The sequence below is a fragment of the Saccopteryx bilineata genome, chromosome 2 (assembly GCF_036850765.1).
Source record: "Saccopteryx bilineata isolate mSacBil1 chromosome 2, mSacBil1_pri_phased_curated, whole genome shotgun sequence".
NCBI lineage: Eukaryota > Metazoa > Chordata > Mammalia > Chiroptera > Emballonuridae > Saccopteryx > Saccopteryx bilineata.
Window position 1 is genome coordinate 160,987,923 of NC_089491.1, and position 144,179 is coordinate 161,132,101.

The 144,179-nt window shown below is 42.7% G+C and overlaps 1 protein-coding gene and 1 pseudogene across 1 annotated transcript; one reads left to right on the top strand and one right to left on the bottom strand.

Annotated features, from left to right (window-relative positions):
- Positions 1–40,243: 40,243 nt before the first annotated feature.
- Positions 40,244–105,926, bottom strand: CENPJ (centromere protein J). The gene is made up of 17 exons (XM_066258269.1): positions 105,486–105,926; positions 87,844–88,352; positions 85,885–86,008; positions 80,783–81,061; positions 78,289–78,400; positions 75,726–75,828; positions 73,999–75,622; positions 69,296–69,428; positions 64,984–65,149; positions 55,656–55,898; positions 51,003–51,087; positions 45,689–45,753; positions 44,399–44,518; positions 42,640–42,780; positions 42,478–42,562; positions 42,277–42,397; positions 40,244–40,937 (listed from the first exon to the last, which is right to left on the bottom strand). Exons 2-17 carry the CDS (start codon positions 88,285–88,287, stop codon positions 40,745–40,747), a joined length of 4,038 nt encoding a protein of 1,345 aa, XP_066114366.1. The 5' UTR covers positions 88,288–88,352; positions 105,486–105,926; the 3' UTR covers positions 40,244–40,744.
- LOC136323019 (large ribosomal subunit protein eL21-like) lies at positions 94,856–95,328 on the top strand (annotated as a pseudogene).
- Positions 105,927–144,179: the final 38,253 nt, after the last annotated feature.

Here is a 144,179-nt window from a genome sequence, read left to right on the forward strand (position 1 = left end):
TCATTCGGGTGGTCAACTTTATGGTTGCCTGAGTTTTAAATGATCGCCAGTTTTAAACACTGCTGGATGAAGTTCAGAATAATTATTCTGGTCTGCTTCTGCACAGCAATGTGCATTGATTGTCAAGAAGGAAGGTGCTCAGCCGTTTTGCGGCTTGTCTGAGCGAAATCCAGACTTTTCTTGAAATAAAAAACGTCGAGCATCCTGAGTTAGGTAACACTGAGTGGCTCCTGAAGTTCTACTATCTCGTGGACATGACTGAACATCTGAACCAGCTCAATGTGAAAATGCAAGGCATTGGAAATACAGTCTTATCCCTTCAACAAGCAGTGTTTGCATTTGAAAACAAGCTGGAACTCTTCATTGTCGACATTGAAACAGGTGATTTACTACACTTTGAAAAACTGGGAGAGTTTAAAGATGCATGCACACAGCAAGTGACCCTGCTCAACATCTTGATCTCCAGCTGCTAGCAGTCTTCACATCTAATCTCCTGCAGTCATTCAGAATGCACTTTGGAGAATTTCATGAGTGCACTTGTCTTTTTAAGTTCATCACACATCCACACGAGTGTGCAGTGGACAGCGCTGACCTGAGTTACATCCCCAGTGTCTCCGTCAGAGATTTTGAGCTATAAGCTGTGACAGGAAGGCCTCAGACATGTTGGTGAATAAGTTCAAGTCACTGAATGAAGATTTGGAAAGACTTTCACGACAGCAAGCAGAGTTGGAGAGCAAACACAAGTGGGGAGAAATGAAAAAACTTCAACCAGCGGACCAGCTGATTGTCAAAACTTGGAACACGCTTCCTGTCACATAACACACATTGCAGCATGTGAGTATTGCTGTACTGACAATGTTTGGCTCTATGTATGCAGGTGAGCAGTCTTTCTCACATCTAAAGAACGTTAAGACCAACCTACAATCACGTTTAACGATGGGATTCTCCAAAGTGCACTCTGAATGCCTGCATGAAGCTTAACCTCACCACATATCAACCAGACTACAAAGCCATCAGCAAAACCATGCAGCACCAGAAGTCTCATTAATGGTAAGAAGTACTTTATTCATCATTTGTTAGCAACAGCATAACAACATTATTAAAAATAATTCAGAGACTTATTGTACTTTCAAAGTGTTGGTCTTACATAAAATGCACACATTTACTTGTATTTAGTGTTAAATATATTGTATGGCTCTCACAGAATTACATTTTAAAATACGTGGTGTTCATGGCTCTCTCAGCCAAAATTGTTCCCTACCCCTGATCTCATGTGTCCTTTAAGTCTGCTGTTTCTTTGTTAATTTTTTTTCTTGGGGATCTATCCAGTGATGTTAATGGGGTATTGAAATCCCCTACTACTATAGTATTACTGTTGATTTTGCCCTTTATGTCCATCAAAATTTGCTTTATATATTTAGGTGCTCCTATATTAGGTGCATAGATATTTATAATGGTTATATCTTCCTGTTGGATTGTTCCTTTTATCATTATTTAGTGACCTTCTTTATCCCTTACTATAGCCTTTGTTTTAAAGTCAATTTTGTCAGATATAAATATTACTACCCCAGCTTTTTTTTCATTTCTATTTGCGTGAAATACTTTTTCCCATCTCTTCACTTTTAGTCTATGTGTATCTTTTGTTCTGAGGTGAGTCTTTTGTGGACAGAGTATGTATGGGTCCTGTTTTCTTATCTATGCAGCTACCCTATATCTTTTGATGGGAGCATTTAATCCATTTACATTTAAGATTATTATTAATATGTAGTTGTTTATTGTCATTTTATTCTTTAAATCTACATTCCTCCTTTACACAATCCCCTCCCCTTTTGTTCTGTTTACAACAGGCCTTTTAACATTTCTTGCAGCATTGGTTTGGTTATAATGAATTCCTTGAGTTTGGTTTTGGTTTTTTTTTGTCTGGGAAGCTTTTTATTTTTCCTTAAATTTTAAACAATATCCCTGCTGCATATAGAAGTCTTGGTTATAGGCTCTTGTTCTGCTTATTTTGAATATTTCTTGCCATTCCATTCTGGCTTCAAATGTTTCTGTTCAAAAGTTGGGTGTCATCCATTTGGGTGCTCCTTTGTAGATGATTGACTGATTTTCTCTTGCAGCTTTTAGTATTCTTTCTTTATCTCTTAGCTTTGGTATTTTAATTATGACATGTCTTGGTGTAGGTCTCTTTGGGTTCCTCTTTAAATGGGATTCTCTGTGCTTCTTGAACTTGTGTGACTTTTTTCTTCATCAATTTATGGAAATTTTTAGCTATGATTTCTTCAAACAGGTTCTCTATTCCTTGTTCATTCTCTTCTCCTTCAGGAACCCAAATGATGCAGATATTGTTTTTCTTCATGTTGTCACAGAGCTCTCTTAGAATATCCTCAGACTTTTTGATTCTCTTTTCTTTTTGCTGCTCTGCTTCTGTACTTTTTTTTTTATCTTGTCTTCTAAATCACTAATTTGATCCTCTGCTTCATCCATCCTGCTTTTAATTCCTTCTAGTGTAGTCTTCATTTCTGATATTGTATTTGTCATTTCTGACTGGTTCTTTTTTATAATTTCAATGTCCTTTTTGATGCTTGTTATCTCTTTATTTAGGTGCTCATTATGTCCATCCATTATTGCTCTAAGATTTTGAGTATCCTAACAGTCATTTTTTAAAAAGATTTTATTTATTGATTTAAGAGAAAGAAGAGAGAGAGAATGAGAATGGTATGGCAGAGGAGCTAGAAGCATCAACCTGTAATTGCTTCTTGCATGTGCCTTGACCTGACAAACCCAGGGTTTTGAACCAGCGATCTCAGCATTCCAGGTCAATGCTTTATCCACTGTGCCACCACAGGTCAGGCACAGTCATTATTTTAAACTCTGCATTGGTAACTTGGTTTTTTCCATCTCATTCAGTTCTTTTTCTGGGAATTTCTCTTGTTGATTCATTTGGATTGCATTTCTCTGTCTTCCCATTTTGTCTGTGTATAGACTTCTCCTCTGGGTGTGTTGTTTGTGTAGCTAGCTGAGTCTAGGGTTGGTGTTGTCTGCCTCCAATTTTCAGTTGTGTTTCTAGGTTTTCTTGGGTTGGCATCAGCTGTTGTTTGTAATCTGCTGTAGGTTACTTATCTGCTATCACTGTTCTTTTTGCTATTTGTGTTAGCGTTTTTTATGTCGAAGCTGGGTCAGGTGTGAGGAGCCTTTCCTTAAGCTACCATTCTAACAAGGGTTGTTAGGTCCTGAACTGATGCTCTGTGTATCTGGCCACTGAATGTGCTTGCCCTGGACCTCCCTCACTGAAGCCTGGCGCAAATCAATGGGGGTCACTTCCTATGGCTGGCTCTTATCAACCTTTTTGGAGCTACAGGTGATCCAGATCTTGTGGCAGTCTCTGCTGGGCCCAGGTGCTGTTATAAATATCAGCTGCATTCCTAGACTAGTTTTTATCTTCTCTTGGCCTCGGGGAAGTTTCTTTGAACTTTCTGCTGCCTCTTATTGCTGGCTACATGTTGGGCTCAGTACTGTAATTCAGTGACTAGGTACAGTATTGGATGTGGCTCGCCTCTTAACCTTAGGTGTCATTCTATCCAGACTTTTTATTTATTTTATTTTTTTCTTCTTTTTAGCACTCAGAAAGGAGTGGCCACAGGGGTCCAGCGGGTGTTGCCTCTGTGCTCCCACTGTGTGGTCTGTCCACTGGACTGCTGTCACCACTGATGCTGCCTTGGGCGTTTTGGCTTGGGTACTGCGGGCACCAGCCCACCTTCGCTGCTGCTGCGGCTTTTGCTCACACCGGCCTGTTTGGACCACCTCCACAGTCATCCTGGCCTCCATTACTGCAAATGGGCTTGCACACATGCGCTCAGGCCACAGTCACAGCCTCTGAAGCTTCCACCTTAGTGGGCTGGCTTGCTTGTGCCCACTTGGACCACTTCTGAGGTGCACTGGCCTCCACTGCCTCCAAGGGTGGTCCCGTGTGTGAGCTCAGACCTCTGCAGCAGCTTCTGTGGCTTCTGCCTCCACAGGCAGGCCCATGCATGCTCATTTGGACAATCCTGGCCCCCGCAGCTGTGCCTTGCCACTGCCGGCCTGCCTACCCCTGGCGAGCACTCAGCAGCATGGGGGGGTGGTGTAGTTCAGACTTCACCACTCACTACCTGTGTCCCTAACATGCTGCTTGCCTCTAAGTGCCTCTTTGTTCTAACTGAAGCAGGAGAGCCTCTGGTGGGCAGGGTAATTTCTTCCCTTTGCTGGTGCTGCTGTGTTGTAAGGTACCAAAAAGCTGCAAATTAATATTAATATTCTAGGAGAAAAGGTCAAGCTTTCCTGTCTTTTCTTTGTAAAATGGAGGAAAAGGAATGTGGAGGTCTCCTGACTTACAAGGATGACTAGGGTCATTTGGTTTTAAGTTCTCTGAAGGGATTAAGGTTATCTGAAGAACTCCTTTGCAATAAGAGACAAGATTTAACATACCTCCCTACACTGATCCTAGCTCTCCCTCCCTTCCAGGAATCTGAGATTAATATGTACCTCTGGGAAAAGGAGGAGAGATAGATACTAAAGGGATTTTTGAATGACTGATTGTATTACCTTGAAAGTTTTAATGTTTCTTGTAAATCCCCTAGACCAGGGGTAGTGAACTTTTTTATACCTACTGCCCACTTTTGTATCTCTGTTAGTAGTAAAATTTTCTAACTGCCCACTGGTTCCACAGTAATGGTGATTTATAAAGTAGAGAAGTAACTTTACTTTATAAAATTTATAAAGCAGAGTTACAGCAAGTTAAAGCATATAATCATAATTATTTACTGTTGGGCAGATAAAATGTATTATGCTCACTTTGTTAAAGATGGCGCTGCCCATGTGAAGGCCATCATCCAGGTGATATTAATGTGTGTTGGGGGCTGGCTGTAGGCAGGCAGAATCCTTATAGCCTGGGGCTTGGTTTTGGGATTAAGCCTTTCCCACCCTTTTTGATGTGGGGTGGTACAATCCCATCATGTCTCTGATAAGTGACTTTGTATTAGAGACTTCCCTATTTTGTATATTGAATTAAAGGTTTGGATTTCTACACTATAAAATAGGAGCAGAACGGGAACTTGCTCTCTCTTGGTTCCTGAGATTAACATTAGAGGAGAGAGCAGAGAGGAGAGCAGAGAAAGGCCACGTGGAGGAGGCCAGGAGAAGCAGCCAAGATGGTGGAGTGTTGAGTGAGAAGCCAGTTTATGCAGAATTTGTGCAGGGAGAAGGAAGGTGTAAGGCCAGGAGCCGCCATCGTGGCCATTCACATGCAGGTTCCTATTGGATTCAGGCAGACGATAAAGAAATGGCGGAGTCAGAGGATGGGGGGCCATCCTATTTATTAGTGTCTCACCAAGACAGGCAAACCACAAAAGAAGACAAGGGAAAAGCAGAAAACCAGCTTTTCCCATGAAGGGCAAGGGATCAGGGAAGCCCCTGCAATCGTGATAGCAGGAACTGCGTGAGCCAGCTCCTGGTCTGTCCCACTTTATAGTGTAAAAAACCAAAATCCCTTAATCCAATATACAAACAAGGAAGTCTCTGATACAAAGTCACTTATCCAAGGCATAATTGGATTCCTCATGAGAGTGCACCACCCAGATCATACAATCAGTCTAGGGTGTGGGGAAAAGCTTAGTCCTAAAACTAAGGACCCTTAGGCTATAAGGACCCTGCCTGCTTATAGCCTGTCCCCCACACCCAATATAAGTCACAAGCGAGCAAACATATATATCATATTTACAAACTTATTTGACCAACAGAAGGAGATGGGGAACAGAGGTGAATAAATCTGGTGAGCTAGAAACCTTTGATTCTAGGAAACTCGGATAAGTCAGTAGCTTTGTGAGCACTGAATGTGAGTGGGTTTTGGAGCCCAGTGTGTGTTTTTACTTGCCCATTGGGTGCAAGCTAGGATTAAAGATGATGGCCCACCAGTTCTTGGCTCCATTGTTTTATTACCATCTGTCCAAATCTAATGCAAACCTGCATGGGCCAGGCAGCTGTGATGGTGGCCCTGGCAACTGGCTTCACACTTGTTAATGATTGTATCATGCTATCATGCCCCCCAACATGTATGTGGTCAAAGGGTATATAACCAGCCCCTGAAACATACTCAGCATGCATGATTTGGGCCTGCTATGCCCCATGTCAGCTATATGCAGCTGGCATATTTAACAAATTTCCTCCTTCATTAAAACTCTTCAAAATTCATCTGGACTGAGTGTCTCTACGTGGACTCAATGAAGTGAGGTACAGTGCCTTTCAGAATCTGAGGTATGATATTTTATAACAGCTGCTCCCAGAAAAAAATGTTCATTTTAGATTTGGAGAGTGATTCAGTCCAGGTGTTAGGGTGGCCAACCCTCAAAGTGTCTCCCTCTGTGCCTCTAAGACCACACTCTTCCCTAGCAACTCCAGGCTTCCCAGCTCTTCCCGTTCCCAGAGCTCCAAGCAGGTGGCTGTGATCTAGGCTCTCCGTCTCTCTTTAAGACAGAGCCTGGGTCCAAGAGTTCTGTCTCCTTCTCTCAAACAGTATCTAGGCTCCTTTCTCAGCCAAATACAGTCCATAGGCCCCTTCCAGTTTACAGAGATCTAGGCTGGGACTCTGGTTCTGGGGATGATGACCCACAACTCATCAGGCAACCTCCCCACCACAAGAGTCCCTCTGGGCTGCTGCTGGCTCCCAGGAGTGGGGCAGCCTTTTCTGCATCTCCGCCTTTCCTACCAGTCTCAGTTTGAGTTCTTTGGTGGTCCTTGGCTATAGAATCCTCTTTGTTTAGTCCAAAGTTGGTCTTTCAAGATGACTGTTCTCAGCAGCAAGATGGCAATGGTGTAGGCCAGGGATCAGGAAACTTTTTGGCTGAGAGAGCCGTGAACACCACATATTTTAAGATGTAATTCCATGAGAGCCATACAATGACCTGTGAACATTATGCATTATCCAATAAAAATTTGGTGTTGTCTTGGAGGACAGCTGTGATTGGCTCCAGCCACTTGCAGCCATGAACATGAGTGGTAGGAAATGAATGGATTGTGATACATGAGAATGTTTTATATTTTTAACATTATTATTTTTTTAATTAAAGATCTGTCTGTGAGCCAGATGCAGCCATCAAAAGAGCCACATCTGGCTCGGGAGCCATAAGTTCCCGACCCCTGGTGTAGGCAGACGTACCAACTTCGAACTCCCAGAACCAAAGTGGATTACAACTTAATTTTAAGAACCATCATCTGGAAAAACAACTTTGAACTAAACTAAGAGGACTCTTCAACTAAGGAACACCGAAGAAGCCACTTTGAGACTGGTAGGAAAAGCAGAAATGTGGAGAGAGCTGCTCAGCTCCCCAGAGCGAATGGCAGCCCGGAGAGACTCACGTGGCAGGAAGAGAGTTTATTGGAGAGGGGAGGGACCTGAGCTCCAGGAACAAAGCCCCATCCTGCAGCTCCAGAGCCTAGAAGAGGCATATGGACAGTATTTAGCTGCAAAACAAGTCAGGATACTGTTTGTGAGAAAGAAACAGTTTTCTCAGACTCAGGATTCTTCTTAAAGGGACCGCAGAGAAAACCTCTTTCACAACCACCCACCTGGGGCTCCAGGGGACGGGAGAGAGGAGAGGACTGGAGTAACAGGAAGACAGTGTAATCTAGAAGGCACAGGGAGAAACACTTTGAGGGACAGTCACCCTAACCCCTGGGCTGTGTCACTCCCCAAATCTGAAGAGAATATTTCCTCTGGAACCAGCAATACCAGCAAAGGGAAGCAGGACACCAGCCAAACAAGCTCTATTGAGGCACTCAGAGCAGAGCTGCTTAGAAGGAGCGAGCTTTCAGGACTACAGTATGCAGTGTTATGGTCTGACCTGCAGCACCCCACCCACACTGCTGAGGGCTTGCTGGAGGGAGATGGCAAGACATGAAATGAAAGTGCAGTTCTGTTGGTAGGGCTGGCCATGCCTGAGGCCCAGGGTGAGCTTAGTCTAGCCTGGCAGGGGTGGAGGGGATTCTTGAAAGCGGTCCGGCTTGGCTGCGGGCCTCCTGCAACCCTGCCTGCAGGGGAAGGGCGGGAGCCCGGGAATAAGTGGAGATCTGCCATTAAGCAAGGGCACACAGGTGCCCAGCCTTGCCCAACCTGTGGAGTTGAGGCTTGTGGCCCTACATGGAGCAGCTCTGCCCGTGGGAGAGGGGAAAAAGCCAAGGAAAAGGCAAAGATCTGAAGCTGAACATGTGCCCGCAGCCAGCCTGGCCCGGAGAGCCAAGGTTTGTGGCTCAAGGCATGAGCCAGCTCTGACTGCCATGGTGGGGCATAAGCCCGGGAACAGGCGGAGACCCGCAGCTGAGCAAAGGTGCTCACCCTTACCCTTGGTGCTGATGCTTGTGGCCCATGCACAGCGTGCAACCCCACCCATGGGGGCGGGTTGAACACTGAGACCGGCTCAGGCTTGTAGAGCCGGGCATGTGATCACAGCCTATCCTGTGGAGGAGAGGTGGAAACCGCAGTGACAGCCGCAGCAGGCCGGCACTGGCAACGCCCATACCCAAATGCCCTAGGCAGCGACAGAGGGGGTGGCAGGCTGGCAGGCAGACCACACCTAAGGAATGCAGAGGTCACGTCCACTGGACTCCAGTGGCCAAACCCTTCTTATACCCAGACAAAATGGGCAGACAGAGAAATGCAACCCAAATGAATCAAGAGAAAGCCCCAGAAAAGAACCCAAATGAGTCAGATATAACCAAATTACTGGATGCAGAGTTTAAAATAATGATTGTTAGGATGTTCAAAGAGCTTAGAACAACAACAGATGGTCATTACGAACACCTAAATAAAGAGATAGCAAATATAAAAAAGGAAATTAAAATAATAAAAAAGAATTAGTTAGAAATGATGACTACAATGTCAGAATTGAAGGCCACAATGGAAGGAATTAAAAGCAGGATGGATGAAGCTGAGGATTGAATCAGCGAGTTAGAGGACAAGATAAACGAAGGCACGAAAGCAGAGCAGAAAAAAAAAAGAGACTCATAAAGTCTGAGGAAACTTTAAGAGAGCTCTGTGACAACATGAAGAGAAATAACATCTGCATCATAGAGGTTCCTGAAGAAGAAGAGAATAGGAATAGAAACTTTGTTCAATCAAATCATAGCTGAAAACTTTCCTAAATTGAGGCAAGAAAATGTCTCATATGATCAAGAAGCACAGAGAATTTCATTAAAGAGAAACCCAAAGAAATCTACACCAAGACACATCATAATTAAAATACCAAAGCTAAGTGATAAAGAGAAAATATTAAAAGCTGCTAGAGAAAAAAAGGCTATCACCTACAAAGGAGCCCCCATAAGAATGACATCCAACTTCTCAACAGAAACACTTGAGGCCAGAAGAGAATGGCAAGAAATATTCAAAGTAAAGCAGAACAAGAACCTACAATTAATACTAGTTTATCCAGCAAGGCTATCATTTAAAAGTGAAAAAGAAATAAAAAGCTTCCCAGACCAAAAAAAAAACAAAACAAAACTCAAGAAATTCACTACAACCAAACCAATGCTGCAAGAAATGCTAAGGGGCCTGTTGTAAACAGATCAAAGGGGGAAGACAATATAGCAAAAGAGAAATACAGCTTTAAAGAATAAAATGACAATACACAACTACATATCAGTAATAACCTTAAATGTAAATGGATTAAATGAAACAAACAAAAGACATAGAGTAGCTGCATGGATAAGAAAACACGACCCGGCCTGACCTGTGGTGGCGCAGTGGATAAAGAGTCGACCTGGAAATGCTGAGGTCGCCGGTTCAAAACCCTGGGCTTGCCTGGTCAAGGCACATATGGGAGTTGATGCTTCCAGCTCCTCCCCCCCTTCTCTCTCTCTGTCTCTCCCTCTCCTCTCTAAAATTAATAAATAAAAAAAATAATAAAAAAAAATGAATAAATAAGAAAACACGACCCTTACGTATACTGTCTACAAAAGACACTCCTTAAAACAAAAGATGCAGATAGACTGAAGGTAAAAGGATGGAAAAAAATATTTCATGCAAATGAAAATGAAAAATAGCTGGGTAGAAATTCTTATATCAGACAAAATGGACTTTAAAACAAAGGCGATAGTAAGAAATAAAGAAAGTCACTACATAATGATAAAGGGAGCAATGCAACAGGAAAATATAACCATTATAAATATCTATGCACTTAATATAGGAGCACCTAAATATATAAAGCAGACTTTGATGGATATAAAGGGCGAAATCAACAGCAATACTATAATAGTAGGGGATTTCAATATCCCACTAACATCACTAGATAGATCCTCCAGAAAGAAAATTAACAAATAAACAGCAGACTTAAAGGACACACTATGTCAACTCGATTTAATAGATATCTTCAGAACCTTTCACCCTAAAGCAGCAAAATATATATTCTTTTCAAGTGTTCATGGTACATTCTCTAGGATAGACCACACGTTAGGGCACAGAAGCAATCTCAACAAATTTAAGAAAATTGAAATTATATCAAGCATTTTCTCTAATCACAATGGCATGAAACTAGAAATCAACCACAACAGAAAAACTGAAAAATACTCAAACACTTGGAAACTAAATAGCATGTTATTAAACAAGAAATGGGGGTAGCCTGACCAGGCGGTGGCACAGTGGATAGAGCATCGGACTGGGATGCCGAGGACACAGGTTCGGACCCTGAGGTCACCAGCTTGAGTGTGGGCTCATCTGGCTTGAGCAAAAAGCTCAAGCTTGGTGCCAAGGTTGCTGGCTCAAGCAAGGGGTTACTCAGTCTGCTGAAGGCCCGTGATCAAGGCACATATGAGAAAGCAATCAATGAACAACTAAGGTGTTGCAATGAAAAACTGATGATTGATGCTTCTCATCTCTCTCTGTTCCTGTCTGTCTGTTCCTCTCTCTGACTCTCTCTCTCTCTCTGTGTCCCTGTAAAAAAAAAAAAAAAGAAAAGAAATGGGTTAACAATGAGATCAAAGAAGAAATAAAAAAATTCCTAGAAACAAATGATAATGAGCATACATCAACTCAATATTTATGGAACACAGCAAAAGCAGTACTGAGAGGGAAGTTCATAGCATTACAGGCATACCTTAAGAAGCTAGAAAAAGCTCAAGTAAACAACTTAACACTGCATCTAAAAGAACTAGAAAAAGAACAGCAAGTAATGCCCAGGGATAGTAGAAGGAAAGAAATAATAAAGATCAGAGTGGAAATGAATGTCATAGTGGCTAAAGAAACAATAGAAAGGATCAATGAAACCAGGAGCTGGTTCTTTGAAAAGGTAAACAAGATCGATGAACCTTTAACTAGACTCACCAAGAAAAAAAGAGAGAGGACTCAAATCAAATTAGAACTGAGAGTGGAGAAATAACAACTGACACAACAGAAATAAAAAATATTGTAAGAAAATACTATAAAGAACTGTATGCCAAAAAACTACACATACTAGATGAAATGGACAAATTCCTTGAAACATACACTCTTCCAAAAATCAATCTGGAAGAATCAGAAAACCTTAACAGACTGATTACAAGAAATGAAATCTAAACAGTTATCAAAAAACTCCCAACAATGAAAAATCCTGGGCCTGATGGCTTCACAAGTGAATTCTACCAAATATTCAAAGAAGAACTAACTCTTATCCTTCTCAAGCTATTTCAAAAAATTTAAGAGGAAGGAAAACTTCCAAGCTCCTTTTATGAAGTGAGCATAATTCTGATTCCAATACCAGCCAAAGACAACACAAAGAAAGAAAATTATAAGCCAACAATATCCTTGATGAGTATAAATGCTAAAATCCTCAACAAAATATTAGCAAACCGAATCCAGCAATATATGAAAAAAATCATACACCATGATCAAGTGGGATTTATTCTGGGGAGGCAAGGCTGGTACAATATTTGCAAATCAATCAGTGTGATTCATCACATGAACAAAAGGAAGGAGAAAAACCACATGATAATTTCAATAGATGCAGAAAAAGTATTTGATAAAATCCAGCACCCATTCATGATCAAAACTCTCGGCAAAGTGAAAATACAAGGAAAAGGAACATACCTCAACATGATAAAGGCCATCTATGACAAACCCACAGCCAACATCATACTCAATGGGCAAAAATTAAAAGCAATCCCCTTAAGATCTGGAAGAAGGCAGGGGTGCCCCCTTTCACCACTCTTAGTCAACATAGTTCTGGAAGTTCTAGCCACAGCAATCAGACAAGAAAAAGAAATAAAAGTCATCCAAATTGGAAAAGAAGAAGTAAAACTATCGTTATTTGCAGATGATATGATATTGAATATAGAAAACCCTAAAAATCAGTCAAAAAAACTACTGAACCTCATAAGTGAATTCAGCAAGGTGGCAGGATATAAAATTAATACTCAGATTCAGAGACATTTTTATACACCAACAATGAACTTTCAGAAAGAGAAATTAAGGAAACAATCCCCTTCACTATTGCAAGCAAAAAAATAAAGTACCTAGGAGTAAATTTAACTAAGGAGATTAAAGACTTATACTCAGAAAATAATAAAACATCGATAAAAGAAATCAAGGAAGATACAAACAAGTGGAAGCATATACTGTGCTTGCAGTTAGGAAGAATAAACATGATTAAAATGTTTATAGTACCCAAAATTTATAAATTCAATGCAATACCAAATAAAATACTAATGATATGCTTCAAAGATATAGAACACATATTCCAAAAATTTATCTGGAACCAAAAAAGAACACGAATAGTCTCAGCAATCTTGAAAAGGAAGAATAAAGTGGGAGGTATCACACTTCCTGATATCAAATTATACTACAAGGCCACTGTACTCAAAACAGCCTGGTACTGGCATAAGAACAGGCATATAGATCAATGGAACAGAGAACCCAGAAATAAACCCACACCTTTATGGACAACTGATATTTGACAAAGGAGGTAAGAGTGTACAATGGAGTAAAGACAGCCTCTTTAATAAATGGTGTTGGAAAAATTGAACATCTACCTGCAAAAAAATGAAACTAGACCACCAACTTACACCATTCACCGAAATAAATCAAAATGGATAAAAAACTTAAATGTAAGCCGTGTAACCATAAGCATCTTAGAAGAAAACATAGGCAGTAAGCTCTCTGACATCTCTCGCAGCAATATATTTGCCAATGTATCTCCACGGGCAAGTGAAATAAAAGACAGGATAAACAAATGGGACTATATCAAACTAAAAAGCTTTTGTACAGCTAAAGACAATAAAAACAATAAAAAGACAAACTACACAATGGGAGAACATATTCAATAATATGTCTGATAAGGGGTTAATAACCAAAATTTATAAAGAACTTCTAAAACAACACCAGGAAGACAAACAATCCAATAAAAAAAATAGACAAAAGAGCCTGGCCTGTGGTGTTGCAGTGAATAAAGCATTGACCTGGAATGCTGAGGTCACTGGTTTGAAACCGTGGACTTGCCAGGTCAAGGCACTTCTTTTTATTCTCTCCCCCCCCCCCACCAAAAATCAATAAATAAAATCTTTTTTTAAAAAAATGGGCAAAAAAAATAAACAGACACTTCTCCAAAGAGGACATACAACTGGCCAATAGGCATATGAAAAAATGCTCACCATCACTAATCACTAAAGAAATGCAAATTAAAACCCAATGAGATATCACCTCACACCAGTCAGAATGGCGCTCATCAACAAAACAACACAGAATAAGTGCTGGAGAGGATGTGGAGAAAAGGGAACCCTATTGCACTGCTGGTGGGAATGCAGACTGGTGCAGCCTCTGTGAAAAACAGTATGGAAATTCCTCAAAAAATTAAAAATCGAACTGCCTTTTGACCCAGCTATCCCACTTTTAGGAATATACCCCAAGAACACCATAGCACTGTTCCAAAAGGAGAAATGCACACCCATGTTTATGGCAGCATTGTTCACAATAGCTAAGATCTGGAAACAGCCCAAGTGTCCATAAGTGGACGAGTTGATTAAAAAGCTTTGGTACATATATACTATGGAATACTACTCAGCCATAAGAAATGATGACATCGGATCATTTACAACAACGTGGATGGACCTTGATGACATTATACTGAGTGAAATAAGTAAATCAGAAAAAACTATGAACTATATGATTCCATACATAGATGGGACATAAAAATGAGACTCAGAGATATGGACAAGGGTGTGGTGGTTACTGAAGGCGGGGAGGAAGGAGTGGGAGGGGGTGAGGGGAGGGGAGGGGCACAAAGAAAACCAGATAGAAGATAGAAGGTGATGGAAGACAATTGGACTTTGGGTGAGGGGTATGCAACATAATCAAATGTCAAAATAATCTGGAGATGTTTTCTCTGAACATATGTACCCTGATTTATCAATTTCACCCCATTAAAATTAATAACAAAAATAAAATAAAGCTAGTAAAAAAAAAGATGACTGTTCTCAAAATTTAGTTGTAATTCACTTTAGTTCTGGGATGTGGGAGTTGGAACGTCCGCCTACTCCAGGAGTAGCCAATCTTTTTATACCTACTGCCCACTTTTGTATTTCTTTTAGTAGTAAAATTTTCTTACCACCCACAGGTTCCACAGTAATGGTGATTTGTAAAGTAGGGAAGTAACTTTACTTTATAAAATTTATAAAGCAGAGTTACTGCAAGTTAAATCATATAATAATAATTACTTTCCAAGTACTTTATGTCAGATTTTTGCTAAGTTTGGTAGAATAAATCTTTATAAAACAACTTACTATAGTTAAATCTATCTTTTTATTTATACTTTGGTTGCTCCGCTACTGCCCACCATGAAAGCTGGAATGCCCACTAGTGGGGTGGTAGGAACCAGGTTGACTACCACTGGCCTACTCCATGGCCGTCTTGTCTCTCCCCCACTCTGCTTCTTCTTATGCTCAATCCTCTGCTCCTCCGTACCCTTATCGGGTTGCTTCCAGAGTCTCGCTCAGACTCTTGGAAATCCCTGCTCCAACAGTCTTTAGATCAGGCTCGAAATATAGGAGAAACAATAAATGGCTTTGCCTGTTTTCCTGTGGTAGAAAGATGGGACAATCAAGGGAATGTAGTGAAAAAGCATAAACCTCTTCGTTTTAAAACTCTGAAAGAATTTAAACTTGCTTGTGCTCAATATGGGCCTACTGCCCCTTTAACACTTGGTTTATTAGATACTATTAGTGCAAAGGCTCTTCTCCCAAATGACTGGAAGAAGATTGCTCTTGCCTGTCTCTCCGAGGGTGATTATCTGGTATGGAAATCAGACTTTTATGAAAATGCTGCTGAGCAGGAGAGAGAAACTGGCAAGAGCAGGTTGTTGTTACTGCTGATATGTTAACTGCTGGAGAAGGACAATATGCCCATATGGTGGCTCAATTAGAGTATCAACTAATTACTTATCAAATGATTAACCAGATAGCCACACAGGCATGGAAATGCCTGCCTACTATAAGGGCCAAAACAAAGAAATTGAGCAAAAGTAGGCAAGGTGCTGATGAGCCATTTCAAGAATTTATTTCACAGCTGATCCAGGAAGTTGAAAGAGGGAATAGTGGTAGACAAAAAGGTAGGAAGGATTTTAGTAAAACAGCATATGAAAATGCTAATTCTGTTTGCCAGGCTACACTTTGGCCTCACCACAAACTGTTCCTCCTTGTTGCATTGTTCTGTGGGTCCTTTGTTCTTTAGGGCACGTGTGTCGCGTCATTCGTAGGCAAGGGTATACTTCAGTAAGAAATCTATGTTGAAGGAGTTCTTTGTGGATTTAAAATAACGTGACAACTAGGTGGGGGGAGGGGGTTCAGTGCTATTTTGAGATGCAACTTCAGCCGTGTTTTTGAGGCTGGAAATAGTAAAGGTTGGAGGGGACTGTAACCATAACCATGATTCAGTCAGTTGTTTTACTGTGCAGACAGCTCTGTAGAAGAGATTCTTACTGTTCTATTGACAACCTCTGTGTGCTCAAATTATATACTACTATGGGAAAAACAGTTTCATAAACATTATAACATTAGAGTCATGTAGTATTTAAATGCCACTTGCCCACAACTACCTTGGGGAGGGTACTTTGAAGAAGAGAGTAGGATAAAGAAAGGGAGGGTGGAAGAAGAGCAAGATAGGAACCGAGGTGTATTCTGTCTGCTCTGAAATCCAAAGTGTACAGAGAATTGAAGGCACGTAGTATTATACTCATTGTTTCTCAGCTTTGCTCAAGACTGGCATGTGGGCAAAGGCTTGTGCAGGGACAAGGTGGGAATGCCTGCGAGAGAACATGTGAGCAAGTCCACTGCGAGAACAGCTCATACGAAAGCCGTGTGTCTGATGTCATCATGTCAAATGACCATGATGGGAGTCTGCTTTATGAAGTCGTGTTGGAGCTGATCTTTGAAAGAAGAGAGGTTTATCGTAACAATAGGGCACAGGGGCACAGTCTGGAAGGGGGATAGCCATGAGCTTCAGAAGTGATCCTGTGTAGGTAGCATATAGAGGACCTGGGTTGGACGGGCTGGGAGTGGGCTGGGAGGGACTTTGGAAACCACACTTCTCAGGACTCAATACTGCACGTGATTAAAGCACCACTGAAGAATTTTAAACAAGAAAGCAATGTAATTGAATTTTTTATTTAGTTCTATTTATTTTCTAGATACTGTGTTTGTGAAGGACAAACTTGAAAGCAGGAATATCAGAAACGGTTTTATGATCCATTGCAGAAAATGATGACCCAAATGAAAAGGGATTTGGGGAATATAGAGGTGGGGGCCATGGAAAGGTGACCCAAGCCCTATGCAACAGCAGGGCTGGAACCGTGGGCACGGGAGAAGGCCCTTCCGCAAGGTGTATAACTTCTAAACAGAAAAGAGCACAAGCCAACATACAGATAATGGTTGAGTGTTTAATTCTGTATAGTGGACACACGATGATTACATTCTCTTTAAAAGGTAATGTAATGTTTCCCTTTTTGTCTTTCCAGAAATGCCTTGCTTTGCAGAATATGATGACAGCTTATGGTATAGAGCAAAGATTGTCTCTATTAAAGAATTTAATCCTCTGGTCATCCTGGTTCAGTTCGTGGATTACAGATCAACTAAAAAGCTGTCGACAAAGAGGTCCAAAAAAGTCAACTTTTTTTTTTTTTTTTTGTATTTTTCTGAAGCTGGAAACGGGGAGAGACAGTCAGACAGACTCCCGCATGCGCCCAACCGGGATCCACCCGGCACGCCCACCAGGGGCGACGCTCTGCCCACCAGGGGGCGATGCTCTGCCCCTCCGGGGCGTCGCTCTGCTGCGACCAGAGCCACTCTAGCGCCTGGGGCAGAGGCCAAGGAGCCATCCCCAGCACCCGAGCCATCTTTGCTCCAATGGAGCCTCGGCTGCGGGAGGGGAAGAGAGAGACAGAGAGGAAGGAGGGGGGCGGGGTGGAGAAGCAAATGGGCGCGTCTCCTATGTGCCCTGGCCAGGAATCGAACCTGGGTCCCCCGCATGCCAGGCCGATGCTCTACCGCTGAACCAACCAGCCAGGGCCAAGTCAACTTATTTGAATTAAGATTCTTAGTTTTCTTTTGTTTGGTTTATACTAATTAATGGGAAGATTTTGCCTCTTAAAATATTTTAAAGCTGTTTGTATACTGGGAATTTTTTAATGTAGGTTTTTTATTGTGGTAAAATATACAAACCTAAACATAAAGCTTAACCATTCTAGCCATTTTTTTTTTAATTTAATTTTATTTTATTTATTCATTTTTAGAGAGGAGAGAGAGACAGAGAGGGAGAGAGAGGAGAGAGAGACAGAGAGAGAGAAGGGGGAGGAGCAGGAAGCATCAATTCCCACATGTGCCTTGACCAGGCAAGCCCAGGGCTTCGAACCGGTGACCTCAGCATTTCCAGGTCGACGCTTTATCCACTGCGCCACCACAGGTCAGGCTCTAGCCATTTTTAAGTATACAGTTAATTGGCATTGAATATATTTACAGTGTTGTGTAACCACTGCCACTGTCCACTTTCAGGACTTCTTATAAATCCCCAACAGAAACTGTGCCCATTAAACAGCAGCATTCCAGTCTCGTCTCTCAGCTCCTGACACAGGACTCGAGCTTGTATTAGCATAACCATACGACAGTTGTGCTTTATTGTCTGAATTAGTTTACTTAATGTTTTCAGGGTTCATCCAGTTGTTGCATGTATCAGAATTTCATTATTTTTCTGGATAGTATGCCATTGTGTGTATACACCACATTTTGTTCATTCATCTGTTGATGGACACTTGGGTTATTTTCATCTGTTAACTGTTGTGAATACTGCTACACTGAACATGTTCAAGTAGCTTTTGGAGTCCCTGCTTTCCGTTGTTTCAGGTGTATGCTTAGAAGTGGGACTGCTGCATCATACAGTAATTCTGTCTAATTTTTTGAGGATTGCCAAACTTTCTTAACAGACACATCATTTTACATCCCCACAGCAATGCACAAGGTTCAGTTTCTCCACATCCTTGCCAATGCTTTTTTGGGGAGGTGTAGGGGGATGTTGTTGTTGTTTGTAAAATATTTTTAAATTGAAGTAAAATACATGCATCACAAATTTACTCTCTTTTTTTTGCTGTTTTTTTTTAAAATAAATTTTTATTAATTTTAATGGGGTGACATCAATAAATCAGGGTACATATATTCAAAGAAAACATGTCCAGGTTATCCTGTCATTCAATTATGTTGCATACCCATCACCCAAAGTTAGGTTGTCCTCTATCACCTTCTATCTAGTTTTCTTTGTGTCCCTCCCCTCCCCCTTCCCCTCTCCCTCCTTCCTCCCCTCATACCCACCACACTCTGTCCATGTCCCTTATCTCGTTTTTATGTCCCACCTACGTATGGAATCATGCAGTTTTTGGTTTTTTCTGATTTACTTATTTCACTTCGTATAATGTTATCGAGATCCCACCATTTTGATGTAAATGATCCAATGTCATCATTTCTTATGGCTGAGTAGTATCCCATAGTGTATATGTGCCACATCTTCTTTATCCAGTCTTCTATTGATGGGCTTTTTGGTTGTTTCCATGTCTTGGCCACTGTAAACAATGCTGCAATGAACATGGGGCTACATGTATCTTTACGTATCAATGTCTCTGAGTTTTTGGGGTATATACCCAGTAGAGGGATTGCTGGGTCATAAGGTAGTTTTCTATTTTCAGTTTTTTGAGGAACCACCATACCTTCTTCCATAATGGTTGTACTACTTTACATTCCCAACAACAATGAATGAGGGTTCCTTTTTCTCCACAGCCTATCCAACATTTACTATTACCTGTCTTGTTGATAATAGCTAATCTAACAGGTGTGAGGTAGTATCTCATTGTAGTTTTGATTTGCATTTCTCTAATGACTAATGAAGATGAGCATCTTTTCATATATCTGTTGGCCATTTGTATTTCTTCCTGGGAGAAGTGTCTGTTCATGTCCTCTTCCCATTTTTTTACTGGATTGTTTGTTTGTTGTTGAGTTTTATGAGTTCTTTGTATATTAAGCCCTTTTCTGAGCTGTTGTTTGAAAATATCATTTCCCATTTAGTTGGCTGTCTGTTTATTTTGTTGTCAGTTTCTCTTGCTGAGCAAAAACTTCTTAGTCTGATGTAGTCCCATTCATTTATCTTTGCCTTCACTTCTCTTGCCTGTGGAGTCAAATTCATAAAATGCTCTTTAAAACCCAGGTCCAGGCCCTGGCCTGTTGGCTCAGCGGTAGAGCATCGGCCTGGCGTGCAGGGGACCCAGGTTCGATTCCCGGCCAGGGCACATAGGAGAAGCGCCCATTTGCTTCTCCACCCCCCCCTTCCTCTCTGTCTCTCTCTCTTCCCCTCCCGCAGCCAAGGCTCCATTGGAGCAAAGATGGCCCGGGCGCTGGGGATGGCTCCTTGGCCTCTGCCCCAGGCGCTAGAGTGGCTCTGGTCGCAGCAGAGCAACGCCCCGGAGGGGCAGAGCATCGCCCCCTGGTGGGCGTGCCGGGTGGATCCCGGTCGGGCGCATGCGGGAGTCTGTCTGACTGTCTCTCCCCGTTTCCAGCTTCAGAAAAATACAAAAAAAAAAACCACACACACACACACAAAAAAAAAACAAACCCCGGTCTGCCGCGGACCAGCGCAGCTCCAAATAACGGTGCGGAATTAAGGAAACACACGTTGTCAGAACAAAACCGATGGGACCGGGAGGACTCCTCAAACTGCCTGGCAGCATCTGAGTGCCTCACAGCCCCAGTTCGCTTTATTTTATGGACCTATGCAAATTAAGGACCCTGATACAAAGTTGCACATCAAAGGCTAAGACAGGAACTCTCCCAAGGCAAAAACAGGATACATTAGTGAAATTTACAAACATCTGAAACAAACAGAGTCAGAGGAAGGGTATGTATATTGCTTCCTGCAACCCAAGGAAGGAAGTGGAGTGGGTGCAAACACTCAGCATCAAAGCCAAATATGGAGATGGAGGGGGGAGAACTTAGCCTTTTGCTAAGCCTTGAATCTATAATGGCTTCCTGCCATTAACGGTCCACACATATCCCCCTTTTCTTTTTAATTTGTGTGCTGAGATTTGCACTCATCTGATTTTCTAATTTGGAGGCAGATGGAAAAAATACAAAACAAACACAAAATTAGTATAGCCAATGCTAACAGATACCCAAAACAAGTATACCAATACATCACAGTGATCAAAGCCTTTAAGCAAACTCTTTAAGCTAATACAACAAGAATCTATAAAGAGTAATGTCCTTAAAGTGTTCACCAAGTCCAAGTTGGCACCAACACCATTCCAAATCTCTGCAAATGCAACCCAACCCCAGTTCAGTCCATCAAAAATTGTCACAGGAGCAGGAGTCCAGGAAAAGTCCACTTTCAGGAGAAGTCCACATGGCACTGGAATTGCTGTCACACTTCCACACTCTGCAGCTAGTATCAAAGTCCCAATGACCGCTGCTTCCCAGCTGGCAATGACCCAGGTAGACTGGAAAAGTCATCTGCAGCATGCATGAAGACGGAGCTTCCGTTTTCCTCAAACTGGAAAGATGAACCCAGGGGTCCTATACTGGAGCTTTACAGCCATGGAGTGGTGAGGAGAACCTTGGGATACACTAAGCTGGGTGGCAGAGGTAAATTTGTAAGTTGGCAAAAAAGGAAAAAAGGAGTTCTGAATTAGGAGTAGGTCCTAGCCTAAACTATGAGTGGGGCATTGAGGCAGGAGGAATAAAGGAAAGACTATATATTAATCAAAGCAGCAGAAAACAGGACTATCAATACCCACAACAGAGATCTTCGAGGGAAGAATAAAAAACCTGAATATTCAGGCAAGACCTAGTTAAATGACCCTTGTGTAAATGAGACCAGTCTACCAGCTACTTGGAAGAAATACCCCAGGCTCGTCCACAGTGTCGAAGATGGGGCCAACGGCCCTGGGCACCTTTTAGCCTTCAGTGGCAAATCCCAGTATTCTGGGCAAGGTTAGGTCACAGGTGGCTGGAGCAGGGCTGGAAGAGACTGAACACTCCCTTAGAGGAGTGAGGGGGAAGCCTACCTTCCAGTGTGTCCCTTTTTCCTCACAGCAAAGGCATGTAAGCCTGGCAGGCTTTGGCTTAAATGACCATCCTTTCCACTATTGAAGCAGGGCCCTGATGAAGTTCCAGTTGGAGCGTTGGAGCCTCTGAGGGCGTATGCCAAGAGCTAGTATTTTACCTGATCTCCTTTGGGCTTTTTCGGCCTCTTGGTACCTTAAAAGCCATGCTCAGAAGATCTCGCTGAGGGGCTTGAGAGTCCCTATCTGCCTATATATCTGGAGCTATTCAGAAAAGAACAAAACAGTGTTATTAGCTGGAATCAAATAAAAGTAAAAAAAAAAAAGGGTAGTAGTTTGCAGGACAAAAATTTTTTGGCATCTCTTGTACATCAGCATTCAAGATAAACTGTTTGAAGTAAAAAGCGTAACAGGGTAGACCTGCAGGAGCTCCAGGACATGACTCCCCCCCCTTCTTTTTATATTATTTACAATTGAATCACACTTTACAATATTTTGACTTCAAATATTGCAAGAAATTCTTGACTTTGTTAACTTTTAACAAAAATAGAGTAAAAGCACCTCCAAACAACATTCCCACACTTATCAAAACACCCCCTTAACATTAATTAACAGGCACTTTAGAGAGTACATATCAAAACTGAAAAATCCCATTGTGATCTTCATTATTCTTCTACAGCAAAAAAATCTTTACACCTTTATTATGTAAATCTATGCTGCTTCAAGCCTTTCACTTGCGGCCTGGAGCAGCCTGGCCAAACCAGCAAGTCTTTTGGATCCAAAATGAGCGTGCTCTACTTATTCCAAACAAAATTATATTTATATAGGGAAATGAAATTATTCCCATTTTGTTTTCAATACTACAGCCGGCACTTCCAAAACTATTATCATCATTACTTTTCATGTAAGGACTTAATTTAGGCCTTATAAACAAAAACACTTAGACATTATACAAAGACTTCACATACAATCATACAAATCAAGAGTGAAACCCGGGGTTTTAGAGATTAAACTATGGCCTGCTTGATCTTAAGTAGGGCTACCTTAATAGGAACGTAATAAGGATATATACTAAACAGAGATCTCTCTCGAAAAATCTCAAGACGGCCGTATGAGATTTCTATTCAGCAATACCCAAATCAGGCCCCCCTTTCGCCCTCTTTTCAAGCAATGGAGCAGGAAAATAAAATGATCTAAAACATTTAAAAAATTAGATAATAATTGAGAAAGGGAAGAGAGCATAGTAAGTCTTATGCAACTGCTTTTGTAAAGTGCGACTCTCATCTAGAATCATGGTGTCTCACCAGTCGTTCAGGGATCCACCGAGGAGCTTCAGCAGACCTAGGAAAAACACACACATATCCTCGGCGCCATAAGAGAACAGGGTCTGGCCCTTGCCAGATTCCTGTGAGTGGGTCCCTCCATTGCACTTCAGGGAAGGCTTTCCTTGCAAGGTTCCAGAGTCTCTCTGCTGCTGAATGACCCTGTACATCAGTATTCAAAAAATTTAAAGTGAAAAGAGCATGACAAAGAAGATTTGCAGGAGTTTGAGGGTATAATTCCCCTTTTTTAATTTTTTCCAATTGGTTTTTAAGTGTTTGATGTGCACGCTCTACAATGCCTTGACCCTGGGGATTGTAAGGAATTCCCGTCCTTAGGTCAAATCTAAAAGTCTGACAAAATGTAGTAAATGCTTTTCCTACATATGCAGGAGCGTTGTCAGTTTTAATCAGTTTAGGAAGTCCAATAATAGAAAATGCATACAAGCAATGAGCTAAAACATGTTTAGCAGCCTCTCCTGTTCTGGCAGAGGCTACTATAAATCCAGAATAAGTATCTACTGTAACGTGGACAAAGGATTGTTTGCCAAATGAAGGTATATGAGTAACATCCATTTGCCAAAGTTGTCCCCGTAGGAGTCCTCGAGGGTTAATTCCAAACGAAGGGACAGATTGTAATATAGGGCACCTTGGACAAGATTTAACAATCTGCCGTGCTGCTTCCCGAGAAAGTTGAAACTGTTTACGCAGGGCTGCAGCGTTCTGGTGATGGATAGTATGAGACTGAATTGCTTGATCTGTCATGGTTGCTCCAATAATTTTCTTTTGGGTAGCTTGATCAACCAGGGCATTCCCTTGCGCTAAAGCTCCAGGGAGCATGGAGTGAACTCGAATATGTCCTATAAAACACGGAGCTGTATGTTGACGTACAAGTCTTTGAAGAAGGAGCAACTGCTGAAATAGTTCCTCATCAGCAGTTGTCCCTAAGATAGCAGTCTCTTTAGTGGAAACAACCATAAGTAAATATCTGCTGTCTGTATATAAATTAAAGGAGGAGTATGGCAAATGCTGAAAAGCCATGATAATGGCATGTAATTCTACTCTTTGGGCTGATTTTAAGGTGACTGTTTCAGTATAAAGCTGTCCATTGATTATTAAGCCTGCTATTCCTGAGCTGGATCCGTCAGTAAAGATTATAGGTGCTTCAGGAATGGGCTCATTAACAATTGTCTTAGGAAATATAAAGGTAGTAATTAATGAAAACTGAACTATTTTATCAGCTGGGTAGTGAGAATCAATTTGGCCTGTAAAATTTGCAAAAGCGATTTGCCATTTTGTGGAAGTTTCCCAGAGCCATTGTTGTTGATCCTTTGAAAAAGGAACAACAATAGTCTGTGGCTCAAAACCTATAAGCTGCAAGAGTTGCCTACGCCCCTTGATAATCAAGGAGGCAACAAGATCAAAATATGGAGATAAAACTTTCTTAGGAGTAACAGCTAAATGAATCCATTCAATAGGACCTGAAGCTTGCCACAATAGTCCTGTTGGAGTGTAACTTGAGGGACATATTAGTAGGGCAATTGATTCCTCAGGATTTATGCATTTTAGTTGTGCTTGCTGCAAGGCCTTTTCTACAAGCTTTAAAGCTTGTTGTCCCGCAGGTGTAAGTAGCCGAGGAGAAGCTGGTTCAGCTGAGCCTCTAAGAATATCAAAAAGTGGCTTCAGTTCTCCAGTAGTTAATTTCAAGGAAGGTCTAAGCCAATTAATGTCTCCTAACAGTTTCTGGAAATCGTTTAAAGTTTGCAAATGATCTGTCCTGATTTCTATTTTCTGTGGGCGAATTTGTTGTCCCTCAATAATTTGTCCTAAATAAGAAAAAGGTAAAGATTGCTGTACCTTTTCAGGAGCTATATAAAGTCCTGATTTTTTCAGAGAATATTCTAGTTGTTGCAAAATGGTCAACACAGTGTCTTTATCTGGATGAGCAATAAGAATATCATCCATATAATGAATTATGTATGCCTTAGGGTGTTGCCTTCGTACTGGAGAGATGGCTTGAGCAACATATTTTTGGCACAAGGTAGGACTATTAGTCATACCTTGAGGCAAAACTCTCCACTGGTATCACTCCATGGGAGCCTGAAAATTAAGTGAAGGAACACTGAATGCAAAACGCTTGCAATCATGAGGGCTTAAAGGAATAGTAAAAAAGCAATCCTTCAAATCAACAACTATAAGGTGATAGTTCCATGGAATGGCAGTAGGAGAAGGAAGTCCTAGCTGGAGAGGACCCATAATTTCCATAGTCTTATTTATTGCTCTCAAATCTTGTAATAGCCTCCAGTTTCCTGATTTCTTTTTAATGACAAATATAGGCGTATTCCATGGACTATTAGATGGTTTGATGTGCCCAAGCTGTAGCTGTTCCTGTACCAATTGAGCAGCTGCCCTAAGTTTCTCCTGAGAAAGGGGCCATTGGTCTACCCATACAGGATTATCTGATTTCCAAGTAATTGGGTCTGCACAGTGCATTATTGGGGTAGCAGGAGCTACCAAGGCCCCTATGCAAAATTTTGATATCCTAATCCATGCCTTCTGGTATTGGGTGCCACTTCTATGGGGGTGAGAATTCCTCGCTGTTCTTTCCCTAGACCCTTAGTGGGCAAAAATCCCTGATCAAGCATTTGAGTGCTAACTAAACTATTAGGACTGACTAGCAATGCCCCCATATTTTTCAAAACATCTCTACCCCACAAATTAACTGGCAATCCAGGGAGCACATAAGGCTGAAAAAATCCAGAATGACCTTCTTTATCTTCCCATTGTAAAAAACTAGAACTTTGTTGAGGGGATTTACTCTTCCCTATACCTTGTAATTCTGTGGCTGCTGCATGAGTGAGCCAAGAAGGAGGCCAATGTAGCTTTGCAATAACAGATACATCAGCCCCAGTATCTAAAAGCCCTTTAAATTTATGCCCTTGTATTGTTAGTTCCATTTCAGGGCGTTCCTGACCTATTTTTTGAATCCAATAGGCAGTATCAGTGGAACCAAATCTTTGATTCTCTCGGGGTCCCTTTAGCGGGGTTTGGCCTTGTCTTAAAAGAGGTAAAAGGATTAATTGAGCAATTTTCATATCAGGGGAGATAGTGACTATATTCCTCAAAGTGTGAGCCATTACTTTAATTTCCCCTGCATAATCAGAGTCTATCACTCCAGGAAGAACAAAGAATTCCCTCATAGTTAAACTACTTTTGCCTAACAAAATTCCTACTGTGTTACTGGGAAGTGGCCCAAAAATTCCAGTGGGTATGGCTTGAGGTCCCATCTCTGGAGTCAATACGAATTGGGAGGTGGGACTGAGGTCCAGTCCTGTACTGCCTGTTGTTGCCTGGGATAGTTGGGTAATGTTTGGCCTGCTGGAATCTGAATTTGCTGAGGAAACACTGACATTGCCCCTATTGTTTGATGGGGCTGGGGAGGGCCCCATTGTTTGTTTCCCTGCCCTGTGGTAGTACATTTAGGCCTCCCCTTATTCTTCCAATGTTTCCCTTGTCTACAAAGTGGGCAGAGGTCCGGAGCCTTAAGGGCTGGCTGTCCTTGAGGGAGAGGCCGAGACCAATATCCAGGGAAAGCAGGGCAATTTTTAGCAAAATACCCCGAACCCCCGCATTGAAAACAGTTTCCACGGGCAAAAGTACTTCCCTGACCTTCCTTCCTTCGCTTGTTCTGTCCTTTATCAAAGTTTTGTCCTGAAAATCTTGCCTTATTACCTGTGGTAAAGGCAAGACCTTGCATGTATGAAGGCCCAACATCGGCGCATATTCTAATATAATCCTCTATATCTCCCTTCTTGCGGTGAGGCCGAAGTGCAGCCTGACAAGCAGAATTAGCATTTTCATAGGCTAGTTGTTTTATTAAAACCTTTCCCACATTTTTATCCCCTACTATTCTTTCAACTGCTTGAATTAGCCGTGAGACAAAGTCTTGAAATCGCTCGTCTGCACCCTGCCTAATTTTACCAAATTCTTCTGGTTTGGTCCCTGGAATAGGCAGGCATTTCCATGCCTGTGTGGCTAGCTGATTAATTATATCATAAATAGTTGGTCGATACTCTAATTGAGTTGCCATATGGGCATACTGTCCTTCTCCAGTTAACATATCTACAGTAACAGCAACCTCCTCTTGCTGATTTTTCTCATCCAGCTCTATAGCCTTTTCATGAAAGTTTGACTTCCACAACAAATAATCACCCCCAGAGAGACAAGCATGAGCAATCGCCTTCCAGTCATTTGGGGGAAGAGCCTTTGCACTAATAGTATCTAATAAACCAAGTGTAAAAGGAGCAGTAGGCCCATACTGAGCACAAGCAAGTTTAAGCTCTTTCAGAGTTTTAAAAGGTACAGGTTCATGTTCTCGCACTAGTCTCCCTGTATCATCCTGTCTTTCCACAATAGGAAAACAGGCAAAGCTATCTATTGTTTCCCCTATATTTCGAGCCTGGTCTATAGATTGTTGGAGAGGAGATTTCCCAGATTTTGAGCTATAGACTATGGAATCAGCCCGATAAGGGAACGGAGGAGCAGAGGGTTGAATGTAGGAAGGAGCTGAGGGCAGCGGAGGCCCCTCGGCTAAGGCAGCCATAGCCACGGATTTTTCATCCCCCCTGTCATCCTCAGACTTCAAGTTATCCTCATATTCACATTCCTCTGTTTCTGGCTTACCCTGATACTCTTCAGACAACGATTTGTCTTCATATGGAAACATTTTTACAAAAAGGTCCCTTATTTTTTACCCTATCTGTCCCATATTCTTTTACTCCCAACTACACTTTCCCCAAAAACTTTCTTTACTCACTGTGCGCACTTCACTTTGGGGAGTTCCATCACCTTCCTTCAGTTTTAGTTTCCTCGTACTCAAGTCGTCTGTTCGGGCGCCACTTGCCGCGGACCAGCGCAGCTCCAAATAACGGTGCGGAATTAAGGAAACACACGTTGTCAGAACAAAACCGATGGGACCGGGAGGACTCCTCAAACTGCCTGGCAGCATCTGAGTGCCTCACAGCCCCAGTTCGCTTTATTATATGGACCTATGCAAATTAAGGACCCTGATACAAAGTTGCACATCAAAGGCTAAGACAGGAACTCTCCCAAGGCAAAAACAGGATACATTAGTGAAATTTACAAACATCTGAAACAAACAGAGTCAGAGGAAGGGTATGTATATTGCTTCCTGCAACCCAAGGAAGGAAGTGGAGTGGGTGCAAACACTCAGCATCAAAGCCAAATATGGAGATGGAGGGGGGAGAACTTAGCCTTTTGCTAAGCCTTGAATCTATAATGGCTTCCTGCCATTAACGGTCCACAATACCGGTCCATGAGGTTAGTATCTATGTCTTCTTCTATGTACTTTATTGTTTCAGGTCTTATATTTAGGTCTTTGATCCATTTTGAATTAATTTTAGTACAAAGGGACAAGCTGTAGTCGAGTTTCATTCTTTTGCATGTGGCTTTCCAGTTTTCCCAGCACCATTTGTTAAAGAGGCTTTCTTTTCTCCATTGTGTGTTGTTGGCCCCTTTATCAAATTACTTGACCATATATATGTGGTTTTATTTCTGGACTTTCTATTCTGTTCCATTGGTCTGAGTGTCTATTTTTCTGCCAATACCATGCTGTTTTGATTGTCGTGGTCCTATAATATACTTTGAAGTCAGGTATTGTAATGCCCCAGCTTCATTCTTTTTCCTTAGGATTGCTTTGGCTATTCGGGATTTTTTATAGTTCCATATAAATCTGATGATTTTTTTGTTCCATTTCTTTAAAAAATGTCATCGTAATTTTGATGGGAATTGCATTAAATTTATAAATTGCTTTAGGTAATATGGCTATTTTGATTATATTTATTCTTCCTATCCAAGAACAAGGAATATTTTCCCATCTTATTGTATCTTTTTCGATTTCCCTTAACAATGCTTTGTAGTTTTTGTTATATAGGTCCTTTACATTCTTTGTTATGTATATTCCTAGGTATTTTTTTGTTGTTGTTGCAATCGTGAAGGGAATTATTTTTTTGAGTTCGTTTCTAATATTTCATTGTTGGCATATAGAAAGGCTATGGACTTTTGTATATTAATTTTGTATCCTGTGACCTTACTGTATTGGTTTATTGTTTCTAGTAATCATTTTGTGGAGTCTTTAGTGTTTTCAATGTATAAGATCATATCATCTGCAAAAAGTGAAACCTTTACTTCTTCTTTTTCAATATGGATACCTTTTATTTCTTTGTCTTGTCTTATTGCTCTGGCTAGAACCTCTAGCACCACATTAAATAAAAGTGGAGAGAGTGGACAACCCTGTCTTGTTCTGATTTAAGGGGGGAAAGTCCTCAGTTTTAGGCCATTTAATATGATATAGGCTGATGATTTCTTATATATGGCCTTTATCATGTTGAGATATTTTCCTTCTATACCCATTTTATTGAGTGTCTTAAACGTAAAGTTGTGTTGTATTTTATCGAATGCCTTTTCTGCATCTATTGATAAGATTGTGTGGTTTTTGTTCTTTGTTTTGTTGATATGGTGTATTACGTTAACCGTTTTACATATGTTGAACCATCCTTGAGATTCTGGGATGAATGCCACTTGATCATGATGTATTATTTTTTTAATGTGTTGTTGTATTTGATTTGCTAGTATTTTGTTTAGTATTTTAGCATCTGTATTCATTAGAGATATTGGTCTGTAGTTTTCTTTTTTGTGTGCCGTCCTTGCCTGGTTTTGGTATGAGGGTTATGTTGGTCTCATAAAATGTGTTTGGAGCCCTGGCCGGTTGGCTCAGCGGTAGAGCGTCGGCCTAGCGTGCGGAGGACCCGGGTTTGAATCCCGGCCAGGGCACATAGGAGAAGCGCCCATTTGCTTCTCCACCCCTCCGCCGCGCCTTCCTCTCTGTCTCTCTCTTCCCCTCCCGCAGCCAAGGCTCCATTGGAGCAAAGATGGCCCGGGCGCTGGGGATGGCTCTGCGGCCTCTGCCCCAGGCGCTAGAGTGGCTCTGGTCGCAACATGGCGACACCCAGGAGGGTCGCAACATGGCGACGCCCAGGATGGGCAGACCATCGCCCCCTGGTGGGCAGAGCGTCGCCCCCTGGTGGGCGTGCCGGGTGGATCCCGGTCGGGCGCATGCGGGAGTCTGTCTGACTGTCTCTCCCTGTTTCCAGCTTCAGAAAAAAAAAAAATGTGTTTGGAAATATTGCTTCTTCTTCAATTTTTTGGAAGACTTTGAGTAGAATAGGAATGAAGTCTTCTTTGAATGTTTGATAGAATTCACTAGTATAACCATCTGGGCCTGGACTTTTATTTTTGGGGAGGTTTTAATAGTTTTTTCTATTTCCTCCCTGCTAATTGGTCTGTTTAGGCTTTCTGCTTCTTCGTGACTCACTCTAGGAAGGTTGTATTGTTCTAGGAATTTATCCATTTCTTCTAGATTGTTGAATTTGGTGGCATATAGTTTTTTGTAGTATTCTACAATAATTCTTTGTATATCTATGATGTCTGTGGTGATTTCTCTTCTTTCATTTTGGATTTTGTTTTTATGAGTCCTTCTCTTTTTTCCTTAGTGAGTCTTGCCAAGGGTTTGTCAATTTTGTTGATCTTTTGAAAGAACCAGCTCCTTGTTTTATTAATTTTTTCTATAGTTTTTCTATTCTCTATTTCATTTATTTCTACACTGATTTTTATTATTTCCTTTCTTCTACTGGTTTTTGGTTGTCTTTGTTTTTTTTTTTTCTAGTTTCTTAAGGTGTGAAGTTAAGTAGTTTACTTGGGCTCTCTCTTGTTTGTTCATATAGGTCTGACGTGATATGAACTTCCCTCTTATTACTGCTTTTGCTGCATCCCAGAGTTTCTCATATGTCATTTTCATTTGTTTGTATATATCTTTTGATCTCTGCGCTTATTTCTTCTTTGACCCATTCCTTTTTTTAAATTATGGTGTTTAGTTTCCACATTTTTGTGGGTTTTTTCCCTCTTTTTTGCACTTGAATTCTAGTTTAAAGGCTTTATGATCAGAAAATATGCTTGGTACAATTTCTATTTTTCTGAATTTGCTGATGTTATTTTTGTGGCCCAACATATGGTCAATTCTTGAGAATGTTCCATGTACACTAGAGAAAAATGTATACTCTGTTGCTTTGGGATGAAGTGTCCTGTAGATGTCTATCATATCCAGGTTATCTAGTGTTTCATTTAAGGCCAATATATCTTTATAAATTTTCTGTTTGGATGAATGATCTAGAGCCATCAGCGGTGTATTGAGTTCTCCAAGTATGATTGTATTTTTGTCAGTTTTTGTTTTAAAGTCAGTAAGTAGCTGTCTTATATATTTTGGTGCTCCTTGGTTTGGTGCATATATATTAAGAATTGTTATGTCTTCTTGATTGAGTGTCCCCTGAATCATTATGAAATGACCATTTTTGTCTCTGAGTACTTTTGGTGTCTTGTAGTCAGCATTATTAGATATGAGTATTGCTACACCTGCTTTTTTTGGATGTTATTTGCTTGGAGTATTGTTTTCTAGCCTTTCACTTTGAATTTGTTTTTATCCTTGTTGCTTAAATGTGTTTCTTGTAGGCAGCATACAGTTGGTTTTCTTTTTTAATCCATTCTACTACTCTGTGTCTTTTTTTTTATTATTCATTCATTTTAGAGAGGAGAGGGAGAGGCAGAGAGAAAGAGAGGAGAGACAGAGAGAGAGAAGGGAGGAGGAGCTGGAAGCATCAACTCCCATATGTGCCTTGACCAGGCGAGCCCAGTGTTTCGAACCGGCAACCTCAGCATTTCCAGATCGACGCTTTATCCACTGCACCACCACAGGTCAGGCTACTCTGTGTCTTTTTATTGGTGAGTTCAATCCATTTACATTTAGTGTAATTATTGACACCTGTGGGTTCCCTATTGCCATTTTATAAATTGTTTTCTGTTAGTTTTGTATCTTGTTTGATTCTTCTCTTTTGTTTTTCTATCACTTGTTTTTGTTTGTATTCCATACGTCTTACTTCTGTTGCTACCTTTTTTAAGTCATGTGCTTCTGTGGTGGTTTTTTCAAGGGTGGTTATCATTAAGTAATGAAAAGGGTATCTACCATATTCATTGTAGTCCCCTATCTTATGGGTGTTTCTGCACTCCATCGTCCTTTGCTACTGTTAATCTCTGTCCTCTCCCCTTTTTTTGTTTTTGTTGTCACAGTTTAAATTTGGTTTTATTGTGCTCTTGGTGGAGCTTTTACTTGTGGTTTTGTTTTGTTTTGTTCTTTGTATCTGGTTGGAAAACCCCCTTTAGTATTTCCTGGAGTGCGGGTTCTCTGATGATAAATTCTCTCATCTTTTCTGTATTTGTGAATGTTTTTATTTCTCCATATTTGAAGGATAGCTTTGATTGGTATAGTATTCTTGGCTGAAAGTTCCTCTCTTTCAGGACTTTAAATATTGGGGTCCACTCTCTTCTAGCTTGTAGAGTTTCTGCTGAGAAATCTGATGATAATCTAATAGGCCTTCCTTTATATGTTGTATTCTTCTTTTCCCTGGCTGCCTTGAGAATTTTTTCTTTGTCTTTGGTTTGTGCCAATTTCATTGTGATGTGCCTTGGAGTAGGTTTGTTGTGGTTAAGAAAACTCGGTGTTTGGTTTGCTTCTTGAATTTGAGGCTTTAGTTCTTTTCACAGGTTTGGGAAGTATTTGTCTATTATTTGTTTGAATATATTCTCCATTCCATTTTCTCTCTCTTCTCCCTCTGATATACCTATTATTCTTATGTTATTCTTTTTGATGGAGTTAGACAATTCCTGAAGGGCTTTCTCATTTTTTTAATTTTTGAAATCTCTCTCTTCTTCTCTCTGTTGTGCCTGAAGTTGCTTGTCTTCTATGTCACTAATCCTACCTTCTATCTGGCCTGTTTTATTAGCTAAGCTTATTACCTCGTTTTTCAGTTCATGAATTGTTTTTCATCTCTGATTTGTTGTTGTTTTCTTTTTTCTTTTTTTTTTTTTTGCACTTTTCTGAAGCTAGAAACTGAGAGAGACAGTCAGACAGACTCCCGCATGCGCCCGACTGGGATCCACCCAGCACGCCTACCAGGGGGCAATGCGCTGCCCACCAGGGGGCGATGGTTTGCCCCTCTGGGTCATCGCTCTGCCACGACCAGAGCCACTCTAGCGCCTGGGGTAGAGGCCGAGGAGCCATCCCCAGCGCCAGGCCATCTTTGCTCCAGTGGAGCCTCGGCTGCAGGAGGGGAAGAGAGAGACAGAGAGGAAGGAGAGGGGGATGGGTGGAGAAGCAAATGGGCACTTCTCCTGTGTGCCCTGCCTGGGAATCGAACCCAGAATGGAGAGCCGGGGTTGGGAGGAATGCTAATGAATTAAAATGCAAAGTAAAAAGCACCTAAAGTGCCACACACACAAAAAAAATTTGAGTCCCAAATAAATAATTTGTTCATGATTGAGGATTGAATGAGAGGAAAAGTAAGAGGAGAAAAGAAGAAACTAACAGAGAAGGAGAAAAAAAGAAAAAGGGGAAAAGGAAAAGAAGAAAAAAGAAAAAAAACAAAAAGAGAGAGAGAATTAAGGGTTTTGGAGTGTAACCCTCATGAAGAGAAAGAAAAAAGAAAACAAATGGGAAATGTAACACTTATGGGTTACAAGAAGTTCAAGAAGAAGAAAAAATAAGATGGGCAGAGAAAAAAAGGACCAAGGTGGAGGAAAGAGAAATAATAATAATAAAGGCAAGAAGATGAAAAAAACAAAAAAATATATAGTGGAACAAGTTATAAAGTCTGTTGATTTTTCTTGATTTTGAGAGGTTAACTTCTTCCTTTTTCTTTCCTCTCCCTCTTTCTGGTCAGTGACTCTGTACCCTAGGCTCTGCCCCTGTGGCATGCGTAGGTAGGGATTTGCAGTTGATGAGACTCTATGGCAATGTCATATATTTGGCTTCAGTCTCGTTGGTAGGCAAGGCTTGTTAGCATTTGCAGGCTCCAACAATGAGAGAGTCCATTTTCCTGGAGCCTCTCTCCTAGTCTCTCCTTCCTGAATTAGCAGCCTGATGATCCAGCTATGAGGCTGCCGCTGCCTCTGCCTAGGGAATAAGAGGCTCAAAGAGCTGGCAACTCCCCACTCTATCCCCACCCAATGCAGGGCTCTGGGTAAGGCTCTGTCAGTCAGAGCCACCAGTGTAATCAGGCGGGGCTGGGAGCCAACTGCTCTCAAGGTGCCTTTCTATGTGCCTCCAGGCATGTCCAGTATGCCTCAGCACTCTGCGGGACCACTCTCCCCAGGCTTTTTGCACTTTGTAACCTGTTTTGGCTGGAAAGAAGGTGCCCTAGTTGCTGCTTGCAGTACAGGAGGTCTTAACAGCTTCCAAGTCCCTCTTTTTAGTGTATATCCCTGAGTATGAAAGTTCTGCCAATCAGAAGTTGCCCCCACCCCTTTAGCAAGAGGCACTAAAAAATATCACGCTTCTTGTCTTAGATCGCTGAACTGAGAGAGATCTTGTCAGAGCTGTGTAGGTCAGTTGGGAGGTGAGCAGACTGTGGGTTAAGCCAATTTCAGCGATTGGATCCACCGATCTGCTCCAGAAAGGACTGCAAACTGTCAACGCGCCCCTCCCCCTATGCTTGTTAGCTTGAATGGCTGGGTGAGGTGCCCCGCCTGCCCAGAGAAGGCATAGGGAAGTTCGCTTTGGCGCACTCCCCGTGCACCACTGGCAGCTGCTGCTCGTCCGTCTTTGTTGGGGACTGGAGCAGCGGGCATTAGCTCATGAGGGCTGAGTCGCGGCAGGCATACTCTTTCCTCAGCTTGAACGTCTGTGCCACAGCCTAGCTTCCTCTACGCCCTTAGCCCCCCTGTCTCTATCTCAGTTCCAAGTGAAAGCAGCCTTTTCTCAGGTTAGTGAGGAAGGTGGAGTGTTCCTTTCTCTGTCTTATTTCCTTCAGGGTTGATTATATATTTAGTCAATTTTTCGCTCGATCATAACTTCGTTTTCAGTGTGTAGGACTCCCAGATGCTCCAAGGATAGATTTTTCTGTCTCTGGTTGATGAACTTGTTGAAATTTTGGGGAGATTTGTCAGTCGCGCTCCTCACGGTGCCATTTCTCTGACATTACTCAAATTTACTCTTAACCATTTTAAAATATGTAGTTACGTGGTGTTAACTTACTTCCATTGTTCTGCAACCAATCTCCAGAAATCTTTTAATTTTCCAAAACTGAAACTCTGTACCCATTACAAAAAAATTCCCATCCCTCCCTCATCCATCCCCCAACAGCCAGCATTCTCCCGTTATGAATTTGACTGTCGTAGGTATCTGAGTATTGGACATTTGTGACTGGCGTGTTTTACTGAGCATGTTTTCAAGGTTCATCCAAGTTGTAGCATGTGTCAGAATTTGTTCCTTTTTAAGGCTGAAGTGTATATATACTACTACAGTTAACGTATTCACTCATCACTTGGTGGGTACTTGGGTTGATTCCACCTTTTGGTTATTGTGAATAATGCTGTTATAGGTGTACATAAAACACATTTTTAGACAAAATTTTTTTATTGGGGTGACACTGATTAATAAAATTATACAGGCTTCAGGCGCAGTACAGACATCTCTTTAAGACCATGCTTTCAGTTCTTTTGGGTATGTACCCAAGAAGTGCAATTGCTGGGTCATATGCTCATCCTATTTTTAGTATTTGGAGGACCCACCAAACTGGTTTCCATAGGATCTGTACCATTTAAAACTCCCAAAGTGTCCAAGGGTTCCAGTTTCTCTCCACATCCTCACCAACACTTATTTTCTGTGTGATAGTGGCCATCCTAATGGATGTGAGGTGGCATCTCATTGTGGCTTTGATTTGCATTTCCCTAATGATTAGTGATGCTGGGAATCTTTTCATGTGCTTGTTGGCCATTCATATATCTTCTTAGAGTGAGGCAGGGAGAGACAGAGACAGGAACATCGAGCTGTTCCTGTATAAGCCCTGACTAGGGATCAAACGAAATGTCTACTTTTTAATGTATATTTTCTCATTCTGTAGGTTGCCTTTTCACTCCTTTGTGTCCTTCGCTGCTTTTAATTTGACGTAGTTTAATTTATTTTTTTCTCATTGCCCGTGCTTTTGGTGTCATAGCCCAGAAATCATTGCCAAATCCAAACTTCCCATTTTAGTTATAGTTACTAGAGAAATTTAATTGTAACATTCTGAACAACTTAAGGATTTCTTTTGTGACAGACTACATCAGATCCCTCTTCAATTTATGCAGTATCCGGCCCAAGCCATAAAGGTTCTATTGGCAGGGTTTAAACAACCCATAAAAGATTCCAGAAAGACAAGAATACCATACTGTCCTAAATGGAGCATGGAAGCATTATGGACTATGATAGACTGTCTTCAAGGAAAACAACTCTATGCTTCTTCCATGGTAAATATGTCTTAATTTGCCAAAATCCGTTTGAAGCTATTTCTAGGGTCCCTATTAACTTTTCTTTTAAGTGAGCAAGAGAGAAAGAGAGAGACAGAGACAGGCAGTCAGGAAGGGAGATGGGAAGCATCAACTCATGGTTGCATCACTTTAGTTGTTCATTGATTGCTTTTCATATGTGCCTTGACTGGGCACTCCAACCAAGCCAGCGACCCCTTGCTCAAGCCAGCGACCTTGGCCTTCAAGTCAACAACAATGGGGTCATATCTGTGATCTCATGCTCAAGCCAGCGACCCTGCACTCAAGCTGGTGACCTCGGGGTTTCGAACCTCGGACCTCAACATGCCAAGTCGATGTTCTATCCACAACTGACATTCTATCTGCACAACCACCAGTCAGGCTAGGGTCCCGATTAACTTTCTAAAGTACTATCTATACAACTCCAGGTGCAAAAATGCTTTAACTAAAGTATATAATGTTGTAAATACTAGAGAATTAATTTCTAGACTTGTTAAAATGTCTTAGTGATGTCACAACTAAGATAAAAGTAATGAAGTTAGTCTCCTGTAATCAAATAACTTTGTCAATGAGGGAAACATGTCAACCACTAATTTGTGAGGTGGAATGAAGTCAGTCCTATGAAAGGGATAGGTAACTTTGGAGCAGTGCCAGAAGCAGGAATGACGGGGGTACAGTGTTAGGTCCCCTTAGTAGGCACTCCAGTACTTACAGTGACGGGCAGGAGAGGGCCTTTGTGCTGTCCCCTAGCAGGTGAGTAGGAAAGGTCAATCATAGAAAAGCTGCAATGACACTAATATCATAGCTATACTGATTTGGTGCAGCATACGTGATGCAGCAGAACCTACATCCTAACAAGACTAGGGATCTGTGGTATAAACGTGCTTTCTCCTTCAGAGCTCAGAGTGTCACAAAGGGGAGCCACAGGCAGAACCCACGCTGCACCTGTGCGTTATATAGTGCAGTGAATTAATATTGGAAAACTTGACCAAAAAAATTCTGTACTTCTGACTTCTGAGTATTATAAAATCTAAGGACCCTCACCCTCCCTTCCAAATGGCAGTCAGCTGGAGAGGTGTGGCAGCCCTTTTAGATGACAAATTCTCTTTGCTTATCCCAACCCTCACACTGCTGTCTCAGTACAGCCTGTCCTGATTTGGGGACCCAAGATTTTGGGATTCTTGATGTATTGGCTGTGACAAGAATGAGCTTTGAATGAAAACAGTGCTGTTACGAGAGAGACTTTTGAAAACCTGGGTAAGTGCCTGGTGCCTGTGTGTGCAGAATGGTGTAAATAGCTGTGCCCAGTTTCACTCAAGCCTCTGACAGGAAATACAGACAGGTCAAGTAAGTGTTCTTACAGACACACATTTATTCACCTCTGTGAGGAACAAACATTCAATATTTAGTCAGTTTCTGCTTGATGTGTAGAATGGAAATGAATTTTAACAGGGAAAGTAGTATTTAAAGCCTGCTGGCTCATTCTAGGAAAACTGGAGAAGAGTTACATTTTAACTAAAGTAGGAGGGTGGGAAGAATGTGGGTTAGCAGGAAACGATCACATACCCTTTGAAAGTAGAGTATAAATTATAAATAAGCTTGCGAATGCCTTTTCCGTCCAACCAGATATAGGCAGCAAAGACATTATTGCATTTTCCTGACAAGAGTATCTTAATTTTAGGCTCGGGCACCAGAACGAACAGTGACATTATATGAAGATAAACATTACCCAGTTCATATGTCATTAGTAGAAATGGGGCTTGCAGACCTAGATGAAGTAAGTGTGACTTCTTGTTTACCTGTGTAGTTGGCATAAAGCAGGTGACTAAGATAGCCGAGATTAATGCTAAGTCACTCATAAAAACAGCTTTGGACTTTGCTCAATTTCTCAAAAGAATGACAACAGAGCTCAACAAGAATCTCTGCACGATTTCTTCTTCATAAGCCTGCTCACCACTGAGTGCCAGCAGCAGGGGTTCCCTAAGTGTAAGAGGGCTTGGAGTGGCTCACACGACCACCCCAACCACCCCCGTGCCAGCAAGTTCTGGGGTAAGAAAGCAGAAGCAACAGGCGCTTTACTGAAGCACACAACGGTATGGGATGCGTCTGCACTGCGGGATAATAGTCCCAGTAACTTGGGTATCCACATACTTGGGTATCCAGCTGTCTTTGTCCAGTCACATACTGTAACAAGTGATTCAGGAACTACATTAGATTTGAACATTAAGGTTTAATTAATACACATTTTGTTTTTCAGGTTTACCGCCCAGAAGAAAGTTTTCTGTTGTATGTCGACCGTTTCAGGTTTGTTTTTCTTGACTTGTTCTGCAATAATGCTAGCCCTTTTTTCTTTTCCCATTACATGTTGAACTGTTAGAAATTGTTTGAAAAATAGTTAATAAATATTTGCTTTCAAAATTTTTTGCCTTCCTATAATTTTAAAATATTTTATACCCATGGGTAGAAAAATCATTTTAGTTCATTTGTAATGAATGTATATCAGCTTAAGAAATAAGATATTATCAGTAGTTATAGGCACCTTAGTATCGCTTCCCCAATCATTCTCTTCCCTGTAGAAGTGAACACTACCATGAATCGGTGTTTACCATTCTTATGTAGGTCTTAATAATTTTTACTGTCTATGATGCACCCATAAACAAGACAGTGTTGCTCTGTGTAACTTTTTCATGTGCGCAGTTCACAATTACCTTTACTTTTCGTATCTTATTTCCACTGTTGACCCGTACTGGTAAACACAGTTGTTTTCTTTACTTTCACTGTTACACCGTCTGTGCATGTAATTTATTCTATTTCTAGATATTTTTAGTTTGTTGACAATTTTTTCTCAGTTACAAGTATTCTTCTGTAGGAACCCTTGTGTCCACGTGAGAGCTTTTCCGGTGTATATACCTCGTAGTACAAGGTGATGGGCCATTCCTTTCTGGAAAGGGTTTTACCAGTTTGCTCCATCACCAGTATTTTGCTTGCCAACACGTGGTGTGGCCAAACCATTATTTGCCGTATATACGACTAGGTATAAAAAGGTAGCCCGTTATAATCACTTGTTTATTCACGTCCCTTTCCATTTCTCTGTGCAGTTGTTTGCAGTCATCTTACTGATTTGTAGGACTCTATATTCAGAATGTTAACCCTTTGTAGGTATATGTATCTTTTCCTAGTCTGTGGCTTATCACTCATTTTTGTGGCACCTTTAGACAAACAAACTTCACTCATTTATTAACCTTTTAAGTTCTGTGCTTTCCATGTCTCATTTTAAAATCCTTCCCTATCCTGAGGTAATATATATAACCTTATTTTCTTTAAAAAGTTTTAAACTTCATACTCAGTTCTTAAATCACCTGAAATTAAAACTTAAGTTTTTTAAAAATTGAGTCATTGCCAACACTATTGTCATGCCGCACTCGTGGGTGGCTTGCCCTTCCTTCAAGGACATCTTGCTTCTGTCAGCCGGCCGTCTCCTCCAGGTACCTGTGGCCGATCAGCTATGCCCCCTTCATTCTCAAGTGTCTCATTTTCACCAGGTGACAGCGTCACCTTAATTTGTAACTGCTGTCTTCTCACTGTGAGTTTATCTGTATTCGTAGAATGAATTCCACCTGTTTTTACCTTCTCATTCAATTACAATTAAAGAACTTCTGTAATAGATAAAATGCTTTAACTTTAATAGTACTTAGGCTGACTAATTCTTTGAATGATAAAATTCTTACTCCTTGAATAAAATTTCTGTGCAAGTTCTTGTTCTATGGCTGATGTCTGATGGAAAAGTTATGCCAGATTATATTTCTTATACTAGTTTTTTGTTGTTGATGTTTTTGTTTTAGTGAGAGGAGGGGAGGCAGAGACAGACTTCCACATGCCCCCCGACCGCAATCCATCCTGCAAGCCCAGTAGGGAGCGATGCTCTGCCCATCTGGGGCTGTTGCTCCATTGCTTGGCAACAGCCACTTTTTTAGCTCCTGAGGCAGAAGGACAGAGCCATCCTCAGTGCCTGAGGCCAACTCACTCAAACCAATAGAGCCATGGCTGCAGGGGAGGGGGGTTGAAGGGAGAGGGGTGCAGACTGGGAATTGAACCGGGACATCCTGCTTTTTATAAGGATCTCCAACCAATAATGTACCCACTTATTTTTAATGTCTTTAAATTTATAACAAAGTAATACTTTCTTTACATGTTTAACTGTAAAAGAGTAGGTGAATTAAAAATGAAAGCTGTCCTTGTGCATTTTGAACATTATAAAAAGTTATAAATTTCATTTTATATTCCAAACATAATGTTGTCCATTTACAGACACACACACAACGTATAAATTAAACCACAGAATCCACAAGAAAGGTACATTTTTTAAGTAAGAAAATCAAGTTAGTGTTATTTCATGATTAGTCACATACAGGATTGTTACAATTTTGTATCCATTAGAACATTGCCATCCTTGTCTTTAACTCTTACTCGACCAAATGTGTATTTTGTTTCTTGATGACCGTTTGCATAGACAGTTTTCACAGTGCCATCTGGATACTCCCGTCTCTTGAACTGCGCAGTGTGCAGTTCTCTCTGTCCGTTAGTAAACTCGATGATTTTGCTGCCATCTCTGTAAATTTAAAATAGAATTTAATTTCCTGTCTTTTTCTCTGCACAAAACCTTCTTTGCAAATTCTTCCAGTGTTCCTGCTGTCGATGAGTAAGCCCAAAGATCACATTAGCACTTACATTTACCCATATAACAGTGTTGTTTTTTTAAAATAAGTTGATGCTTTTACCACAAAATGCACAGGTTTCTTTGTTTTTCTAAATGTACCTGTGTTCTGCCTCTAAAAAACTTAGTCACTGTATTAAAATATGGCTTTCAGTTATTCTTGTCATAAAGTTAAAACCCACCTGAGTGCTTATTTGCATCAGGCTGGAGAAGGGAAAGCATGATCAGACTCAAGGCCAGGTAGGAGCCAAATATGGGAAACATTTAATACCATATTAACTAAGAGTGTTTGTGTGTCTGGGACATCCACACTGGACCCAAAACACAGGGCTGTGAGTGCAGATGAAGCAAAACTGGCCAGGAGTGAGCAGCACCTGGAGAGAGAGAGAGAAATCCATGGAGTTCCTCTTCTTGTTTTTTCTACTTCTGTGGAAAACTTCAAACATTCAAAGTATAATGTACACATAAGATTTCTCTCCAGTTTGAGAACAAAATGCTGTGTATTAAATAAGTACCAGATAAAGTACCAGACACATTGAGGTGAAAACATATCACCGTAAGAAGTTCCTACATTATTTGAATTAGTGTCTCTACTTATTCATTGTGGCCAAGTTTATATCACAGAAGTCAAGTTAATGGGTGCTTAACTATCACTCTAGGACAAGAAGGGTGACAGACCTTCACCATGGTTTGAATTAAAATGGTGACAGAAGATGCTCATCACTGTGGACTGAAGAAGTCACTTGAAGGACACTCAAGGATAAAGAAGGTTGTTGATTTTAAAGGGGGGTCAGGGTGGCCAAAGAGTTCTTACAAGCTAGACAGGAAGGTCAAGAAAATGAAAGCATAAACAAGAGAGAGAGTCCAACTCAAACACAGCGGCCATTGTTCGGTTATCCTTAAAAGTGACAAGGTAGTTTTTCCTTCTGTGTCTCATTCACTATTTTCAAATTTCACCAAGTTTCTAAGTCCTTGCCATTCTCCTTTCCTGCAGTACTCTATAGATTCCTTTCATATCTCAAAGCGAAAGACTGTATTTTAGGACCTGTTTCTCTCAGACTACCAATAGTTCTAACTCCAAAATGCTGAGAACACTCTCAGCTACTCTTTCTTTGCTCACTTCTAAACTCACTGAAATTTTCAGTGATTTGTGCAAACATTTAAGACTTTAAAAATTCAAATAATGAACCATAAAAACTGGAAAACCTAGAAGCAAATTGAACAGGTGTCATACCGTTGTACTCTCACAATGGTGCCGTCTGGGAAAATGCTTTCTTCTTGTCCATCAGCAAATAAATTTTTGACAGTCTGGTCAGGAAATGTGATTTCTTTCCTTCCATCTGGGAAATGTTTTTCTGTTTTAAAAAGGTTACTATAAATATTTTATTTTTAAAGGAAGGGCAGAATTTAATAAGAGGGTGGGGCTAGATTTTACCTATCTGTCCACTTGAGAAGTGCAGGACTTCTAGTCCCTCGGGGTAAGTGGTGTGAGTGGTCTGGGCAGCTGCGTAGTAGTAGATCTGTAAAGACAGAGTCACTGGGGCTTTGCTTCAGAGATGCTTATTCTACGGAGAAAACTGGCCCCGAGGAAACCTACCACTCTCTCATCTGGCATGACCCGCTTCACATCACCATTGAAGAACGTGACAGTGACAGTCTTCCCATCTGCACTCACTTCTTTTTGAGTTCCATTTGGAAACAATATAACACGGCACCCATCCTTATTAACCTTTTCTACCTACAAAAAAGAAAATATCAGTATATAAGATCTCTCCCTGAGACCACATGACAAAAATATCCCTCATTCTCTTTTCTTCCTGATTGCCTACCTTGAAGTTTTTTGTAATAAACGTAAAACACTCTCTCAGGAGAGAAAATGAATAAACACATAATAATCAACTTCAAGTATCAACACATCACCATCCTTCTGTCACTTTCCCCCCAAACAAACCTTTTGATGGAGTTCTTTAAAGCAAACTGCAGACACCACGTATAAACACTTCAACAGATATCTATAATTAAAGGATTTTTATTAACAGAACCAAATCATTCTCACCCCTATCATTCCTTCATCATATCGTAACCATCCAGTTTTCCCTAAATTCACATACAAAAAAGATTTTTACAGTTCATTTTAATCGGGATCAAAACCAGGTCCACACACACTTAGTTGATATGTCTCTTAAATCTCAATTTTTAACAGTCACGTCCTGTTCCCCCTTTTTAATATCAACTGTTGAAGGAACTGTGTCACTGACCATATAAAAAAAACCATGTTCCAGGACTGGCAGATTGCTTTCCCATGATGATATCATCTAACAGCTCTCATAACCCCTATATTTCTTACAAAAACTAGTAGTGAGATCTAGAAGCTTGATCAACTTCCAGTTGAGTTATTCTGACAAAAAGACATTGTAGGTGCTGCTGTGAGCTTCCCATGGCCACCTGTTCAGAAGTTCAGTATGCAGTGCCTCTGGCCACAGGACTGACTGGCTCACACAAATCAGTTCTACCAGGAACCCATCAACCTTTCACCTACGGTTTCAGCAGGGGCTGATGACTGCTGCCTAAATCCTTTCCTTCACTAGAGGCTATGGTCTGACGGGTCCCTATTTTCTCACTCCCTTTCTGTCTCAGCTGGAATTGTCCCACAACAGAAAATCTTTCCTCGTCAACAGTATGTTACCCTAACACAGAGTTTGCACAGGAAAAGTCTATCTACTACTTCCTTTTGACTTGCTCTTTGTCCCTTCTCGTTACTCAAGAATGGACTATGGCCTTCTAATTTCAATTAAAATGGATGAGATTAGGGTACTTGGAAAAATAAGTTTTCTATAAACCCAAGGAAAAATTCCCTGATCACCTCCCCAGTAACAAACCCTATTTATGTCCCTGCCCTTCTCAATTCCCTCTTTGAGCTGGAACACCCAGCAGGCAGCAGCTTTCACGCTCAAAGCCTTCCCTAGGGATGGGGAGACCCTGCAGGCTGACCCAGGGACAGGCACCTGCTCCGGACCCTGTACTCAGGAAGGCTGCGGGCGGCTGGGGGGTAAGGCTTTCCTCACCACGTGAGGCTTGCAGCTGTGTATGGAAGAAAAGGAAAGGTTTGGACAAAGGGACAGTATTCTTCCTTTTGCTGCACCTCTAAACTAGAAATGGAAACTAATGCATGTTGTATATTGAGCATTTTTAGAGGAGTTCAAAGATTCAAGCCAAGGTTATGCCCCAAAGTAGTCACATTCTTAAGCCCCCATTAACAGTCTTAAAGATCAATTATTTTAGAATCTAAGTGTTTCAACTCTATTTTAACCCATGTTTATTTTTTATACTGTTCTCTTTATATATTTCATTCTAACCTTTCCATCAGGATGACTGCTTTCTCCCTGAATTTCTATTTTTTCCTCTTCTTCTTCTTCCTCTTTATATTCAGGATCTGGGAAATCCACTGATACAGGGTGCTCCCTGGGTGAGGCGGTCTGTAAAGACAAGGGGGTATCAGCTGTCCTGAAGGACATATAATAACATTCAGGCCACTAAAATTTAAATTTCCTATATTTCCCCATGTATAAGACGCACCTTTTTCCTGAAAAATTTGGGGTCTCATAACTAGGTGTGTCTTATACAGTGGTTGTAGGGTTTTTTACTTGCATTTCATCCTTTTTTGTGCTTATTTTTGCACTTGTTGAAGATAGTGATTCATCATCAGACACAGATAAGGACAAGCTACTGGATACGAGTTTTGACAGTGATGAGTTGTATAAATTTTATGAATAAAACTTGAATTCAATAACTTTATGTAATACATTTTTTTCAAATTTCAGGCCCCCAAATTAAGGTGCATCTTATACATGGGAGTGTCTTATACATGTGTAAGTACAGTGTATCCATAAAGTCATGGGTGCACTTTTGACCAGTCACAGGATAGCAACAAAAGACGACAGAAATATGAAATCGGCACCAAATAAAAGGAAAACTCTCCCAGTTTCATACCTATTCAGTGCAGTTTGATGTGGGCTCACACACAGATTTTTTAGGGCTCCTTAGGTAGCTATCCTGTATAGCCTCTACAGACTTGTCACTGACTGATGGCCTACCAGAACAGGGTTTCTCCACCAAACTGCCGGTTTCCTTCAACTGCTTATCCCACCCAGTAATGTTATTCCTATGTGGTGGTGCTTCATTATAAACGCACCGATATTCACATTGCACTTTGGTCACGGATTTGAATTTAGCGAGCCACAGAACACACTGAACTTTCCTCTGTACCGTCCACATCTCAACTGGCATGGCCGTGGGCTGCTCTGCTGTATATATGGTATTACGTCATCATCTGCGCATGCACAGATGCTGCCACATCATCCTACAGAACCTGGGAGGATTTTCCTTTTATTTGGTGCAGATTTCACATTTCTATAATTTTTTGTTACTTTGTGACTGGTCAAAAGTGCACCATGACTTTACAGACACACTGTATAGTACTTCCAAAAGACAGTTTCTACTATTATTGTATAGGATCTATGGCTAGTGTTTGGTGTTAAATAGAAATGATATATACAATTCTAAGTAAAAAGCCTCCTTAAAAACTTGATTTTAAACCTGAGTCATCTATAATACATTTGAATATATAAAAATATAAAGATATTTACTTGTTCTGTATTCGAACTGCATAAGTCACAAGAAGGCACAGATGGGGATCTCTGAGATGGATTGCCTGTTAGAATATAATTGTCAGAGTTAGTTTTTTGTTTTTTAAAGTGACAGGAGGGGAGATAGACAGACCAGGATCAACCTGGCAACCTCAGTCTGGAGTTGATGCTCGTATCAACCAAGCTATCCAAGGTGCCCCGGGCCAAATCTTGAACCAATCAAGCCACTGGCTGTGGGAGTGGAAGAGAAAGAGAAGGGGAAGGGGAAGAGGAAGCAAAGCAGATGGTCGCTTCTTATGTGTGCCCTGACTGGGGATTGAACCGGAACTTCCACATGCTGGCTGACAATCTACCCATTGAGCAAACAGTCAGGGCCAGAGTTAGTATTAATATTTAACTGAAAGTTTTAGAGGGGTGAACATACAATACAGAGTTCAGAGATGTGTTGTAAAATTGTGCACCTAAAACCAGTGTAATTATGTTAATCAGGGTCACCCTAATAAATTGAATAAAAAGAAAAAAAGCTGAGGAATAAAATCAAGTAATTAATCCAACGGTCTTTCTTTAAAAAAAAAAGAAACATTGAAACTAACACTATGGTCAGAGTAAAAATGGCAGTGAGAGATAACCTTGATGTTGAAATTTCAACAAACTGAGTAGCTATAAAAAGGAAAAGAACCCAAGCTGGCCTCACAGGCTTGCCTGAAAAGATCTGCATGTGGAATCAACTAAAGGCAGAAGGGTGGACAAGGGTGGCAGAAGATAAGACGCACTTGCAGTCAGGATGCAGAGAGGAGAGAAACCTGGACTGCCTAGGATTTGTCTGCCAGATCTCTGGGGATGAGAGAACCTCAGTGACTGGGTTTTCTGCCAGTAGGAGCAGAGAGTTTGAGGTCCAGTTGAGGAGATACAGCTGCGACAGAACAAGGGGTCATGATCAGTGTTTCTGCAGTCAGCCGGCAAGCTCACACTTGGCACAGAGACAGAGAAAAACAAAGTGCAGCCCCCCCCAGACTCCATATCCTCATGTGGTATGGATACTGGCAAAGACATAACCAACAGCTAGTTAGTTCTACAGGGCCACTCTTTCCCCTGTTGAGATGTGGGAAGGATTGCCCAGAGAAATAAGATCACCTTGCTAAAGCAGTAAAGACCCACTCAGCACAACTGCAGCGCTACCTCCATCATTGCAACAGCAACATCTCAGCGGAGGTCAGCCTGGGAATTTCACAGAGCTAAATCTTGTAATCCACTGCTACCTACTGGAAGAAAAGAAAAAACCTCTTGGAAGTGAAAAATGATTTTTCCTTTGAAATTTGTGTTTTAATTTTTTTACTTTATTTTTTTGTGTTGTTTTGTTTTTGATTATTTAGGGAGGGTTCTTTGTTTTTTGAGGTTTTTCTCTTTTTATTATTTTTTTTCTATTCTTTTTAAAAATATTTTTGTAGGTGTTCTTAGTTTGATTTCTTAACACTATCACTCTCAAATGCAATCAAGGCAGAAGAAAACTAACATGATGGCTATCCAAGAGACACAGAGCAGAAAGAAAATGAAAAATCTGCAGAAAGCAATCTCAACCACATGGGAACCTTGGAATTAAATGAGCGACTTCAAAGTTGAAGTTCTGAAAAATATTCAATGAGATATGAGAAAACATGGATAGGCAATTTAATGAACTCAGAAAAAAATTAATGAACAAAAATGAATACTTCATCAAAGAGAATGAACTTTAAAAACAGAGATGAAGAACTCAATATATGAATTGAAAAATGAGTTAGGAAGTTTAGCTAATAAAACAGACCAGATCAAGGAGAGAATCACTGACATCGAAGAGTCTACTAGAGATGCTACAGAGATAAGACAGACTCACAAATTTACTGTTTTTAACTTTTTAAAAATTCATTTCAGCAAGATAGAAAGGGAAGGAGAGAGAGAGAAAAAGAAAGAGAGACAGGCACATCAAGCTGTTCCTGTATGTGCCCTGATGGGATCAAACCAGCAACCTCTTCAGGATGACAATGCTCTACTCTAACCAACTGAGCTATTTGGACAGGTCAAGAGAGATTCACCAATATTTTAAAAAAGAGAGCACTAAGAGAATTGTCTGACTCCATCAGAAAGAGCACTATAAGAATAATGGGTATATCCGAACAAGATGAGAGGGAGAAGGGAATGGAGAGCCTATTCAAACAAGTAATTGATGAGAAACTCACAAGGCTATGGAAAGAGTTAGATTCTTGAATCCAAGAAGCAAACAGAACACCTAGTTACCTAAACCCAGACATATCTTCTCCAAGGCACATTGTCATAAAAATGTCAAAAATCAATGACAAAGAAAGAATCCTCAAGGCAGCTAGCCAGAAGAGAGTGGACACAAACATTCAAAGTACTAAAAGAGAAGAATCACCAACAAAAAATTCTGTATCCATCAGAGTTGTCCCTCAAATATGAAGGAGAAATAACTCCTCCAGACAGACAGAAGCTGAGGGCATTTATCACCAGAAAATCCCCACTGCAGGAAAATACTCAAGTGGGTTATTCTACCTGATACAAAGAACAAAACAGCATAAAACTAGAAGCAAAAGCTCCAACAAGGTTAAAATATAAACAACAATGCCTGACCTGTGGTGGCGCAGTGGATAAAGTGTCGACCTGGAAACACTGAGGTCGCTGGTTCAAAACCCTGGGCTTGCCTGGTCAAGGCACATATGGGAGTTGATGCTTCCTGCTCCTCCCCCTTCTCTCTCTCTGTCTCTGTCTCTCTCTCTCTCCTCTCTAAAATGAATAAATAAAAAATAAAAAATATTTAAAAAATATATATATATAAACAACAATGACATAAAAGGGGAGAGGATAAAACTCTGAAGTAGCAAAGGAGAATGGAGTTCAGAAGCACTCATAAGACAAAGGACTCAAATATAAAACTTTTTTTCTCAACAACTTAATGGTAACCACTCATGAAAAAAACAAAACTGAAACACATTATGTAAAAAAGAATAGAGGGAAGAAGCATGGAATACCACCAAACAAAAAACAACGGACTGAAACACAAAAGAACCAAAATAGACACAGAGCTGCTAGAAAACAAAACATAAAATGGCTATAGGAAATCCTCAAGTGTCAGTAACTACCCTAAATGTACCAATAAATACACTAAACTCACCAATAAAGAGGCACAGAGTAGCAGATTGGATCAAAAACCAAAACCCAGCTATATGTTGCCTTCAGTGGACATATCTAAGCTGCAGGGACAAAAGTAGACTCAAAGTGAAAGGTTGGAAACAATTCTCCAAGCAAATAATACCTAAAGCAGGCATGGCCGTACTAATATCTGACAGTGCTGACTTCAAGACAGCAAAGGTAACAAGAGACAAAGATGGCCTGACCAGGTGGTGGCGCAGTGGACAGAGAGTCAGACTGGGATGCGGAAGACCCAGGTTCAAGACCCCGAGGTCTCCAACTTGAGCACAGGCTCATCTGGTTGGAGCAAAAGCTCATTGGCTTGAGCCCAAGGTCGCTGGGTTGAGCCCAAGGAGCAAGGGGTTACTTGGTCTGCTGAATGCCCGCGATCAAGGCACATATGAGAAAGCAATCAATGAACAGCTAAGGTGTTGCAACATGCAATGAAAAACTAATGATTGATGCTTCTCATCTCTCTGTTCCTGTCTGTCTGTCCCTGTCTATCCCTCTCCCTGACTCTCTGTCTCTGTAAAAACAAAAAAAGAGACAAAGATGGACATTTCATAATGATAAAGGAGACACTATCTCAAGAACACATCACGCTTCTTAATATCTGTCCACCAAATCAGAGAGCACCAAAAAGAAGGATGCTGTCCCTGCAAGGCCTTTAAATGACCCTTGGCGTGGGACTCAGGCGCCTGCACCTGGAGGGGCCCACACCTGACCCACAGGGAAGCTCGAATGATGGGACCCCAGTCAGTGAATCCCCCCAGAGCCCAATCTCTGGGCCCGGGCCTCAGCCTTCTCAGACCCCTGGGGAGTAGGGCGGTCACCTGCCAAGCCCAACACCAATGGCACCACAGTGGTCGGGGATCACACAAAGCCTGATGAGTTTTCTTTCTTTTTTTTTTTTTTTAAATACTTTATTTCAATCTTTATTTTTAATTGATTGATTTTTTAAAATTATTTTATTTTATTTTATTTATTCATTTTAGAGAGGAGAGAGAGAGGGAGAGAGACAGAGAGAGAGAGGAGAGAGAGACATGGGGGAGGAGCTGGAAGCATCAACTCCCATATGTGCCTTGACCAGGCAAGCCCAGGGTTTCGAACCGGTGACCTCAGCATTTCCAGGTCGACGTTTTATCCACTGTGCCACCACAGGTCAGGCCTGATGAGTTTTCTGACTGTAACCAACTGTGCATGGCCCTGCTGACCATGGGAGCACCACAGGGGAGCTGCAGCTGCTTGCTGGGAAGGTACCTGCCTGACGCTCCAGGGCACTCGATATAAGCAGGGTCACACAACCAGAGTCATGCAAGCAGGGTCCAGGGCTCTCTGGCCAATGCTGTGGAGACGCCCCTAGCCTGTGGCTGCCCTGACCCCACACTGCCCACACAGAAGACACCAGAGTCATTTCTAGGGACTAATGCAGCTCTTGTTGGCCTGGGCTCTGCTAACTTGGCTGGACCCCACACTGCCAGGAGCCAAGGCCTCCAACCCCTTCCTGCTCGGGGTAGGTAGCCTTGGCCACTGGCTTCTCTGTCACCAATGTTTTCCATCCCACAACCCCTGCTACACTCAACTGGAAAGAGCTCCAGCTCAGCTCTGGGCCTCTGGGCCCGGGGTGCCACCAACATACATCTCTCCCCTGGGCAGGGGCCCAGGCTTGCTCCTGTTGATGTCCCCAGGCCCTCTGGCACCCAACACTAACCCCCTTACTCTTATCAGCCAGGGGCGAGGGCGCTTGGCCTGCCGGTTCCCCTCTGCTCCCAGGGACAGCAGTGTTGTGAGTGCACGTGAAGTGGGCCCCAGCACTCTCCCTCCTGGGGCCACTCACACTGCACCTCTTCCCACCTCCCCCACGGCCTCCCAAGGAGAAACTGGATGTGGGGGAGGGGAGGCTGCCCGCCAGAGGAGGAGCCTTCCTGGGCATTAGAAAGGAAGGGACAGCTGTGCCCTGTGCCCCAGTACCCCTCCTCCGACTTCTAGCCCCTCAATCAATGTTGGAGCTTCCTCCATCCCACACACCCTCGGTGAATCCTTTTTGATGATTTTGGCAACTTCAGGAATAAATGGTGATTCTCATGGGCATGCCCAAAATAAATAAAAGCAAAAAGATCGTACAAGTTCTTACCTTGTGTGGGCAAATTATTTTTCTTGTATTTTTCTATGTGGGTTCCTGAAGAATTTTGAATCTTTTGAATTCGAACTAATAAATTCTATAGTAGGAGGTAATTAAATATAAAATTAGTGGTAGTCTACCTATTAGTATATAGAATGAAACTAACAGAACTCAGCTTGCAATTAGAATGTTTTAAGTTTGTTCATTTAAGTTTTTTTTCATTTATCACTATAGATTAGTAAATAACATACACACTCTCTCTGTCTCTTCTCTCTCTACCTCTGGAAATAGATTCATTCCTCAAGGTAAGGGCATAACCGACAATGTAAAAAGTCTTCTGTGACTATGACCAGATTACCCAGAGGAGAGGGCAGAAACTCACGGTCACCATCAGCAAAACCCCTTTCTTTGGTCTCTCCGGTGAATGCTTCCCCTCAACATTTTGCCCTAACTAAGCCCTAGCTCCTACTGGGAAGACTGTCCACCAATGTCCCTTGCAAGGATGGAGGTTTCTCACCCTTAGAGTTCACTACCCTACATTTAGAGATAGGGCATATTATGTCCTCCTTGCTCCCCATCACTGCTTCCGAGTAAATTTTTCTCTCCTTCCTACCCACCCTACCCAGCTCTGAGTCTCACGGCCTGTACTCACCCACCATGTACCCCTCCTTGCCAGATGATACTCCAATGCCATAGCTTCGGCTTCCTGACCTACTCTCCCTCCAATCTCAAATTCTAGAGCTAGTCGTTATCATACTGCAACTATCAATAACTGTTCCATTTCAAAACGTTTAAATCCAGAATGTGAGGTTCTACAAAATAATGAGCCTGCTCTATTCAAAAAGCCAGTGGCATGTAGTGCAAGTAATTAGGAATAAGATGCCATGATTTCTGCGATTACCTTCAAATGGTCCAGCAAAATACATACACTCAATAGACAAAATGTTAATGGTTCAATCTAGGCAAGTATTCCCATGTTCATCAGACTTCTTTTAAATGCCTCTGTCTGAGAAGCTTCTGTAATAAAATGTTTGAGGAGGTGGGGAGGATTCCACTTTCTGACTGCCATACCTTACCCTTCAACTCATTCCTCTGACACCCTAACTCCAGCAATGCTTATAGCATACAGGGTCCAAGTCATTGATCCCTGTGATCTATGTCCTGATCAACCTTGCAGGTTATGCCCTTCTTAAACAGGTTAAGTTCATAGGTCACTGACCCTGTCAACTTCCAAGACCTTCTCTCTCTTTGTGGTATTCCCCACCGATGACCACACCTCTCCTAAAACAATCTGTCAACCAACCGACACCCAAAAAGCCAAACAAGAACAAAATAATGTAAATAATGTTAAGCCATTCTTACTGAAAGTAATGCTCTTTGACCTCCCTGGGCCCTCAACACAGCCCAGGACTCAGACTACACTTCCCAGTCGCTTGGTTTTCCTCTCTCAGACAACCATTTCACACTTGCGCCCATGTTCTCTATCCCCATTCTCAGCCAAGGGCTGTGCTTCCTGCTTTCCTGAGAAAGTGAAAGTGTCGAGGGGTTGGGGACCTTCCTACCAAGTGGTACCACACACCTAGCTCTCAGCCATGGTCCAGACCTCAGACCTGTTGTTGGACTCAAACTGCTCATGCCCTGGACAAGGCCAGCCCTCTATTCATTCCCTAAATCCCACCTCCCCTCACTTATGAACAATTATTCAACAACTCTCCTCTCCCCCTTTCTCCTGGACCATTTTCCTCTCTACTGAACCAATTCTACCAATATACTATCACTTGTTAATTTTGCATCTCAAAAACAAAAAGAGCCCTGGCCGGTTGGCTCAGCGGTAGAGCGTCGGCCTAGCGTGCGGAGGACCCGGGTTCGATTCCCGGCCAGGGCACATAGGAGAAGCGCCCATTTGCTTCTCCACCCCTCCGCCGCACCTTCCTCTCTGTCTCTCTCTTCCCCTCCCGCAGCCAAGGCTCCATTGGAGCAAAGATGGCCCGGGCGCTGGGGATGGCTCTGTGGCCTCTGCCCCAGGCGCTAGAGTGGCTCTGGTCGCAACATGGCGACACCCAGGAGGGTCGCAACATGGCGACGCCCAGGATGGGCAGAGCATCGCCCCCTGGTGGGCAGAGCGTCGCCCCTGGTGGGCGTGCCGGGTGGATCCCGGTCGGGCGCATGCGGGAGTCTGTCTGACTGTCTCTCCCTGTTTCCAGCTTCAGAAAAATGCAAAAAAAAAAACAAAAAAACAAAAAGAACTTCAACAGCCATTCTCCCTTCCCTTTACGTTTACAGCAAAACTTTTCCACACAGCTCTCATATTCTGTCTGAAACTTCTCCCCATTCTCTCTTATCCAGCTGGGCTTTTATCTTGGACATGTCTCTACTTGGTAAATCCAATAACCAACTGCAGTCCTCGACTGACTTAGCAGCAGCCTTTCATGCTGTTGGCCACACTCTGCTCCTTGAGGTCCTTTCGCAACGTGGCGCTCGGGACTCCACGCTGGTCTCCATTCCTTCCTACTCCCTGGTTGTTTGTTCCTGCCCCCCAGCTTCTCACACTCTGGCTCAGTAGCTGGACCTCTTCACTTATAGCCTCGGTCAAATCTCCCACCCCAAGGCATCGCCACACATTCTGATGACCCAAAACTTCCAGCTCCGACCTGATTTCTCCTGATATATGCATAACTGCCCAGTGAACATCTCCACCTGATGTCAAGGCATTTCAAGTACACCTTGTCTGCACCTGAGCTCCTAAGGCCCATGGTCCCGAGCAATATGTGGTGTCTTCTTGTGGACTCTCATAACAAATGGAAACTCTCATATTAAGCAAAAAAACCTGCACTAAACTGGGAAGCCATTCCTGACTCCTTTCTTGCTGTCACACTCCCTATCTAGTTCATCAGTAAGTCCCCCTTACTTCTCACCTCTCAATGCCACTCCCCCAATCTAAGCCACTATCATCTGTGGTCTGAATTACTGAAACAATACCCCCTGGTGTTTCTGAATGGGCCTATACTACCTCTCAAGTCTATTATTTTTCTCTTTTAAGTTGATTTTAGCGAGAGAGGAAGGGAGGGAGAGAGAGATCTATTCCTGTTATGTGCCCTGACCAGGGTTCGAACCAGCAACCTCTGTCCTTCAGATGACCCTCTAACCAACTGAGCTATCCGGCCAGGCCTCAAATCTATTCTAAAGTCTACAGAAGAGAGAGTAAGTTCAGCAAAACAAAGGATTAGGCCAACCCAAGGGCTCCCCATTGCATTCAGAAAAAAAGCCCAATCGCTCACAGAAACTATTAAAGCCTTAAGAAATCTGCACCCTTTGTCGTATCTCTGATTTTATCTCCTACAGCAGTGGTACCCAACTTTTTTGGGCCATGGACCGGTTTAATGTCAGAAAATACTTTCACGGACCAGCCTCTAGGGTGGGAGGGATAAATCTATCACGTGACTGAGACAAGTGTCAAGAGTGAGTCTTAGACGGATGTAACAGAGGGAATCTGGTCATTTTTAAAAAATAAAACATCGTTCAGACTTAAATATAAATAAAACAGAAATAATGTAAGTTATTTATTCTTTCTCTGCAGGCCAGTACCAAATGGCCCACGGACCAGTACCGGTCCACAGCCCGGGGATTGGGGACCACTGTCCTACAGCACTCCCCACTCACTCTGCTCCAGCTTTATAGTAAGTCCTACCTGGTAAGTTCTGCAGCCTTAAGTGAAATGATGTATGATAAGAGCAATTTTATCAGGCTAATTGACATAAGTTCCTACAGCATCAACTTTATAACAAAATTATACTATCTGAGGATCTGCTGTACCAGTCCCTGACCTTGTTCAGCCTCAGGCCTTCCAAGCAGACAGCCTCTAGGCCCAGGGCTCCTGTGCCCACTCTGCTCCTCACCCAGGTCTCGCCTGGCTTAGCTCTCTTCTTCAGCTGTTATTCAAATGTCACTTGCTCAGTTAAGGCCTTCCCTGGACATCCTACCTAAAACTACAACACCCCACTTTCCCCCTCCTTGCTGTTTCTTAGTTTCCACCACTGTGTCACACACCATAAACTTTATTTACTTATCTTATTTATAGTCTTTCTCCCATCACTGGAATATTAAGTTCTAAGAGGCTAAGGGCATTTCCAGGTTTTGTTTATTGCTTTATCTGCAGTGCCTAAAAGCAGTGCCTGGCTAATCCGAGTTGTAATCAGAGGTGAATGAAACACCAATTACTTAATTCAGATGGGTCACACACACGACTCTCTGCAAACACTTCCCTTAGCCTGTTTTAACTGAGATTGTCTGCCTGTTGTTTATAGTAATCCCTGTATAAGAATATAGAGATGCATTTGAAAACTTTTTGTATAGCAATACTCAAAAAATGTTTTTAATTGCGATAAAATATATAAAACAACATTTACCATCTTAACCAGGTTAAAGTGCACAAATCAGTAGTATTAAGTACATTCATACTGTCATGCAAACATCACCACCAGTCATCCACAGAACTCTTCTTCAACTTGCAAAACAGCAACTCTATCCCCATTAAACACTAGCCTCTCATTCTCCCCTCCCCGCAGCCCTAGCAACCGCCCTCTACCTTCTGTCTCTACAAATCTGACTGCTCAAATATTTAACATCTCCCCATAAGTCGACAAAGCCACTGGTCTCCACACCTACCGTGGCCCCCTCGTTCTTCACAGTGGTCCCACAGGGACCCATCTTGGTGCTGCCCTCAGCGGCTTCCACTTTCTTCCAAGCATCGAGTCGGAATCTTTCCATCACTTTTATTTCGTCCCGGAGGTCTGTGTTCTCTCTGATCAACATTTCTATCTGGCTTCTAAGACGGCCATGTGTACTTGACCATTTTGCTTCCTTTCGTTTCAAATCTTCCTGTAAATCTGCTACCTGCTGTTTCAAAGCCTGCCCTCCCACCAAAAAAAAAAAAAAAATTACTAGAATTAAAACAATGCAATAGGAGGAGACAGAACAGCTAGCCTAGCACAGCGAACCAAAAAGGGAAGGCTCAGTCACATTTCGATAACAATGGGATTTTCAGAAAAGGGAATAGAGCTTCAGGTGAGAGTCTCCCTTCATACCATTAGCAAAACTAACTCCAAGAATCAGGAGCAGGAGGCAGACACCACTTAGGAGTTCACTGAAATAACATGGTCATGAGATAATAAAGGTTTAAACTAAGATATTAATTGAAATAGAAGAGATAAATGGGGGATATCTATGAAGAAAAAAATCAATAGGAATTACTTAACTAAAGGAAGAAAAGCTGATGCCTGACCAGGCATAGCGCAGTGGATAGAGCATTGACTGGGATGCAGAGGACCCAGGTTTGAAACCCTGAGGTCACCGGCTTGAGCACAGGCACATCTGGTTTGAGCACAGCTCACCAGCTTGAGCCCAAGGTTGCTGGCTTGAGTAAAGGGTCACTTGGTCTGCTGTAGCCCCCCCCCCCGTCAAGGCACATATGAGAAAGCAATCAACGAACAACTAAGGTGCCGCAACGAAGAATGTATGCTTCTCATCTCTCTCCCTTCCTGTCTGTCCCTGTCTCTGTCTCTCTCTGTCTCCGTCATACACACACACACACACACACACACACACACACACACACACAATGGAAGAAGAGATGAGGTAAAGGGAAGGATAAATGATTCAAAGTCAAAACAATCAGCCCTGAAAACTGACTCTATTGAGAATTTATAAGAAACAGGTTTTAGGAAAATGATTTAAAAAAAATTTATTTTATTTTTTGTGACAGAGACAGAAAGAGACAGAGAGAGGGACAGATAGGGGCAGACAGACAGGATGGGAGATCCTGGAAATGTCTAGAAGCAATCTGCAACCATACAAGAGAAATAAAGATCGATGTCCTAACTAAGGCGAGATGGTCAGCCAGCTCCACGCATATATACATGCAAGTCCTGGGGAGTGACGGGAAGCTGAGGAAAGGAGTGGAGACCAGAGCAGGAAGCATTCCCACCCCCTGCCTGAGAGCCCATTCAGCTATGAGACTGAAGGCAAAGAGAATCCTGACCGCCTCATTAACACGCACAGATGACCTGACATCCATCAATGCTCCCGTAAACCTCACAAAGGACAACTAAGTACTGCTCCAGTGAATACATGAATGATAAGAGAGTGAAATGCCTTATTGCTGACATGGAGAAAGTTATAGTGGTCTCAATAGAAGGTCAAACCTGCCACAACATTCCCTTAAGAGAGAGCCTAATCCACAGCAAGACTCTGTCTTCAATCCTGTGAAGTCTGAGAGAGGGGAGGAAGCTGCAGAAGAAAAGTTTGAAACTAGCAGAAGTGGGTTCATGAGGTTTAAGAAAAGAAGCCCTCTTCAAAACATAAAAGTACAAGGTGAAGCAGCAAGTTATCCAGAAGGCACAGCTACAATAATTTACGAAAAGTGATTACACTCAACAACAGATTTTCAATGTAGGCAAAACATTCTTATAGTGGAAGAAGATGCCATCTAGTACTTCTATAGCTAAAGGGGAGAAGTCAATGCTTGGCTTCAAAGCTTCCAAGGACAGGCTGACTCTGCTGTTAGGGGCTAAGGCAGCCAGTGACTTTAAATTGAAGCCAACGCCCATTTACCGTTCCAAAAATCCCAGAGCCCTTAAGAATTATGCTAAATCTACTTACTTTGCCTGTGCTCTATAAACGGAACAGCAGAACCTGAGTGACAGCACAACTGTTGAAAACATAGTTTACTGAATATTTTAAGCCTATTGTTGAGACCACTGCTCACAAAAATATTCCTGCCTTGGCCAGCTGGCTCAGTGCTAGAGCATTAGCCTGACGTGTGGATGTCCTGGGTTCGATTCCTAGTCAGGACACACAGGAGAGGCGCTCATCTGCTTCTCCACCCCCTCCACCCCCTCTTCCCCTCCTGCAGCCATGGCTCAATTGGAAAGAGTTGGCCCCAGGCACTGAGGAAAGCTCCATGGCCTCCACGCTAAGAGGAGCTTGGTTGCTGAGCAATGGAGCAACACCCCAGGTGGGCAGAGCATCACCCCCTAGTGAGCTTGTCAGGTGGATCCCAGTGGGGGGTGCATGCAGGAGTCTGTCTCTCTGCCTCCCCTCCTCTCACTGAATAAAAAAAAAATTCCTTTCACAATATTACTGCTCGTTGTCATGCACTTGGTCACCCAAGGGCTCAGAGATGTACAACGGGGGGAGTAATGCTGTTTTCACACCTACTAACACAACATTCATTCTGCAGCCCATGGATCAATGATTTAAGAAGTTGTTTCCATAAGGCTATAGCAGCCATAGACAGTGGTTCCACTGATGTATCTAAGTAAACTAAATTGAAAACCTTCTGGGAAGGATCTACCATTCAAGATGTCATTAAGAACATTTGTGATTCATGGGAAGAGGTCAAAATATTAACAATCACAGTAGCTGGAAAGAAGTTGATTCTAACCCTCATGGATGACTTTGAGGGGTTCCAGACTTCTATGGAGGAAGTAATTGCAGGGGTGGAATAGCAAGAGAACTAGGGTTAGAAGTGGAGCCACTGAAGATGTGACTGAATTGCTGCACTCTCATGCTAAGGGTTGCTTCTTAAGGATGAGCAAAGTTTCTTGATGTGGAATCTACTCTCAGTGAAGAAGCTGTGAAGATGTTAAAATGACAAGGGATTTAGAATATTACATCAACTTAGTTAATAAAGCAGTTGCAGAGTTTGAGAAAACTGACTCCAATTTTGAAAGAAGTTCTACTGGGGGTAAAATGCTATCAAAGAGCATACAGCATAGCATGCTACAGAGAAATCACTGTGAAAGGCAGAATCAATCAACACAGCAAACCTCACTATTGTCCTATTTTTGCCACACCAACCCTGGTCTTCAGCAACTAACACCCTGATCAGTCAGCAGCCATAAGCACTGAGGCAAGAACCTCATCAGCAAAAAGATAACAACTTGCTGAAGGCTGGTTGGCACTTTTTAGCAATAAAGTACCAAAATATTCATGTAACTAATATTTGCTTTATTGAGGTGACCTGGAACAGAACCCACATTATCTCTGAGTATGCCTGTACCATCTCTTTAATAATTTTATTATTATTTTTTTTTAGCAAGAGAGATAGAGAAACAGACAGACAGACAGGAAGGAGAAAGAGATAAGAAGCATCAACTTGTAGTTGCAGCACCTTAGTTGTTCATTGATTGCTTCTCATACTGTTCCTTGACCAGGGGGCTACAGCTGAGCCAGTGACCCCTTGCTCAAGCCAGCAACCTTGGGCTCATGTTAAGCCAGCCTCCCCCACGCTCAGGTTGGTGAGCCCACACTCAACCCAGCGGCCTTGAGTTTTCGAACCTGGGTCTTCCGAGTCCCAGGTCGATGCTCTCTCCACTGCTGCGCCAATACCTGGTCAGGCCATCTCTTCAATCTTTTAATGATTTAAAAAGTGGAAGCATATCAATAAAAAAAGGTTCGTTTTCAATTAAATATATATCTGTTTTTAAAGTATGTATCTGCATAGTAGAGGTAGAAAGAAGGAAATACAGGAAACTATGAATAAGCCATGTAATTTAAGAAAGAGAAGGAACTGTACCAACAACAGAAAAAAATAATGAACATCCATGATTACACACAACACCACGTAATTAGAAAAGTGTCCAATATCTAAATCAACACTACAAAGCAGAAAGAGGGTTCAAGAAAAACTTGGAAAATTATGAGTCTCAACTCCTAAAGAGGAAAGCTAACTTATCAACTCTCCAGGAGATGAGCCCTATGCATCAACACTGTCTAGAACTTTCTGCAACAATGAATGTGTCCTGGACCTGCACTGTCCAATGTGACAGCTACCAGTCACACAATAGCTACTGAGCACTTGAAATGTGGTTAATGCCACTGAGAAACTGAATTTTTCATTTTATTTAATTTCAATTAACTTAGATTTAAAAAGACACACGATGCCTGACCTGTGGTGGTGCAGTGGATAAAGTGTCAACCTGGAAATGCTGAGGTAGCCAGTTCAAAACCCTGGGCTTGCCTGGTCAAGGCACATATGGGAGTTGATGCTTCCAGCTCCTCCCCACCTTCTCTCTCTGTCTCTCCTCTCTCTCTCTCCCTCTCTGTCTCTCTCTCTCCCTTTCTCTCTCCTCTCTAAAATGAATAAATAAAATTAAAAATAAAATAAAATAAAAAAATAAAATAAAAAGACACACGTCTGACCAGGCAGTGGCGCAGTGGATAGAGCATCAGACTGGGATGCAGAGGACCCGGGTTCGAGACCCTGAGGTCGCCAGCTTGAGCGCAGGCTCATCTGGTTGAGGAAAGGCCCACCAGCTTGAACCCAAGGTCGCTGGCTCCAGCAAGGGGTTACTCGGTCTGCTGAAGGCCTGCGGTCAAGGCACATATGAGAGAGCAATCAATGAACAACTAAGGTGTTGCAACACGCAATGAAAAACTAATGATTGATGCTTCTCATCTCTCTCCGTCCCTGTCTGTCCCTCTCTCTGACTCTCTCTCTGTCTCTGTAAAAAAAAATAAAAATAAAAAAAATAAATAAAGTAAAAAGACACACGTGGCTAATGACTAGCTGACTTGAAAGAACAGGCTTAGAGAATAAGAAGATACACGGTTTGAAAGGCACAAGATGTTGCAATCAAGTAAATCTACATGTTATACTCATCAAAGTTAAGTAGAACTACAATAAGAAAGCTGGTCTACTATGGTTTAAATCACACTGGAAGAATTTCAGCTATGACAGAGAAAGGAAAGTGAGGGAAATCAAGCTTACAATCTTGGGTAATCTAAGAAGGTTGGTTTTCTTTCCTGCTAGGTACTGTAAGGTTTTATTTTATATTTTTTAAATTTTATTTTAGTGAGAGGAGGGAAGGCAGAGACAGACTCCCGCATGACCCCCAACTGGGATCCACCTGGCAAGCCCACTAGGGGACGATGCTCTGCCCATCTGGGGCCCTTGCTCCGTTGCAACCAGAGCCATTTTTTAGCACCTGATGCGGAGGTCATGGAACCATCCTTAGCACTTGGGGCAAACTCACTCTAATCGAGCCTTGGCTGCAGGAGGGAAGAAGAAAGAAAAGGAGAAAGAAAGAGAGAGAAAGAGAAGTGGGAGGGGAAGGGGTGGAGAAACAGATGGGCGTTTCTCCTGTGTGCCCTGACCGGGAATCGAACCTGGCACACATCCACACACCAGGCCAACACTCTACCACTCAGCCAACTGGCCAGGGCCTGTAACATTTTCATAACATAGCAAAGTATTAAATCAAGTATTGGTCTACTTCTAGGAGACTCAGGAACAATAAAAATGAAATGACAAGCCCATTATTCAGATATTTTAAAATAGGTTATGGTTTTAAATTTAGTGAAAAGTTTATTATAGCTGAATTTGATTTTAACTACTGTTAAAAGTATTTGAAGTAGTCACAAAAAAATCATGCTAAATTTATATTATAGATTATAATAAGAAATTCAAGTAAGTTTAATATCAATTTTTAATCTTTTACAGGGAAAAAACCAAAAACACTCTTGTAACTGCTAGTGGAATTAAAAATGGAAATGATATTTATGAAGGGATAATCTGGCAGTATCTATGAATGTACATATCAGCCCCTTCAACCTTCAAATGCCAATTCCAGGGATTTATCCTACATATATACTTGAACATGTAAGCTGCGCAGGGACAAGGATGAATTTGTTTTGTTCACTCCTGTACTCTCAGCACATGCCTGCTACATCACAGGTATTTGATAACCACATGTTGAATGACTAAGTAGAAGAATGATTGTGAAGTAATGTCTGTACAAAATTATTCAGGACAGAACTCTCTATAGAGAGAAAAAGAACAGAAACAACATAAATGTTTAGTTCAGTAAATTCTATTTCAGTGGTATATAATGCAATTCTATTCAATGGTAAAATAAAGAAGGAAGAAGCTCTTTATGTTAAGATATGTAATGATTTCAGTAAACTACCATTAATTATTTTAAAATTAGGACTATATATGGATTTATTTAGAATTTCTCCAGAAAGATACAAGAGATTGGCAACACTGGTTGTAACAAGAGAGGAAAATTGGGTACCAGAGCAGAGGTGACAGGGAGATTTTACTGCACATTCTCTTTTTGAAATAAAAATTTTAGTAGATTTTTAAAATCTAAGAGATTTAATAAACCAAACATTAACCAAAACATGGCATATGTTTCTCCCAAGAAAAGTAAAAAAAGAGAAAAGAAAGAATTAAAGCCCCACATGACATGGCATGTGATAGCCTAAGCCAGTGGTTTTCAAAGTGTGCGTGAGGGCGCACTGGTGATTTCTAGGAGTGCCCTATGGTATTCCAGAGAAATATGTGCCTGTTGGGGACCAAAAAAACAACAGGGTTTTTGGAGTTTAGATTTTTGGAGGACAGAGGTGTGGGGAATTGGCTGTAAGCTGACAGTCTGCCCAACCCCTCACTTCACTTGCCTGATTAGGTTGCAAAAGGCTGTTAAGCTGTGGTGCTGGATTGTTTACACTAACCCCCATGTTCCCCGGAAAGCCTGGAGGCAAATTTCTTCTATCCTTTGTTTGGTGTCAAGTTAAGATGATATGTATGGTGGGGGTTTTGGATTGATGATTAAACATAAGGAATTGTCTCTTGAAGCCTATTGGATTTCTATAGAAAAAAGAATATGTGGCAATATCTAAAAAAGCTTTGAACATTTTACTATAATTTTCAACATCCTATTTATGTGAATTAGGATTTTCTATCCTCAACAAAATTAAGAGTAAAAAGACAGGAATTCGTCAATGTATTGACGAGGAAATGAGAGTTTGCCTTTCAAATATATGCCCAAACATTGAAGAAATCGCTAGGACACATCAGGCTCACGTTTCTCATAAACACAAGAATGAAAAAACTTAACACGTTTGTGCTGGGACCTGCCGAATTTACTAAATCTTGCTAAAAATTATCTATATATATATATATATAAAAAGATAACTTTTTTGTTTTTTTTATTTATTTTTTAACCCCTCTTTTTTATGAATTCTAAAAAGCATAACTCAAAAAATGAGCCCTGGCCGGTTGGCTCAGTGGTACAGCGTCGGCCTGGAGTGCGGAAGTCCCGGGTTTGATTCCTGGCCAGGGCACACAGGAGAAGTACCCGTCTGCTTTTCCACCCCTCCCCGCTCTCCATCCTCTCTGTCTCTCTCTTCCCCTCCTGCAGCCAAGGCTCTATTGGAGCAAAGCTGGCCCGGGCGCTGAGGATGGCTCTATGGCCTTTGCCTCAGGCGCTAGAATAGCTCTGGTTGCAACAGAGCAACGCACCAGATGGGTAGAGCATCGCCCCCTGGTGGGCATGCCGGGTGGATACCGGTCAGGCGCATGCGGGAGTCTGTCTGCCTACCTCCTCGTTTCCAACTTCAGAAAGAAAAAAAAAGGTAAAAAAATGTTTTTAATGTCAGAATAAATTTAACTTTGTTGTATTTATTTCGTTTAATTACCATAAAAGCACGCTTGGACTTTATATATTTTTTTTAATATTTGACTTAATTATTATAACATATTTCTCAGAAATTTGTATATAGTGTGCCTACAATTATTTGCAGAATTTTAAATGCACCCCAACTTCAAAAAGTTTGAGAATCACTGGCGTAAGCTATAGGTGGTATGGATGAGATTGTTCAAAGATGGTATACTACAGAAAGAAAAAAGCAAAGGATGGAACTCAAAAATTCTGGTATTTAAAATGTGGAGCAGGCCCCTGGTGGATTAGCTCAGTTGGTTAGAGCATGGTCCCGATATGCCAAGATTGTGGGTTCAAGCCCCAGTCAGGGCACATACAAAAAAAAAAACGATGAATACATAAATAAGTGGAATAATAAACTTACATTTCTCTCTCTCCCCTGACTCTCTCTAAAAAAAAAAAAAAATCAATAAAACATGGAAGTAGAAGATGAGTTTGCATTTTATGCTATCAGCAAAGTCTAGCCATTCAAAATTTCTTTTGGTAAACGGAAGGTTTTCTTTTGATAAAGTCCAATATCCACTTTTTTCTTTTATACTTAGTTCTTTGTCTTCTCTTGAAATCTTTGCATGTCAATTTCATGAATATATTTACCTACATTTTTTTCTGTAGTCTAGCTAGAAATGCATTAGTTCTTTTTAAGTACTACATTCCTCTGATCATGTCTATTTCTAACTTGGAAATGAACAGAACTGATAATTTGGCCTATGATTTTATAATTTTTAGAATTAAACACCTATTTAGTATGTGGGCCTTAAATTTTTATAAATGAACAAAACTAACAGCATTGGTTATGTGGTAAATCAAACAAATTAACACAATATTATACTAGGAAACTCTTGGCTTATTAATTCATTCATGTCATTATAGCTTTTTCTGGTTTCGAAGCCTAATTTAGTAAGAGAATATTTTACTCTTTAAAAGTCAAACTACAAAAGATGTTCCTGCCCTGGCCGGTTGGCTCAGCGGTAGAGCATCAGCCTAGCGTGCGGAGGACCCGGGTTCGATTCCCGGCCAGGGCACACAGGAGAAGCGCCCATTTGCTTCTCCACCCCTCCGCCGCGCTTTCCTCCCTGTCTCTCTCTTCCCCTCCCGCAGCCAAGGCTCCATTGGAGCAAAGATGGCCCGGGCGCTGGGGATGGCTCTGTGGCCTCTGCCTCAGGCGCTAGAGTGGCTCTGGTCGCAACATGGCGACGCCCAGGATGGGCAGAGCATCGCCCCCTGGTGGGCAGAGCATTGCCCCATGGTGGGCGTGCCGGGTGGATCCCGGTCGGGCGCATGCGGGAGTCTGTCTGACTGTCTCTCCCTGTTTCCAACTTCAGAAAAATGAAAAAAAAAAAAAGATGTTCCTGATGCAGTCTCAGACTGTAATTTGTTGAGCCACTGGATAAATATTGATACCCAATATCTCTGACACATCAAATAACTCTAAACTTCTTACAGGACTGTCATCTTTACTAATTGATATGAGTATATAAGTATTAGTGTACCTGTATTTCTTCACGTTCCTTTTTATCTGGAAAATTTCTTGCAACTGTAGTATACTTTTCAAAAACTTTGCGTTTATTTTGTAGCTTCCGCATTTCTTCCTTTTTAAATTCCTTTATTTGAGCCAACTCGTTTGCTTTCTGTTGTTCAAAGTCTGAAATTTCTTTCCTAAAATGACCAAACCATGTTATCTAAGGGGATTATCTAAGGGGATCATCTCAATATAATAATCCAGATGTGGCAGCAAAATGGAATACCAGTAACAGCCTGGAAATGAGGAGCTGCTAGTCTTGGAGAGTCCGTCCTCAATCCATGGCAATGAAGTAAGAGCCAGTTCACTCAGTACAGCACCCCTCAACAAGCACCCACTGCACACTTACAAGGCAGGCATTACACTAGAGGAACCCCAGAGAAAAAACAAAACACCCTTACTCCCATGAAGCTTCCTACATCTGTCCCTACATCAGAGGGACAAGCAATAATAGAACAAATAAGTAAAATACATGGAACATTAGATGTATTAAGAAAGAAAATTAACAAGGAATGAGATTAGGGAATATCAGGATAGGGAAATAAATTATGGATGGGGTCATCTGGCTTAAACAATATTTGAAGTAAAACCTGAAGAAAGTGAGAGAATAGCCATGAGGATATTTGGACAAAGCAGTTCAGGCAGAGGGAACACACCACACGCAAAAACCCTGAGGTAGAAACATGCCTGATATGTTCACAGAACACCGAACAGCCAGTGGGGCTAAAACAGTGAGCAAGAGACAGGAAAGAGAAAAGTAAACCAAGGGCCAGATAATTAGGGTCTTACAGACCACTGGAGGACTTTGGTGTTTAGCTGTGGAGGACGCTGATCAGAGGGACAGTCACAACCCAGGTACATTCTCCATTCTGTGTTAAGGACGGAAGAAGAGGGACATCAGCAAAATGGTAAAATAGAGGCGCTGGGTCACATCATCCCACAACACACCAATCTGACAGCCATCCATGAATACAAGTGCGTTTGGGGAAGCGATAGGCTTCAGATAGGAGGCTGGGAAACCCTGGTGAAGCCTTAAGATCAGGAGAGCCACTTAGAGAAGGCAGGCCCATGCCCCAGTGGAAGACTTACCAAACATGGTCCTTGATCCAGAATGAAATCAGCCTAGGCCCTCTAAACTCAGTCCCAGCTCCATCCGCCAAAGGACTCAGGAAGAGCCACACCTATCTGTGCACCCCAATAACAGGCCACAGTCTTCAGTCCCAGCTACAGACCCTGAAATAGTCCTGCAGCATGGCGCCAGCCTGCAATCTGTGGTACTGGAGGCAGTCCTGCCCACCCAGGGACCCAGCAGGAAGATACCCAGAAATCCAGAGGGAGCCACACCCATCCTTACCCCTGGGAACAGATCCCTGCCTGCAGACTCAACAGTGGACTCAGAAGTTGCCCCGTGACCAAGCTGCAGCCCCACTTGACTGGGGATCCAAAAGCAATCCTGTCCAAGCAGAGATCTGGCAGGAATCATGGCCCCTGCATCCCTGAAAACAGGCTTTTCAACTGTGGGCTCCACTGTGGACCCAGAAGCAGCCACATGATCTGGCTATAACCTCACTCAACTATGATCCTGGAGGCAGACTCATCAGTCCAAGGATTCAGCAGGACAAGGTAAAGACCTGCCAAACCCAATCTGTAAAAACAGGGAGAGGTATTTGCTCTTTTAAAGGCAAGGACATCAACCAAGGCTATACGGATCATGAAAAATCAGGCAAACATGACATCACCAAAAGAAACTAATAAAGCTCCAGTTACGATCCCCCCAAAATTAGAGCTCTACAAATTGCCTGAGAAAGAAATCAAAACAATTGTTTCAGGAAGCTCACCAAGCTACAACATAACCAGACAAAATCAGAACACACATGAAACAAAATGAGAAGTTTAACAAAGAAAAACCACAGAAAAGAACCAAACAGCAATTCAAGAGCTGAGAATACATGGATGAAGTTAAAAAAAAAAATGCAACAGAAATCTTCAACAGAAGACTCAATCAAGCAGAAGACAAAAAAATCTGTAAACTGAAGACAGATAATTTGAAGTTAGAGTCAGAGGAGAAAAAAAATGAAGAAAGCCTACAGGATTTATGGAACACTAAAGAATGGTTGAGTCTCAGGAGGAAAAACACAACACACAAAATAAACCCTTAGCTAGACTAAGAAAAAAGAGGTAAGACTCAAATAAATATCATAAATGAAAGGAGACACTACAACAGCTGACTCAAATAAAAAAGATCTTATTATGAACAATTATAATCCAAAAAAATTGGATAACCTAGAAGGGATGAATTTCTAAAAACATACAACCTACCAAAACTAAATCTAGAAGAAATAGAAAGCCCGAACTGACCAACAATATATATACTGAATCAGTAAAAATCTCCCAACAAAGAAAAGTCTAGGACCAGATGGTTTCACAGGTAAATTCTACCAAACATTCAAAGAACTAATACCAATTATTCTTAAACTGACAAAAAAGAATAAGAAGCACTTCCAAACTAATTTTATGAAACTAACATCACTGATACCAATACCAAAGACACCACAAAAAAAAGAAAAACACAAGCCAACACCCCTGATGAACACAGATGTAAAAACTCTCCGTAAATAATAGCAAAGCAAATTCAATAGCACATTAGAAGGATTATATAGGATGACCAAGTGGCATGCATCATTCGAATGCAAGATTGGCTCAACATATGTAAATCATTTTCTCTGATGTAAACTGGTGTAGCCACTGTGGAAAACAGTATGCCGTTCCTCAAAACAGTAATTACCATAGGACCCAGCAATTCCATACTGTGTATATATTCAAAAGAATTAAAAGCAGAAACTTGAATAAATACTAATACACCAATGATAACAGTATTATTATTCACAATAACCAAAAGGTAGAAACAACCCAAATGCTAGCTGCAAGCCAAGGAATGCTGAATTGCCAGCAACCACTAGAACAGGGGTCCCCAAACTACGGCCCCGCAGGCCGCATTCGGCCCCCTGATGCCATTTATCTGGCTCCCACCGCACTTCCGGAAGGGGCACCTCTTTCATTGGTGGTCAGTGAGAGGAGCATAGTTCCCATTGAAATACTGGTCAGTTTGTTGATTTAAATTTACTTGTTCTTTATTTTAAATATTGTATTTGTTCCCGTTTTGTTTTTTTACTTTAAAATAAGATATGTGCAGTGTGCATAGGGATTTGTTCATAGTTTTTTCTATAGTCCAGCCCTCCAATGGTCTGAGGGACAGTGAACTGGCCCCTTGTGTAAAAAGTTTGGGGACCCCTGCACTAGAAGATTGGAGAAAAAGCATGGCTCTGCTAACACCATGAGAGAATAAATTTGTGTGTTTTAAGCCACCCTGTTTGTATGTACTTTTCTTTTTAAGATTTTTTATTTATTAATTTTTAGAGAGAGGGAAGGGTGAGAGAGAGAGAGGGAGAGAAATATTGATTTGCTCTTCCACCCATTCATAAATAATCATTAGTTGATTCTGTATGTGCCCTGACCTGGAATCAAACCCACAACACTGGCATATTGAATGACACACTGATCAACCTCAACCAGGGCCTGTGTGTACGTGATTACAGCAGGCCTAAGAAATGAATATACTAACCAATGTAGTACTTGAATTCATAACCCCAAATCGCTTTTCAAATTTCGATTTATAATCTCATCACCAAAAATAATTCCCCTTTTAACATACCTTTGACCACTATGGGTCATTTTATATAGTTAAAAAATTTATACAGCCAGACAAGGAGGTAGCACAGTGGATAGAGCATCGCCCTGGGATGCTGAGGATCCAGGTTCAAAACCCTGAGGTTGCTGGCTTGAGCCTGGGCTTGAGCGCATAATTGCCGGCTTGAGTGTGAGATCATAAACATGACGCCAGAGTCACTAGTTTAAGCCCAAAGGTTGCTGACCCAAAGTTGCTGGCCTGAGCCTAAGGTCACTGGCTTGAGCAAGGGGTCACTGACTTGGCTGAAACCCCCCGGACAACGCACATATGAGAAAGCAATCAATGAATAACTATGGTGCAGCAACTATGAGAGATGCTTCTCATCTCTCTCTTTTCCTATCTGTCTGTCACCATCTGTTGTATCTCCCCCTCTCTCTCCCGCTTAAAAAAAAAAATTTCATACATGGTACCAATTTCATTTCCATTTATATACTGGGTAGATAAAAACTGATTTCAATATTTTGGATATCATCTTAAAGATACTAACTGAATCAATGTATGTATATTTTTTCCCAACTTCCAAATGCAAACTTACCTGAGTTTTTCCAAAGCACTTTCTCGTTCAATGCGAAGTTTAGTTAAAGATGTGTTCTCAGCTTTAAATTTTTCTATTTCCGTTTCCAATTCATTAACTTTCTTTCTCAAAGCTTCAGATCGAGCACGGTCACCTATAAAATAGACCATAAATACTGAACTTCACAAGAGGCCTTTAGCAGCAAAAACAATAGCTAGCTATTAACACTAGAGCCAAAAATATAGTAACTATCCCATTAAAATAAACATGTAGTAATGTTTCTAATAAAAACATTTTCTTCAATTTTATTGGCCTACCTTTCCTGAAGAAACCAGTCTAAATTTAGGAAAAAATCAAATTATTCTACCTCAAAAGAGTTTCAATATGACAATGGATTAACATTATATGTAAAAAAAAAAATTAAAATAAATTTATAATGGCCAGTATATAAAAATAGTTTAAGGGTCCTGGCCAGTTGGCTCAGTGGTAGGGCATTGGCCTTGCACTTGGATATCCTGGGTTCAATTCCCAGTCAGGGCACACAAAAGAAGTACCCATCTGCTTCTCCACCCCTCCCCCTCTCACTTCTTTCTTTCTCTCTCTCTCTCTCTCTCTCTCTCTCTCTCTTTTCCTCCCCTCCTGCAGCCTTGGCTCAAATAAAGGCATTTGGTCCCAGGCACTGAGAATGGATCCACGGCCTCTGCCTCAGGCGCTAAAAAATGGCTCCTGTTGCAACGGAGCAAGGGTCCCAGATGGGCAGAGCCCTATTGGGCTTGCCAGGTGGGTCCCGGTTGGGGTGCATGTGGGAGTCTGTCTCCGCCTCCCCTCTTCTCACTAAAATAAAAAGAAAAAAATTGCTTAAAAATGTAATTAAGTTTTAGATATATAAAGCACTAATTGATACCAAAAAGCAAAGTTTATCCTTCACTAACCAAAGAGATATGAATTAAAACTTTTTCCCAATATCAGTTTCCTATTTATGAGAACAAAACATCCAACGCTTCTGTCACTCAACTACCCTTTTGGAAATTATATCTGATTTATATCACAAGGCTAAAACACACATATCTACCCTTTGACCCTACTTCTAAAAATCTAGTTAAAAATAATCATGTAAAATCTTAGTTTTGCACAAAAATATGCATTGCAATGGAATTTTATTAGTAAAAAATTGTCCAACATTAAAAAAAATACTGAATAAAATTAAATTCATTCATATAATGCTATGCAACCATTATTTAAAGTACAGAGAGTTAATGATATAGCCAATACATGTTATACACCTGGTCAAAAAGGATGATGCAAGCTAGAATATATGCCTCTACAATATTTAAAATACACAGGAAAAACTACTGAAACAAAATATCCCAAAATGGTATCCCATAGGTAACTTTGGGTAGTTCAGTTACACACGGTTTTGCTTCTATATGTATTTTTTATTTATTGATTTTATAGGGAGGAGGGATGGGGGAGCGAGAAGTATCAACTCATAGTTGCTACATTTTAGTTGTTCACTGATTGCTTGCCCTATGTGCCTTGACCAGGCAAGCCCAGGGTTTCAACAGTAACCTCAGTGTTCCAGGTCAACAATTCATCCACTGCGCCACCACAGGTCAGACAACTTCTATACTTTTAAAAAGTTCCAACCCTGGCCGGTTGGCTCAGCAGTAGAGTGACAGCTGGCATGTGGAAGCCCTGGGTTCAATTCTTGGTCAGGGCACACAGGAGAAGCGACCATCTGCTTTTCCACCCCACCATCTCCCCTCTCTCTCTAGTTCTCTTTTCCCTTACCGCAGCCATGGTTCGATTGGAGCAAGCTGGCCCTGGGCACTGAGGATGGCTCTGTGGCCTCATCTCAGGTGCTAAAATATATTGGTTGCCAAGCAGCGGAGCAGTAGCCCCAGATGGGCAGACCATCACCTGGCAGGGCTTTTGCCAGGTGGAGTCCAGTCTGGGCGAATGAGGAATTTGGTTTTTTTGACTCCTGGCCTCTCATTTAATGAAAAAACAAACAAACAAAAAAAAAAACCAGAAAAAACAAAAACTTCCATCCAGAACATTCAGTGGCACAGTGGATAGAGCGTTGGACTGGGACACAAAGGACCCAGGTTAGAAACCCCAAAGTTGCTGGCTTGATCACAGGCTCACCAGCTTAAGTGCGGGGTCACTGGTTTGAGCATGGGGTCATAGACATGACACCATAGTCGTTGGCTTGAGCTTAAAGGTCGCTTGGCTTGAAGCCCAAGGATGCTGGCTTGAGCTAGGGGTCACTCGTTCTGCTGTAGCCCCCCAGTCAAGGCACTTATGAAAATGCAGTCAATGAACAACTATGATGCTGCAACAAAGAATTAATGCTTCTCATCTCTCTCCCTTCCTGTCTGTCTGTCCCTCCGTCAGTGTAAAAAACAACAACAAAAACTTTCAAAAACTTTTACAAAACCTACTACTTATAAATTCAGAATATATTTTATGATAGCTTGCTATAATTTATATTATAAAACACTTATGCTTTGAAAGCATTCAGAGTTTATAATATAACATGAAATAAAGAAGTTTTTCCGGAAGGGCCGCAGGGGAGGCGAGCTGGGGTGTGCGGGGGGGCGGTCAGGGCGCTGGAGAGGTCATGAAATGGCGGAAGTATCTTGGGGTTCGGCCTGGGGCGATTGTGGGGTTCGAAGGTCGGGGGCTTACCCTGGTGCCGTCCAACAAGGGTGGGGCTTTGGCAGCCAGGTTGAGGGGAAAAAAAAAAAAAAAAGAAAAAAAAAAAAAAAACAAGAAGTTTTTCCCCCAAACTGATTGATTTTAGAGAGACAGAGGGAGAAAAAGAGAAAAAAAGAGAAGCATTCATTTGTTGTGCCACTATTTTGGAATTCATTGGTTACTTCCCATGTGTGCCCTGACCAGGGATCAACCTTGGTGTTTCCAGGTGACACTCTTAACTAACTGAGCTAACCAGCCAGGGTGTGAAAATAGTTTTTCAATATAGGTTTAAAAAGTTGATCACATCAACTAAATACTGTACAGCCATTAAACAAAACAAGACAGATGTATGTGTTAGAATAATCTTCAATATATTACAAGCAAGATGCAGAATGTTATATAAAAAGGCATGTTTTCACTTGCATAGTTAGGAAATTACACACTAATACATATCCATTCATATGCACGGAATGTTTTCAGCATACACAAATTAAATGGGAATGCTGTTCCCTCTAGGAAAGGGGAGTAGGAGCCCAGATCTGGGGGAAGAAGGAAATTTGAATTATACTATATTTCTTCTTGGTTATATTTAACAGATTAATGCATTAGATAGTAAAAAAAAAAAAAAAATTAAGTTAAAAAATGGTCATCAAAATAAAGTGTGCAAAGCCCTGGCCGGTTGGCTCAGCAATAGAGTGTTGGCCTGGCATGTGGAAGTCCTGGGTTCGATTCCCAGCCTGGGCACACAGGAGAAGTGCCCATCTGCTTCTCCATCCCTCCCCCTCTCCTTCCTCTCTTTCTCTTCCCCTCCTGCAGCCAAGGCTCTACTGGAGCAAAGTTGGCCCGGGCACTGAGGACGGCTCCATGGCCTCCACCTCAGGCACTAGAATGGCTCTGGTTGCAGTGGAGCCACGCCCCAGATGGGCAAAGCATCGCCCTCTAGTGGGCATGCCGGGTGGATCCTGGTGGGGCACATGCAGGAGTATGTCTCTGCCTTCCTGCTTCTCACTTCAAAAAAATATAAATATTACGAATTTCTTCACAGTTTGGACTCACGAGGCAAAAGACACACCAAATTTAAATGACCGGCAGAGGGCTGAAACTCTTACGCGAATCAGCTCCGAGAAACAGCGCCAAAACATATTTATTGAGCTCCAAAAGCCAGAACTCAACAGTTAAAACTAGAAAGTTACACAAGCCTTATTTCCCATTCGTTTCATCCCCAACCCTGCGTGTCTACTGATTCTGTTCATGAACAAGGACACAAGAAGAGTCAGAGTCTCAGGGCTTATTAATTACAAAGGACATCTGGTTCTTGGAGGTATTCCTCCAAGAATCCTGTGCACATGCATTCAAGTAACCCTAGCCATTGTCTCTGCATGGCCAATATACTCCAAGATCTCGTCTCCACTTAACCCTTGCTCTGCAGTTAACTGCCGTTTATATTGGTGCAGAGTCGTCTCCTACATACAAAAAAATTGATACTTAAGTGTGCAAGAAAGAAAGCATGCACACACAAAGTTTACTCCACAGTAACACAAACTATAAACTGGGTACTCCCTGGTTGTAAAAGAAACTTAAATAAATGTTATCTCATTTTGTAACAAAATGGTTAATTTGAAAGCCTTAAGCTCTAGCTGGGTAGCTCCTGTGATTAGAGTGTAGCCTCAATTAGCAAAGGTGGATGGCTCGATCCCTGATCAGGGCACATACAGAAGCTGATCGATGTTTCTATCTCTCTCTCTCCCTTCCTCTCTCTGTAAAATCAATAAAGAAAAATAAAAATTTTTCTTAGTCAAGTCTTAATAAGACACAGGCTTAAGTTTGAAATATCTAAAATCACAATTCATTCAAAGCTCTTATAAAAGTGATTGTTATTTAGACCCACAAACAAACTTTTAATAAATCAAATCACCTACATTAGACTACTCCTGAGCAACCAGAAAATTAAAATTTTAAGCATTCTGACAACATACCAATAAAATAAATGTTAGATTTATATATTTTAGAATGCTCTGACTTACCAGGGGGTTGGTCCTGAACACTTAGCGTAGGTTCATTTCCTGAGTGTGAATCTGATTTTGATTTTGGTTTTGGTTTCAAAGAAGGGAAGAATTTCATCATCAGATCTGATGTAGGAGGAGGACTTGTGTCTCTGCTGGATTGGCTCACATCTTCTTTTTTGACAAGTACAACCTTCCCTTTTATTGTTTTGTCCAGTATACACATTTCACTCTTATTAGAGTCGGTTGTCTGGGAAGTTCCATAAATGGCTTCATTCCCAAGAATAACACCATGTTTATATGAATTCTCTTCAAGATCAGTCCAAGTTCTTTCATCATCAAAGTCAATTTTACTCACACTTAGAGATGTGGATCTTCTTGAGGATTCGGCACCTCTGTTTCTCAAGCTTTCAGTTACGATAGATTCATCACTACTATAATCTTTATCAGACAAATCTAAATCCACATCTCTCCTTTTTTCAACTTCTTGAGTCCCAGGGTTCCTAAAAGGTCCCTTCTCATCACAGACTTGTGGACTGTCTTCTCTGTTGCTCAAGCCCCTTTCGTTACCCTCCGATGGTGGTTTTGTGGTGATGCCACCACACTGCTCCTCAGAGTAAGAGCGACAGTCTCTGTTTATTGTATCAGCATCGCTTGCATTCCACCTCATCTGATCTTCACACGGGCTCATCTGGAACGCTGTTTTACTAACTTTACAAGATGGTCCATCATGTAGCGACATTGAATTCAGCTGCCTGGGTGCAACCTTACACTCACCCTCATTTTCACATACAGCATGAAATGGACGCTCATGTTGGTGACACTGCCTGATGGGACCCCAGGGTGTCACCTTTTGCTGCTGCACAGCTTTGACAGGGGTAGAAGACAGCCGGTGACCTTTGATCATCTGCTGGTCCCTTTCTAAGATCTTCAGTACAAATGAGGAATTGCTGGAAAATGATATTTCATCAGCAGCTTGTTCTAAAAACAAAAATTCATCTAATTCCAAATTTTCCTTTTCCTTTTCTTGTTCCCAATTCTCTAACGTTTTCTGAAGAGAAGCGTCAAGAGGAGATCCTGACTCTCTCAAGGCCTCACTTACCGGGCTCTTAGAAGTCATACAACCAACCAGCCCTGTCGAAAGGGGATGTTTGTCTTTAATTTGTGTGTTATTCCAGACTTTGCAAACAATGTCAAAAGGTTTTGTGCACTCAGGTACATTTTCTTTATTATTAGCTTCTACTTTCTTTTCTAATTTGATTGGGTCTCGAAATTGTCTATCACATTTCTTCCCTGCCAATAATTTCGATCCTAATGGAAAGAGACCTTTCCTCTTATTATTACGAAGCACTTTTGGGTTCTGACTGAGTGTGACAGAACCACTCTTTGCTCTAGCATTATTGTTCTTTTTAGCAGGAGGGTTCTCTGTATAAGGTTCTTTATTTATAAGAGCACTTTTCCACTGGAATTGTCTGTCTATTTTAAGCACATGTTGGTCCTCTGAAATGCTCTGGTCAGTCACTGGTTTACTGTCCCTTCCTTTCTGAAACTTAGATTTAGCATTAGTAAATCTAGCTAAACCTTCTCCTCGTTTTAAGAATGGCTGTTTTTGTTTTGCTTTGATTAGCAATGATCCTTCCACTTCCTACAATAAAGAATAATATTTTAATTAACTCTGGTACATTTAAAGCAAATTATACACAAATCTCTAGTTGCAGGTAATTTAATCAAATAGTAGCGATGCTGACCCTTAGCTGTTTCTGTTTCAATTCTTGTTCTTCCAACTGAATTTGTTCTTCCAAGTACTCTTCAAATGTCTGTTTCCTTTCTCTGATAGCACCTTTAATAGGCCTAATGATGAAAACAAAGTTATTTAATATACAAATTATGATGTGAATCATTTACACTGCGTGTCTGATACAAACATTCCTGACTATACTGAAAACCTTTTTCAAAATCACACGACTCCTTTTTGAAAATATAATGAAAGCAACAATCCCACTCCATCTCCCAAAATACAGAAATATACAATACTGTACATGATTTGGGAAAAGCCCTTCTAAAGTCAGTATGTTAACCTTTTTTTTTTTTTTATTAAGTTAGAGGCAGGGAGGCAGACAGATTCCCACATGTACCCCTACTAAGATCTACCCAGAAAGCCCCTTACGGGGCAATGTTCTGCCCATCTGGGGTCACAGCCCCATTGCTTGGGCAACCGAGCTATACCTCCTGAGGCGAGGCCATGGGGCGAAACTCAGCATCCAGGGCCAATTTACTTGAACCATTTGAGCCTTGGCTGCGAGAGGGGAAGAGAGAGATAGAGAGAAAGAAGAGGGAGAGGAGTGGAGAGCAGATGGGTGCTTCTCCTGTGTGCCCTGGCTGGGAATTGAACCCAAAACTTCCACATGCCAGGCTGATGCTCAACCGCTTAGCCAACCGGCCAGGGCCTATCTGTAGACCTTAGATTAACTTTTAAAATAACATGTTTATTACATAACTTTAAAAAATATTTCATCCCGGCCCTGGCCGGTTGGCTCAGTGGTAGAGTGTCGGCCTGGCGTGCGGAAGTCCCGGGTTCGATTCCCGGCCAGGGCACACAGGAGATGTGCCCATCTGCTTCTCCACCCCTTCCCCTCTCCTTCCTCTCTGTCTCTCTCTTCCCCTCCTGCAGCCAAGGCTCCATTGGAGCAAAGATGGCCTGGGTGCTGGGGATGGCTCCTTGGCCTCTGCCCCAGGCGCTAGAGTGGCTCTGGTCGCAACAGAGCGACGCCCCGGAGGGGGAGAGCATCGCCCCCTGGTGGGCAGAGCTTCGCCCCTGGTGGGTGTGCCGGGTGGATCCCGGTCGGGCGCATGCGGGAGTCTGTCTGACTGTCTCTCCCCATTTCCAGCTTCAGAAAAAATACCAAAAAAAAAAAAAAAAATTTCATCCCTGGTCAGGTAGCTAAGTTGGTTAGAGCGTCATCTCAATATGCCAAGGTTGCGGGTTCAATCCCTGATCAGGGCCCATACAAGAATCAATCAATGAATACATAAAAAAGTGGAACAAGTCGATGTCTCTCTCTCTCCTCTTCCTCTCTCTCTAAAATCAGTAAGTAAAGTTTTTGCCTGACTAGGTGATGGCTCAGTGGATAGAGTGTCAACCTGAGACACTGAGGACCCAGGCTCAAAACCCCAAGGTCTCCTCTGACTTGAGCATGGGCTCACCAGCTTGAGCAAGGGGTCATCAGCTTGAGTGTAGAATCATAGACATGACCCCATGGTCACCAGCCTGAGCCCAAAGGTCACTGGCTTGAGCAAGGGTTCACTCACTCATCTGGAGCCCCCCAGTCAAGGTACATATGAGAAGCAATCAATGAACAACTAAGGAGCCAAAGCAACAAACTGATGCTTCTCATCTCTCCCTTTCTATCTGTCTGTTCCTATCTGTCCCTCTCTCTGACTCTCTATGAAAAAAAAAAGTTTCTTAATATAAATAAAGCAACAAATGTCACTTACCTGTTAGTAAAATATTTCAAATGTTTAAACAAATAATAAACAACATCAATATTGGTATTTTATCTGTCATAAAATACTTCAATTCTATTACCAGACTTTACAATTTTAAATTACAAATACTGACACCCAAAGTGAGATTCCAATATTTTCTTTTTTTATAAATTTATTTTTTATTTTTCTTTTACAGTGACAGAGAGAGAGCCAGAGAGAGGGATAGATAGGAACAGAGAGAGATGAGAAGTATCAATCATTAGTTTTTCATTGGGACACCTTAGTTGTTCATTGCTTTCTCATATGTGCCTTGACCATGGGGCTACAGCAGACTGAGTAACCCCTTGCTCGAGCCAGCGACCTTGGGTCCAAGCTGGTGAGCTCTGCTCTAAGCAGTTGAGCCTGCGCTCAAGCTGGCGACCTCGGGGTCTCAAACCTGGGTCCTCCGCATCCCAGTCTGACACTATCCACTGCGCCACCGCCTGGTCAGGCGAGATTCCAATATTTAATTTGTTTTACCCTCTCCAAAGTAAGATTAACCTAACTATTTGAGAGATTAATTTTATCCAGATAATTCTGGTAGGTGTAAAACCTTCACTCAGTTTTTCCAAGACAATGTCAAAGTCACTTAAACTGATATATCTCCCCAACCTCTTCCTGTTGCTGACAGTATGTATGTGATAAGTTGTATTTTCACCCTTACATGTAAAAGCATCTTTAAGCAAAAATAAGAAAACTAAGGATCTTTCAAACAAAGAAGTGCTCAATAATAATGGCTTGCTATTAAATTATAACATTTTTTACTCCTTTTAACATGGATGATACCTTTCTTCAATATTAACCACTTCTGAGGAATCACCAATTTTTTTTAAGCTCATGTCATTTCCTTCCTGTATCTGGTCTGTTATTTTCTCCCAATATGGTAAAATACCTTCACCTAGGATAAAAATGAGAAACAATTTAGTTCAAAAAAAGCAGATTAAAATCTTAAAACTTCAGAATTTTACAAGTAAAGTATGCCAAAGATTTCAGAACTCTATAAGATTTCTTTAAAAAAAAACCGAGAAAACCTTAATTACAATACATTCTTCAAAAGGTTAATGTTATGAAAAAAAAGTGTGAGCTTTTCTAAAAAGACTAGAGTTAAAAATAAATGCAATCCATGATTGAATTCTGTTGGGTTTTTTTAAACTTTTTTTTTAATATATTTTTTTAAAGACTTTCTTCATTTTAGAGAGAGAGAGAGAGAGAGAGCAAGAGTGAGAGAGAGAGAGCAAGAGGGGGAGGAGCAGGAAGCATCAACTCCCATATGTGCCTTGACCAGGCAAACCCAGGGTTTTGAACCAGTGACCTCAGCATTCCAGGTCGATGTTTTATCCATCAAGACATGCAATTTTTTTTTTAACTTTCAAAAGGCATTTTGGAATAATTGGTGGAATTCTAAAATGAATTTGAATACTAAAGTATTATTAACATACCTAGGTATAGCTATAACAAAATGTCTGCATATTACTTGCAATGAAATGACACAACAAATTATATATAAACATAGCTAAAAATATAAGTATTTGCCCTGGCTGGTTGGTTCAGTGGATAGAGCGTTGGCCTGGCGTGAAGACATCCTGGGTTCAATTCCCAGTCAGAAAAAACAGGAGAAACACCTATCTGCTTCTCCTCCCCTCCCCCTTCTCTCTCTCTTCCTCTCCCCCACTCACAACCAGTGGCTCGACTGATTCAAGCACTGGCCCCAGATGGGGGTTGTTGGGTGGATCTGGCCAGAGTGCATGCAGGAGTCTGTCTCACTATCTCCCCTCCTCTCACCTAAGAAAATAATAATAAAAGTATCTATATATGTAGACAAATAGAGCAGAACATTAACTATTAAATATAGGTGGTGGATAAATTGGCAACCATTGCAGTGGTCTTTCAAGTTTTCTAGACGTTTGATATTTTCCAAACTAAAAGATTAGGTAGGAGGTGTACTGTTCAAAAAGAAGAGAAAGACATTTGACCATTCATGCCTGACCAGTGGAGGCACAGTGGATAAAGCGTCGGTACAGAATGCTGGGGTAGCTGGTTTGAACGGGGGAATTGTCCACATGATCCCAGAGCTCGCCAGCTTGAGCCCATAGGTCACTGGCTTGAAGCCCAAAGTCACTTGTTTGAGCAAGAGGTCACTGGCTCAGCTTGAGCCGCCTAGTCAAAGCACATACGAGAAGCAATGAAGAACTAAAATGACACAATCACGAGTTGATGATTCTCCTCCTTTCTCTCTCTCTCTCAAAAAAAAAAAAAAAAAAAAAAGACATTTGACCATTCCATACAAGGAACAAGAAATTACTCTAATTAGGAGTAATTCCTAATTAGAGCCTCAGTAGTAAGCATAGACACCTCTTGCTGATTATCTGTATTTTTCTATAACTCAGCTCAAAAGAATAGATTCTTAAAAACTGGAAATTAAATTAAAACTTAAAATGCTGGAAACAACTTAGCACTTCACAAAGAACATTAGATAATAATCTTACTTGACTATCATAATGATGAAATCATTAAAATTGATTATGGGGGGAACACACAATATAGTGCAGAGATGTGCTGTAGAATTGGGCACCTGAAACCTGTATAATTTTGTTATCCAGTGTCACCCCAATAAAAGTAAAAAAAAATTATGGTTATAAACACTACAGAATGTACCATAAGCATTTTCCATGTGGAGTGGGGAAAGAACACAATTTATGATACAATATTCTAAAATTACAAAATGTGAATGGGAGAACAGAAAAAAATATACCAGAAATCACGTGAGCGCTCATGACTTTAGAGCACCAAACAGTGATGCCTGTTCTATGGCAGCAACGTGCTGGGCACCAGGAAAGAGGTATGGCAACGACAAATTGAGTGTCTGGATTAGGGTGGATTTTTTTTATGAGTAAATCCCATCACCAGCCTTATCCTCATCCTTCAGATCTTCTATCAAATAGCCCACTGCCAAACACATTTCAAATCAACCTCAAACTATTTCTAAGCTCTCAAAGAAAAATGGTACAACAGAACTTTTTTCCTTCCTTTTCGAAGTTCCTATGCTATACTATGCAAGGTTTGAAATCAGCATGAGTACTGAGTGTGTTCTTGGAAAGTCACAAATTCTGTGTCCAACTCTTCATCCAATTCAGGCTCAGTAGCTATGCAGCATTATTGGACTTCACAATTAAAGCCGAGGGGACAGAAAAGAAATGCATAAAGACCTCTTCTTGTCTCAGGAAAACTTGGTACACTCTTGGTTAAGTGCAGAAGTGAGAAATGCATATAAGTAACTCACCTTTAGGATGGTTATGGTTTTCTTCCTTCAAATCACTTTTTTTCACAAGTACTTCTTGATATTGTGCCCCATAAAATAAATTAGGAGAAGCACCATTTTTTGAAGTCAAGACAAAATCTTGATTAGTTTTACAGAAGTTGCTTTGTTCACTGGACAAAATGTTGGAAGTGTACATGTTTTCTTGGGTTTGATTCTGGTAGGGTTTAGGTTTCTCTATAGTGGCGGAACTTCCTGAAGATCTGTACTTCTGGCTCTGATCATCAGACAGCAGAGCTAAACCTTGCAATTAAGAAAATCAACAAACTGATGTCTCTCTACAACATTTTTACTTCTGCCCATTAGTGACCCCCACCATAAAGTTTTCTGCACAGTGATAAAAGTATTATTTTCCTTCTTATTAGGAAACTGTTTAACAAAATAAAAATTTTTAAAGTTCCAAGTGATCCTTGAATAATGTTGACTGAGCCCATATTTACACTATGATTCACGTGCAGACAGTGTGTACAAGGCAGAGCTACAGCAGAGCCTGGCTCTGTAAGGCACAACTCACGCACCAATTGTGAGAAGCACTCCTGCTGTCCTCAGCTCTGCAGCCCCATGACAAACACAAACAGCTTCAATGCAGATAGTTACAAATGAGCTGAACTGTTCCTAATGGTAATGCTCTAATGTCACAGCATATAAAGTACCTTTCCTTCAGATTATCTTTGACATTTTGGTACCTCAGGTGATGGAATTATTAGTGATTTTTCAGTTTTATACTTTTCTGTAGTTTCTAAATTTCCTGTATTATTCTTCTCCTGTTTTGTTTCTTAAGTCTCAGCTTTTAAAATAATGCAACAAACAGAAATACCCCTTGTATATACCTCTTGGAGAGTAAATGGCAATGCTAGCTATCCTGCCAGCTGTACCAACCCCTTCAAATCCTGCTACCACCTCTCTGTTCTCCATAATCATCTCAACTAAATTTAGAAGTGAAGACATAGGGAAAGTATTTTCTAAAACAGCCATGGTTATGCCCCTTATCTACCTCACCCTAACCTATAAATAAAACTGGACATCAGGTAGATCCTCATTGAATATAAGGTTCAACTTCTCTTCCTTTATAACATTTTTGTTTGTTTGTTTTATTGATTTGAGAGAGACACAGGGACAGAAAGGGAGAGAGATGAGAAGCATCAACTCGTAGTTGCATCACTTCAGTTGTTCATTGATTGCTTCTCATATATGCGTTGACTGGGGGGTGGGGGCTCAACCCAAGCCAGTGACTCCTTGCTCAAGCCAGCGACCATGGGCTTCAAGCCAGTGACTATGGTATTACATCCATGATCCCATTCTCAAACCGGTAACCTCACGCTCAAGCTGGCAACCTCAGCGTTTCAGATCTGGGACCTCAGCATTCAGGGTCGGCGCTCCATGCAATGCACCACCACCAGTCAGGCCACTCTCTCCATTTACGTATTGTTGACTAATGGTCATCCCACTTCAACCTGAACATATCACTGATAAAAGAGCAATATCCCAAAGCAGTTCTCAAATTGAAGTCTATAAATCCCTGGAGGTCTCCAAGACTCTTTCAGGGCATCAGGCACCAACTCAAAACTATTTTAATAAAACATTAAGATCATATTTTCCTGTTTCACTGTTGCTGACATAGGCACTGACAGCCCAAAAGCAAAATGGGCCCTGGCTAGGTAGGTAGCTAGTTGGTTAGAGTCGTCATCCTGATATACCAAGGTTGTGGGTTCAATCTCCGACTGGGGTGCATGCAAGAGGCAACCAATCAATGCACACCTAGATGGAGCAACAAACTGATGCTTCTCTCTCTCTCTCTCTCTCTCTCAATTCAATTAAGAAAAAATATTTTCAAAGCAGGTGCCATCAGTCACTGTACTCATCATCACCATGCACTCACAGTTCTAAAAAAAAAAAGGTTTTTCCATATGGTCATTCTGGGTTCAATTCCTAGTCAGGGCACATAGGAGAAGCAACCATCTGCTCCTCTACCGTCCTCTCCCCCATCTCTCCCTCCTCTCCTTTTGCAGCCAGTGGCTCAATTGGTTGGAGCATGGCCCCAGTCACTAAGGGATAGCTCAGTTCATCTGAGTGTGTCAGCCTCAGGCCCCAGTCATTGAGGGATAGCTCAGTTCATCTGAGTGTGTCAGCCTCAGGCACTAAAAATAGTTCAGTTGATTCAAGCATCGGCCCAAGATGGTGGTTGCCAGGTGGATCCCAGTCGGAACTCAAGCTGGAGTCCAACTCATTATCTCCCCTCCTCTCAACTAAAAAAAAAAAAAAAAAAAAAAAAAAAAAAAAAAAAAAAAAAAAAAATTAAGAGATTTTTTTTTTTTTTTTACAGAGACAGAGAGAGTCAGAGAAAAGGATAGATAGGGACAAACAGGAATGGAGAGAGATGAGAAGCATCAATCATCAGTTTTTCGTTGCGACACCTGAGCTGTTTATCGATTGCTTTCTCACATGTGCCTTGACCATGGGCCTTCAGCAGACCGAGTAACCCCTTGCTCGAGCCAGTGACCTTGGGTCCAAGCTCAAACCAGATGAGCCTGCACTCAAGCTGGTGACCTCGGGGTCTTGAACCTGGGTCCTCGGCATCCCAGTCCGACACCCTATCCACTGCACCAGCGCCTGGTCAGGCAAGACAGACTGTTTTAAATGGATAAAAATGTTCAATTTTTTTTTTGAGCCACTCCACCAAGAAATTCTCCCTACACATGCACTGGTGGGCATCCACCCACAAAAGCAAACGGTTCCTAGAAAGCAATCTACTCTGCACCTGCATGAAGAATTAACTATGTAAGCCAGATCCCCTGCAGAAGTTCAGGGAGCCATTTTTTTTTTATAATTTTCCCATTGATTTGGGGGTGGAGAGAGAAACACTGATCTGTTGTTCCACTTATTTACATATTCATTGGTTGATTCCCATATGTGCCCTGACCAGGGATCAAACCCACAACCTTGGTATACTGTGACGACACTCTAACCAACTGAGCTCCCCGGCCAGAGCCATATTCTTCCAGCTCTTTCCCTTACTCCTTTCCCTCTACTTTGCTCTCAGTAAATCCCTTCCTTTGCATCTGTTTCACCTCCTCTTGTATTTTCTTGGGGGAAGGAGGTGAAGAACCCTGTTGTCGGTGACATCTAAACCACTCTTCATTTGCTGTATTCCTCATCCCCACCATTCCCGGAGTCCCACCCAGCCACACTCATTTGCTAATGTCTTTTCTTCTTTGTATTCTCAATACCCATGCCATCTCTGAACACAACAGGCACTGTCCTGAATCAGTGTCTGTTCAAAGGTAGCAGCAAGCACAGATACTGGTTTTCAAACTGTGGGAAACAATCCATTAATCATTTTATCATCAGATGCAACAAATCATGACTGGCACTTTTTTTGACATAGAACAGAATAAACAATTTAGAAAATCTCCTTACTATATGTCAGGCACATTAATAAAGAGTGATTTATAACATTTCTTTGAAATTATGAGTCATGATTTAAAATGTTTTTGTTACTATGAAGTATGGTCAACAAACTCTCAAGACAACTGCTCTATAAACACTTCAACAGGCTTTTTCTAGATAGGCAAACCATTCCATTAACTGATTGAGCAGACAACAAAAGAATCCTGTCACCTACTAAAGAGAAACTTTTTTTTAATTCATTTTAGAGAGAGAGAGAAAGACAGAGGGGGGAGAGGAGCAGGAAGCATCAACTTCCATATGTGCCTTGACCGGGCAAGCCCAGGTTTTCAAACCAGTGACCTCAGCATTCCAGGTTGACACTTTATCCACTGTGCCACCACAGGTCAGGCAGAAAATGTTGAAAACCAAAAAGCCAACAGGATTTTTGCAGTTTAGATTTTGAGGGGGCAGAGGTGTGGGGAATTGGCTATAACTGACAATCTCCCCAACCTCCCACCTCACTTGCCTGATTAGGTTGCAAAAGGCTGTTAAGCTGTGGTGCTGGATTGTTTACACTACCCCCCATGTTCCCCGGAAAGACTGGAGGCAAGTGTCTTCTATCCTTTGTTTTGTGAAGATGTTATATATGGTGGGGGTTTTCTGCACTTGGTAAAATTCTTGGGTTGCCTTGGAAATGTGATCAGAGATCTCTGATTTGCTAATGGCCTCACTTTGCCCTATAAATAAAGCAGGAAGTGGGTGTGGAGCATGCTCTGTTCTTGCCATCTGCATTGCAGAGCCCTCCCAAACCCATCCTTTTACTTTAAGCATATTTTCTTAATTCCGCACCATTCCCACTCAGGATCTGGAATTACTAGCCATGCTGGTTCGCGGCAAGAAAATATTCTTGGTATGGTTCTTTAGCTGAGTAGAGGGGCTACTACACATATTCACCTCTATGATCCAGAGCAGTTTTTCATTCATCAAACAATGATTGTAATCTGGAGTCCTAGGCCAACTTCGGTTCTAGATCTTTTATTCTCCTAGGTCTTCTTTGATATCATTTTATAAATAAATGTCATTAAGCAGGACACGGATGCTCCAAAATGGCACAGCTTTCACTTGTCCCTATTACACCACCAGCCTCTCAGTCTCCATAGCCCCTAAAGAAACCGGAGTTTGGGCGTGGCCAGTTGGCTCAGCAGTAGAGCGCTGGCCCAGCATGTAAAGTCCCAGGTTCAATTCCCAGTCAGGGCACACAGGAGAAGCGACTATCTGCTTCTCTCCCCCTCTCCTTTCTTTCTCTCTCTCTCTCTTTTCCACTCCTGTAGCCATGGCTCGATTCAAACAAGTTGGCCCCGGGCACTGAGGATGGTCTCACCTCAGGCTCTGAAATAGCTCGGTCACTGACCGGAGCAGCGGCCCCACATGAGCAGAGCATCGCCCCATAGAGGGCTTGCCAGGTGGATTCTGGTTGGGGCACATGCAGGAGTCTGTCTCTCTGCCTCTCTGCCTCTAAGTAAAAGACAGAAAAAAAAAAAAAAGAAAAAAGAAAAAAAACTGGAGTTTGCAACATATAATAGAGAAATTATAGAAATAACCTGTCAAACAACTCAAGGTAAGAAATGTGTATAAACTGTCTATGACTGTATTTATAACTCTATGTAAGCAAAAGATACCTGGGAATGTGTGCTGCCCAGACACCAGAGTGAGCACCTTCTCTTGTTCTTCCATGAGTCTTTGCAGCTGCTCCAACTGCTGCCTCTTCAGTTGTTCCTGCTTCTTCTGTTGCACCTCTTTCAGCTTTTTTAACATAAAGTTAACTTGATTAAACTAACTTTACGTTTCTTTATGGACTCTCACTACTTACATTTACCTTAATCTCTCCCATGTCCCTTTTTATATCTTCCCTAATAAAAAGTTTCAAAGAGGTATATTTAAGTATAGGGGGTCCTCGGATTATGACAGTCTCTACATACAATGTTTTGAGTTTACAACACTCACTCTCATAAAAACTTAAAATAATTGAGACGTGAGTGTTTTGCCTTACAGATTATGTGGGCGAAATAGTTTGGTTGCATGCAGCGGAAGAACAGCAACATGGCTTATGAGTGAGGGAGTTGGCATCTCCCGTACGCTTTCACCTCCACAATTTTGGGCTGTTAAAAGCGCAAGTGTTCCATTTGTTTTGCTTTGGTGACTTTTTGGCCCTTATCATGGCTCCTTAATGAAAGTCAGTGTCTTCAGATAGTGCTTTGAAGAACAGGAAAGTCATCACGATGGATGTCACAGAGCTACTATCCCATGGAGAGGAGCTGTCTGCTGAGGACCTCATTCAGCTAGAGAAGTAGCTGACTGAAGAGGAAGAGATAGAAACCTCTGCAGAACCCAAAAGATTTACAACCAAAGGTTTAGCAGAAGGTTTTTCTATGGTAGAGGATGGGCTGACAAAATTTCAGGTTGAGGACCCCAGCGATGAGAAATTCAGTAAGGTCTACAGAGCTGTATGGATGCCTTGCAATGCTACAGGCAGACTTTGGAAGAGAAGAAGTCATCAACTTCTGGACTAGCCTGGAACAATTCTTAAGCAGATAGAGAGGCTTGCCACAGATCCTGTGCCCTCTACATCATCTACTTCTTGAGATTCTACAGAGCTGTATGGATGCCTTGCAATGCTACAGGCAGACTTTGGAAGAGAAGAAGTCATCAACTTCTGGACTAGCCTGGAACAATCTTAAGCAGATAGAGAGGCTTGCCACAGATCCTGTGCCCTCTACATCATCTACTTCTTGAGATGAAACACCTGTAGTACAGGTAGAATCATCTCCAGTGTCTCCTGCCCATTACATAGACAATCCTGATTCACCTGTCCCAGTATCTCCAGCACCTTCTGCAGGTTCTCCTGCCTCTCCAGCTCCCTCCCCCCAATAGGTCTCTCTCTCCCACCTTCCAATGCCCCTTCCAGTGTGTAAGCCAACCACAGGAATAAAAGTAAGGAATTCTTTTACACTCATTTTTTGTCATTTTTTTTGTTACTACAGTACAGTGTAAAGTACAGTATATTTATGTCCTTTTCCTTTTTCTGTGGCTAAGTTGTATTTTTATGTTCTCGATTATGATTTTACAACTGAGTTAGGATAAGTAAGTGACTTAGGCTAGGGTATGCTTCAACTTAAAACAAAATTCGTGTCACATCACTGTCGTAGTAACAGAACTATGTCATAACCCAAGGAACCCCTCTATATCCGCCACCAAAACTCTTAAATATAATTTTTATGATGGAAACCATACTGACTCTCTCAACTAAGAAACAGAAACAGTCATAAAAATACTTTGATTCTTAAAATAGAATAAGTAATCAGTACTTTTGGTCAACTTTTTCCCCAATACTGGATCAACAATTTCTAATTTTTTGATCAAATGAGGTTGAAACTTGAAGATATTAACTTACAGTGTTATATGTATGTCATACATATTAAATATGCTTTAATGTTTCACATTAGACAAAAGGCAAAATTTGGTATTTTGAGAATTTCACGGTAAAGGAGAAGAAACAAAAGGACCTGAAACTGGTAATTTTCATCATAAACAAAAACCTACAATAACACAAATACATATTAGGCCAAGTCCTATTGTACCTGTTCAAGCTTTTTAAAAAGTGGGTCTTTATAAGCCGCTTCTTTGACTTCACTCCCAGGTTCTGAGATCAAGTCACTTTTGTTATCTCCCCAGTGTTCAGGAGCATCCTGACATGCCACTGGTTGTGGTCCCTCTTTAGGCAAAGGAAAGCCTGCCTGCATGTCAGATTTATCTGACTGTAGTCTGTAAGGGCTGTTAGACTCCAACTTCTGTTCCTCACAAAGTGAATCTTCTTCACTTATACAGCTGAAGCTATTAGAAAAATGTGTGGCTTTAACAGGAGAGCATGCAGAAATGTTCACATTTGCTCGCTTCTCTTCATCTGCTTCCAAAATAGGAAATCCATGATTTAATATGACTCCAGCCCGGGAAGGATTGGTCATCCACTGGGATAGGAAGTTCTGCCCATTATGTAACTCTGAAGAGGTTGGCATCAGGAACATTTTAGTCCAATTTTCTACTATATTTAAATAACATAAAAGCTAGCAGAGCTATTAATTTCCAACACCTGTAGAAGAAAGCCAACAAAAAGTATTAAAGATATTCTACCCGAACCTCGACACAACACAAAAATCTACTGAGGCCCTGGCCGGTTGGCTCAGTGGTAAAGCATCGGCCTGGCTTACAGAAGTCCCGGGTTCGATTTCCGGCCTGGGCACACAGGAGAAGCGCCCATCTGCTTCTCCACCCTTCCCCCTCTCCTTCCTCTCTGTCTCTCTCTTCCCCTCCCGCAGCCGAGGCTCCACTGGAGCAAAGATGGCCCTGGCACTGGGGATGGCTCCTCGGCCTCTGCCCCAGGCGCTAGAGTGGCTCTGGTCGCAACAGCGATGCCCCAGATGGGCAGAGCATCGCCCCCTGGTGGGCGTGCCGGGTGGATCCCGGTCGGGTCGGGCGCATGCGGGAGTCTGTCTGTCTAACTGTCTCTCCCCGTTTCCGGCTTCAGAAGAAAAAAAAAAATCTACTGAGTATTTCAAATGCAAAGAACTTTAACTAACATAGAAATTGGGCATTAAGCTTCATGTTTTTTAAAGTCTTAAATATCCAAATTAAGTGGATCAAACACCTAAGTTCCCTTTTGACCCAATCATTCTGATGATTTTATAGAAGTGCTAGATCGGCTGACCTAAAACTATGGGAGCTAAACCATCTTCTGAGTTATTCTTTTTTTTTTTTTTTTTTTTAATTTAGTGAAAGGAGAGGAGGCAGAGACAGACTCCTACATGTGCCCCAACCCGGATCCACCCAGCAAGCCTACCAGCGGGCGACGCTTTGCCCATCTGAGGCCCTTGCTCGGTTACAACCAGAGCTATTTTTTAGCGCCTGAGGAGGATGTAATGAAGTCATCCTCAGTGCCAGTGACCAACTCACTCTAATCGAGCCAGGGCTGCAGGAGGAGGGGAAGAGATAGAAACAAGAGGGGGAGGGATGGAGAAGCAGATAGGTGCTTCTCCTGTGTGCCCTAACCGGGAATTAAACCCAGGACATCCGCACACTGGGCGGACATTCTACCACTGAGGAAACTGGCCAGGGCCTCTGAGTTATTTAATACCCAAAGGAAAACAGCCACTCTCAATATCAGACACCCACATTAAGTACTTTCATGCTTCTAGCCCTAGTACAACATTGCTTCCTTACCCTACTGGCAAACCCATGTTCTCCCTAATTCAAGAACAAACCTTACCACTCCCCCAAGGCTTTACTTGGCACTGTTTCCCACTGCCCCTTACTCTCTCATCTCCCTAACCCCTCATTCACCAATCAGTCCCTCATCTGTATTCCTAAAGATCCTTGCCATCACTATTCTGGCATTCACCCCATTATTATTGGTATTTTACTTGTGTGTTCATAATCTACCCAGATGTAAATTCCTTGAAGATATCTACGTATTCCCTCACCACTGCCTAGCACCATCTATTCCCAGCAGATAGGAAAAACTTGATAAATGTTTGCTAAAGATAAGTTACAATTAAATAACTAAGACTGTATTATTGAAAACAAATTCAGTATTATCAAGTATTACACTGCTTACAAAAATTAAGGAATCAGGAAACATGCAGCTACTCCAGTACTTTCAGCCTTTTGTATAGTGCATTTCCACCAATGAAATAAAAGTTGGTTTTGTATCTCATTTGCATAATTGAACAACTTTCTTTGACTTGTCGTTTGCTTTTCTGATATTGTTTAATAAAAAAAATCAAATGCTTCCTTTTTTATTGCTTCATATTCATTTTGAAATAACCCCTAATTTTTGTGAGTAGTATGTTTGACCCTGACTGGTTGGTTCAGTGGATAGCACGCCAGCCCAGTGTGCAGAAGTCCCAGATTCAATCCCCAGTTAGGGCACACAGGAGAATCAACCATCTGCTTCTCCTCCTCTCCCTCTTCCCCTCTCACAGCCAGTAGCTCAATTAGTTCAGGCATCAGTCCCAGGCACTGAAGATAACTCGGCTGGTCCGAGCATCAGCCCCAGACAGGGATTGCTGTGTGGATCCCAATCAGGGAACATGCAAAGTCGGTCTCACTATCTCCACTCTTCTCACTTAAAAAAATAGTAACAAGACAAAAAAATAAAATAAAGTATTATCTGTGTTCATTCGATGTTCAACAATAAAAATTACATTGCTTCACTGGACAGCTACTCTATATAAATCATACTCTAAAATAACTAATTTTTTAGTGTAACTCCATCACTGTGCAATAAATATAAACGGGACATCGCAAAGAACATAAGCTGCTCCTCCTTTGTATGTCTGATTTTTCTTAACAAGCACTTATTTTCTTTCTCTATAGCAGATACTGTTTTGGGATGGGTATACAGCAGTTATTAAAACACACACACATAAAAGTAAATTATACAATATGTTAAGTAGTAAAAAGTGCTAAGGAGAAAAATAAAAGCCATGTGGGGAAGACTGCATGTTTAGATAGGGTGAACACAGTCCTCATTTTGAGGATAAAATTAAAAATCTGGTAGAGGATTCAGAAGGGGGAGGAAATAAGCCAGGCAGATATAATCTCACTTATATGTGGAATCTAATGAACAAAGTGAACTGAGGAACAGAATAGAGGCAGAGGCGGGGTCATAGGGAGCAGAGGGACAGCTGTCAGAGGGAAGGGGAAGGAGGAGATGGGGTCAGAGAAGGTGAAGGGATTAGGGAAATTATATATACATAACACATAGATACAGATAACAGGACAGCAAATCCTAGAGCAGGGGTCAGGAACCTATGGCTCACGAGCCAGATGTGGCTCTTTTGATGACTGCATCTGGCTCGCAGACAAACCTTTAATAGAAATAATAATAACGTTAAGAATATAAAACATTCTCATGTATTACAATCCATTCATTTCCTACCGCTCATATTCATGGTTGCGGGTGGCTGGAGCCAATCACAGCTGTCCTCCAGGACAACACCAAATTTTTATTGGATAATGCCTAACGTACACGGGTCGTTGTGAAGTAAGGAAGTAAATTTCCCTCCTTTTAATCAAGCAGTCAGCTAGCTAATTGCAGAAACCCTTTTGATGAAGGAGATGGCTAAAAGATAAAAAGATGAGTATTGTACTTTTCAGCAGGAATGGACAGAGGAAATCACCTTATTGGAGAGAGCAGGTTCTGCAGTGTGTCTAACATGCAATGATAAAATTGCATCGATGAAATGATCAAATATAAAGCAGCATTTCTACACATGCCATACTACATCTGCATCGAAATATCCAGCGGGGGACAGCAGGAAGAAAGCATGTCAAGAGCTACTGTGCAGAGTGCAAGCTAGTTAGCAGCAACTCCGTGTTTGGACCCAACAAGGTGACTGGAATTTGGCTAGCTTTGCTGGTGCTTTAGCAACTGTGAAAAAAGGAAAGCCATTCACAGATGGGGAGTATGCCAAAACATTCATGCTTGATGTTGCCAATAAACTTTTTGATGACTTTTTGGATAAAGACAAGATGGTCAAACGAATAAAAGACATGCCTCTGTCGGTAAGAACTGTTCACGATCGTACCATCATGATGGCAAATCAAATTGAGGCAACACAAGTGAAGGACATAAATGCAGCACCATTCTTTTCTCTCACTTTGGATGAGTCAACAGATGTAAGCCATTTATCCCAGTTCAGCGTGATTGCAAGGTATGCTGTCAGTTTCACACTATGTGAGGAAAGTCTTGCTGTTTTGCCTATGAAAGAGACAACAAGAGGGGAGGATTTACTCAAGTCTTTCACTGAGTTCACTAAAGAAAACAATCTACTGATGGATAAACTTATTTCGGTGTGTACTGATGGTGCTCCATGCATGGTGGGGAAAAACAGAAGATTTGTAGTGCTTCTTCATGAACATGAAAAGAGACCCATCCTAAGTTTTCACTGTATCCTACATTAGGAGGCACTTTGTGCTCAGATGTGTGGTGAGCAGCTTGGTGAGGTGATGTCGCTGGTCATTCGGGTGGTCAACTTTATTGTTGCCCAAGCTTTAAATGATCATCAGTTTAAAACACTGCTGGATGAAGTTGGGAATAATTATCCTGGTCTGCTTCTGTACAGCAATGTGCATTGGTTGTCAAGAGGGAAGGTGCTCAGCCATTTCGCAGCTTGTCTGAGCAAAATCCAGACTTTTCTTGAAATGAAAAACGTCGAGCATCCTGAGTTAGGTAACACTGAGTGGCTCCTGAAGTTCTACTATCTTGTGGACATGACTGAACATCTAAACCAGCTCAATGTGAAAATGCAAGGCATTGGAAATACAGTCTTATCCCTTCAACAAGCAGTGTTTGCATCTGAAAACAAGCAGAACTCTTTATCGCGGACATTGAAACAGGTTGTTTACTACACTTTGCTAAACTGGGAGAATTTAAAGATGCATGCACAGCAAGTGACCCTGCTCAACATCTTGATCTCCAGCTGCTAGCGGGCTTTGCATCTAATCTCCTGCAGTCATTCAAAGAACACTTTGGAGAATTTCGTGAATTGTACTCATTTTTTTAAATTCATCACATATCCACACGAGTGTGCAGTGGACAGCGCCGACCTGAGTTACATCCCCGGTGTCTCCATCAGAGATTTTGAGCTACAAACTGCTGACCTGAAGGCCTCAGACATGTGGGTGAATAAGTTCAAGTCACTGAATGAAGATTTGGAAAGACTTGCATGACAGCAGAGTTTGCAAGCAAACACAAGTGGGGAGAAATGAAAAAACTTCAACCCGCGGACCAGCTGATTGTCAAAACTTGAAACATGCTTCCCGTCACATACCACACACTGTAGCGTGTGAGTATTGCTGTACTGACAATGTTTGGCTCTATGTATGCATGTGAGCAGTCTTTTTCACATCTAAAGAACGTTAAGACCAACCTATGATCACATTTAACGGATGGAAGTCTCAACGCCTGCATGAAGCTTAACCTCACCCCGTATCAACCAGATTACAAAGCCATCAGCAAAACCATGCAGCACCAGAAGTCGCATTAATGGTAGAAGTACGTTATTCATCATTGGTTAGCAACAGCATAACAACGTTATTAAAAAGAATTCAGAGACTTATTGTACTTTAAAAGTGTTGGTCTTACATAAAATGCACACATTTACTTGTATTTAGTATTAAACATATTGTATGGCTCTCATGGAATAACATTTAAAAATATGTGGCGCCCTGGCCGGTTGGCTCAGCGGTAGAGCGTCGGCCTAGCGTGCGGAGGACCCGGGTTCGATTCCCGGCCAGGGCACACAGGAGAAGCGCCCATTTGCTTCTCCACCCCTCCGCCGCGCCTTCCTCTCTGTCTCTCTCTTCCCCTCCCGCAGCCAAGGCTCCATTGGAGCAAAGATGGCCCGGGCACTGGGGATGGCTCTGTGGCCTCTGCCCCAGGCGCTAGAGTGGCTCTGGTCGCAACATGGCGACGCCGAGGGTGGGCAGAGCGTCGCCCCCTAGTGGGCGTGCCGGGTGGATCCCGGTCGGGCGTATGCGGGAGTCTGTCTGACTGTCTCTCCCTGTTTCCAGCTTCAGAAAAATGCAAAAAGAAAAAAAATATATATGTGGAATTCATGGCTCTCTCAGCCAAAAAGGTTCCCAATCCCTGTCCTAGAGGGAAGAGAGGAGGGGGTTAGGGGAGGGGGGAGAGGGGTATAAATAGGGACACGAGGGTGGAGGGTGAGGGTGATACATTCAGTGGGACACTTGAATGCATGTAAACACAATAAATTAAAATTAATAAAAAATTTTAAAAAAGAAAAGAGGCCCTGGCCGGTTGGCTCAGCGGTAGAGCGTCGGCCTGGCGTGCGGGGGACCCAGGTTCGATTCCCGGCCAGGGCACATAGGAGAAGCGCCCATTTGCTTCTTCACCCCCCCTCCTTCCTCTCTGTCTCTCTCTTCCCCTCCCGCAGCCAAGGCTCCATTGGAGCAAAGATGGCCCAGGCTCTGGGGATGGCTCCTTGGCCTCTGCCCCAGGCGCTAGAGTGGCTCTGGTCGCGGCAGAGCGACGCCTTGGTGGGGCAGAGCATCGTCCTCTGGTGGGCAGAGCATCGCCCCTGGTGGGCGTGCCAGGTGGATCCCAGTAGGGCGCATGTGGGAGTATGTCTGACTGTCTCTCCCTGTTTCCAGCTTCAGAAAAATACAAAAATAAAAAAAATTTTTAAAAATAAAAAAGAAAAGAAAAGAAAAATACATTAAAAAATCTAGTAGAGGAGAAGGAGTGAGTAATGCAGCTAAGAACAGTGGAATAAAACTTAGGCACCCAAACTTCAAAACCTTCATCTGCAAGATGCCCCCCCACTAATGCCTATTCCTCCAGAATCCCACCAATTCTCACACCACCAGCAAAATCTCCTATTTTCCTTAACCTCTTCTTTCATCTTCCTGAGAACATGTCTTCTTATGGTGCCAATACCCTTGTACCACTGAGCATGGAAGTGGAGAGTGTGTTTTCCTTCCTGTTACTTTTTGTTTCTAGACTATTCCCCCTCCTACCATAGAAAGCACCCAGTTTGGGCCTTCCTTTCAGCTATCTTTCAGTAATTCACCAAAATGACTAACACAAAGGGAAAAAGGAGAGGTATCCAATATATGTTCTCTAGACCTTTTAGAAAACATGGAGTTGTTCCTTTGGCCACATACATGTGAATCTACAAGAAAGATAATATTGTAGACATGAAGGGAATGGGCATTTTACAAAAAGCAACCTCCCACAAATGTTACTATGGCAAAACTAGAAGAGTCTACAATGTCACCCATCATATGTAAACAAATAAGGGCAAGGTCTTTGTCAAGAGAATTACGGTAATCTACATATTGAGCATATTAAGTACTCAAAGAGCTAAAATAGCTATCTGAAACATGTGAAGGAAAATGACCAGAACAGGAAGAAAACCTAAGAGAATGCTGCCTAGCTTCAACTAATGCACCAGCCTGCTCCACCCAGAGAAGCACACTTTATGAGAACCAATGGAATGGAGCCTGACCTGCTGGAACCCATTCCCTATGAAGTCATGGCATAAGTGTAAAAAAATAAAAGCCCCTTGTACTGTTTTTAAAAAAAGGCACTTGGAGTGACGTCAGAGAAATGGCATCGTGAGGGATGCTCCTGATATCTCCCCTTGAAATTTCAACAAATTCAACAACTAAAGACAGAGAAAAGAATCTCAGGAGCACCTGAAATATACACACACCAGACAAAGGTATGATTGGGTGAAAAGGTGGCTGAATATATAATCCACTCTGAAGGAAATAAGACAGAAAACGGAATTTTTCGCTTTCCTCACTGATCTGAGGAAGGGGTGCTTTCTTCTGGAGCCAAACAAAGCGGAGGGTCTGAGGCAGAGAAAGGAAACTGGGTGAGGGTGGATAATCAAGCAGAAGGAAGAACACGCTAGCTCTGTCTGATTGCGGACGAGGGGCACGCTCCGGTGGCAGGCTCTGACAAAGGTTACTGGTGCAGTGTGCCTGCGGGAGCCGGTGCTGGCACCAGCAGCTTTGTGCGCTCCAGCTCTGCAATCACGGGTGGTGTGCAAGTGGCTCCACCTGGCACCACTGGCATGGGAGTGCACGCACGTGGGCTGGAGGGCTTAGCCCGAAATTATCAACAACAGACATCTGCGTGGGCTACTGCCAGCATCTTTGTGCATTCCCAGCTCCACCACCGCCAGCATAGGAAGTGCGCAAAGGCTGGGTCCCTAGGCCTGGGACTGCTCAGGCGGGGCACCTTCACAGGGCCTATACAGGCTTCAAAGAACATTCCTGCATTCCTGGCTCTGACTGAGATCACAGGCTCTGTGTGCCCAAGTGGGCAGGTGCAAGTCTCTGTGTGCACTGAAGGCATAGGGGCTGGGTGCACACATGGCTTGCTGCGGGCTACCAGTGTACAAGGGAGAAGCCTGTAGAGATTAGATCCGTGGAACACTGAGGCATACTAAACATGCTCCGGGCCTTTAGAAAGGCCCCAGATCTGCAATTGGCTCCCAGCCGTGCCTGCTTTTGCTGGTGGCTCTGGTTGGCACAACCTTACCCAGAACTGTGCTTTGAACGGTACTGCAAGAAGGACGTGGCTGCTCTTAGAGCCTCTTGCTCTGCAAGCAGTGGCTGGGGCAAAACTCAAAGCTAAGTCCCCAGGCTATCTGCTCAAGTGAGAGAGACATAGGGAGAGGCACCTGGAAAACTGAGACTCCCACTGTCAGAGCCTCCAAGCCCTAACAAGCCCCGCCTACCAATGGGACTGAGGCCCAGCCTACATCATTGCCATAGTGACACAACAGCAAACCTCTGCTCAAGAGCCCCACAGAAGCAAAACCTGTAGTACAGTACTACCTACCAAGAAAAAGGAAGAAGCTACCTCTCAAAACTAGGAAAAGCCTGACCAGGTGGTGGCACAGTGGATAGAGCATCAGACTGGGATGCAGAGGACCCAGGTTTGAGACCCTGAGGTCGCCAGATTGAGTGTGGGCTCATCTGGTTTGAGCAAAAGCCCACCAGCTTGAACCCAAGGTCGCTGGCTCCAGCAAGGGGTTACATGGTCTGCTGAAGGCCCGCGGTCAAGGCACATGTGAGAAAGCAATCAATGAACAACTAAGGTGTTGCAACGCACAATGAAAAAACTAATGATTGATGCTTCTCATCTCTCTCTGTTCCTGTTTGTCCCTGTTTATACCTCTCTCTGACTCACTCTCTGTTTCTGTAAAAAATAAATTAATCAATTAATAAAAAAAAAACTAGGAAAAAAATACATTTTTATAACTTTTTCCCCCACTTTGGTCATTTTATCTTCTTTCCTTTTTATTCTTGCCTTTTCCTTTTGACCTTCATTATTCATAGTTGTTACATTTTTCATTCTTGTTTTTTTATTAGGGTTTCATTTCAAAAACTTTTACTTTTTTTTCTCTCATTCAATAGTCATTTATCAACAAATTATTGTATTTTGGATTCATATTTTTCTTTGTGGCATTTTGCATGTTTTTTACTTCATTTTTTATCTCTTTTGTCATTTTTCCCCAGTTCCTGATCCTTGTTCTCTGCAGTTTTTGTTCCATTTCTCATTACAGAATTTTAATTTTTTCACTGTATCTTTTCCATTTTTATTTAATTTTTTAAATAGTCTCTTATTAGTGATATTAACAATACCACTCTCAAATGCCATTAAGGAAAAATAAATCAAATATCATGGATACAAAAGGCAGCGATGTAGCTCAGACAGATGGTGAAAAATCTCTAGAAAAAAAATTCAATTGCTTGGAAACCTTGGAGTTAAATGACAGAGAATTAAAAATTGAAGTCCTAAAAATACTCAGGGAAATACAAGAAAGCACAGAAAGGCAATTTAGAGAGCTCAAAAATCAATTTAATGAACAAAAAGAATACTTCACCAAGGAAACTGAAACCATAAAAAGGAACCAAACAGAGATGAAAACCTCAATTCATGAACTGAAAAACAAGGTAACAAGCTTAGCTAATAGAACAGGACAGATAGAGGAGAGAATTAGTGATATAGAAGACAGACAACTAGAGGCACTATAGAGAGGAAAGAGACTCACGAATTTTAAAAAAAAGATAAAGCCCTGCAGGAATTGTCTGACTCCATCAGAAAGAGCAACATAAGACTAATGTGCATATCAGGAGAAGAGAGAAAATGGAATGGAAAACATATTCAAACAAATAATCGATAAGAACTTCCCAAGCTTGTGGAAAGAATTAGAGCCTCAAATCGAGAAGCAAACAGAACACCAAGTTACCTTAACCCAAATAGACCTACTACAAGACCCATCGTAATGAAATTATCACAAACCAATGACAAAGAAAAAATCCTCAAGGCAGCCAGGGAAAAGAAGAATACAACATATAAAGGAAGGTCCATTAGGCTATTGTCAGATTTCTCAGCAGAAACTCTACAAGCCAGAAGAGAGTGGACCCCAAAATTTAAAGTACTGAAAGAGAGGAACTTCTAGCCAAGAATACTATGTCCATCAAAGCTATCCTTCAAATACAAAGGAGAAATAAATACATTCAGATATAGCAAAGATGAGGGAATTTATCACCAGAAAACCCCATTTCAGGAAATAATAAAGGGAGTTATCTGACCAGATACAAAGAACAAAACAAAACAAAATCAAAAGTAAAAACTCCAACAAGATCACAATGAAAACAAGATTAATCTGTAGCAACAAAAACAGAAAGGGGAGAGGACAAAGATTAACAAAGGCAAAGGAGGATGGAGTGGAGAAGCACTCATGAGATAATATACTACAATGAATATGACACATGAAAATGTTCAAAAGAAAATGTTAATTATGTACAATGAATATGATACATATCCTTTTTATTACCTAATGGTAACCACCCCTGAAAAAAATCACTATAGAATCATATGGCTTAAAAAAAGAAGAAACAGAGGAAAGAAGTATGGAATACAACCAAACAAAAACAAATGACAGAAAAACAAAAGAAAAGAACCAAACAAGATACAGAGCTACCAGAAAGCAATATATAAAATGGCAATAGGAAACCCTCAAGTGTCAATAATTACATTAAATGTAAATGAATTGAACTCACCAATAAAAAGACACAGAGTAGCAGAGTGGATCAAAAGAAAAATCCAACTGTATGCTGCCTTCAAGAAACACATCTAAGCTACAAGAATAAAAACAAAGTCAAAGTGAAAGGTTGGAAAATGATTCTCCAAGCAAATAACATCCAAAGAAAAGCAGGTATGGCCATACTCATATCTAACAATGCTGACTACAAGACAGCAAAGGTAATAGAGACAAAAACGGTCATTTCATAATGATAAAGGGGACATTGAATCAAGAAGACATAACACTTCTTAATATATATGCACCAAACCAAGGAGCAGCAAAGTATAAGGTCTACCGGAAAGTTCTGTCCGTTTCTATCACAAGTTTCGACACGTAAGCACGTTTATTTGGCGCATGTGTGCCTCTCTATTTTTATCACTTAATGTATACATACTGACGTAGCAAATTAACTAAAACAAAGTTGATTCACGTTATTCTTATGTGTGAAGTGATAGTGTACCCATGGCTACTGATAAAGTTCATTTACGCCACTGTAATTTTTACGAATTTCAACAAGGAAGAAATGCTACAGAAGCATGTCTGTCGCATCCACCATATTTCCTGGACTTAGCACCCTCCGACTATCACTTGTTTTTGTCCTTACAAAAGTTTTTGAAGGGCAAAAAATTCAAAAACGAAGAAGATATCAAACAAGGACTGGTTCAATTTTTCGCATCAAAAGATAAAACATTTTTCAAAAATGGGATATACCAATTGCCCTCACGCTGGCAAGAAATCATTAATAATATGGCAATTATATTATTTAATAAAGTTTATTGATGGTAAGAGAAATTTGTATTTTGTTTAATTCCAAAAACAAACAGAACTTTCCAGTAGACCTTATATATAAGACATTTACTAACTGATCTAAAAATAAAAACTGACAAAAAATTACAATCATACTTGGAGACCTCAATACACTGCTGACGGCTCTAGATCATTTATCCAAACAGAAAATCACTAAAGAAATATAGGCCTTAAACGAAACACTAGAACAACTGGATATGACAGACATCTACAGGACACTTCATCCCAGAATGCCAGAGTATCCATTTTTCTCCAGTGTACATGGAACATTCTCAAGAATTGACCATGTGTTGGCCCACAAAATTAACATCAACAAATTCAGAAAGATTGAAATTATACCAAGCATATGCTCTGACCATAAGCTTTGAAATTAGAATTCAACTTCAAAAAAGAAGTAAACAAACCCACAAAAATGTGGAAATTAAAAAACATACTCCTAAAAAACGACTGGGTCGAAGAAGAAATAAAAGCAGAGATCAAAAGAGATATATAGACAAACAAAAATAACAAGACCTATCAGAATCTCTGGAATGCAGCAAAAGCAGTAATAAGAGGGAAGTTCATATCACTACTGGCTTATATGAACAAACAAAAGAGAGTCCAAGTAAAAAACTTAACATCTTAACATCACATCTTAAGGAACTAGAAAAAGAAAAACAAAGGCTACCCAAAACCAGCAGAAGAAAGGAAATAATAAAAATCAAAGCAGAAATAAATGAAATAGAGAACAGAAAAACTATAGAAAAAAAATCAATAAAACAAGGAGCTGGTTCTTTGAAAAGATCAACAAAATTGACAAACCCTTGGCAAGACTCACTAAGGAAAAAAGAGAAAGGACTCATATAAATAAAATCCAAAATGAAAGAGAAGAAATCACCCCAGATATCATAGGTATACAAAGAATTATAGTAGAATACTATGAAAAACTATATGCTACCAAATTCAACCATCTAGAAGAAATGGATAAATTTCTAGACTATAATCTTCCTAGACTGCGTTACAAAGAAGTAGATAGCCTAAACAAACCTATAAGCAGGGAGAAAATTAAAAAAACTATAAAAAAACCTCCCCCAAAATAAAAGTCCAGGGCCAGACGGCTATACTAGTGAGTTCTATCAAACATTCAAAGACTTGGATCCTATTCTACTCAAAGTCTCCCAAAAAATTGAAGAAGAAGCAATACTTCCAAACACATTTTATGAGGCCAACATAACCCTTATGTCAAAACCTGGCAAGGACAACACAAAAAAAGAAAAATACAGACCAATATCTCTAATGAATACAGATGCTAAAATACTAAACAAAAATACTAGCAACTCAAATACAAGAACACATTAAAAAAATAATTCATTGTGATCAAGTGGGATTCATCCTGGAATCACAAGGATGGTTCAACATATGTAAAACAGTTAACATAATACACCATATCAACAAAACAAGAACAAAAACCATATGATCCTATCAATAGATGCAGAAAAGGTACTCCATAAAATACAACATCATTTTATGTTTAAAACACTCAAGAAAAGGAAAAGATCTCAACATAATAAAGGCCATTTATGACGAACCATCAGCTAACATCATATTAAATGGCAAAACACTGAAAACTTTTCCTCTAAAATCAGAAACAGGACAAGGCTGTCCACTCTCTACATTCTTATTCAACATAGTGCTGGAAGCTCTAGCCAGAGCAATCAGACAAGAGAAATAAATAAAAGGCATTCATATTGGGAAAGAAGTAAAGGTTTCACTTTTTGTAGATGATATGATCCTATACATTGAAAACCCCAAAGACTCCACAGAAAGAGTATTAGAAACAATAAACCAATACAGTAAGGTTGCATGATACAAAATTAATATACAAAAGTCTACTGCCTTTCTATATGCCAACAATGAAACTTCAGAAAATGAACTAAAAAAAATAATCCCTTTTACGCTTGCAACAAAAATAACAAAATACCTAGGAATAAACAAAACAAAGAATATAAAGGACCTATATAACGAAAACTACAAAACACTGTTTAAGGGTAATCGAAAAAGATACAATGAAATGAAAAAATATTCCTTGTTCTTGGATAGGAAGAATAAATATAGTTAAAATGACCATATTACCCAAAGCAATATACAAATTTAATGCAATTCCCATCAAAATTCCAATGTCATTTTTTAAAGAAATGGAACAAAAAATCATCAGGTTTATATGGAACTATAAAAAACCCCGGATAGCCAAAGCAATCTTAAGGAAAAAAAATGAAGCTGGGGCATTACAAAATACCAGACTTCAAATTATATTATAGAGCCACGACAATCAAAACAGCATGGTACTGGCAGAAAAATAGACACACAGACCAATGGAACAAAATAGAGAGCCCAGAAATGCAAATCAAAACTACAATGAGATACCACTTCACACCTGTTAGATTAGCTATTATCAACAAGACAGGTAACAACAAGTGTTGGAGAGGCTGTGGAGAAAGAGGAACCCTCATCCACTGTTGGTGGGAATGTACAGTACAACCATTATGAAAGAAAGTATGGTGGTACCTCAAAAAATTAAGAATAGAACTACCATATGCCCCCGCAATCCTTCTACTGGGTATATCCTTCCAAAACTTAAAAACATTGCTAGGTAGAGACACATGCAGCCCCATGTTCATTGCAGCATTGTTCACAGTGGCCAAAACATGGAAACAACCAAAAAGCCCTTCAACAGATGACTGGATAAACAAGATGTATTATAGTATGTATATACTATGGAATACTACTCAGCCATAAGAAACGATGACATAGGATCATTTATGACAACATAGATGGACCTTGATAACATTATACTGAGTGAAATAAGTAAATCAGAAAAAAAACTAAGAACTATATGATTCCATACCTATGTGGGACACAAAATTGAGACTCATGGACATGGATAAGAGTGCAGTCGTTACCAGGGGAAGGGAGGAGGGGGTGAAGAGAGGGGCATAACGAAAATCAAATAAAAGGTAAGGGAGGACTATTTGACTTTGGGTGATGGGTTATACAGCATAATCAAATGTCAAAATGATCTGGAGATGTTTTCTCTGAATCTATGTACTCTAGTTGATCAATGACACCCTGTTAAAATTGTCTAAATAAAATTTTTTAAAAAGGCACTCAATTTTGAACCTCATTATGATCAGACTATATAACCTACTATTCCTCCTTTACAATCTATAAAACCTCCAGAGGTCACTGAGATCTTCTTTTCTATTCCTTAAAAGTTTCTAGCTGAGCCACTGGAAGAGTTGGCAGTCACTGAAATGGGGAAAAGTGGGGATGAAACAGGTTTGGGGAAATGAGAGGCCAGAGATGAATTAGGATCATCATGCAGATAGCTGGACACACAAGAATGTAATTCATGGACAAGACCAAGGATATGAAGCACAAATGTGGGTATCCCCAGCATGTAGATGATATTTAAATACCCTGGATGAAACCACTAAGGCAATGAGGGTAGACAAAAAACGAAATTTTAAAAAATGTAGTGTCCTTAAAGCTAAGCAAAAGAAGTGTTCAAGGAATAAAGGGCTATGTTAATGCTGTTACAGATGAAGGGTGAGGAGAACTGAGTAAAGCACAGGTCATGATAACTTCAATGAGAGGAGCTGAAGAGAGGAGGTAAAAGCCTGAAGGGGGAGGATACATGAAAGAATAAGAAACTGGAGACAATGAATATAGCTAACTCTTTCCAGCAGTTTTGTTAAAAAGGGCAGGAAATAAATAGATCAGTAGCTGCACAGTGAAGCAAGGGGAAGAGAGATTTTTTTTGTAACAGAAAAAATAAAAGCACATTTGTAAGCTGATGAGAATGGAGAGGGGAGACCAGCCATAGCCATGTCTTTGAGAGGACAGCTGAGGGATCTAGTACTAAAGTGGAATGACATCTCACACTGTTTTACAGAAATAATTTTAAACTTTATAATATATAACAGACTTTATAATATAGACAATACAACTATATATATACATATACATATATATATAAACCAAAAGGAAATAAAAAATGGCAATTTGAAGGCAAACAAGCATGTATATATAAATATTTAGCCTCATACCTAGTGTCTGAAAAACACAAACATCCCAAAGACATAGACAGAAAAAGAAATACAGATGCCTAAACATTACCATTTTTCACATACTCAGTTGACAAAGATTAAAACCTGGTAACACCCAGTACAGAAAAGAGGATCTCTTTCATAAAGTATTAGGTACAACGTTTTGTAGGGCAATTTGACAATATCTACCCAAACTGTAAATGCATAGAAACTTCTGACTCAGTAATTTCACATCTAGGTATTTTGTGCTGTATCACATTTGTAATAAATTAAAATTAACCTAATGTCCATTAACGGGGCCCCAGCTAATAATCATATTCATATTAGGCAGCCATTAAAGAGAAAAAGCAAATTCATTAACTGCTGATATGGAAGTACTAAATATACCCAAGATATACTCATAACTGACAAAAGCAAAGTGTAGAGCAGTGTATAAGAGAAAGACAAAAAATACGATTACAGCCCTGGCCAGCTAGCTCAGTGGTAGAGCGCTGGCCTGGCATGTGGAAGTCCCGGGTTTGATTCCCAGTCAGGGCACACAGGAGAAGCACCCATCTGCTTCTCCACCCTTCCCCCTTCTCCTTTTTCGTTCTCTCTCTCTTCCCCTCCTGCAGTCAAGGCTCCATTGGACCAAAGTTGGCCTGGGCGCTGAGGATGGCTCCATGGCCTCCTCCTCAGGTGCTAGAATGGCTCCGGTTGCAACAGAGCATCGCCCCCTGGTGGACATGCTAGGTAGATCCTGGTTGGGTGGGGAGTCTGTCTCTGCCTCCTCTCTTCTCACTTCAGAAAAATACAAAAAAAAACAAAAAAAACCCCAAAAAACAATTACATAGACCTGTGCTCTGCAATATGGTAGCCCTGAGTCAAGAGTGACTACTGAGCACTTGAAGTGTGGCTAATGTGACGGAAGAACTAAAAGACAGATGGTGTCATTTTATTAGGTAAAAAAATCCGGATTTAATGGAATTTTAAAACGAGATGGCAGTTTTCCTTGTCCTTCATTGCATTGTATAACACACATTAAAAACATTTGTGCTCCCAAATGAGACAAACAGTACTTGACTTGTGTCAGTTCTGTGAACATGAAGCAAATGATTCAAAAGACTTGCATAGTCAGGTGGTAAATGAATATGCATGTAAATTAATAGTTATGTGACAAATATAACAATGGAGAACAAGGGTAGTACAGCCTCGGGAGCAAAATTACCTTGAGCAAATGTAAAAACGTCTTTATATGTCAAGTATGTGGTTTTCCAAAGAGACTTCATACAAATGTTAACAGGCATGTCAGTATCAGACATGCCCCCAAATTTTCCTCATGTTTGTGATGACTGTGGGAAAGGCTTTTCTGGTACATTAGAATATCCCAACCATTTAAATTCACATTTATCTGAAGAGATCTACTTATGTCAATACTGTGAATATTCAATAGGATAAACTGAAAATGTTAAAATTCACGTAGACTTCAAACGTTCGACTGACTTATCTCACAAATGTAATGACCACTTTTTGAGGTTTGGAAATGAAGTAACTATTTGGTCACCTTGCCAGTCTATGAGACAAGTTAATGATTTTCTTTTAACTTCCATAATGTTTAATATAAAAGAATAAACATGTCTTTTTTGGAGAAGTTAAAAGAAAACACTTATGCTCCGTTTTCTAATCGGGAGAAAGAGACACACTCAGTTAATTTAAGACCACCTTTAGACCGTGACGAGTAACGAGCTGGTGGAGAAGGTGATGATTTATCATTCTCTCACAATGCACCTCCCGAAAGCCGCGACTCCGCAGCAGCTCTGACGACAACGACCTGACCGGAGCGCTGGAGACCGACGCTCGCGGAGGACAGGAAGCAGCCGCTGTCCACTCGCCCCTCGGCAAACTGCGTCCTCGCGCTAACAGCACCTTGAAGTAGGGGCAGGACCTCCGCGGTGAGGCACGCAGGCTTCCGGCGAACCCCTCAGCGTGGACCAGGTGACGGCCACCTCCGACAGCGTCGGGAGCCAGAGCCGGTCCTTCCCGCAGTCGCAAACCCTTTCAGGCACCAAGAGGGGAGCCTCCCAGCTTCGCTCACGTATCACCTCTCGGACAATCCGGCCTCGTAATCCAATCAAACCGCGCCGGAGTTGCCGCCGAATTTACAAAACAACCGCCACAATCTCTGCCGCCGGGCGGAGCCCCGCCCCTAAACCGAGGACTGCAGGGAAGTGTAGTCCCCACTGGCCGCCCTGCCGCTGCGCGCGCCGATCCCGGGCTCGTTCAAACTACCTCTCCCGAGAGCCATCGCAGTGACGGCCGTTACCTAGGAAGTTCCGGGTGGAGCGGGGTAGGCGGCACTAACCCCAGACCAACAAAGGAAGGAGAATTTATTAAAGCTGGCGGAGCAGGTGAGCCTTGTAGGTCCAAAACACGGGCTCTCTAAATTTGATTTTCTTACAGGTTATATACCTTTATAGTATCTAAGCAGTGGGCATGTGATTTCTTTAAGGTTTCTCAGGATTCGGGAGAGGGGAGGGAAAGCTTTGGTGGGGTCAGCAAGAGGGAAGAGGTTGCCACATCACTGGCCATAGTTATATACAGATTCTGCTATTCTTGCTTTTTATTGTGACTATGAGATGTAGTTAATTTCTCACTGGCTGACTCTGGTTACCCCTCTGCTGGCTCCTTTCCCTTGTATTCTTTTCGTTTCTTCTCAGGGAAGAGGGGGCCTGCCTCCTCAGGCAGAGTATGACTTAATATTTAGAAAAAGGCAGTTGGCCACACTATTTTTTTTTCATCACTTTTTATTTTTTAATTTTAATCGACATATAGTATTACATAAGACATACACCCCAGTGATTAGACATTAAATAACTTACTAAGTGGTCACCCCAATAAATCTCATACCTATCTGACACCAGACATAGTTGTTAGAATATTATTGACTACATTCCCTATGCTATATTTTATAGCCCCAAGACTACTCTGTGAAAACCAATTTGTACTTCTTAATCCCTTTGTGCTAGGCGGTTAGACAGATATGAGCAGAGTAAGGACTGTGGGCCAACTACAGAAAGTCACCAGTGCAGAAAAGCCCCGGGTGCCTAGCAACTGGGAAAATTGAGACTAGCCCCCAGAATGAATTTTCCTCACCCAGAATAACACTGGTCCTGTGGTTTAGATCCCCTGTTTTATATCATTTGTCAAGCATTTTGGTTCAAGCCCTCCCCTGACCCTTCTTCACTTGACATGTTGCTAGTTAGACCACCTTAGAAAGGGAACAAACAAGGAGGAGGGAGAATAGCACTTAAGCATTTGAAATGTAGAAAAGAAAGGCTCTTGGCATAGGTAACTTTAAAGGCTCTTAGCATAAGTAACTTTATTTTAGCTTCTCCCTATCCTGAACTCTAAATGACCCCAGAACTTACTTTTTCTAAAACTCCTACCCCCAGGCCTTGCCAAATTGCAGATGTCAGGGGTTGTAAATCCTGGAATATTTAGAAATGTATTTTTAGGCGTACAAAAATTTATTACTACTGTGTCTTCATCTTCAAAACTTAAATGATCTTAGTTTTTAGAAATGTTTTTCCTTAAATTGATTCTATAGCTAAACATCGTAAAAAAAGTCAGTAAAATTTAATGAGCTTGTTAGAAAGATTAATAAATGTGTTTTATTGCTTTTGTACCATGCTTTGCTAGGCTCCTTCTCTCTATACTGCCACAAACTAGCGCAACCCATAATGAAATATAGAAAAGAAAGGCTCTTAGCATGAGTAATTTTTGGCAGAACTTACTTTCTCTGAAACAAAGAGACTTTTAGCAGAACTTACTGTTTCTAAAATACTCCCTACTCCTGGCCTCGAGGTTGGTTTCCCAGGCTGTGGCCTTGGATAGTTCCACAAGGTTGCAGATGTTCTGGAATGTTTCTCCCTGAGTTAATCTTACAGATAAACATTGCAAGAGAGCTTGTTTCACTGTTTTGTTTTACTGCTATGCTTCCTTTCCTCCCCATTCCCCAATCAGTATGTAATTTTTTCTTTAAAAGCTAGCCCCAAACGGTGTTTGGGGCCACATTGATTTGAAGACTTAAGGTCTCCATGTGGTCACCGTCTTTAAAATAAAGACCCCTTAATTTGGCTACTTATTTGGTGTGGCAAAATGTCTGTTTCTCGCTGTTCCGATACAACATTTTGGAGGCCCCAGTGAGATTTATGTCCTCTGGACACATTTGTTTTTGCCACACACACAAGCGGGGCTGCTGACCTCCTCGGCCTGACTGCCGGGACTGGAAACCTAGCAGGGGAGGCACCACCTGAGATGTTCCAGGGCCCCACTGGTCTTTTCTTTCTGGCCAACAATCAGTTGTGGACAATCAGCATGCCCATCCACCCATTTGGAGTCATCTGGAAAGCCTCTGGAGGTGAGTAGAGCAAATTTGCAATTTGCTCAATCTGTAATCTGTCTGTGGCTAGCCATCTGTAACTACTGTGATCGAGGATCACACGTGATCGTACTCACACAATAGGCTCTCCAGGGCCAAGACGTTGGCGGAGAGTAATCTGAAGTCTGTTTTGGTAGAAGAGTCCTGGGACATGTTTAGATTTGCTCTCTTATATGTTTACCTTCTGCTTCTTTTGTCACTTTCATTTATTTTTACAAGCTATCTTGAAAAATATCTCCTGGTTTGGTTCCTCTTTGGAATCTCCTTTCTGCATTCTGCAATGGATGGAGGACCTTTATTTCCAAGGCTTTCTCTCTGATTTTGCTCCAGCTGAGATCTCATTCTTTGCTTTTGCTTTATTATTTTGTCTTTACTCTGAAGACCCGGAGTGAATGGTGTGTGAATGAGGAGCTCTGGTGCCTGCACTTGAGTTTCCAGTTTGTGGCTCCATGATGAATAACTACAGAGTTCGAGTGGGCCCCAACCTGCAGTTCTGTGGTGATCCTCATATGGCTTAGGGTGGTATCAGATACTCTCTGATCCAAGTCGGGGCTTTATACTGACCCACCAATGCTAAGAGGTGCCTAAGTTCCCGCAAAGGACGTGGCCAGGCAGGCACCTGAGTGGCTTCTCATGGGGCACCCCTTCCCTTGTATGTCAAACTTGGTCTGAAAGCTTTGGTTCTCCAGGGTATGATCCAACGGTGAACATTTTAGAAAACGGGCACAAACCTCGGTTCTTGATCCTTTGCATGATCTTGGGAAGCTCATTTGTACTTATATTGTTTGTAACAATGGGAGAAGAGCAAAATAAGAGTCAAACTCCTTAAGTGTATGCTTAAGAATTTCAAATTAGATTTTCTGATGATTATGGTATGAAATTTAGCAGGGAGAGACTTTGAACTCTTTGTGAACTAGAATGGTCATCCTTTAGGGTAAAGTGGCCAAAACAGGGCTCATTATATCCTAGAGATGTCAGAGCTGTGTAGAATGTATTAGCTAAGCCCCAGGGCCACCCAGACCAGTTTCCATATATAGATCAGAGGAATCCCCTTCCCTGGCTGAAAGGCTGCACAGTCAGATATGGTCATCGTGTTTTGCTAGCAACAGCCCCAAAATCAGAAAAGAAGGCCCCTGTTTTACAAGCGGTTCAGGGAGATTCAGAATTGCCCCCTCCATATCTTCCTCCTCCGTCGGCTCCACTCGCCTCAGAAAGCCCAGAGCCAACCAACACCAATACAGACTAGGAGGCAAGAAGAGAAAAAGGAAGAAGAATCCCTCTTACCCTTAAGAGAAGCTCCATTAGCAGAGGGGAGGGAATGAGACGAGCCTTATCTTGTTTACATCCCTTTTTCCTCTAGTGACTTGTATATTGGAAGGCTCAGAATCACCCTTTCTCAGAGGAAGCTTCAGGCTCTAAAAGGACTGTTGGAATCTGTGCTGTACACACATCGCCCCACTTGGGACACTTGCCAGCAGCTTTTAGTCACCTTGTTTACTACTGAGGAAAGAGAAAGAATCAAATCAGAGGCAAGAAAAGCTATCATGCTGGGGAGAAACAGCTTTGAGGAGGACAAGGTGGTCCTGACTGTCTGGCCTAAATGAGACACCACAGCAGGACAGGAAGCTTTGAACTTTCTTCACCAGTTTCTGTTAGCCAGGATCAGGAGATCTGCTAAGAAACCTATGAACTTGTCTAAGGTGTCAGAAGTTATTCAGGGTCCTCTGGAGATTTCTGCAGCTTTCTTAGACTGCAAGAAGCTTAAAAGGTCTATACACCTCTAGACCCTGAGGCACCAGAAAATGCTAGGGCAGTTAACTTGGCTTTTGTGTTTCAGTCAGTTCCAGATATTAGGAGGAAGCTACAAAAATTAGAAGGCTTCCCGGGTACTTTCCTAATTGTTAGAAGTAGCTCATAAAGTTTAGAATAATAGAGACACCCTCAAGGAGAAACAGACTAAGAAGATGACTAAGGTAGTTGTAGCTGGGTTTTTTTTTTTTGTTTGGTTTTTTTAGCTGTTTTAGAATACCGGAATAAAAAGAAAGGGAACCAAAAGGAAAGCCTGAGTTAAGAAAAAAATCAGTGTGCTTATTATAAAGAAGAAGGACATTGGAGGAAAGACTGTCCAAAGCTGAAAGGAAAGTCACAGCTGACTCCAAGAGTTCTTAATCTTAAGGAGGACTGATGGGGCCGGGGCTCCATATCTGTTAGCCCCCAGGAGCCCAAGGTAACATTACAAGTAGGGGCCTACCCGGCAGACTTCCTCTTGACACCAGAGCTTCTCACTCTGCTTTGTTCTCACTGCCCTCCTCAGAGACTCTCAGGGGAGCAAGTACCCATACAAAGTGCTACCGGGAATTCAATTCTTTGTCCACGGACTTCGTGGCAGACTGTCAATTTAGGAAACAATACTGTCACCCATTCCTTTTTGGTCATTTCAGACTGTCCTTATCCTTTACTTAGAAGAGACTTGTTAAGAAAACTAAAGGCTACCATCTCTTTTAGTCATAACTACAGAATTCCATGCTAACGCTGATAACTAGGTGCAGCTTATGGTTACTTGCCCTTTGTCAGAGGCATATTTATTAAACTTAGATACCAAGGAAAAAAAAAATGTTTCAAATAACTATTTAACAGACTTACAGCATAGATTCCCTTCAGTTTGGGTGGAAACCAGCCCACCAGGGCGTGCAAAGCATCAAGCCCCCATAGTTGTTCAGCTTACTGCAAGTGTCGTCCCCATATGAGTGAATCAGTACCCTTTGTCAAGGGAAGCAAAAAGGAAATAACCCCCCATATTAAGAGACTGATAGCCCTGGCCGGTTAGCTCAGCGGTAGAGCGTCGGCCTGGTGTGCGGGGGACCCGGGTTCGATTCCCGGCTAGGGCACATAGGAGAAGCGCCCATTTGCTTCTCCAGCCCCCCCCTCCTTCCCCTCTGTCTCTCTCTTCCCCTTCAGCAGCCGAGGCTCCATTGGAGCAAAGATGGCCCAGGCGCTGGGGATGGTTCTTTGACCTTTGCCCCAGGCGCTAGAGTCGCTCTGGTCGCAACAGAGCGACGCCCCGGAAGGGCAGAGCATCGCCCCTGGTGGGCAGAGCTCGCCCCCTGGTGGGCGTGCCAGGTGGATCCTGGTCCGGTGCATGTGGGAGTCTGTCTGACTGTCTCTCCCTGTTTCCAGCTTCAGAAAAATACCAAAAAAAAGAGAAAAAAGAAATAAGAACAGAAAAAAAAAGGATGGAATCAGGAGGCCTCATGTAGGCTGATGGCATACAGGAAAAAAGGAGCCAAAACCCCCACCAGCTTTATTATTTAGTGCAGGAAACAAATCCATTTGTAAAATAAGGAAGTTTCTGGTACAAAGTCACATATCTAAGGTATAAATGGGAATCCTCATAAGAGTGCATCAACCCCCACCATGCAACAGGCAAATGTGTGGAGAAGAGCTTAGTTTTAAAAAGGGTGTGGGGAAGATCTCAGTCTTGAACTAAGCCAGTGGTTCACAAAGTGTGCGCCAGGGTGCACTGGTGCACCCTAGAAGATTTCCAGGTGCACCCTGTGGTATTCCGGAGAAATATGTGCCTGTGACCAAAAAAACCAACAAGGTTATTGGGGTTTAGATTTTGGGGTGACAGAGGTGTGGGGAATTGGCTGTAAGCTGACAGTCTGCCCAACCCCCACCTCACTTGCCTGATTAGGTTGCAAAGGCTGTTAAGCTGTGGTGCTGAATTGTTTACACTACCCCCCATGTTCCCTGGAAAGACTGGAGTCAAGTTTCTTCTACCCTTTGTTTGGTGTAAAGTTAAGATGATATGTATGATGGGGGTTTTCTGCACTTGGTAAAATTCTTGGGTTGCTTTGGAAACATGATCAAAGATCTCATTGATTTGCTAATGGCCCACTTTGCCTTATAAATAAAGCAAGATGCGGTTTTTGGGTGCACTTTGTTCTTGCCAGCAGCAATTGCAGGGCCCTCCCGACCCCGTATTTTCTTAATTCCACATCATTCCCACTCAGGACCTGGAATTACTAGCTGCGCTGGTTTGTGGCATGTGCCCAGATATAAAAATATAGTTGTTCTATTATACCATTTCATTATGGAAATACCACTCTTTTTGTTAACAAATCATTATATTTATTACTAACATCATTATTTTATTTTTATTTTTTTTTAATTTTTTTTAATTTTATTTATTCATTTTAGAGAGGAGACAGAGAGGGACAGAGAGAGACAGAGAAAGAGAGGAGAGAGACAGGGGGGAGGAGCTGGAAGCATCAACTCCCATATGTGCCTTGACCAGGCAAGCCCAGGGTTTCGAACCAGCGACCTCAGCACTTCCAGGTCGATGCTTTATCCACTGCGCTACCACAGGTCAGGCTATTTTATTTTTAGATAAATACACCCAAATGATATAGATAGATTTCTCAAAAAGAAGCATGATATTGAAGAATCTGATTCTGGAAGTGAGCAAAAGTTAAGTGTAAATAAAATAGGACTTGAAAGCTGATGGGCAGAATTAAATTTATAGCATTTTCCATCACTTAACACTGAACAATATGATTGGATTAGAAACCCATTCATGGAAGCTTCAAATGAATTTGGTTTAACATTAACAGAAGAAGAAGAATTGGCAGCTATATCCACTGATCATGGACTGATGATTAAACATAAGGAATTGTCTGTTGAAGCCTTTTGGATTTCTATAAAAGAAGAATATGTAGCAATATCTAAAAAAGCTTTGAACATTTTACTATAATTTTCAACATCCTATTTATGTGAATTAGGATTTTCTACACTCAACATAATTAAGAGTAAAAAGAGGAATTCTTCAATGTATTGATAAGGAAATGAGAGTTTGCCTTTCAAATATATGCCCAAACATTGAAGAAATTGCTAGGACACATCAGGCTCATGTTTCTCATAAACACAAGAATGAAAAAACTTAACACATTTGTGACGGGACCTGATGAATTTACTAACTCTTACTAAGAATATTTCTATATATATAAAGATAACTTTTTAGTCTTTTTTTTTCCTAACCCCTCTTTTTTACAAATTCTAAAAAGTATAACAAAAAATGTAACAAAAATATTTTTTAAGCCTGACCAGGCGGTGGCGCAGTGGATGGAGTGTTGAACTGGGATGCAGAGGACCCAGGTTCGAGACCCTGAGGTTGCCAGCTTGAGCCCAGCTCATCTGGTTTGAGCAAAAGCTCACCAGCTTGAGCCCAGGGTCGCTGGCTCAAGCAACGGGTTACCCGGTCTGCTTAAGGCCCATGGTCAGGGCACATATGAGAGGGTAATCAATGAACTACTAAGGTGCCACAACGAAAAACTGATGATTGAGCCTGACCTGTGGTGGTGCAGTGGATAAAGCGTCGACCTGGAAATGCTGAGGTCGCCGGTTCGAAACCCTGGGCTTGCTTGGTCAAGACACATATAGGAGTTGATGCTTCCAGCTCCTCCCCCCTTCTCTCTCTCTGTCTCTCTCTCTCTCTAAAATGAATTTTAAAAAAAATTTTAAAAAAAACCTGATGATTGATGCTTCTCATCTCTCTGCGTTCCTGTCTGTCCCTATCTATTCCTCTCTGTCTATAAATAAATAAATAAATAAATAAATAAATAAATAAATAAAATCTTGTATTTTTCTGAAGCTGGAAACGGGGAGAGCCAGTCAGACAGACTCCTGCATGCGCCCGACCGGGATCCACCCGGCACGCCCACCAGGGGCGGACGCTCTGCCCACCAGGGGGCGATGCTCTGCCCCTCCGGGGCGTCGCTCTGCCGCAACCAGAGCCACTCTAGCGCCTGGGGCAGAGGCCAAGGAGCCATCCTCAGCGCCTGGGCCATCTTTGCTCCAATGGAGCCTTGGCTGCGGGAGGGGAAGAGAGAGACAGAGAGGAAGGAGGGGGGGTGGAGAAGGAAATGGGCGCTTCTCCTATGTGCCCTGGCCGGGAATCGAACCTGGGTCCCCCGCACGCCAGGCCGACGCTCTACCGCTGAGCCAACTGGCCAGGGCTATATATTTTTTTAATGCCAGAATAAATTTAATTTTGTTGTATTTATCTCGTTTAATTACCATAAAGTATGCTTGGACTTTATTTTTTTTATATATATTTGACTTAATTATAACATATTTCTCAGAAATTTGTATATAGTGCACCTACAATTATTTGTAGGATTTTATTTTTTTATTTTTAGATTTTTATTTATTCATTTTAGAGAGGAGAGAGAGAGAGAAGGGTGAGGAGCAGGAAGCATCAACTCCTATATGTGCCTTGACCAGGCAAGCCCAGGGTTTCAAACCAGCAACCTCAGCATTCCAGGTTGACGCTTTATCCACTGTGCCACCACAGGTCAGGCTATTTGTAGGATTTTAAATGCACCCGACATCAAAAACTTTGAGAACCACTGAACTAAGCCCTAGGCTATAAGGTGTTTTTCAGCTTACAGCCTGTCTCTTACACTATATCCCAATCAGTATGTAATTTTGTTTTTAAAAGCTAACCCAAGCTGGGTTTGGGGCCGTGAATTCTTTGGAATGCTATTTACTTGCTGGTCGCCAGCTTTTGCAATAAGGACTCCTTAATTTGACTACTTAATTGTGTAGCAAACATCTGTTTCTTGCTGTTCCAATATAACACATTAATCCCCCAAGACAATGAGGTGCTGACCCCTATGATATGCATCTATGTGTCAGTTGTGTTTCAGTTCCAGGCCCAGAGAAGCAACAAAACCAGACAAGTGATGTAAGGTATTTTCTGCCGAGGAAAAAAGGGCATAGCCAACCAAGTGTGGACTAAAAGCTTTATTCAGAGCACATCCCGGGCGAAGTTCACTGGTCCCGAGACAGGGGCCAGAGAAGTTGCACAGCCTCCCCCACCTGGAGGGGGTAATTTATAGCGTTGGTATGGTGGTGGCAGGTTGATATGACGTGGCAAAATTTCATTGGCTGACAGACAGTCGTTCTTTTTCAAAGTGCTCCTGGGCTGTTTCTTTTGGCAGGCATGGATGTGGGTGGTTCCAGCCAAAGTCCCCAGACCTGGTTCCTCACATGACCTTCCCCCATTGCCAACCAACCTCACATTCTGACCTTTTATGGTAGATAGGGGTGCCACTATTCATCGGGCTACTTCCTGCTAGTTAGGGGCATCATGGGGAAGGGAGGTCAGAAGGTGGTGGCTCTGAGGGGAGTCGCGTATATGGGTGTAGGTGCATCTGGTTAACCATGACTCAAGAAACCTCGCTGATGCGGCCCTGTAAGAATTTTTTAAAAGGAGCAAACATGAGTAATATGCTGATAATTAGAAGAGGATCAAGGAGAGGGGCAACCCAGGTGAGGATGAGTGACTGCCATCAGGAGTTAAGCAGGATACAGGAAGAGAGAGATCCTTGTGCAGTTTCTCTTGCAGATGGTTGAGGACATTGATGTTTTCTTTCGCCAGGCTAGTCTCATTGATATAGTAACACAGGGGTCGGGGACCTTTTTGGCTGAGAGAGCCATGAACGCCACGTATTTTAAAATGTAATTCTGTGAGAGCATACAATGACCCATGTACGTTAGGCATTATCCAATAAAAATTTGGTGTTGTGCCAGAAGACAGCTGTGATTGGCTCCAGCCACCCTCAACCATGAACATGAGCTGTAGAAAATGAATGGATTGTAATACATGAGAATGTTTTATATTTTTAACATTATTTATTTTATTATTAATTTGTCTGCGAGCCAGATGAAGCCATCAAAAGAGCCACATCTGGCTTGTGAGCCATAGGTTCCTGACCCCTGTAGTAACAGCATTGCTCCCTGCTTTAATTCACTTCTGGCGACAGGTTTCCTGTCTGGGAGGGACAGGAGTAACAGGAAGATCTGCAGGGCCCAACCTTTTGGTGAGCTGAAGATGGGGTCAGTGGTTCCCAATGCCAGCCGTCCTGCATGGGGGCAAGCTTGAAGCGAGAGACATGGTACCAAGATGTTTGCCCTAGGAGCTTGGCTGCAGTAGGAGTGGTCAATATTACCGTATGGGGTCCCATCCACTTGGGCTGCAGTGAGCCGGGCTAGAGCTCTCTCAGAAGAACCCTGTCTCCTGGCTGGAGAGGGACTGCTGGATGTGCTTCATCTGGACCCCTTATGAAAGGAAGGGTCTGGTCCGCGTGACCCCTGAGAAGATGACGGAGTAAGGATAGAAAGGGGAGGTATGTGGCAAGAGGAGGGGGGTTGACAGGTAAGTTGTGATTGATTAGGAATGATCTACCATAAACCAGCTCAAAGGGGCTGAATCCAGTGGGGTTTCGCCGGGTTGCTCTGATTCTGGTGAGAGCCAGGGGGAGGAGGTTCGGCCAGGAGAGCCTCGTCTCGATGGAAAGTTTGGTTTGTTGACCCTTCAGGATGCCATGGGCCTTTTCCACCTTACCCAACGATTGAGGGTGATAGGGTATGTGGAGTCTCCAGGTGATGTTGAGAGAGGTGGCAACCTGCTGGACTATTTGGGCAGTGAAGCCCGGGCCGTTGTCTGACTGGATGGTAGTCGGCAGTCCAAACCGCAGGATGATGTTTTCAACAAGAATGGAGGCAACAGTGTCTGCTGTCTCTCGGGAGGTTGGAAAGGTTTCTTTCCACTCTGAAAAGGTATCAACAAAAGTTAAGAGATAACAGACTTTTTGGGAGAGGGCATATGAGTGAAGTCGATTTACCAATCCTGTCCTGGCATGTGCCCCCTCAGTTGATGTCTGGGGAAGCGGGGGTGTAGTCCCCCTTGTGTAGAGGCTTTGGAACAGATAGTGCATGCTGTGTGTACCTTTTTGATAGTCTGCTGGAGGCCTGGGAAGAAAAAGAGTGGTTGTAAGAATTGATAGAGAGCTTTTGGCCCTGTGTGTAAGGAACAGTGGATATCAGAAAGGAGAGTTTTAGCCTGTTCTTGTGGTAAGGCAATTCTATCTCTGAGAAATAACCATCCCTGGTTGTACACGTCCCCATCTTTTCTGTGGAGGGTCTGTTCTTCCTCAGGAGTGTAGGAAGGTTTCAAGGAGGTGGAGAGAAACATGAGAGGAGTGGGGGAGGTCCCCATGGTGAAGTTTCGAGCCACCGTGTCAGCATAAGCATTTCCCAAGGCCACCGGGTCCTGAGAGGTTTGATGGCCCCTACAATGAACCACAGCCACCTCAGCGGGAAGCTGTAATGCCTGCAAAAGTTTAGAAATGAGGGTAGCATTGATTATGGGGAAGCCCTTGGTAGTGAGGAAGCCCCTTTCCTTCCAGAGGGCAGAGTGGCTGTGGGTGAGAAGAAAAGCATATTTAGAGTTAGTATATATGGTTATGCGTCTTCCCTGGACCAGAGTGAGTGCCCGCGTGAGGGCAGTTAGCTCTGCTTTCTGGGAAGTGGTGCCCTCCGGCAGCTGTTGGGTTTCTAGGGTGAAGTGAAGGAGATGGTGACCACCGCATAGGCCGCCTGTCGTCATCTGCCGGGTCCCTGTGTTGAGCTCTCATCTACAAAGAGTATTAGATCTGGATCTTTTAAAGTAGAATCTGATAATCCATCTAGAGGTCTGTTGAGGAAATCTATTAGCTCTGTACAAGAGTGGGTAGGTTCCAGATGTGTTGGAGCTGGCAGTAGAGTGGCTGGGTTGAGTTGGGGAGAGGGCAAAAGAGTGACTGAAGGGTTTTCAATAAACAGGAGGTGAAATTCTTGTAGGCGGAAGGACCCAATAGAGAAAGAGATTTGTGCAAAAGAAGGTCGGTGAGCCTGTGGGAGAAGACAGTGATGGGTTGGGAAAGGGTGAGTTTAGTAGCTTTCTTGGTGATTTCAGCTGCCATGCCCAGTGCCCGGAGGCAGGGCTGCCAACCTTTGATGGTGGTGTCTAATTGTTTAGGGAGATATGCCACAGGGCGGTATGTAGGCCCCACAGGTTGAGTCAGTACTCCACTTGCATTACCGTGCTTTTCATCAGTGAAAATGTGGAATGGGTGTCTGGGGTCAGGTAAAGTGAGAGGGGGAGAGAAGATGAGGGCATCTCGAAGGGTAGAGAAAGCCCTTTTGACGGCGTTGGGGGATGTGAGAGGTCCCTGGGAGACTCTTTTGCAGCTTCATAGAGGGGTTTGGCTAAGAGAGCAAAATTAGAAATCCAGTGTCTAAAGAAGCCTATCAGACCAAGGAAAGAAAGAATTTGATCTGTGGTGGTAGGTGGCTGGAGACTGCAGAGGGTCTGAGTTCGATCTAGAGTGAGACCTCGGGTGGTAGGGGTTAAAGCGATGCCCAGACAGACTACGGACTGAGAGTGAAGTTGAGCCTTAGTAGAGGAGATATGATATCCCTTCACAGTGAGGAAGTTAAGAAGAGTGGTGGTGTATTTCCTTGAGGCAGACAGGAAGGGGCTGCAGAGCAGTAGGTCATCTACATATTGTAAGAGAGTACTAGTTTCAAGATTACATGCAGCTAGATCCTGAGCTAGCACCTGTCCAAACAGGTGTGGGTTGTCCCTGAACCTCTGGGGCAGGACAGTCCACATAAAGCTGTTGGGTTGCGTTAGTGTCTGGGTCAGTCCAAGTAAAGGCAAACAGAAAGTAAGAGTCAGGGTGTAGAGGAATGGTAAAGAAGGCATCCTTGCCTGACCAGGCGGTGGCGCAGTGGATACAGCGTCAGACTGGGATGCCGAGGACCCAGGTTCAAGACCCCGAGGTCGCCAGCTTGAGCGCGGGCTCATCTGGTTTGAGCAAAAGCTCACCAGCTTGAACCCAAGGTCGCTGGCTCAAGCAACAGGTTACTCGGTCTGCTGAAGGTCCATGGTCAAGGCACGTATGAGAAAGCAATCAGTGAACAACTAAGGTGTCACAATGCGCAACGAAAAACTAATGATTGATGCTTCTCATCTCTCCGTTCCTGTCTGTCTGTCCCTATCCCTCTCTCTGACTCTCTGTCTCTGTAAAAAAATAAAAATTAAAAAAAAAGAAGGCTTCCTTGACGTCTAGGACTGTGAAGTGAGTGGTGTCTGAGGGAATGTGTGACAGTAATGTGTAAAGATTAGGGACTACTGGATGGAGGGGAACTACCGCCTCATTGATTAGGTGTAAGTCTTGTACGAGGCGATAAGCCCCTGAAGGTTTTCAAACAGGAAGGATGGGGGTATTACAGGGAGAGTCCGTGGGGATGAGTAAGCTTTGGTTCAAGAGACAGGTAATTATAGGTTTAAGGCCCTGGCGGTGACTTGCTGAAATAGGAATTGGGGCCTAGATGGGAATTGGGAGGGATTCTTCAAGTGGATGTGAACGGGTGGGTGGAGGGTAGCTACTGCAGGAGTAGAAGTGTCCCAGACTTGAGGGTTGACAATATCTGGTAGAATAGGGGGTGTGATCGGTTTAGGGTAATCTGTGGTAGTGGGGGAGCCTTCAGTCAGGAGTGGTAGGAGTAGGTGGGAAGATGCTATCAGCTAGATAGTGGCTCCAAGACTTTGTAGAATGTCCCAACCGAGAATGGCTACAGGGCATGATGGCATAACTAAGAAGGAGTATGAAAAGTGAATTCCGTCCAAACTGCATGTCAGGGGTGGCGTGTAAAGGGGAGAAAAAGGAGTCTCATCCACTCCCATAACCAAGACCTGTGAGGGAACTAGAGGTTCAGAGTGTGATGGCAAAACAGAGAAGGTAGCCCCCATGTTTACAAGAAATGAGATGGACTTACCTGCTACCTGCAGCATTACCCTGGGCTCCTCAAGGGTGATGTGGGTCTTTGAGTCCGGGCCGCGTCAGTGATGGGCCCACCTGGCTGGCTTGACTTCCCATTTGGGTGGCTCTTCCTTTGTGTGGAAGCACCGGGGAAGAGCCTGTTACCCAAAGGGAGCAATCACTCTGCCAGTGACCAGGCCGCTTGCAGTCAGGGCAGGGTTTAGTGGGCGACCTAATGCAGGGGCACTGCTGGGCCTAGTGACCCTCCTTGCCACAAAGCAAGCTCCTGGTAGGGTTCCTCTTTGTGGCCCGGACTTGGGTCGGGCACCTCCTATGCCTTTCCCCTGTTGATCTGCTGGCCTCAGGGCTGCCACAAGAGCCTGGGTTTGGAGAGTTACCTTTTGCTGCATGCGAGCCTGGCGAACAGCCTCAGCTTTTTCCTCCTAACCATTAAAAACTTTAAATGCCATATTCATCAGGTCTCAGGGGATTGAAGGCTGAGAATAAGAGGGGGGGGGCTCCTGAGGAGCCCAGCACCCAGATCCGGCTGGAAATGCCAGAGCCAGAGGCAGGACAGGGCCAGGCCTTCCTGCAAGAAGACCAGGGCTAGGCCATGGTGTCAGGAGCCCTGCAAACCCGCATGAGGGCCAATGGCCGGCGGAGGGCAGCCTGATGGGGGAGGAGCTTAAGAACTCAGTGGAGAAGGGAGGGGCTCCTGGCGGACAGGGGAGGGGACTTCCTGGAAGGAAGAGACCCCCGGGGTCGGGCAGGAGGGGGAGAGAGTTCCTCAAGGGGGACAGCGAAGGAGGAAAGATCAGGAGCTGAGGGTTTAGCTGAGGTTTCTCTGGCCAAAAGGACCTGCACCGTGGAGCAGGCGGCACGGAGATTAAGACGAGAGCGCAAATACCAGAAGCCCTGAATGTAAGGGATCTCCAACCATTTCCCAGTTCACTGCTAATAGAAATCAATGAGGGTGTTAAAATCAAAAGTCCCTTCAGGAGGCCACCTGATTCGATTATCCAGTGGGTATTGTAGCCCAGCCATGGTGGAGAAGATCAGTTTCTTCTTCTTTAAGGAGGGAGAGATTCCAGATAAGGCACCCCAGGGGTGTTTTTTGAACCAGGTTGATTCCTGTGCCCCTATGGCTGCCCTCAGCCTCGGAGTGATCAGAGATGAGAATTGGTGTTCCGCAACTCAGTCTCTGGCCACAGGATGGTCAGGTAGAGTGGGAGTGTTTGGGACGTCTCCATGGGCACACATGCACTTGGAACGGATAGGAGGTCCCTGACGCAGCTGTGATTATGGACAGGGAGTCTCAGAGGTGGAAAGAACTGAGGGGAGGCTGGAGACAAGGGACTTACCACACCATGTGCCAAAGTGTGTGGGAGGTTGGAGGTCCTGTTCTTCCTCAGAAAGGAAGGGGAGAGGAGCGGCCCCCATGGGCTTCAAGCTCCTCCCGGGTTTCGGCACCAAATGTAAGGTATTTCCTGCGTAGGAAGAAAGAAGGGCGTAGCCACTAAGTGTAGACTAACAAAAGCTTTATTTAGAACGCTCCTGGGCAAGGTTCACTGGTCCACAAGACAGGGGACAGGGAAGTTGTGCAGCCTCCCCCACCCAAGGGTTATTTATAGCGTTGGTATGGTGGTGGCAGGTCGATATGATGTGACGAAATTTCATTGGCTGACAGTCATTCTTTTTCAAAGTGCTCCTGGGCCGTTTCTTTCGGTGGGCATGAATGTGCATGGTTCCAGCCAAGGTCCCCAGACCTGGTTCCTCAGGTGACTTTCCCCCATTTCCAACAGACCTCACAAGTGACACCATGGCTGACATCAGGACTGGCTGCATTGACTAATGATCCCCTGCCTGGCACCTACCAATCAGTGGAAATAATGACACTGAAAAAATACCTGAAAGGCTGATGAATATTCTTCCCTAAAATACTGACCCCTTAAAAGCCCTTAGAATAGAGGATTCACCACACCCTCCCCCTCAGGAGCATGCCCAAACTCTTCCTGTTCCCCCTTTTCTTTTCACTTGGCACCTTGCCTTTACCTTTCTCCTAAGCTCCAAGGGTTCTTCTTTTGCCTTTGTAACTTGTTTTCTGGGCCCATTTCTTCTACAGCTCATTTTTTCTGTATCTGTGACTTTCTAAACCTTCTCTTACAGTTTGAGTCTTGCCTCTAAACTCTTTCTTAGCCAGAGCTCAAGTACTGAGGTTGCTAAACTGAGGTCCCATCTTACTCCACCAGTCTAACATCTGGTGCCATTTTTGCTGCCAACATATTCCCCTTTTACACCTGTAAAGCCAGTAACCAGGGCCACCATCACAGCAGCCCGGCCTATGCAGGTTCGCATTGGATTTGGACAGTTGGCAAAGAAACAATGGAGCCAAAAACTGGTGGGCCATCATCTTTAATCCTAGCTTGCACCCGGCGGACAAGTAAAAACACTCACTGGGCTCCAAAACCCACTCACATTCAGCGCTCACAAAGCTACTGACTTATCCGAGTTTCCTAGAATCAAAGGTTTCTAGCTTACCAGACTTATTCACCTCTGTTCCCCATCTCCTTCCTTCTCCCTGCACACACTGCACAAACTGGCTTCTTCCTCAACACTCTGCCATCTTGGCTGCTTCACCTGGTCTCCTCCACGTGGCCTTTCTCTGCTCTCTCCTCTCTGCTCTCCTCTCTAATACTAATAATCCCAGGAACTGAGAGAGAGCAAGCTCCTGGTCTGCCCCCATTTTATAGTATAGAAATCAAAACCTTTAATCCAATATACAAAATAGGGAAGCCTCTAATACAGTGGTTCTCAACCTGTGGGTTGCGACCCCGGCAGGGGTCAAATGACCAAAACACAGGGGTCGCCTAAAGCCATTAGAACCGCTGCTCTAATACAAAGTCACTTATCTGAGGCATAATTGGATTGTACCCCCCCCATCAAAAAGGGTGGGAAAGGCTTAGTCCCAAAACCAAGCCCCAGGCTACAAGGATCCTGCTTGTCCATGGCCTGCCCCCAACACACATTAATATTACCTGGGCGACGGCTTCCATGTAGGCAGCACCATCTTTAACGAAGTGAGCATAATATATTTTATCTTCCCCACAACACCCATCATCTCAACCCCCTTCCCATCTAGTAATCCTTAAAATGTTCTCTGTATCTATGCATCTGTTTCTGTGCAGCTTGTTTGTTTGATTTCTAAATTCACTTGTTAATAGATGTGTATTTATTGCCATTTTATTGTTCATATTTTTATCTTCTTCTTAAAGAAGACCTTTCAACATTTCATGTAATACTGGTTTGATGGTGATAAATTCCTATAGCTTTTTCTTGTCTGGGAAGCTCTTTATCTGTCCTTCAATTCTAAATGATAGCTTTGCTGGGTAGAGTGATATTGGTTATAGGTCTTTGCTTTCCAACACTTTGAATATTTCTTGCTACTCCCTTCTGGACTTCAAAGTTTCTCTTGAGAAGTGAGCTGACAATCTTGTGGGAGCTTCTTATAGGTAACTAACTACTTTTTCTCTTGCTGCTTTTAAGATCTCTCATTGTTGGCCCTGACCAGTTGGCCCAGTAGTAGAGCATTAGCCAGGTGTGTGGCTGTTAGGAAAATGAGTTTCTAAAATTTGTATTTTTTTGAGTTTGCTCAATTTTATTGTTAAAAAATGGCAGTGGGCAGCCACATGTGTGCTTGCTCTCAGACCAGGGCAGTTGATTGCAAATTGCAGATTGCATTCCTGCTGGGAGGAGCCATTGTTTTGCTAATGTTTCCTGGAGGAGGGGTCTTTGTGGGCCCAGGTAATTTTTGCAGGGAGATAGGAGAGAATGCAGAGTGCTGGAGAAGATGCCAGTTTTAGCAGAGGAAGAGAAGGAGTGCAGATGTGGAACTGGAGCTGAAGGGCTTTGGGAGCTTCACTGAGGCTGGTGGGGACCTTTGATTAAAGGAGGAACTGGAGAAGATGCTCCGGGTTGTGGAACTGGAGAATGCGTCAAGGATTTGGGAGGTCTGAATGAGAGGGAAGAGGTCTTCCCTGTGTGTTTCTCATCCGCTGGTGCAAGACTTTAATAAAAGAATGGCCCACCATTCTTTTAGTAAACCTGCATGGCCATGATGATGGCCACCACTGGCCTTACAGTGGATGTCCCAGGTTTGATCCCAGTCAGGACACACAGGAGAAGTGACCATCTCCTTCTCTACCCCATCTCTCTCTCTCCATCTCTCTCTCTCTCTCTCTCCCCCCCCCCCCTCTCTCTCCCTCTCCCACAGCCATGACTTGGTTGGTTCAAGCTCATTGGCCCCGGGCACTGAGGATGGTTACATGGTGTTGGGCAGATAAAATGTATTATGCTCACTTTGTTAAAGATAACAGGAGGAGCCTTCGCCCAGGTGATATTAATGTGTGTTGGGGTGGGCTAAAGGCAGGCAGAATCCTTTAGCCTGGGGCTTGGTTTTGGGATTAAGCCTTTCCTACCCTTTTTGATGTAGGGCGGTACAATCCTATCATGCCTCAGAGGGTGACTTTGTATTAGAGACTTCCCTGTTTTGTATATTGGATTAAGGGTTTGGATTTCTACACTATAAAATAGGGACGGAATGAAAGTTTGGGCTCTTGGTTCCTGAGGTTAGCATGAGAGAGCAGAGAGAATAGAGCCAGCAGCGGGAGGAGGCCACGTGGAGAAGGCCAGGAAAAGCAGCCAAGATGGCAGAGTACTGAGTGAGATGCCAGTTTGTACAGAGTTTGTATCTGGGATAAGGAAGGAAATGGGGAACTGAGGAGAATAAGGCTGTTGAGCTAGAAACCTTTGATTCTAGGAAACTCGGATAAATCAGTAGCTTTGTGAGCACTGAATGTGACTGGGTTTTGGAGCCCAGTGTGTATTTTTATTTGCCCGCCGGGTGCAAGCTAGAGTAAAGGCTATGGCCCACCAGTTTTTGGCTCCATGGTTTCTTTACCGACTGTCCGAATCCAATGCGAACCTGCATGGGCCAGGAGGCTGCTCTGATGGTGGCCCTGGCCATGCCTCCTGGCTCTACACATGGATTCTTCTCAGTTGCTAAAAATAGCTTGGTTGCAAGCATGACCCTAGATTGACAGAGCATTGACCCCAGACAGGGTTGCCGGGTGGATCCTGGTCAGGGTGCATGCAGGAATTGTCTCTGCCTCCCCTCCTTTCACTTGAAAAAGAAGAAAAAATAATAAAATTTAAAAAAGAAAGAAAATTATAGGCCAATATCCCTGATGAATATAGATGCTAAAATCAACAAAATATTAGCAAACCAGATCCAGCAATACATTAAAAAAGATCATACAACATGATCAAGTGGGATTTATTCCAGGGATACAAGTTCAGTACAATATTTGCAAATTAATAAACGTAATATATCATATAAACAAAATGCGGGGTCAAAACCATGTGATCTGATCAACTGATACAGGGAAAGCATTTGATAAAACCTAGCACCCATTTATGATTAAAAAAAAAACTCTTAGCAAAGTGAGAATAGAAAGAACATACCTCTAATAAAGACTGTATATGGCCTGACCAGGCGGTGGCGCAGTGGATAGAGCGTCGGACTGGGATGCAGAGGACCCAGGTTCGAGACCCCAAGGTCGCTAGCTTGAGCACGGGCTCATCTGGTTTGAGCAAAAGCCCACCAGCTTGAACCCAAGGTCGCTGGCTCCAGCAAGGGGGGGTTACTCTGTCTGCTGAAGGCCTGCGGTCAAGGCACATATGAGAAAGCAATCAATGAACAACTAAGGTGTTGCAATGCACAATGAAAAACTAATGATTGATGCGTCTCATCTATCTCTGTTCCTGTCTGTCTGTCCCTGTCTATCCCTCTCTCTGACTCACTCTCTGTCTCTGTAAAAAAAAAAAAAAAAGACTGTATATGACAAAACCACAGCCAATGGGCAAAACTACAAGTGGTTTCCTTAAGATCAGGAACAAGACAGGGATCTCATCAATAAATCAACAAACAACAAGTGTTGGCAAGGATATGGAGAAAATGGATCCCTCGTGCAATGCTGGTGGGAATGGAGATTGGTGCAGTTATTACAGAAAGCGGTATGAAGTTACCTCAAAAATTAAAAATGGTACTGCCTTATGACCCATAAATTCTACTTCTGGGAATTTATCCTAAGAATCCTGAAACACTAATTTAAAAGAATATTTGCACCTCTGTGTTCATTGCAGCATTATTTACAATAGCCAAGATTTGTATACAGCCCAAGTGCCCATCAGTAGATGAGTGGATAAAAAAGCTGCGGTATAATCTGACTAGGTAGTGGTGCAGTGGCTAGAGCATCAGTCAACTGTGACACTGAGGACCCAGCTTTGAAACTCCAAGGTCATAGGCTTGAGTGTGTACAAGCTCACCAGCTTGAGTGTGGGATCATAGATATAACCCCATAGTTGCTGGCTTGAGCAAGGGGTAACTGGCTTGGATGAAGCCCCCACCTCCACCCCAGTCAAGGCACATATGAGAAAGTAATCAATGAACAACTAAAAGTGCCACAGCTACCAGTTACTTCTCTCTCTACCTTCCTGTCTATCACTCCCTGTCTGTCCTTTCCTTGTTTAAAAAAGAAAAAAACTGTGGTATATTTACACAATGGAATACTAATCAGCTCTAAATCTTTTGCAACAGCATGGATGAACCTTGAGTGAAATAAGTGAAATAAGCCAGTCAGAGACAAGTATCATATGATTTCAATCATATGTGGAATCTAATGAAAATAAACTAACAAATGAAATAGAAATAGATTTATAGATATGGAGAACAGACTGACAGCTGTCAGAGGGGATGGGTTTTGAAGGCTGGGTGAAAGAAATGAAGGGATTAAAGGGGAAAAACTTCATAGACACAGACAACGGTATGGTGATTACAAGAGGAAATGAGGGAAATAGAAGAAGGCAAAGAAGGAATAAATGATGATGAAAAGAGACTTCACTTTGGTGATTGTAAAGCCAGTATACACGGCCACCATCACAGCTGCCTGACCCATGCAGGTTTGCATTAGATTCGGACAGACAGTAATGAAACAATGGAGCCAAGAACTGGTGGGCCATTAGCTTTAATCCTAGCTTGCACCCGGCGGGCAAGCAAAAACACACCCTGGGCTCCAAAACCCACTCATTCAGTGCTCACAAAGCTACTGACTTATCCGAGTTTCCTAGAATCAAAGGTTTCTAGCTCACTAGCCTTATTCACCTCTGTTCCCCATCTCCTTCTCTCTGCACAAACTCTGCACAAATTGGCTTCTCACTCAGCACTCCCCCATCTTGGCTGTTCTCCTCTCCTCCACGTGGCCTTTTTCTTTTCTTCTGTCTGCTCTCTCCTCTAATGCTAATCTCAGAAACCGAGAGAGCAAGCTCCCGGTCTGCCCCACTTTATAGTGTAGAAATCAAAATCTTTAATCCAATATACAAAATAGGGAAGTCTCTAATACAAAGTCACTTATCTGAGGCATGATGGGATTCCTCATGAGAATGCACCACCCCACATCAAAAAGGGTGAGAAAGGTTTAGTCCTAAAACCAAGGATACAAGGATATAAGCCCCAGGATACAAGGATCCTGCCTGCCCACAGCCCACCCCCAACACACATTAATATATATACCCATCCCAAGCAATCACCTGGACAATGGGCTTCCATGTGGGCAGCGCCATCTTTAACAAAGTGAGCTCCACCCAACAGTGGTGAACACACAATACAATATATAGATGATATAGATTATAGAATTGTACACCTGGATCCTAAACAATTTAAGTAATCAGTGCCACCCCAGTACATTTTTTAAAATCTTCCCTAAATCAAGGCGGGTGTTTTTTTTTAATGTTTATTGTTGATGAGGAAACCAAAGACCAAGACATCAAAGATCAAACAACTATTTAAGATGCTCTACGACTCAGAGATATGGACAAGAATGTGATGGTAATGGAGAGTTGGGTGGGGGGGGGTAGAGAGGGGGCGAGGACGGAGAGAGAGGGGGGAGGGGGGAGGGGAGAGGCACAAAGAACACCAGATAGAAGGTGATGGAAGACAATTTGACTTTGGGTGAGGGGTATGCAACATAATCAAATGTCAAAATAATCTGCAGATGTTTTCTCGGAACATATGTACCCTGATTTATCAATGTCACCGCATTAAAATTAATAAAAATAAGATTTAAAAAAAAGATGCTCTACAAGGATTCAAATCCTTTTCACTTATTTCCAAAAGTCTCATCTTTTTTCTTAAAACATTGTGTATCCAAAGAGAGAGAGAAAGAGAGAGAGAGAGAGAGAGAGAGGGGGGAACATCGAGCTGCTCCTGTATGTGCCCTGACTGAAGAATGAAACTGGCAACCTCCACACTCTGGGACAATGCTCCAACCAACTGAGCTATTCAGCCAGAGCTTAATGTTTTGTTTTGGTTTTTTTATTGATTGATTGATTGGTTTTTAGAGAGAAAGAGAAAGGGAGAGAGAAAGGAGGGGGGAGGGAAGCATTCACTTGTTGTTCTACCCAGTCGTGCATTGTTTGGTTGCTTCCTGTGTGTGCCCTGACCTGGGATCAAATCTGCAATCTTGTCATGTTGGGACAATCCTCTTACCTGACTGAGCTAACCAGCCAGAGCCAATATATATATTTTTAATGTGGTACATAGTAGCACATTGCTTGTTGGTTGGATAAATGGTTCTTTACCACACTCAAGACTTTCTTGGCTGTTAATATTCTAATATATGAATTTACTTGTAGCCCAGGTAGTGCTCAAACTGGCTCACTAAGCTTGAAGAGTCCTCAAAATCCATCAGGCTATAGGAGTGGAAGGGAGGCACTTTCAACTTCTAACTGCTTCACAGTGAAAGGTTCAACCTCGTCAGCTACTCTTATCCTGTTGCATCTTCAAGTATTGCTGTAGAGAAAAATTAGACAAAGAGCTCCCATACAGAGGTCTTAACCACTAATTAGCCATTCTGAGACAATTCTTTATGCCATCATAGGAAGCACTGTAATATAATGGTTAGGAGCCCATGCTTAGGATTCAGGCAGGCCAAGAATCAAATCCCACAACTTACTGAGAGCTTTGTAGTCTATAGCACTCACCTTTTCAGAAACTCAGTCTTCTACAAAATGGTAATGATAATAAAACCTACTCAGATTAAATGGAAAACTATTAAATTAAAAGAATATATAACAAAACACCTACCATATAGTAAAAATGTAATGAACAAGAAGAGGTGTTTCTATTTTTTTAAGCTACTTTGAGGTATGATTGACACAAAAAAAAACCCATACATATTCAATATATATAACTTGATGAACTTGGAGATAACTAATCCCCCATGAAACCATCACCCCAATCTGTACAAAAATGGCCAAAGATTAGATGCTGCCCTCAAACAAGTCTTTGGTGTGGGCTTTGGATCGCCAAGTCCTGCAAGAGCAGAACGCTGCCCCAGAAAGCACTGATCAGATTGTTTAGAGGAAGCAGCTGATTCCCATAGCCATTTTCAGCATACCTGAAAAGTATTAGTTAATCATCCTTCTCTTCATCTGAATCCATACTCTGCTAATTTAACCCAGGCTCTGCTAATTTGCTTGATGGTTAAAGAAAGAAAGAAATATGATGAGGCTAGAGATCTGGGCTCTCAGTCCTAGAGGTTAGGAGTCCTCTGTACCCATCTTTTCTTTATGTTGTGTCTTGTGTGTTTTTCTTAAGTCCTGCAGCACCTTCCTTTCGTGTGCACTCCCACTGCCGAGCTGGTCTCAGCAACTGGTGCCTGAACAGGGACCTGATTGAAAGAAGGATTGCCAGAGAGATAAATAAAGTAAGGAGATAACTGCTGGACCCCGAGGGGAAATAAAGGCCTCAGTTCAGTTCAGCACAGGAAAGTGGTAAGGATGTCCTCAGGAAAATACAGGGTAACAATGGGGAACAGGGACAGTGTTAAACAGTTAAAACAATTGTTGAAGGCTGGTACGGTTAAAGCCAGCAAAGCAAAACTTTTAGAATTACTATAAGTAATTGAGAAGCATTGTACTTGGTTCCTTACTTTAAGAAGTCTAGATTAAATGGGAAAAAATTTTGAAAAAATTATATACTCAAGGTGTTTCAGTGCCAGTTACTATCTGGCAAACTTGGACCTTAGTAAAATCTGTTTTAGAACCTTTACACACTGATGATGATGATGATGAAGAATTTGAGGATATTAAATACACTGAGCCTGAAAGTGCTCCAAAGATTGACAAATCTTCTCCATCTGCTCCTTTCATTGATTTTGTGGGACTTTTGCCGCCCCCTCCATCACCTGTTTTTGCACCTAGGGAGTTTCCATCACAGTTATCGGCTCTTCAGAAAGGAATATTACAGGCCCATAGAGATAATTTGGGTGCAATACATATGACTTTTCCAGTAACAGTTATAGAGAGAGTGGCTCTTGGGGTAGAGCCCTGAAATCCTAATAGTGTTTATGAATTCACTCATGAGTCAATTTTTAAAAAAAATACTGAAGGAATTAAAATTAGCTGTACAACAATATAGGAACTAATTCTCCACTCACGGCCTGATTCGGGGTCTTGCTGAAGGTTCTTGCTTAATTCCTGTTGACTGGAACACTGGCTTGAACTGTTTTAAGTTCTGGGAAATTTCTGCAATTTAAGACTTGGTTGTATGACCATGCTGAAACTCAGGATGCACGTAACAACATTCCTATTTCGTTGGTGGGCTCTGGAGCATGGGCAGGTGTCCCAAATCAACTTCCTATGAATGATCAGGCCATTGCCCAAATTAGGAAATGTTGCTTGAGAGCTTGAGACAAAATTGAATCTAGGGGACATGCAGTGGTCTCTTTTCAAAAGGTATTGCAAGGACCAAAGGAGCCCTATACTGAATGTATGGCCCAGCTCCAAGAGGGTATTAGAAAACAAATTACCAATGTTGAAGCTGCTGATACTTGACTCTAAGAGAGGAAAAGTCAAGCCCCCTACACCTCCTCCCTGAGAAGGAAGAAACGAGAATGCAAGGGAGAAGAGCCTGCAGAGGCAACTGAGTCAGCTAGTCATAGTTTAACCACTTCCTATAGTTCTCTGGAAGGACTGGCGCCACTTGCTACACAGAGCAAAGAAGACAGAACTTACTGAAAACCCCTTCCTCTTTTCTTCTCTTAAAAGCCTTTAAGAGACAATGTTTACATAACTTAATTAAAAATTCTAACACTTGCCTGACCAGGCGGTGGTGCAGTGGATAGAGTGTCAGACTGGGATGCAGAGGACCCAGGTTCAAGACCCCAAGGTCGCCAGCTTGAGCGTGGGCTCATCTGGTTTGAGCAAAAAGCTCACCAGCTTGGACCCAAGGTCGCTGGCTCCAGCAAGGGGTTACTTGGTCTGCTGAAGGCCCGCGGTCAAGGCACATGTGAGAAAGCAATCAATGAACAAACTAAGGTGTTGCAACGTGCAATGAAAAACTAATGATTGATGCTTCTCATCTCTCTCTGTTCCTGTCTGTCTGTCCCTGTCTATCCCTCTCTCTGACTCAGTCTCTGTCTCTGTAAAAAAAAAAAAAAAAAAAACTATAGGAAAAAAAAATTCCAACACTTATCCACTGACTCACCCTCCCATCCTGGAGTCATGAGAGTGACATATACCTCTAGACAAAGGGATCATGAGCCCCTTGCATGAAAACCTGTATTCTGTAAATGGTATATAAGATGTAAGAAAATCAACTTCGAGGAGCACATGTCTTTGGAGCTTCTAGCCTCACGTGCTCTACTGGCTTTTAATAAATTTTTTCTTCCTCTAATAAAGGTATCTGAGTGTCTGTCCTCCATCAGGTTGCTTCCTGCTACAGATTTTGGTGTGTTGGCCGGGAAGCAAGGAGGAAAGACACCTGCATTTGGCAAACTTTGTGTACCTCACTAGGGAGCCCTCACACTGTCCTGTAGATGTGCCTGCTGAGTGCGCACTGGGAATTTTCCTGTATGGATGCCTCACTGGGGGAAGAAAGAGGAATTCCCATCTGCTGGTCCCAGCAAGATTCAGATAACAAGAAATAGAAAAGAGGGCGTGTCTGAAGCATGGTAAGGCATAGCGAGCAAGGGAAGCTAGCTAAGGTCCTGCCCTACTGGGCAGAAGGGAGGCCTGATCACCCGCCAGAGCAGGGGTTAGGAACCTTTTTGGCTGAGAGAGCCATGAACGCCCCATATTTTAAAATGTGATTTTGTGAGAGCCACACAATGACCTGTGTACTTTACACATTATCCAATAAAAATTTGGTGTTGTCCTGGAGGACAGCTGTGATTGGCTCCAACCCACAACCATGAACATGAACAGTAGGAAATGAATGGATTGTAATACATGAGAATGTTTTATATTTTTAACGCTATTATTCTTTTTATTAAAGATTTGCCTGCAGCCATCAAAAGAGCCACATCTGGCTTGCGAGCCATAGGTTCTTGACCCCTGCTCCAGAGAGTCACAAGTTGCCCTCTGTAGGTTAGGAGCGGTGACTATACGCAGTCTCCACAGGTGTGGGGAATGGGCCCCACACAAGGGTTAGGAGTGGTAATTGTCACCCTCCATGGGTTAGGAGCGGTGACTTGTCGACCTCTACTGGTGTGTGGAAGGTTGTGTGAAAGAGAGTGAGTGCAGAGTGAATGAGACAGACACCAGGAGAGGGTTCCAAATCTCTCCCACAGGGCCAAAGTAAGTGTTGGGTCTTGAACTGCAGTTCCTTAGGGCACCTTGTACGGTGAGGAGGCAGAATTGCGTGCTGATGGTTTATATCAGCCTGCCATAGCTAAGAGGTCCTGCCATTCCTGCAAGGGGAGCAGCTGGTGATGGACTGAAGCAAGTGGAGTCCCTTCCAAATTTCCCTACCCTTCCCCAATTCCTTTGTGTGGCATGATTGCTATCTGTCATGAGAGGCATGGGAGGTTCACAGGGGAAACCCACTCCTTTAGCCACGATGGTCAAGAATTTTAAGAAAGGGTTCTCAGGACATTATGGGGTTATTATGTCCCCAAGGAAATTGAGGACCTTGTATGAACTAGAATGGCCCACTTTTGGGGTAGGATGGTCACCAGAAGGAAGCTTGAATAAGTCTGTTCTACAGAATGTATGGCAGGCAGTCACTAGAGATCCAGGCCACCCTGACCAGTTTCCCTGCATAGACACTTGGCTTACACTAGTTTTGCACCCTCCCCCTTGGCTTAGAGGGCAAGTCTCTACAATATTAACAGTGAAGTGTTCCACCAGACCCAGAGAGCCATTGCAGCAGCCAAGGACAGAAATTTTAACCCTTAGTGAACCAGAAGAAGCAGAAACTCTGGCTACTCCATCTTATGTGCCAGCAAGCCTCTACCCATCCATACTGGACTCTCTGTCCACTCCAGAGACTGCTACTGACTCAGACCCATCATTGCCAGGTTTATCAAGTCCCAGCATAAGCTCACCTGAGCTGGAGGTGACTCCCACTACCCCAGGGGTCTCAAACTCAACTCAGCATGTGGGCCGCAGAGCAAGATCACAGCCGTTCGGCGGGCGCCGCACTAGGTCTACAAAAGGCAACTGTTATGCAACACTTTTCTCACTGCAGTTGAAAACAAAAAAAATCAGTACAACAAGCACAATCGTACATGCAGTTTACTCAGTGTCACAAAATGACCAGAAACTGTAGTTCGCATCACAACTGCTGTTAACTAAGCTAATATCTAGCTAGGATGCTAGAGAAATGAAAAATACAAGTAGGCCCCTAGGCTTACTTAATTTTATCCAAAATATTTTGAACTTCGTGGATTAATCTGCGGGCCACACAAAATTGTTCAGCGGGCCGCGAGTTTGAGACCCCTGCACTACCCAGTCAAAATTTGGTCCAGGCTCTCCTCCCCTAGTTGGGAGGTTATGCTAAAAAACAATGCCTGGTATGCAGATTCCTCTGAGAGAAGTGAGAAACACAGTGATAAATGAGCAAGGGAATATAGTGGAATAGCAGGTGTTGGTGTATCAACCTTTCACCACCACCAACCTTCTCATTTGGAAGCACCACACTCCCTCTTATATAGAAAAGGCTTAGGCTCTAATAGATCTCATGCAATCCATATTCCATATCCACAATCCTACATGAGCAGATTGCCATCAATTACTCCTCACTCTGTTCAACACAGGAAAGACACTGGATAATACAGGCAGCAACTAAATGGCTAGAGGAGAATGCTCCTGAGGAACACCAGAATCCCCAGGAATATGCAAGGGTCCAGATGCCAGAAGACAATCCTAAGTGGGATCTGGATGAAGAGGAGGGCTTGAGATGGCTCAGGAGATATAGAGAGGCTCTCCTCCAAGGCTTACAGAAGGGAGGGCAGAAGGCCACGAATATCAACAAGATGGCAGAATCTGATTTGCAGAGGAAGGAAGAAAGTCTGGGTGACTTTTATGAGAGATTGTGTGAGACCTACAGAATCTATACCCCTTGGACCCAGGGAATCCAGAGAACCAAAGAATGGTTAATATGGCCTTTGTCTGCCATAGTGCAGGACATATAAAAAAGAAACTCCAGAAATTAGAAAGCTTTGCAGGAATGACCATATCCCAACTAATGGATGTAGCTAATAACGTCTATGTGAATAGGGAGATTGCAAGCAGAAAGGAGGATGGGTGCCGAATGCAGAAAAAGGCAGAATTCATAGCTGCAGCTCTTCAACAGAAGGGAAAAGAAAAATCTTCCCCATTTGAAAAAGGGATGAAAACAGGCAAGGGCAAGAAAGGGCAGTCAGGCAGAGCTCCCCTGCAGCGTGATCAGAGTGCCATCAGCTGGGGAACCGGTCATTGGAAAAATCAATGTCCCAACCGGGACAAGGGGGAAGCATGTCTGCCAACCGCCTCCCAAGGGGAAGGCACCTCATTCAACATAGCTGGGGAGTCTCTCTTGGCCTGAGGGCGACTGGACTGGGGGGGGGGCACTGAGTCTATGATCCGCATGGAGGTAGGAGGCCAGAAGATGGACTTCCTGATTGATACAGGGGCTGAACACTCAGTGGTGACGTGGCCAGTAGTGCCACTCTCCACCCGTCCAGTGGACATTATAGGAGCTACAGGAACACAGGCCAAACAGGCGTTCTATCTTCCCCGTAAATGTACAATAGGAGTTCATGAAGTTATGCATCAGTTTTTATACATGCCTGACTGTCCAGTGCCCTTATTAGGATGCGATCTGCTGAGCAAATTAAAGGCTACTATATCTTCTGCTGACAATGGCCGGCTGGACTTATAGGTGCCTAAGCCCAGGCTTGTTCTCACTCTAACTGTTCCTAGAGAGGACAAGTGGAAGATTTTTGCTACTGAATTTGGGCAGCCGCCAAGCCAAAAACTGACTCAAAAATACTCTAGGGTCTGGGCTGAGGGAACCCCCCCCCCCCCCAGGCTGGCAATAAACCAAGTGCCAGTGAAGATAGAGTTAAAATACTGTTAAAGTTAAGATACCTGTTAGTCAAAAACAATACTTGATTTCAAGAGGGCCTTGGAAGGAATCCAGGTGCACTTACAGAGGTTCAAGGAGCAGGGCATATTATCCCATACCAGTCACCCTGGAATACAGTGGTACCTTGACACGAGCACTTTAAATCATGAGGAATTAGAGAGACGAACAGTCACCCAGAGGACTTTTTGCTTTAAGTCACTAGCGGATATTTGAATCATGAATGTTGGGCAGATGAGTTTGTAAAATTTGTGATTTTTGAGTTTGCTCACTTTTATTGTTAAAAATGGTGCTGGCAGCCATCTGTGAAATTGCTAATTACCTTCCTGCTTGGGAAGGGCCATTGTTATGATAATGTCTCCTCCCCCTCCACCAGCGTCTTCGCCTGACCTTGAAGGGGAATACTTCATAAACTAGTTTATTTCTTTACATTCTCTCTTATTATGTATACATATATATATATATATGTATTTGTTATTTATAAAGTACATCTTATTTAAAAGCATATAAAACAAAAAATTCATGTGGTTTTTGGGGGCCAAAACAGATTAATTGCATTCTCATTAATTTAAATAGAGAAATTCAATTTGACACATGAGCAAATTGAGTTACAAGCTCAGCCATGAAACGAATTAAACTCATGTGTCAAGGTAACACTGTACTCCTTTGCTCCCTGTCAGAAAACTGGGAACCAATGATTATCGGCTAGTACAGGACTTAAGAGTTGTAAATGAAGCAGCAGTGACTCTGCACCTGACGGTGCCAAATCCTTACACACTACTAACTCTCCTCCCTGCTCAAGTCTCATGGTTCGCTTGCTTGGACTTAAAAGATGCCTTCTTTAGTATAAGACTGGCTCCTGAAAGCTGTAAGCTATTTGCTTTCCAATGGGAGGACCCAGCCACAGGGGTAAAGGCACAGTACACTTGGACTAGGGCTGGAAGGGTTCAAGACCTCCCCCACCATCTTTGGGGAGGCCCTCACTCAGGACCTCCAGAGGATTCCTGCTTCTGTATGTGGATAACCTGTTGCTGGGTCACGAGACTCTCCAAGGATGTGCTCGAGAAATGAACGCACTTCTACATCATCTAAGAACAGATATAAGGTATTGAGGAAGAAGGCCCAGGTCTGCAAAACGCAAGTAAAATACTTGGGATTCATTCTCCAGCAGGGGGAGAGGAGGCTAGGAGTAGAACAGAAACAGGTTATTCAGAACATCCCAACCCCCACCACAAGGAGACAAGTTAGAGAGTTTCTGGGTGCAGTAGGATTCTGCCGTTTATAGATCCTTAATTTTGCAGTATTGGCAAAGCCCCTCTATGAAGTTACAAAGGGGAAGAAAAAGAGCCCATGGACTGGGGACCAGAATAGAACTATGCTCTTTGGACTCTTAAAAAGGAATTATAAGTTGCCCCAGCGCTAGGTCGTCCTAACCTAGTGAAACCTTTTGTGCTGTATGTCTCAGAGAGGAGTAAGACAGCAGTGGGTGTACTAACCCAGGACTTGGGAGTCATGACCCAGACCGGTAGCTTACCTCTCCGAGCACCTGGATGGTGTTGCAAATGGCTGGCCACCATGCTTGAGAGCCCTAGCAGCCACAGCTGTCCTGGTACAAGAGGCAGACAAATTAACTTTAGAACAAGACCTAAAGGTGTGGGTGCCACCTGCTGTAGTGACTCTGATGAATGCCAAAGGACATCACTGGCTCACTAATGGCCACCTCACTAAGTACCAGAGCTTATGTGAAAACCCAAGACTAGTAATAGAGGTGTGTACCACTCTAAATCCAAGACACTGCTCCCAGTGAATGAGGGAAAGCCGTAGCACAGTTACTTGGAAGTACTTGACTCAGTATACTCCAGCCTGCCAACTTACTGGATCAACCCCTAAGGGAGTCTGACTGGGAGCCGTATGTGGACGGAAGCAGCTTTATCAACTCAAAAGGAGAAAGGCAGGCAGGATATGCAGTAGTGACTCTAACAGAGACTATAGAGACGCGGCCTCTACACCAAGGCACTTCTGCTCAGTGGGCAGAACTGATTGCTCTAACACGAGCCTTAAGAGGTCAGTGAAAGGAAAAGAGTGAATATCTTTATAGATTCTCGCTTTGCCTTTCTCACGCTTCAAGTACATGGGGCAATTTACAAAGAGACAGGACTCCTAACTGTTGGGGGCAAAGATCTTAAATAATCCAGGAGAAATTCTCCAGCTGATGAATGCAGTCTAGAAGCCAAAACAAGTAGTGATCCACTGCCAAGGATACCAGAAGGAAGAAACAGTGGAAGCCCAGGGAAATGCCAGAGCAGATGCAGAGGCAAAGAGGGCTTCTACTCTGCCCTACTTCAAGGGTACTATAGCCCCTCTCATCCCATGGGCCCCAGAACTAGCACCCAGATATTCTGAGGGAGAGAAAAGGTGGACAGATAAAGAAGGGGCCAAAGAATTAAAGGATGGCCGGATGCAACTTCCAGATGGTAGAGTTGTTCTTCCCTACATGTTGGGGCCAGCAATAGTCCAGGCTTTGCATACTGCCACCCATCTAGGACAAGAAAAGACACCCCCCCAAAAAAAAAAAAAAACTGCTGAGGAGATATTTCTATATCCCTCTCTTGGCAACCCTAGCCAAGAAAATCAGCCTGCGCTGTTCAACCTGCTGTCAGAATAATGCGAAACAAGTACCTTCAGTCTCCCCGGTATCCAGTCCTATGGGACAGCCCCTTTGAGGATATACAGGTGGACTTCACTGAAATGCCCAAGAGTCGAGGTTACTAGTACCTGTTGGTGTTAGTATGCACCTACTCAGGATGGGTAGAAGCCTACCCCACCCAGACTGAAAAGGCTAGAGAAGTAACAAGGGCATTGCTCAGAGAAGTTATTCCAAGATTTGAACTGCCCCTCTGGATAGGCTCCAATAATGGCCCAGTCTTTGTGGCTGAGGTAGTACAGGGAACAGCTCAAGCATTGAACATCACCTGGAAGCTTCACACGGCATACAGACTTCAGAGCTCGGGAAAGGTAGAACACATGAATAGGACTCTGAAGTTAGGGCTTAGCAAATTATGTAAGGAAACAAGTCTTAGATGGATGTAAGGTTTGCCTCTAATATTGTTTAAGGTTCGGTGCACCCCCTCCAAGAACACCGGGTATTCACCGTATGAGGTATTATTCAACAGGCCTCTCCCAATATTACGTAGCTTGCCAGGGACTTCCCGAGAATTAGGAGAAACAGAACTACATAGATAATTAGGAGCTTTAGGAGAGGTGGCTGGTACTATATCCAAGTGGGTGCTAGACAGGGTTCCAATCAGTTTGCCCCTGTCCTTTTTCTCCAGGAAACCAAGTGTGGGTCAAGGATTGGAATCCAACTCCCCTCCGAACCAGGTGGAAGGGACCCTACATGGTGATCCTGACCACTCCCACTGCTGCCAAGGTAAAAGGCTTACCCGCCTTGATTCACCACAGCTGGCTGAAGCCTACAGACCCAGTGGAGACACCCTCATAGACAGCAGAGACTGACCCTACAAATCCTTGTAGGTTGACTCTGAGAAGGACAACATGCCCTGCTCCAGCCACAACCCAGAAGCTGGCTGGTCCATGTACAACCAAAGCTTGAGGAAACTCGCTGTGGGGCTCCTTATAATTGAACTCTAGGAAGGGAGGGAAACTAAGGTCAAAAGAAAGCCAGAATAAGTCATCTTAAGGTTTGATGCATGTACCACTATGAGTGATACAGAAAGGGAATGTAAGTCCCTTGGCTGAGAGAGAAGCTACAAGGTAAATGAAAATTATGTATCTGCTTATAGATACCACTATAGAATGACCTGTGATTATTGGTCATGTGTCCAATAGGCTACTTATGAAAAGGACACCTCCAAAAAGCAATATATTTAAAAAGAGGATTACTTATTACTGACTTAGTCCTCACTGAAGATTGAGGTTTTTAGAAATTAAGAATTCTGATAAATTGAAAAGGAATTGTATGGTTTTAATGATAAAAGGTATAAGGTATAGAGGTACTTTTGAAGGGAAAAAGTTGTGAAAGCTGGTTATGTATAAATAGTAAAGAAAGTTCATGCAAGTTGAAGGTTTGTGTAAGATGCAAAAAGTTTGTGCAAGTTATAGAAGGTTTGTTCAAGGGGAAAAAAAGTGAAAAAATAAATTCCAGATAGGAGTAGTTTTATACTATCAAAAAATCTTCCAGGACTTAAAAAAAATGGTGAGACTCTAGTATAATAAAAAGTTCTGGAGGTCTCAAAGGGGAGAATAAGGAAGGAGAAGTCAGGGCCCCTACCTCTCCTCCTGAGGAGGAAAAAACAAGAATGCAAGGGAAAGGAGCCGGCAGGAGTGGCTGAGTCAGCCAGTTATGGATTACCTACTTCCTATAGTTCTCTGAAAAGGTGCCTGGGGCCACTTGCTACCCAGATCAAAGAAGATAGAACTTATCTGAAAATCCCTTCCCCTTTCTTTTTTTTTTTTTTTTTTTTACAGAGACAGAGAGTGAGTCAGAGAGGGATAGACAGACAAGGAATGGAGAGAGATGAGAAGCATCAATCATCAGTTTTTGTTGCGATACCTTAGTTGTTCATTGATTGCTTTCTCATATGTGCCTTGGCCGTGGGCCTTCAGCAGACTGAGTAACCCCTTGCTTGAGCCAGTGACCTTGGGTCCAAGCTGGTAAGCTTTGCTCAAACTAGATGAGCCCACGCTCAAGCTGGCAACCTCGGGATCTAGAACCTGGGTACTCGCATCCCAGTCCAATGCTCTATCCACTGCACCACTGCCTAGTCAGGCTTCTTAAAAGCTTTTAAGAAACAATGTTTACATACCTGTATAGCCAGAAGCCACCATCATGGCCATTCACATGCAGGTTCTCATTGAATTCTGGTGGATGCTAAAGAAATGGCGGAATCAGAAGATGGTGGGCCGTTCTGTTTAGTAGTGTCTCACCAGGACAGGCAAGACACAAGAAAAGCCAAGGGATACTTTTTCCATGGAGGGCAAGAGATCAGGAAGGAGAGAAAAAGAAATCCTTCAGCACCTCCCAGTGGTGGGGGCAGAATCTCCCTTCCGGTAAACATTAGCCTAACAATGGCCCCTGCTAAGCAGAAAGGAAATCAGCCCTTTCACCTGGGCAGTGACCATTTTCTTTTTTTTTTTTTTTTTTTTTTTTTTTTTCATTTTTCTGAAGCTGGAAACAGGGAGAGACAGTCAGACAGACTCCCGCATGCGCCCGACCGGGATCCACCCGGCACGCCCACCAGGGGCGACGCTCTGCCCACCAGGGGGCGATGCTCTGCCCATCCTGGGCGTCGCCATGTTGCGATCAGAGCCACTCTAGCACCTGAGGTAGAGGCCACAGAGCCATCCCCAGCGCCCGGGCCATCTTTGCTCCAATGGAGCCTTGGCTGCGGGAGGGGAAGAGAGAGACAGGGAGTAAAGCGCGGCGGAGGGGTGGAGAAGCAAATGGGCGCTTCTCCTGTGTGCCCTGGCCGGGAATCGAACCCGGGTCCTCCGCACGCTAGGCCGACGCTCTACTGCTGCTGAGCCAACCGGCCAGGGCTACAAACTTAATTTATAAAATACCTTAAGGTGTCGCAACAATTTTAATTTATAAAATACTAACAATACCTTAATTTAAAAATTTTAACACTTATTCTCTAACCCCACTTAAACTCACCCTCCTATGCTGGAGTCATAAGAGTGACTTATACCTCTGGACAAAGGGAGCACAAGCCCCTTGCATGAAAACCTGTATTCTGTAAAAGGTATATAACCTGTAAGACAATCAACTTCAGGGAACATGTGTCTTTGGAGCTACTAGTCCTGTGTGCTCTGCCGGATTTTAATAAATTCTCTTTTTCTCTAAGAAAGTTGTCTGAGTATCTATCCTCCATTGCATCAATTCCTGCTGCTACACCCCCAACTGCCACTCCAGGTGAAACTCTTTTCACCCTCCAGGCCTACCTCAGAGACCACTAGCTCCAGGAAGCTCTTCCCAACCCCTTTCCCAGTCTCACGCTCCTTGAATCCTCATGGTGTTTTGTCTCTACCATTTGCCTGATTCTTAGGATTAATTGTTGTGCCATATTTTATCCTCCTTTCTAGAATATAAGTTCCTTAAAAGCAGAATGTACCCCCTCCCACAATCATATGGACAGCTTTAAGGCCAATGGACATGCAGGTTCTCATTGGATTCAGGAAGATGGAAAAGAAACTGTGGAGCCAGAAAATAATGGAACATTCCATTTACTAAAGTCTTGTAATGGTGGACGAGCAAGCAGGCAGGGAAGATTGCTTTCCTCTCACACTGGGCTCCCAAAGCCCTGACCCCCTCCAGACTCACTCAGACTCACAGGCTGCCACGAACAAAAAGCACTCCAGCAAAACAGGCAGCCTAACTCAAGGCTCCCAAGTCCCTCAGCACTTCTTCTCTTGCTCTCTCTAGACATTCAGCCAAGAGTCTGGGGGAAAAAATACCTTCTCCAGCAAACAATAGCAAACAATGGCTCCTCCCAAGGAGGAAAGCAATCTGCAATTTGCAATCTGCCACCCCGAGGGCAAGCTCCACAGCCTTTCATAGACTAACACACATGGTGCTGCCCCAATACAAGCGAGCACACCTAAAAACATTTGTTACAAACTTGTTTGTGAACAACAGCTCAACACATCTTCAGGATACTGGATGACCCAGAAATTCTCCGTGAATGTACCTGACAGTCCAGGGTACAGACACTGACCCTGAGGTCACACGGTCATGGTGGGCTAAGTGGGACACGGGAAACTGTACAGAAGACACAGCCCAGAACTGAGTGCCATCCTGGCAGACAAAGGAGGGAGGAGGAGGGCACTCAGGGTGAGGACAGGGCTCCAGGGCTGGAGGCCTTGGGACAACTTCAAGGAGGGGCTAGGAGCCAAGCCTTGTGTGGTGCGAAACACGCATAGTCAGAAAGGGCAGGTTAGTCAGTGGAAACAAGAAAGAGAAGGCAAGGTGTTGGCCAAAAAAAAAAACCCCTAAAAAACAAAACAAATGAACAAAAAACCAGAGCAGAGTCAGCTTAGGAAGAGGAAACCATGGCAGGAAGGAGGAGGGGCATGTGTCTTGAAGCCCCAGTAAACCATGGCTCCAGGGACGTTCCCCCTTGCCCAGCTAGAGCCTCTTGGCCCGTGGCCAGGCCACAGAATCATGCTCACCCTTCCTGGTGGCCTGTGTAGAGTGCAGGCACTCAGCCCTCACAACAGCCAGAGCGGGCCACACCTGGACTTCGATTTCTTGTCAGCTTGGTCAAAGTGTAGCAGGCGTCCCCAAACTACGGCCCACGGGCCACATGCAGCCCCCTGAGGCCATTTATCCGGCCCCCTACCGCACTTCCGGAAGGGGCACCTCTTTCACTGGTGGTCAGTGAGAGGAGCACTGTATGTGGCGGCCCTCCAACGGTCTGAGGGACAGTGAACTGGCCCTCTGTGTAAAAAGTTTGGGGACCCCTGTCACAGGCCCCTCCGTGGAGCTGTGCTCCAGACAGAGACCCCAGGGGGTCCCAAGCAGAGGCTCCCACCGGGCCTAGAGGAGAGGCCGTTCCTGCTTCTCATTGGGCCTCTCAGTGTGGCGCCCCACCATGCTCCCACACTTCAGCAGCTGCCACAGGAGTAAGGGGTATAGTCTCCAAGGTCTCTTCTACCCATGAGCTCCAGGCCACTGAGGAGGGACAAGCTGCCACAGAGGTCACGGTGCCCGGTGGGGTCCCCACTAGGGCACAAAGTGAGATGAGTTGGTCTGCTGACCGCCAGCTGTTTTTTGCTTTTCTGGCTAGTACAACCTCTGAAATGTTCATCATTGTTCTCCACAGCTGTGAGTGACCACAGCCCCTTTTAGTAGCAGCAAGTCCCTGGGCCAACACAAAAGGAAGGTCACTTCCCACTTCAGGTCCCCCAAAAGCACCAGGATTGTGCTCTCCCTGCCCACCCTCTCTCCGTGTATTTTGATGGCTTCCCAATAGCCTCTGGGACGGTTCTGTCCATGGTCTGAAGGGTCAGCCTGGAAAGAGCCAGCTGGAATAAAAGGCCTGTCCACACAGACCTGAGCCCAGCGCCACCTCTCAAGGATCCTAAATCAACCATCAGAGCAGGCATTTAGCAAATGTGGAGCCCATCCTTTATTCAGGGGAAGCTAAAGAGGGGAAGTGGCTGGCTCTCACAGCATGGGGTTCTTGGACAGAGGAGTAGCCCTGAAAAGCTCAGAGTGGGAGGCGGGCTCAGCACATAACAAACACATGATTATAGGGAGCTTGCCTCTGTAGCAAGCTCAAGATAGACACCAGGATGCACACCAGGATGCTGGTCTGTGGACCTCAGTTTGAATTGACGGTCATAGACCCTGGTAAGGAAAGTGGATATTATTTTAAGATCATTAACCATGAGAATAACATAGTCTGGGGCCACGAATTCAGAGTGGGAGCTGCTACTGGACACCCAAATCCAGTACAAGCTGCGTGTGTGGACCAGAGTGCAGGAGAGCGCTTGACTTGACTGGTTGTCCTGACCACATACAGCGCGCAGCAGCATGCACCTGCACATCCCATGGCAGCCGCCCAGCTGCTTGTTTCCACTTCCCCTGCTTTCTAAATGCCAACGCTGGGTGTAAGGCCAGGGGCTGCTGCTGTGGCCGTGCAGGTTCTCATGGGATTTGGGCAGACGGTAAAGGAACTGTGGAGCCCAAAACTGGTGGGCCATTCCATTTATTAAAGTCTTGTAACGGCAGATGAGCAAACAGGCAGGGAAGACTACTTCCCTTTTTCTCTCCAGACTCTCCTGGACTCACAGTGCAAAACAGGCCCCCACCAGACTTAGCACTTCCTCCCTCTCTC

Excerpts from the sequence above, each read along its gene's own strand:
- CENPJ (XM_066258269.1), bottom strand. The coding sequence starts at position 88,287 with ATGTTCCTGATGCCAACCTCTTCAGAGTTACATAATGGGCAGAACTTC. Across the intron at positions 65,150-69,295 it reads AGTGCTTTGGAAAAACTCAG|GAAAGAAATTTCAGACTTTG; the intron begins GTAAGTTTGCAT and ends TGGTCATTTTAG. Across the intron at positions 45,754-51,002 it reads AAATAATTTGCCCACACAAG|GCAATCCATCTCAGAGATCC; the intron begins GTAAGAACTTGT and ends ATATTCTAACAG.